A 144179-nucleotide genomic window follows, 5' to 3' on the forward strand; every position below is an offset into this window, starting at 1 on the left:
TCTACTGAAGATAGTGGTATACTGTAAGGTCAATAGCATGCTATCTACTGAAGATAGCAATATACTGTAAGGTCAATAACATGCTATCTACTGAAGATATCAGTATACTGTAAGGTCAATAGCATGCTATCTACTGAAGCTATCGGTATACTGTAAGGTCAATAGCCTGCTATCTATATACTGAAGAGAGTGGTATACTGTAAGGCCAATAGCATGCTATCTATTGAAGATAGAGGTATGCTGTGAGGTCAATAGCATGTTATCTACTGAAGATAGTGGTATGCTGTGAGGTTAATAGCATGCTATCTACTGAAGATATAGCAGTATACTGTAAGGTAAACAGTGGCGTAACTAGTGTTGGTAGCACCCGGGGCAAGAAACAAAATTGGCGCCCCTACCCCCACCACCTTTGTTCCATAACCATTAGGGTATAGGACATTTTTTTTTTGATATAGCCCCGAATGAAATGTATTTAATTATGTTTGTACTCACTCAGGTAGCATTGTGTGTGAATTTTACATCCGAACTAGAAGCTATTCTTTTTTTATGGGCATTTTAGTGTCTAAAATGGCCCAAAATGAGGGTTTTTCAATATTGCCGTCCATTTGTAATCGTCACCCCCATAGACTTTACATGTAAAATAAAAAGGCTCGTAAAAAATTAATAGCCTCTAGTTCGGATGTAAAATTCACACCAACTGCTTTTTGAGTGATTACAAAGATAATTAAATACTTTTTATTCGGGGGCTATGTGGAATTTTTTTTTATGTATTCCTTGTACAATGACATTTCACAATAAAATGTCCATTGGAAACAAAGGTGCCACACCCGAGAATATCTTAGACGCGGGGGTGTGGGAATGGCATCGGCATTATGATTTACCTAGTGGTAGTGCCCGGGGCACATTGCCCCCCCAGTTAATCCACCGAAGGTAAATAGCATGCATGCTATCTACTGAAGATAGCAGTATGCTGTACAGCCAATAGCATGGTATCTACTGAAGATAGTGGTTTGCTTACAAATTTCATTTTTCTGGTTTCTCAAAAAATAAAAATGCGGTAAAATTTCTCCCACAAATGAAATATGCTCAGCCTACAAGAAACAAACATGTTTTCTTTTTTTGCATCAGCTGCAGAATGCAAAAAATGTGTGTATCACTTATTCTCTTGAGCATGCACATGTAGGCACTGCATAACTCATGATAAAGTATGCATTGAATCAGAACAAATAGGTTTACCAAAGTAACTTAAATAGATACTAACACCAACCTGCTGCTGGGGGTTTGATCACCCCAGGAAATTCATCAATTAATAAGCAGTGTTGAGTGTGGAACAATTTAAATTTAAACACATACAAGTGATAATATTCTCTCTCTCTTTGGAGTTACCAAATGCTCTTGTATCATCCCAACAGTCATTAAAGGCCCATGATCCCAGTGAAGGGGGAAAATTAAAATTTAAGGTGATGGATAAGTCCTTAAAATTGTCATCAGGTATTTTTGCAATGAAAAATTTGGCACAAAAAGAGAGGAAAATAGCAGTAATGACAAAGTTGAAGCCAAATTCAAATATACATGTCCAATCCTTGAAATTAGCTGCCCAAAATACATTCAAGTATGTTATGAATAAAAATGACCAGAATTGATTCATATGGGTTGTTGTGATGCTTTTGTGTTAGAAGTTCCGCCATAAAAAAAGGGTTTAAAAAGCTGCAAAGCTCTTTCGGCAGCCATCTTGAAATTGGGCTAGTTCATTTGAAATCTATACACCCCCTGTGGAAGACATGACCTTTACCTTAATCTCCCACATAGAGAGTGTAAATTTCAAATGGAGTAAACTATTCATGTAAACAGTTAGAAATGTACTCCTTGTGTAGTAGATTATTAGTCATGTCTTACACAGGGGCATGGGCATAAATCCTGGGGGACAGGGGACATGTCTCCCCCCACATTTGGGCAAAATAACCCATTTTTTGTTCATTTCAGCCACTTTCTGATATTTCAAGCTGAATGTTCCACCACATTTCAAGACGCATTGACGCTAATGCACAGGGGTGTGTGGATTTCAACTGGAATGATCCAATAGTAACATACGATATGATTAGCATGCGTGAGGTACTGCGTGGGGGGAGCATATTGCTAATTGAAAATCAAGAGGGGCAATTTGGGAGGTTTGCGGTGGAAAGATAAACATGAATAAGCACTCTTGAAACCCATTACTATGAAGCTTTTGGGAAAATTTGGTCTGGGTTGTAATCACATTTGAATTTAAAATGAATGTAACAGTCTGATAACTCTTTAACATGGCGATTCATGCGATTTGCCATTAAGCTGTATTTGTTCTGTACCAGTATGCTAACATAGGCACACTATCACTAAGGCATAATTAAAAACTAAGTGAATAAGTACTTCTCAAATCATTTGAAACATAATTTTTGAAAGACGTTTTCTTGCCACAACATTGAATCCAATGTCTTGTATGTGGTTGAGCAACAACCATATACATGACCGATTGATAAATATGTTTAACAAGATAGAGGCATTTAAAAAATTGTATTTCTCTTAAATTGTATTTGCTGAAAAACTTTAACCAGTCCTCAAATTTTATGTTGATCACCAAAATTAACAAAATATAGCAATCATCATACCTTTTCCATAGTACATCATGTATTATTGGTCAGTGACTTTGTGGTCCTCAAACTTGAGTGTTGGAAGAAATTCTACAGATATTCTCCAACATAACACAGAAAGGTGATTTTTGTTTGCATTTTATTTAACCCCATGCATGCATGAGAACTACCTGCGGATTGGCCAAAATGAATATTGTGTCCAATTTTGACCCAATCAAGGAAATCATCTGCAAATACAAGTTTTACCATAAATAGTTTAAAGCCTAGTCATAATTAGCAATTGAAATGAGTATTTCAAGCACGTGTGGCCGAGTGGATAAGGCGCCCGACTCATAATCCACTAGGTTGTGAGTTCGAGCACCACCCGTGCCAACGTGTTGTGTCCTTGGGCAAGGCACTTTATCCTCATTGCCTACTGGGGATGTGGTTGGGTTGGATTGGATGTTTGTATAGTTGTTTGTTTTAATGTTGCAATATTGGCGCTGTTTAAGATGCTGCCTGAAAATTGCATTGTTTCTGTTTAGGTGTGTTTACTGTACAATTCTAGCAATTTGACCTGCGGGTCACCATTAGAGTTTGAAATAAAACTTTTTTTTAAAGTTAATCAACCAATCAGAAACGCTCTGGGGAAATTATATGACCAGTAGTGTCCAGGGGGTTAACCTGGGTAAAATCATTCAGTCTTGACACACTGTTCTCCCATAATGATTAGGGGTCATTGTAGGGTGTTCAAGCAGCCAGGTGTCACCCTGTTAGAAACTGAATCCCCGGTCTTTCTAATTCACTGCATTTGCCCCACAATTCAAATGCATTATTGGAGCGAGTGGATAAATTAATATAAATTTGCCTCCTCTGAAGATTGAACTGGGGACCTCTTACACAAAAGTCAAAGACCTTCTCTTGCACAAAGTCAAAGACTTCAACCACTGGACCACACCACTCCCATGACATCCGTATCAGGTAAGCTCTAGTAGAGTTGTGTTTAACATTTGTAACAATTGGTCCTCTGTTTCATCTTGGACTAGTTGGCAATTGACTTGGCTGTATATTACTACTTACCCGCCAGCATTGGGCTATTCCAGTTGATTCCACACTACCCCTGTGGAAGATTTGGAAATATCTTCCACATCAGGGGGAGTATGTTTTTGAAATGTAATTGGTCTGCGTTAATCATTTTGAAACACATACTCTTCCTGCATTATGACTTTACTTATATCTTCCACAACTGGAGTATTTCATATGGAAGTTACCCAATTGTCTATTCTATTTGAATTTGAAACCCACACTCCCTCTGTGGAAGACTTTAACCAAATCTTCCACAGGGGCAGTGTGAATTTTAAATGGAATAGCCCATTTACAGCTTGCCCGACAACAGGATTTTGCCAATGGACAGGTGCTTAATATGAGCCCTGGATATATGATATACATGAAAGCAAACAAACAGACAAACAAACATACATACCTTCTCCATACTCCTGCTTGCGTCTTTGTTCACTGTATCAATATAACAGAGAGCATGTTTCCATAATGTCCAAGGGTCTGTCTTCAGCTGAAACAAAGTACAATACCTGCATTGTCCTGCATACCTGCTCCAAACACCTGCATTGTCCTGCATACCTGCTCCAAACTCTGTTGAATCTGATGTCCTGCTGAGTGCATCAATCTATGTCAACCACAACTTATGTTTTGCCCTGATAGAGGAAACTATATGTAGTAAGCAGTGACAGTGCCAGGAATTGTTATGGGGGGGGGGCAAAGTGAATTTCGGGGGTGGGTATCAATCAAATTTGCATAAAATTGTCACAAAAAGTAATTTTGTTAAAAGGTTCACAAGGATTTAAAAAAGGGGGCAAACTGGGAGGGAAAGAAAAATATTGGGGGGATAGGCCCCTGTACTGTTTCAAATTTGGAGTAGGCCTACCCTGTATTTCTTTAGGTATTCCTATTAATTGAGGGCTCATTAATTACTGTCCTGCAAGAAAGAGATCAAATTGGACTTCCATAATTTGAATCCATACACTCCCTACAGAAGACATGACCTTAAGCTTTCACACAGAGAGTGTGAATTTCAAATGGGGTTACCTGAATGGATGACTCCATTTGAAAACTACACCTTCTGTGTGGGAGAATAAGGTCTTCCATAGGGGTACATATTTCAACTGGAATAGAACAATACAATTATGGCTTATGTCCAATGTCCTCTTGATTTTCCCATAAATTTGAAGTATTTGAAATAGACACAGAGGATAGCACAAATTCATTGTTTTGAGATAGTTATCTTTTAGCAGATAGCAATAATTGGACTATTGCTTCATAACTGTTAAAGGGGCATGGTCCATTATTTTATGTTCTGTTTTCTATAAAGTGAGGTCTACCATTGAAACAATATGTTTCCAACTTTTGATGTTTATTGCTCCAGCAGTTTTGATATGACATGTATGAGAAGCAAAAACATGAATAACAATGCCCAATAGGAAAGTGCATACTTCTGGTTGTGGTTACCACAATTCACCATGTTCTTCACGCCATCTAAACGAAACATATCTCGGGCATTACATGTTACTGGGGTTATGAGGCAGTTGAACGGTCACACCCTTAGATAGCTAAAGGACCAATCACATGCTGGACAAATGGCAGCTATATTAGGAAACTGATGTTTATGTCTGTGATGTCATATTTTGCCAAAATGATTAGTGCCCAGCAAATGCCGAACATTTGCACTTTTCTTTCCATTACTGTTATATTGTGAAATACAATATATCTGTAGTGTTAGTCCAATATGTAAGGAAAATATTTAAACCGATGACACCATGTTGACATTGGCTAACTAAGCTGTATTTTCACTTGCAAGGGTGACAGTTCTTCCCAGTTCTTGTCTTAATTTGGCCATTTTTGTATTTTTCACAGATGACTTGACCTTTTGAGGTCATAGCAGACTTTCTTACCAGTCGTTTTTGACATCCTAACTAAAGTTCGCCCTTTGAAAAGTGAACTTCAACCTATGGTGCGAAAATTCTTGCCACCAGCTGCCATCAGTTTTTGTGGCGGTTCCCATGTTTTTTTGATCATGTGGTTGAGCGGTGCTTGAGGGTAATGACACAGGGCACTAGGTCACAACCAGTAACATATTTGTTTTCAAATATTATTTGATGAAATCAGAGATGACTTTTTCCATACATCTATGATAACATTGCCTTGAGATTGATGTCTTCAGAAGATAGACAAAGTTGAAACATGCTGCTGTAAAATATATGAAACAGTCAGTGCCGGCACTAAGGTGGGGAGGGGGTAAATATTTGTATGCTCTGCCAAATATTTTTCTTGCTCCCCCCAGTGTGGAAATTTTGCGCAAAATTGGTTGATTTTGCTCCCCTGTAATTCACTTTGCCCACCAATGCCCCCCCCCCCTCAAAAATTATTCGCGCCGCCACTGAAAACAGTACTTGTTTAAATGGCTATCTCCAGGATATTGCATAGCATTAGCTTATTTACAGAGACTGCTATATACAATATTCTAACAAAGAAGATGAGAAGTTTCCCTGATTCTACATGTAACAACCAATCAAATTGTGGTGCATTAAACTGTAGGTATACAAACTATTTTCAGTTTACAGACCTACACCTGCTCGGTTATCTTTGACCACACCCATCACGTATTATGTACGTGCACCACATGTGCATATAGCAATAACATAATTCTGTGGGGCTGCGGGGGGATACGGGCTTGAATCAAGGCAAGAGAAGCAGAGGATAGTGGCATCTGTGATCAAGCTATAAGACAAGATGGGGAAAGCAAAGATTCATGATTAAGGGAGCTGACATTTTCTTCAGAAGGGGGGGGGTCCAAATATACTGGGGGGGCATACATTTTTGGAAAGAAAAATAGGGGGTCATACAATTTTTGATGACCAAAATGTAGGGAGTCACAAGATGACCACAGATAGTGTGTTTATTTTATTCAAAAAGACTGATTTCAATTTTAGCCTGTTTAGGGGTATAGTGTATCGGCAGTAGGGGTCATACAAATTTTTGTTGCCGAAATAGGGGGGGTCACAATTTTATTGACGCCGACTTTTTGTAAATTTGGGATCCCCCTTCCAAAGAAAATGCCAGCTAACTTAATTATTAAAAATAATTTCACAATCCTACTGTTACGAGTCCCACTTGACTCAAGGCCAAAATCACCTTTTACCCGAACTCACACGAATGCACAACACAAATACACTGTTTGATTTTAAGCTAACAAAATCTAAGTCTTTAATTGAAAACAAAGTATGCTTGGTACATATAACAACAATTACAATAAAAGCACTCAATCAGTTTTATACTATAGGTACTTAACCAGCGGTCTTCTTGTTGGTGATTCTAGAGTTCTTGCAAAGTTCTGGACGACTGATGTAATATCCTTATTCACTTGTCCTCATGAAAATCAGCGATGTCCATTGTACACTTGCACTTATAAATCCTTATGTATAAAATCCTCATACGAAAAATGATGATGCTTTCTCCAATCTCCTTTGCGCTGCTATCTCCACAAATATATCTCCTTGAGCTGCTTTCTCCACAAATATATCTCCTTGCGCTGCTTTCTCCAAAAATGGTGTTTCTTTCACCAATCACTCTTTCTCCAGGGAACAGGTTTCTTTAACACAGCTCCACTGTTTTTTGACAGATGCGTGGCCTTCACAAACCCAGCAAACTCCAGCAATTTGACAGAAGAACTTTTAATCCTTTGATGAGGAAGAGCACTTTTGTGTGCTCGCTGTCTTCTTCGTTGCTGTATTAAAATTAGCTCAATTATTGGCTATATAAACTGGTTAAAATGTACTTCTTTTTTGAAGCACGAAGACCATCACACACATGTGGAGTTTTCAATCTCCCATGGCATTCTGTAAAGTCCCAACAAAAGCCTCCAGCTTTTTATATCAGTACTCATGCAAAAAACCCATCATCTATTAATAAACCATTACTTCAATCACATTTTCACAACATTGCTGCAATCTTGGGATTTCCCAAGATTAATTATACACATTCACATTACATCACTTCCTGGGGGGTTTTCCTGATGGTGCAATAATGAACTAGGGCTTTCCAAGTTCCAAACATAGCTCTGACTTTGTTTACAATAATTTGGGGGAATTCCAAAACGACTTTCCACACCATTATCTTGCACGTACAAGGGGGTTTCCCATCTTATGAAATACTTTCAGCTTGTAAACAAAGTTAAATAATTAAATTAAATTAAATTACTCAGGGCACATCACACCTACATTGTAAGCATCTTTACACTTAAAGCCATATTATAACATTTTCAAACAAAATAGATTAGCATTTCTTTGCCATAAAATGTTAGCCTTTACTGTCAGATACATCCCCTTTTCTTTTTGAGCCGAACAACTACGCCAAAGCAAAGAAAATTGGAATTTACTACCAGCGCACATGTCGCCAATACGTACCACTCCTTCGGTCATGTTGTGGTACGACCCTTTGTTGTGTATATCACCGTCCCTCACGCCGTGCACGTACTGTGTGTTATGAACATCGTGTATGCGTTCGACTAATAATTCCATCGTAATAATAAAGCGCCGGTTCCGGCGTTTTATTCAAAATCTCGGATTTTGACAAAACTACAGTACATAGAGTCTTGATTTTTGCAGGGTATTGGTTTAATAAAGTACAATTTAATCATGTAAAAAAAGGAATTTTAAAAATTCAGTGAGGACGTCTTCCTCAGCAAATGTTATAATATGGCTTTAAAATAACATTTTTGTGTTTCTCTTTTCAGATTCATACACAGGTGTTCTACGTAAATTTGCTGATTTATAATTCCAAGAGGAGTAAGCACAGTTGACGGAACAGCAGCGTCCCTACAAACACCCGCTCGTGATGGAAAACTGAAATCACTACCAACACCCATAATGATCCAACAGAAGTAAGCACAGTTGACGGAACAGCAGTGTCTCTACAAACACCCCCTGGTGAATGAAAACGAAATCACTACCAACACCCCTAATGGTATGCTAAAATGGAATGTGTACCCCAGAGTATTGGCTCACACATCACTGTCACATTTTATAAACTGAAATAATCTCACAAGCATTCACAATTTTTAACAGGAGAATTCACATTTGGGTGCCATGGTTTAAATTATGTATGCGAGTTATTCATATGATTAGCATGGTTAATCGCAAAAGTCACAAAGATGTTATATTTTGTCCTAGATTAAAGGTGTACGTGTAGCCCCTAGGTAAAGGTTCCACATTTTCAGGCATACATTTGTTTTAAATAGCCAAGTGGCAATTTTGTCCTCTTGGAAAGTTTGTAAAATGCAGTTTTCTGAAGAGTACGAATTCAAAATTGTCGCAATGTTTTTAAAAGATTATCATGAACATGTTTTAGTTTGGTCAAAACATTTTAATACTATTTGGCACCCCAACACGGTTCCCAGGGTATGTGCCCTCCCTTGCTATGCTCCTGCTGGTCCTTGCTTTTAGCAAATAAAAACATGGTTTTTGCCACCAACTGTGCAATTTTTGAACAAAGTTGACAATAGTTTCCACCTTAAGGATACTGTCCACTGTCTGTGGTACAGAAGAAGTTTTGAAAGGGTTCTTTCCAAATGTAAGCCATTTAGATCTTTTTTTGTCCAATAGGTATTACGATCCAGTGGCGTAGCCAAGGGGGTGGGGGCAAAGAGGGCAGCTTCCCCCATGAGAAATCCCCCCCCCTGTGGGATGATTTTTTGTGCTTTTTAGCCCATTTTTGAGCATTTTGGTCAAATTTGCCCCTTGAAAGTTGCCTCCCTCCTTTGCCCACCCTCTGAATGAAAAAGTGCTGGCTACGCCACTGTTACAATCATGTACTCATCGTCATAATATATGAACGGTATTGATAATCTACCCGCTGATTTGAATGTCACATATTTTATGCGAATATCGCTACATTTGCCATATGCAATCTTATCGCATATCTCAAGAACCACTGTACCAAGTACAATAACACCTGCCTTGAATTAATTACATGTCAATATTGGTAAGATGAATCAATATCCACAAATAAAAATTTTGTACTAATATGAATTTAAGATACACACCTGTACCTGCATAGCTTAGCCAAACATGGATGGCTCATTGCATAATGGATGCTTAGAGTGATGAGAAAAGAAATCTGTTTTTTTTTTCAGATGAAAATTGTGATTGATGGCACAATCCGTGCTCCCCTGAGACATGTGTGCCGTATAGATCAAGCAGAGTACACCATAGACTCCTACGCAGGCATGTGTGGGTCATCAAGATATGCATTACAGTGAAAAGGTCTGTTTTGAGACTACTTGCAGCTCCCACTTGCTAGCAGCCATTTTGATATATGTGGTTATTTATGCAGAAAAAATCAACAAAATGTACAAAAACAGATTTGCATATACTGATGTGATCGCACAACTCGCAAAGGGACCACAGCAAATCATTCGCTCCCTTTTGACAATGGCATTCTAGTGCATGGTTTTTATCGGTTTTGATAATATATGCAGAAAAAATTATCATAAAACTGCTAAGATTTGCATTTTACGATGACTTTGTTAGTTACCAAGGATTTCCTCTAGAAGTTGATGATTGCATATTTTGGTATACAAGCTTGTTATAGGGTGCTCATCATCATAAGACATTGTATCAGGTACATTCTCTCGGTCGGGGCTGTTCCATCTATTGCACTTACCCACTTCTCACGTCTGTCAAAGGGGACACCCTCACAAAACCCATATTGGTCTGTACAGAAAATACCAATTATCTTTGGTAATTATTTAAAGTTGATTTCCCCGATAAGAAATCAAACTTTTGGAATTATTTCATCAAGAAGTATTTATTTTATGGCATGTTTTGTGATTCCCCCCATTGAGTGCAACGGTAAGCATTCCCTTCGTGTCCGAGGGGGCGAGATGGAACAGCCAAATATCACCAAAAGCAACCAATGAGAAGAAGGGATCTTTCGCAAGTGACGTCATGCCAACCGACAGAATACAACATCCTCAACAACTTCCCCGGTCTATGGACACTGGGCATAACATGCAGGATAATCTCTCTCCTGGCCTGGGTCTATGGGGTCCAGTCCAGTCTGGTCAGGTTCCAGGTACAGGTTTGGTCCATCTCACAGGGGTGTATAGCCAGCTTTCTTGGACGGGGGGGGGGGGGGGATATAAGATTTTTTCTGGGTTTGGGGGGGAGGGGGCAAAGATGAAAATTTTCCAGGTGTACATCATTTTCACCTGGTATTCTATTTTTTTTATAGAGATTGTTAAGTCTTCCTGGGGTTTCTGGGGCCAATGTGGGCTTGTAGCACAAGAAAATTAGGGATTTTGGCACATGATCAAGGTGAAATTTGGTGTAAAACAGCCAATACAGAAGGTACACAGGCAGCTTTTGGGTACTTTTTTCCCCTTCCTAATCTTTTTTTTCTTCCTTTTTTTTCTCTTTTTCTTCTTTGTTGCTGTCCTATTATTGTCTCTTTCGATTTTTTGTCAGGAATCCCCCCCCCTGACTAAGCCACTGCCACCTCATAAAGTGAACCATAGATTTCGGTAGAGAGAAAGGTCACTAACTGCCTGCTAACTACCTAAGCTTATGATGTGTAGGAAGGGTACGTGTTAAGCTTCCTTCACGCTATTTAATGAAGCTAGATATGGCTACAAAACTCATCATAAGTAACACACATGCACAAATATTGTGTACAATATTGCAAATTCATGCAATCCCTGAACTTCGCTAAATCATCACAAATTTACACCTGCAGAACTAATTCTAATAAGCTGCTGTAGGCTACCATTAGGGATCATGAATATTAAAGTTATGCAACAAAATTAAGTGCATGCATGCATTATTTATTGCACTGAGAGGAGTGTTTCAAACCCTCATCAATTTGACATTGATTGTACCGATATAAAACCCAATCATTGTCCCATTTACAAATGATAAAGTACCGCTGTATTTTACCCCTCTCGAGCAGGGATGTGCAAAACTTGAGTGACATGAAAAAATACTCATTTTAAGTGTTTTAAAACATGCTCGTTAAACCTGGATTAATTGCACCAATACATTTCCCCACTTCGATGAGGAGGGGGCTATGGCAATTGATCACACCATGTACACACATTGTACCAATGGTGGTGTATGGAGAACATTTATGTAACGTGAAAATATGATAATGTAGTAGGTCGCCATCTTGAATTTTAAATTACAAAGGTCGGTAATTTATGTGTTCGTTAACAGAAAATTTTTATTTAAAGTTCTTATCGAAGAAATCATTGGCACATTGGATCACCTGTAAAAATGACAAGTTTGAAGACATTCTGGATCAAATTGATTTGGAATATTGTTTTTGTCGCAGGTTTTTGTTCCTATTTCTGTTTTTTTGACCGTGTAGTTCATGAGTTATGTTTACTGAATGGGCTATCCCAGTTGAAATCCTTACACCCTATGGAAGGCATGACAATAGATCTGCCACATCAGGTGTAGATTTTAAATGGAGTCACCCATTCAGGTAAACCAATTTGAAATTTACACTCCCTATGTGAAATATTAAGGTCATGTCCAGGCCCGTGCATGCAGGATTTTGTTTGGGGGTGCTGATTTTGAAAAAGTGGACCTTTTTCCCATGGGGGGGGGCAATTTTGTGAAAAGTGGACTTTCTTTCCAAAATTTGGACATTTTTTGACGAAAAACCTGTAAAAAACCTGATTTTTCTGCTCGCTAAAATTTGAAATTTTGGGACTTTTTGTACACTTTGGCAAATTGCGTACAGGCCTGGTCATGTCTTCCATAGGGGGGTGTGTGGATTTCAGCAGGAATAGCCTACTACAAGAGCTAAAGAATTTGCCTGATCACATTTCAAAATCAGTTTCCAAGTAAAACTTCAATATTCTAAAATTGTCTTGTATTTATTATTTCTCATCCATTTGGTTTCTCCATTTTATGTCTGTCCCTTTTATTTTGTGTTTGGTGTAACCTTAAATATGAAGGTGGCCACCATCCCAAGGGGGGGGGGCAAGACTTCTCACAGTGGGGATGGCTGCCCCCTTGGCTATGCCACTCAGTGGCGTAGCCAGGATTTTTAACCAAGGGGGCACAACTTGTAAATGTACCGACGGAAATATTTTTGGCCGACGGAAGTTGTGATTTGTTGACCCAAATTTTTTTTTCATGGTTTGAAAAACTGAAGAGCAAAAAAAAAAAAAAAAAAAAGAAGGATAATGATAGGTGATACCAACATACAAAAACACAATTTTTATGTAAAATTCCATTTCATTCATAATTTTTTTGATAATTCTCCCCTTTTTTCTGTCACCCTGGGTGAATAATAGCCTATTGTTAACCCAATTTTGTTTTCACCAACACCTTCCGTCTACCGACGGCCTTACATGAACCGACGGCCATGACGGGGGGGGGAGCACCGCCTTTCACCCTGCCCCCCCCCACTGCCATGGATGACACTGGGACTTCCAACATCTTTTCCATCAAATTACATTGTAATTCCTATTATATTTTTCAGTAGAGTAGCGAGTCATCCTATGGGGGCACCGACCATGATTGGGGGCAACAGACCTGGTTGGGGGCACAGGCCATTTTTTCCTATGGAATTTTCTAAATTTCAAATTGATTGAGGGGGTGGGGCATGTGTCCTCGAGTGTTCCTATGTCGCTACACTTCTGATATTCCCAAAGGTATGTACGGCTCCAGCAACCACTCAAATTGTTTCAAAATCATCTAAAATTGCCACAAATTGTACATCAATTACTCAAATCTGGGCAATTAGCACTACTACTAAAACAAGTGAATTTGACTTCACTCTAACAAGTAAATTTGGCGCTTGCAAAGTTGACCTGAAACGCTTGCAGCGATTACAAAATAAGGCTGCACGGCTAGTCCATGCTTGTGGACGGGATCAATCCTCTGATGGCCTCTTGCTGTCTCTCCATTGGTTACCGGTAAAACAAAGAATTATTTATAAAATTATTCTATATGTATATAAATGTCTAAATAACCAGGTCCCTACATATCTCACTGATCTTGTCCAGCTACTTCAGGATGTAGCTACTGGTGGATACAGACACAGACTTTGTTCTTTTACTGATGCAACAAGACTTGCTGTTCCTCGATCTAAAAAACGAGTTGGAGATAATTCCTTTGTTGTTGTTGTACCTCGCCTTTGAAATAGTCTCCCCGTTGACATCAGGGAATCGGCGTCTGTGTCTATATTTAAAAAAATGCCTGAAAACACACTTGAGTTAATTTTTCTGCAATTATTTTTTCTGTATTATTCCTTGTGTATTGCTGTGCTGTGTTTTTGTTGCTTTTGTAAGGCACTGTGTGCTCCGTAGAGTGCCCTATAAGTATTGTGTAATAATAATAATAATAAGAGTACCTATACAGGGATCACTCCCATTATGGAAGTGAAATAAGATGAGTTTTTCAAACGTTTTAAACAGGTTTTATTTTGGGTTTTGGCTAAAACGTTTTAGTAACATTAAATGTCAGGTTATATAAAGGTTTTTTTAAACATTATTTGTATGAAAATACACTACAAAAAATGATTAAAATGTTGTTAAAATGTTATTGCAAGTGTATTTTGCCAAATATTTCAACACCACTGAGGATGTTAGTTCTAAAGGGTGGGGGGGGGGGGGGTGGGGCTAAGTCACATTGAGTGCATTTTGAGATAAATGGCAAAGAAGGTTATTATGTCATGTGGTTTTATCCATGAAGTTTCAATGCTCTACAACATTATTTCACTACTCACAGAGGGTGTAGATTACCCCCTTGTAGCAGAAACTTAAGGCTCAATTTTCATGATTTGTGACTTAACCCCCTGAGCACTACTAGCCAATCTAACATTGCCTCTGATTGGTCATTTACATGATAAGTTCATTTTAATCACCAATCAGAATGGAGATTTGCAAATAATTCCCAACCCCCCATTTTTTTTGTGTGGTGAAATTATTCTAACAATGTTACTGATTGGGCCAATTGATAATGAAAAAACTTAATTTTGGCCAATCGGCAGGCAGTTCTCATGGGGTTAACCCCTTTTTAGAACTAATATCCTCAAATTATGCCCTTGGCAATAAATTAACTATTTATGAATTATCCCATTATTAATTGATCTACCTTTGAAATTTAGAAAAATACAATAATCTGTAAAATCCAATTTTCGTTAAATATGCGAATCTTGCTGTACTATATGCTTTCAAATTAAAAGGGCATTTCGTGATCCACAGCCTCATCCCCCCACTTTTCTCAAACAAAGTTGAGATTTTTATATCACTGGAAACCTCTGGCTACATAATGTTTATGTACAAAATATTTCTTGCAGATTAATTCGCTTAGCAAAGATATCGTGAAATTTGAATTTCGCTTTGGTGCACCAGAACGATATTACAACGTATTGTCTATGGAGCAGTGTAATACACATAATCATGCATAACTCGCAAACGCAAAATCGGAATCAACTGAAATTTTGGGAATGGGCTTTTCTCGTGGATATCTAATGAAAAATGACATAAATACAGGATGCTAAGATCACAAAATACTCCTTTAAATGATCTGTTATGTTAAAAAGTAGAAATCTAGATAATTACATACTAATCATCATAATTCTTGTACGTCACGTTCATGTCTAATTATATGCAAATTTTGTTGCATCGCTTGCACATCTCAAAATTTAACGATCCGCCATTTTGAAAATACGAGACATGATCAAGCAAAATAACAAATGTTGATAAAAATTATTCATTTTTTTTGTATAAGATTTGGTCGATATGCTGAATTTCTATCCAAATTGGATCCAACAATTCCTTGGACATCTTGATGGTGATGTAAACAGAATTTGTAACTTTTTTCAGTTGTAGAAAAAATGTGAATTTTAACGACAAATATATGAATGTCAAATGTGCACCTCATAATTAGTTTACCAATCCGCCATTTTGAAATTTTTGCATCAACGGATAGCTACTGTATTACATAGTACCATAATTTGCACCCCGTCACTCATTATTCAGCGATACTTTTTTTTATACACGAGCTGATGTTTTAATATGCGATAGGCCTAAACATTACATTAAAACATGCCCTAAAGCAATACAATAATTGAATCATTTATTTTGTTACTAATTGATCCAACATAAAACAAAAATGAAATACACTAACATCTCTAAAATCCATTTCTCATTTAATGTGCTATTCTAGTTAAAATCCATACACCCCTATGGAAGATAGGACTTTAGTCTTCAACACGGAGTGTGAATTTCAAATGGGGCCACCCATTCAGTGTCGTCTGCTCCAAAATGGATTATTCCAGTTGAAATCCATACACCTCCTATGGAAGACATGACCTTAATCTTCCACAATGGGAGTGTGAATTTCACATGGAGCTGCCTGAATGGGTGACTCCATTTGAAGTCTACACCCCCTGTGTGGAATATTAAAGTTATGTCTTCCATAAGGGTATATGGCTTTCAACAAGAATATCCCATTACGCAATCTTGCTACACCATAATACTGACATTCATAATGATTTCTTTTTCTTTAGAATCAACATTTGCTATAATTTGAAGTCGTAATCAGAGGAATCAATTTTTGCAACTACGTGACAAATTAGCATAATTATAAGATTCAGGCTGATCCCCGAGATATAGTCTAATTAGATATGCAAATTTGGCAGCATCACATGAACACATGCATCCATATCTTATGTGTCCAGGGACTAGCATTTTCACATACATCCCCTTAAACTTTGTGTCACAGAGGCGCATCCCACAATCCGCCATTTTGAAAAAATGCGAAACAATCAAGTGAAATATTCATCTGTAGAGGAAAAAATCAATAAGCAATTGTTTTTGTATAAGATTTGTGCTGATGAGAAAATCTATCAAAACTGAACTAAACAGACAAATATTTCATGATGATTATCGTGAAATATTAAAATTCATTTTCTTTTGCCATATTGTTAATGTTAGTGACAATATCTTAATTTCAAATGTGCACTTCATAATTTAACGATCCGCCATTTTGAAAAGTTTATATCGACGAATTACCACTGCAATACACACCTTATATAATCAGATGTATCATAATGTTTAGCCTGTCACTCATTATTCAATGAAAATTTTCTATACATGTGCTGATGTGTAAAACACCCCAAGGCCAAAAGTTAAGTTATTTTATAAAATCACACCCTTTAGCAATCAATTAATTGAATTGTATTATCTTATTATTAATTCATCTACCATATCCACTAAGAGAAATAGCTAGAAATACATGTACTTGTGAAATACATTCAAGCTCTCGCTAAATATGCGAATCTTACTGTTCCATATGTTGATATTCTACTATTTGCATAATTGCAATTTCTCTGAAATTCAATGCTCTGATATATGTTGAAAATTTGTGACCTGAGGAATCCTTTTCATAATTACGTAACAAATTATTGCGCTTAATTACTTGATTCAGGCTAATCCTCAAGTTGTATGTGGAATGCATATCTAATCAGATATGCAAATTTTGTTACAGCGCATCCATATCTTGCACATGCCCAGGCCCCTGAGCATTAGGCTATTCCTGTTGAAATCCATACACCCCATATGGAAGACATGATCTTAATCTTCCACACAGGGAGTGTGTATTTCAAATGGGGTTACCTGAATGGGTGACTCCATTTGAAATCTACACCCCCTGCGTGGGAGATTACGGTCATGTCTTCCATGGGGGTGTATGGATTTTAACTGGAATAGCGCATTATCTCATACGCCCCTTAACTTTTGTCACAGGTGTACATTGAAATATAACAATCCGCCATTTTGAAAATATGCGATGTGATCAGGTAAAATAGTCGATTTTTTGAGGAAAAATCAATAAGCATTTGTTTTTGAATAAGATTTTTGTAAATATGCTCATATTCCATCTAAAATAGCCCATAGGTATTGTTCTACCTATTTTATGATTGGATTTAACAGGTCTTGAGATATTGTTAATTTCATGATATAAAAACAATAGAATACAAAAGAATTTTAGCGCTTACAATTTCAGCACTTTGGCTATAACAAAATCTCAATTTTAGTATCAAACAACTCATTTTGCCTGATTATAATAACTTGGGAAACAATATTTCTTTTTCTGAATTTCTAAATCTAGTAATTGTACATTAACCATCTCTATATGTGTTTTGACCCAGACGACAAACTCCAATTTTTTACATTTTCATGACCATATTTGGAATCAACATGAAAAATGCATTAGAATGAGTACAAATAAGCCCAGTATTGGTTCAGTGGTTTTTGAGATAGCTCTTGATATTTTGAGAAAATTTTCTCTAAACTTGAACTTTTTATGTTGAAGCCTATGGCCAGTATGCAAAGCATTAAGCTTTCATCTTTAGTTTCATTGGTTGAGTGCAAGAAGACTGTAAGTACATAACAATAGCAAAACACTTACAACTTCTTTGCATTTAACCAGCGACTTCTAATTAAATATGCAGATAACGCAGAACATACAAACAGGTATTCAAAATGTGGCATATTTAATTTCCTTGATTGCATGAAACTGCAAGAAGGTAAAGTTTATAATAATATTGAAGTCGAGGGGGGGGGGCACACGAACATCGTCTGGCTAGTAATTATTTGGTGCAGCAGAGACACTAAAATGAATACACGGGATCGACACACGTGAATTGCCTGAGACCATAATACCTAATTTAGGTATTATGGTCTCAGTGAATTGCTATGCATGATTTTGATATCAGACGAAAATCTTCGGATACTGGGTTAGAAAATTATGAATATCTCCCGTAAATGATTTCGTCTCAAGAAACCAGATGTGGTCTCATACACTTGAAAATACGTGTTGAACAGATATGATAGTCGTTAGCGTGCGCTTTGAAAATTGGCTGTGCACTTTGAACTAAAAATTTGACCAAAACTTTTTATATTGCGTTGGTCCTGTATGGACTACAGCACGCAGCAGGCTATAGCTGCACTCACTACTCAAGTGGAGGCAGTATAACCATTGACCGCAATGTCGTATACAAGCTTACTCACACAGCGAGAAATCAATTACCCCGGCTATTGTCAGTAGCCTTAGTCAGGTCACTTTGCTGATTATGCATCTCATAAGGTCAGAATAAAATGGCCATGGGTGGCTGTGGATTCAAGCTACCATGGCGATTTCTACCATGAAGATATCGGGTGATGTCAATGTGGGGGGGCACTTGAATATGAAAGTTACTTAACTGTGTGAGTACAACATATGGGTCTATTGGTGGGGATTTTGTCGAAAAAAAGGGGTCATGCAATGTGGGCTCCAAGAGAATGGGGGTCAATATGTGTGGGAATGCTACAAATTGGGTGTCATTGACCATGAAAAATAACTTTCTGGGCAAAAATGTGCAATATTTTGTAAAAATTTGCAATTTTGAAGCTAAAATTGCTACAAAAATGTTAAATTTGTTCATAATGCATGCTTGCAGATTTAGTGTAAATTAAAAAAAAATAAGTGGTCAATGGGTGTAAGCTGATGAAAAAAGAGGGTCATTGGAGAGCAGATTTGCAGAAAAAAGAGGGTCTATTGACAGGGACATGACGCGTGCTAATATAATGTTAGTGTCCCCGGGATCAAAGCACAATCTTCTTTAAACACCAATTTCAAATTAAATATGCAAATAACACGGCTCAAAACATAAACAGGTATATGAAATATGCCATTTAGTTGCAAAGAGGCTGTAAGTGTATAATGATAAAAGCACTCTTACATTAGACTGATTCTTCCCAATTAAATATGCAAACACCATAGCACAGTACACACACAAAATATGAAAATGCCCACTATCATACCCTCTCCCAGGTATGTAATGTACCCACCAGTTCTTGCATGAAGATCTCCCCCAATTTATGCCTTATTTTAGAGTTACACATTCCATGGCAACATTTAACGAGCTAACATTTTCAGATCTGTTGAATTCATTTGCTGGTTAGATATGCAATGGTTTCCCTTTTAGAAATTGAATATTTTAGGTTGATTATCATCTACGGAATTGAATTAATTTCTGCTGCACAAACAGTATACCACATGCTCTAAAGGCCCACTGGTATTTCAGTGAACCCGATGTAATCAGGAGGGCTGGCAAGTACCTGCTTGCTACGTACACCCCTTCAACTTCTATAACAGATGCATGTCTTGTATTTTTACATCCGCCATTTTGAAAATTTCATGTTTACGGAATAAATTTAGCTAAACAGGGTTTAATTCTTTGATCTCTTGTGTATAGGTATTTCAACATACCATATCGAAAACAATGATGTTTTACCACGTTGGTAAACCACTGAAATTTTTATTTTACGGATCCGTCATTTTGACAATTTGACTGTGAAATTTCTGGTTTATGAGATTAATTTGCATTAAGACTCAGGCAAATTTCTCTTCTGTGCAATTTATTGCTAATTAAATATTCAAGTTGTGCTGCATCACACATAGGCTTGTCTAAAGTGTCCCAGGCACGCTATATACACCCTTGTAACTTATATTTTATATGTCTGTTTTTAACGACATTTAACGATCCAACAAAAATTGCTGTTGTTAAAATTTTGGCAATCTTTATCAGAGAAAGTACTTGTACTGGTATTTGAAATTTATGAGGAATGTCTTAGTAAAGTCTAAAACTATACACACAATATAACTTATAGGGGTGATCAAGTACACCTATGTATATGGTTCAAAATATTTAAGACGCCGCCATTTTGAAAAATTGTCGCACTGTGAATGCGGCGGCCAACCAGGCAATATATATATGGGAGGGGGAGGCATATCCTGCTAAACCTTTCTTAAATTTCTGTGGAAAAAGCTGGAAATTAAATGTAACATTGTTGCTAAGGACAATTGCAGGCATTAGCGTCAATTTGTCTTGAAATGTGGGGGTGGGGGGAGCATTCAGCCTGAATTGTCAAAAAATTGCTGAAAATAACAAAACATTGCATATTTTTTCAAAAGGTGGGGGAGGGAATGCCCCCTGTGCCCCAGGAGTGATGCCCAGCGTTCGAAATAGGGCCGGTCAGCTGGCCATTGGCCTGTAAATTTTTGGCCTGGCCTGTAACTTTTTGGCCTGGCCGGTAACTTTTCTGACTGGCATCTAGTTGCCGACCCGGCTGGCCGGTAACTTTTTAAGGTCAAACCCGGCTGGCCTGTAACTTTTTGAGGCATATTTCGAACACTGGTGATGCCCATGATTGCAGGGGTCAGAAAATATCAAACCTTGCATTTTTCTATACATGCTTTTTAGTGGTGGTTGACAAATTTTACAACAGCTTTGCAGCCTGATCTTTTACCATGAAATAATGAAAATTTAATTTGTGGTTGGCAATATAATAATTCTTTATTGTGTCTGTAAATTTGCATGAAACCAGGTGTTACTATTGAAACCATGGAAACCAAACAATATTTTGAAACAAAGATAAATTGGAAATTACATGGATGATGTGGTATTATGTCATATATGGATATGCAGAATTTAATTAATGAGTCAATATTTAGAAAGTAAATTTCTAATTTCTGTAGGGGGGGGGGGCAAAATGGGTAATTTTTCTAATTTCATATTTCTAGCTATTAATCAGTTTGTATTTTGGGGATTTTTTCTATGCTGTATGCATGTAAATTCAGCTGTTTTTTGGCAAAGATGATATATTTTGACTGAAAGAATGCTAGTCAAGAAAGTGATTTTTTTACAGATTTTGGTGATTTTAAAGGGTCATTTGCAAAAATGCCCCAACATAACCTCTTGACTGACAAACCCAACTGAATGGTCCCTCCGCCCAACCCAAAGAACAGTTGAAGAGAATCATCAGGAATTCAAAAATCAGCTGTTTTTTTGGCAAAAATTGATATATTTTGGCTGAAAGAATGCTAGTGAAGAAAGTGATTTTTTTACAGATTTTGGTGATTTTAAAGGGTCATTTGCAAAAATACCCCAAAATAACCTCTTGACTGACAAACCCAACTGAATGGTCCCTCCGCCCAACCCGGAGAACAGTTGAAGAGAATCATCAGGAATTCAATAATCAGATTCAGGGGCGGATTTATAGAGGGGGTGCACCCGGCGGCGCCCCCTCTAATTTTTGCAGAGTGGTGCCTGACTCTGTGTATTATTGCAGAGCGGCGCCTGAATTTGTGTGGGCGCCAAGCCGCCTCGGCAGCAGCGGTAGCCCAGCGCCCCCGTATTGAAAATTCCTGGGATTTAAAAGTTTTCATTTTTTTTTATCGCCTCATCATATCAAAACCAGGTGTTACTATTTACTATTGAAACCATGGAAACCAAATAATATTTTGAAACAAAGATAAATTGGCAATTACATGGATGATGTGGTATTATAGCATGTGGGTATGCAGAACTTAAGATCTATTGAGTCATCAAATTCAATGCAATTATATAAATTTACAAAGAACAATATTATTCTAAAATATAGGCCTATATACTTATGTGTTGGTTTTAGAAATCCAATATTTCTATTAGGCTAAACAAATAATGTTATGTCTCAAAGCTCAGGGCAGTTTCAAAAACGAATGCAGAATGCATTTTTTTAAAAGATTAAAAAAAAAAAAAAAGTGTAAAAATAACTCAATTAATTTGCCTGATTGTAATGCATTTTTTGCTGATGTAGTTCTGTGTTTTGCATTCTATACTGCATGTAAAGGCTATTATTTTGTCCCATGAATTACGTCCCAATTCATTTCAATTCCCCTATACGTCCCCAATGCCACCAAATTTCTACCAAGTGGTTTCCTGTGCAAAGGTAGACTGTTCCCTTATGTGTCTGGCAGCTTTGTACTGTCTGCAAAATGGATTTTATGATATGCACATATCACATCAGGAGCTACAAAACGTGATGTTAGTGAGACCATGCAGCTGGTTTCTAAAACTTTTTGTTTTAAAACATCAGAATTCAGATCTAAACTGATGTGTTTGTGATAGAAAATAAAGGGCTATTCCATTCAAAATCTGTCATACCCCTGTGGCAGATTTAAGTCTTTCACGGAGGGAGTATGTTTTTCAAATGGAATTGCCCGAGTTAATTAGTAATTTGTATGAACACAGTGCTTATGAACCATATTCTCTCATTTTTGGAAGACTTGAAAAAATAAATCTTCTGCAAGGGCAATGTGGATTTAAAATGGAATAGTCCAATGCAAGCAGACATTGGTGGAATTCACTGTCGTAGTGCAGGTTAGTAACCAACCATTGGTTACTGCTCCAAGCCTTGGCTCATACACCTGTTCCAAATTTTGATATGCCATAGGCTTTGTGTTGTGATCATTTCGATCAGTGGTTCGTAACAAAGAAAGCGTGATCCAGTTGGCTTAGCAACGGTCATATTCTAACATGCACTACGACAGCGAATAGGAAAGTACTGTTTACACAGAGAGGGTTTCAAGAAGCTGTTTTACAAAAAAATATGGACTTTTATGGTCAATTAGAACCTATTTATATGCTTAGCGATAAATTCAGTGGTGTCATAAAGAGCAGGTTAACACTTTTGGCCAAGTGTTATGTTTAGTAACATGATGTGGTAAAAACAAGGCAGGCCCTTGGGCTAAAATCCTGGGCTAAAATCCCATGAAAATCACTGCAGCCTGACCGATATGCTAGCCTGTGGACCAGGGGTGCCCTTAAGACTTTGTCAAAGTCAGCACAAGACTCAATGTTCATCATCAAAACATGGTTGATTTTGACTGCTCAGTGCCAGAAGTGCAATAGCTGCCCTGTGAATATTTGGCAATTAACACCCAGTATATTGTACACATCTATATACACATGGCAGCTATTGCACTTACCCACTTCTGGCACTGAGCAGTGTGTGTCTGAAATCTTACAAAGTGTCACAAAATGTGGACCAGTGTAACATTAAAAATTTGAGCCCAGAGGAGATATCTTACACTTCCCATCATGCATTTCTCCCATATCAATTTTGTATACTGATTTGCTATCTAGTGCACTATGGGTCTGTAGTAACAAAATGTACCTCAATAAACAAAGCACATCCATATCTTGCAAAATATGTTTATTTCTTGACTATCGACCCATGTTTAGCCAGTATATTCACAAAATGAAAACAAAGGGAACATGTACAAAGTAATGGTAGTGTCACTTGATGCAAAGAGATGTATCATCATGTTACAAAGGATTCTGGGAAGGGTAAGATTTGAGCCTATGAAAATGATGGGGACATGTAGATTTAAACCCAAACACTGTCTTTCTAGCACTGTTTAGTAGTGTCTAACATGAGACCATATGTCATAATTTGGTTGTTGGGCACACCAGAATTGTCATTCTCAATGACAAAATGTACACTCTAAATTAGAAAGACTTAAAATTTAAATCTTAGTTGAGACTTGAAAATTTTTAAGTCTTTAAGATTTATTTTACGCGGGGTTTGGTTTAAATTTTCTTTGGGATCGGGAAAAAGAAAAACTATTTTTAAATCTTTCGAAAAACCAATCACAACGCGATGGTGCGTGCATGTGATCAAATCAAAACGTTTTCCCGGGACTGCTCAGCCGCCATCTTTCTTTTGCGATTTCGTGTGGTGGCGAGCGAATGAATGAAGTGATATGGACGAATTTGTTTTGCAGAATGGCATCCCAGATGCTGTAATTGCCAATGTCAGTGACTATAACTTCCATGAAAAAGCTTACATTGTTGTGCACGAAGGGCCAATTTGAACATTATCTTCAATCGCCGAGGTAGTAGTCTGTGCTTCTGCTGTATAAGCTTACCTATACACATGATATAATTTATAAATGGGTAAGCTTATTTCCATGAAGGATCACACTCGGCCACTGCAGTGACACTGGAATTATCACTGGCACTGCAGACTATTGCTTGAACTTTATGAAAGAAGTAGTCCTGACTTGGTATTACTGCCGTGAATAGACGTATTGCTTGATAAGAAGTCACACAGACTTATATTTAATATCTATATTTAAATCCCCATAAAGATTTATATTATTTTGAAATAAATCCCAGATATGCTTAAAAGTAAATCTTAAAGGATTAAATATTAAATCCAATGGACTTGTATTTTTAAATCCCTGCGGGACTGAAATTTATAAAACTTTGTAAAGACTTATTTTAATCCTATATTGATTGGTCCCTAACTACAGTCTCTGAAAGTTTTGAAAGTAAGTCTTTTGGATTTGAATTTAAATCCCTGTAATTGAGAGTGTACATTTCTGCCAAATTTGGGCCATTTTTAGAACAAAAATAATACATTTGAAGGACCAAAATTCTAGAGAGTGAACACTGATGCATAATTCTTTTGAGTATCACTTCTTGTGACATTTGCTTGATATTATGTTGAATATGTTAGGCTAATGAAAGTTGATTCTAAGTTACCTGTCCCGCATCACTTTTTCATTTTGGCTAAAAGTTTTATTATTTTCATGAAAAAGTAAATTATATGAAAATTGAGATGGACACATCTAAACCCTCCAAATATCAGATATGCTTTGCTGATGATTTCAGCAGTTTTTTCTTAGTTGTTGGGGTAGAGGATGTAGGCAACGGGAAAATTTATTTAAGGATTCCCTCATCATGTTCCTGGGTGATGAAAAAAATTAAACATTTCTTTTTATTTGAATAAAAACAAACTCAACTATTTCTCAATCTGTTGAAAAAATGTTTTTAAAGATGATGATCTAAGTGTTAATCCCTGTTTGGACATGGTCTTACATCCACAATGTATAGGTAATAATGAAATACAGTCAAACAGTGGTGTAGCAACGGTGGTGGGGTGGCAAATTGACCAATTCAGCATCAATTCTGCGCCCCTTCCAAGTGATGAAAGTCAAACTTTTTCACACACATTTCAGCAGAAAATCATTTGAAAGATCAATTTAAGACTTATATTCAACTTCGTTATAACCAACATTAATTAGTGGTAGGCCCTACTTGTGCAAATTTCACACACTCCGCGCACAATTATTTCAAGAATTGGGGGGGGGGGGTATTATGTGTCCTTAGCCCTGGGCGCCACAACCCTTAGCTACGCCACTGCAGTCAAATAGTGTGACTGAAACTTAACATAATCTTTCAGCTCACAAAAATATAACACCAAAACCTACATCATTAAAACAATGTCTCAAATAAGATTTAGTTGTCCACAGACCAGGTACAAAAAACAGTAAATAAGGCCAAAAAAAAAAAGGTTTGTCTCAAAGCTCGCGCGCACATTTGTAAATTTGTGAGATTTTGAAAAAAAGAAATGCCGAATTTTTTTTTACTTCAAATTTTTTTTTTTTTTTTACTTTTTCCGAAATATTCGGCGAAAATCACGATTTTTTTCTCCAAATACCATGAAAAAAGTCGGGAAAACAAAAAAAACCAAAAAACGCATTTCGCATTTGTTTTCAAACCACTCGTGAGCTTTGAGACAAACCATTATTTTTTTTTTTGCCTAATCATAATTATATCACGTTTTGAATAGATTGAGGATTCATAACAAAGTATTTAAATCAAAATTTGATCCAAAGAGAAGTCAGTTCACATATTTTCATGATCACTTTGTATCTGATGATACTAGGATGTCCTGTATAGAACTACTCCCATGGCAGAGTTATGCATACAATTTGTACAGATTTTGTCAAATTTGATCCCTCCAAAGTCAGGGGTATGTGATGGCCACTAACATTTATGAAGATTCGTCTATTGAAACTTCTCCACGGAGGACGTATGTTAATAGGCTCTGAAGTTATACAAGGAATAACGTGAACAATCTGAATATGAGCACTCATCCGAGACAACTCGATATGCATTCAAGTCAACCAAGTACTACTACAGCACACAGTGCACAGCACATAGAACCCGTTGTAACGGTGTTTATGAGGAACAAGGATGTCGTAGGATACTTATCACGAGAAGACTTTAAAGAACAAGGACTACAAAACGAAGAAGTATATTTGGCTTTATGTAAGGTGATTAGACAGGAACATATAATAGGAGTCCAAAGGATTGGTGGCTTATGGCGGCTGTACATACAGGGTACACCCCAGCGTGTGAAACTACTGGCGGAAGGAGTGAACATTAGAGGTAAAAACATCCAAATACACCAAGACAACCCCTTCCTCCGTGATCGCACAGACACAGACACAGTCATTGTTCGTGTCTGTGAAGTGCCCCTATCAGTGGACAACTCAGATATAACTAAAAAGATACTCTCTTTAGGTGCGAATATTGTTGGGGAGTGTATGCATGAAAAACTTCGTGTCGGCGGTGAACTTGTAAATTGCCTGACGGGCAATAGAAGATTTGTTATCAAGAAACCCGTAAAACCACTTCCAAGATACATAAATGTGAACAATTTCAAAGCCAATGTATACCATCAAGGTCAACCACAGATTAAGGATGTAGAGTGCAGCCATTGTCTAGAAAAGGGACATTATTGGGTTACATGTGGAAACCCGGAGAAATGTAAAGAATGCAGACAACCAGGACACTCACTTGATAGTTGTCCCCGAAAGGAGCAGAATGAAAATGTAAGCAAAACTAATGCAGTGGTAAATGATCATAATGCAATAGATGAGCAACATGAAACGAACCAAAACAAAATGAAGGAGCAGAAGCAGCAAGAGACACCGTCTCATCTGCCAAAGACACCAGCCCTATCTAATCCCACCCCATCGCGAGACATGAGTGAAAGCAACAAATCTACTAAGGCTAGCAAGCAAAGTGTGCTAAAACTAACTGCTGGCAAGATTGCAATCACCAGGGATCCGAACTGTGACAGAAACTCATCTGTGGGAAGGAGTGGGTACAAATCTGACCAGAATGAGACAGAATATTATAGTAATAATAGTTCAGATCTATCAAGCGATCAAGATCATTATCAATATTCCAGCTTAAGTGCCAAGTCTCCATCACCTGATCAACAAGGTGCCAAGAGAAAGCAGAAAGATAGCAAACAGAAGAAGAGGAGAAGCAGAGGATCAACTAGAAGGCTATATATTTGTACACAAATACGGCTATACCCGCATGTTATCGGTTTACACAAACTTACAGTCCTTATTTGCTGAGGACTTAGGTTGCTGTTGTCAGTCTCTCAAATTCACAGTGAAGCTATGCAATTTGATGGATTGAAATTAGATTAGGGGAAAGCTATTCCAAAGGGAGTGTGTAAATTAAATGGAACAGCCATTTCAGAGGGAGTATGTAAATCAAATGGAACAGCTATTTTGGGACCATTTCAGAGAGAGTATGTAAAATAAATGGAACAGCCAAAGGTATATAATTTAAATGGAACAGTCTTAACGCTTCACACATAGTATTTCCAATCACCATCTATAATTATTATAATACGCTATTGACATTCACAATATGCAATTTGATTAGGGAAAGCTATTCCAGAGGGAGTATGTAAATTAAATGGAACAGCCATTTCAGAGGGAGTATGTAAATTAAATGGAACAGCCTATTTTGTGGCCATTCCAGAGGGAGTATGTAAATTAAATAGAACAGCCAATGGGTATGTAATTTAACTGGAACAGCCGTAACGTTTATGTTATCTATATTATAATTACGCTATTGTCTGTGACTCTGTTTAGTACTACGTGTATGGGGTGGGATGGGATGGGTGTTATTAACAATATAATTCTCAGGTGTAATCTGTGTACAAACTCTGAGCCCTGAAGCTGCTTTATTTGATGATAAACGGACGACCCTTTTTTTAACATTTGGGGCCCTGGGGCCCATAATATTTGACTTATGAGGCTCATGTACATATGTTGAAGTATAATTCTCAAGTGATATCAGTAGACTCAAGCTGGGTACTGTAGCTGCTTTATTTACTGAATAACGGCTGGCCCTATGTTTTAGCGTTTTGGGGCCCTGGGGCCCATATTACAATATAATGCTAAAGACCTATTAGTGTACCAAATCTGAACCCTGTAGCTCCTTTATTTGCTGAGAAACGACCGGCCCTTTGTTTTAACATTTGGGCCTCTGGGGCCCCTAGACTTAATTAAACATCTGGGGCCAAAATGGGCAAAAGGCAATTTTCAACTTAGGGCCCATACATGTGCCACTTATGAGCTCTAGTGCCTTTGTAGTTTTATAGCTAGCCTTGTCAATCTGTTGCCCCTTATTTTAACATTTGGGGCCCTGGGGCCCATAATATATAACATGTGGGGCTTATGTATACTTGTATATATAGAGTACCACTGGATCTATCAGTGAACCAACTCAGGGCCCTGAGGCTGCTTCATTTAATGAGAAACAGTATGCTTTGTATTTTTACATTTGGGCCCCTGGGGCCCGTGACCTTTGACCTCTGGGGCCAAGATGTGCAAATGATAAATCTACGGGGTAGGGCCCATAAGTGTACCACATATGGGCCTTGGGGCCCTTGTAGTTTTAGCGCTAGCCCTGTCAATCTGTTGCCCCTTATTTTAACATTTGGGGCCCTGGGGCCCATAATATATAACATGTGGGGCTCATGTGTACTTGTATATATAGAGTACCCCTGGGGCTATCATTGTACCAACTCAGGGCCCTGAGGCTGCTTCATTTGATGAGAAACGGCATGCTTTGTATTTTTACATTTGGGCCCCTGGGGCTCGTGACCTTTGACCTCTGGGGCCAAGATGGGCAAAGGATAAATCTACGGGGTAGGGCCCATAAGTGTGCCACATATGGGCCCTGTGGCCCTTGTAGTTTTAGCGCTAGCCTTGACAGAATGTGTTTGATGGAGGAGGAAAAGGAGAAGGAGAAGAAACCATAGAATGGCAATATACCCGTTCATGCTTCGCATGCGGGTATAAGTAGAAAAAAGTGAACAATATAAACAATAGTTGAATGAATTTCCCATCTACTTTCAGAAGCATATGTATAATGTGCATTTTCTTTTGTTCTCTTAAAGAGCTTAAAAAACAAAAACAAAAAACAAAACAAACAAAAAAAAAGCAGAAAAGCAACAAAAAAACCAAAACAAAGTATGTATATAGTATATAATATGTATAAGGTATATATCTGTAAATAATTATGAATTCGTGTAATGTGCATTTTATTTCCCTCAATGTTAGAGGGCTTAGAAATCAAGATAAAAGAAGAATTGTATGTAACTGGTTAAAAAGCCAAAAAGTTGATATATTTCTTTTGCAAGAAACTTATCTTGATCAAAGGTTGGAAAATGCTTTGAAGAAAGAGTGGGCGATAGAATCTTTTAGTTCGTTTGGAACATTTCACAGTAGAGGGGTATCAATCGTCTATAGAAAAGACTTAGATGTAAAAATCGAAAATAGTCATATTGCTGACGATGGTAGAAAAATTTTGTTGAATATGCTAATCCGTAAAAAACCTTGCACTTTAATCAATCTATATGCACCAACGAAACAAAAATACAAAGATATTTTCTTCAAGAAAACATTTCATTGGATTAAAAGACATGCTAAGTACAATGTTATTATTGGTGGTGATTTAAATTGTACTCAAAACCATAATAAAGATACTAAAAACATGAAAAGGAAAAATGTACCATGTAAATATCTGCAAAAATTATTAAACATTGTAATTTAATTGATATCTGGAGGCATAGATGGCCAGAAAAACGTCAATTCACATGGAGACAAATATCACTTGGTTTATTTTCTAGGCTAGATTATTGGCTGATTCACAAAGAGTTCATCGATGTTGTTAAAACTACTGATATTAGACCCTCTGTAAAATCAGATCATAATGCTATTTCATTAAAGTTACAAATGGGAAAAACAAATACTGGACCAGGTTTTTGGAAATTTAATTCTTCACTCACAAATGATAATAACTACAAAAAAGAGAGTCGTGAAGTTATTTGTTCTTGCTACAAGGATTGTACCCGGCAAAAATTATCCAATCAACTTACTTGGGAATTATGTAAAAGAAATATAAAAGATTTCACTGTAAAATACTGTAAAAAAAAGGCCCGATGTAAAAAAAAGCTTTTGGAGAAATTAGAAAATGATGTTAAAGAAATAGAAGACAAAATGGATAATGTTGGAAATGTATTTAAGAACAGATATATTGAAGCAAAGTCAAAACTAGAAAAGCTGTATAAAGAAACTACTAAAGGAGCTATAATAAGGGCAAGAGTCAAGTGGTTTGAGGAGGGTGAAACCAATTCTAAATATTTCATGGGGCTCGAAAAACACAAAGCAACTAGAAATTCAATTACAGAACTTAAGTTAAAAACGGTAAAAATATCACAGACACAGATGACATTCTAAATGAATCTGTAGATTATTATACTAATCTGTATAAATCAAAAGAAATAGAAGATAAAGATATTGATGCCTACATTAACAAAACTCGTGTAGAAACATTATCAAATGAAGAAACAATCGAATGTGAAGGGCTACTAACAATTGAAGAATGTACAAAAGCAGTACAAACACTTAAACTTAATCGATCACCCGGAATTGACGGATTAACTCCCGAATTTTATAAATGTTTTTGGTCTGATATAAAGGAAATGGTTACGAACTCCCTAAATGAAGGTTTTGAAAGAGGTACATTGTCTTTCTCTCAGAGACGAGGGATTATCAACCTACTTTACAAAAAAGGTGATAAAAACAATTTAGATAATTTTCGACCTATAACTTTGTTAAATTATGATTATAAAATATGTACTGCTGTGCTCTCAAATCGTGTCCAAAATATTCTTAAAAAGATTATAAGTGAAGAACAATGTGGATATGTTAAGGAATTAGTTTCATTGGACAAAACATAAAAATTATTGAGGATGTTATTGAATATTGTAATGGTAAGAATAATGAATGCGCTATATTATTTATTGATTTCCAAAAGGCTTTCGATTCGTTGGAAATAAATTTTCTGTTGAAGTGTCTAAAAAGATTTGGTTTTGGCTCGCAATTTTTAAAATGGATAAAAACCATTTATGCTAATATAAATAGCTGCATTTCAATGAATGGATGGTTATCAAGATCATTTGAATTAAAAAGAGGTATTCGTCAAGGCTGTCCATTATCGGCCTTATTATTTATTATGGCGGGAATTTATGTCAATAAATATTAAAGATAATGTAGATATTAAGGGTGTCTCTTTCAAAGAGGAACCAGACCTACAAATTAAAATTGTTCAACTAGCAGATGACACCACTGTATTTGTAAATGATATGGATTCTGTTAAAAATGTTATGGAAGAAATTGAGAAGTTCAGTTTTCTTTCAGGAATAAGTATTAACAAACAAAAACTGAGGGAATGTGGCTGGGAATAAATAAACCCTCGAATTTAATTCCAGATTTTAAATGGACCGAAGGTCCAGTGAAATGTCTTGGTTTATATTTTGGGAAGGATAAGAAGATTACTGAGGACCTTAACTGGAAACCGAAATTTACCAAATTGCAAAAAACCTTAATTAGCTGGAAAGCGAGAAAACTAACATATTATGGTAAAATAACGATTATCAAAACGTTGGGTATCTCACAAATACTTTATAATGCCAGTAATCTAAATGTACCAGAGTATGTTGTTAAGAACGTAAACAAACAAATTTTTAATTTCCTTTGGGGTTCAGAAAGAGAAAAGGTTAAAAGAAAAACAATAACAGGTTATATGGAATATGGTGGTTTGAAGATGATAAACTTAGAGCATCAAATAGCTGCTTTAAAAATAAAATGGATTGCTAGAATTTTAGATGGAAATAACAATAACGCTATATGGAAGAAAATATCACAACATTGGTTCAAACAGCTTGGTGGCTTGTCTTTAATACTCGAGTTTAATTGTAATGCGAAAGACATAAAAGAAATCGTGTATGACAAAATGCCTCTGTTCTATAAAGAGGTTTTAAAAGCTTGGTATACACTGCAAAACAGACAAAGGAAAAACATTTCTGTAAACAATAATACTGTATTATGGGGCAATACAAATATAAGACATAAAAATAAAGTTCTTTTCTTTAAGGAATGGATTGATGCAGGTGTAATACGCATGAAAGACATTGTTATAAATAATAGGTTTTAAATTTAAATGAACTATCTCAAGTTATCAAAAATCCACTGAACATGTTCTTATTTCACAAATTAATTCATGCGATTCCGGAAAACTGGAAAAAAGGGGTCAGGAGTAATTCTATGTCCTCCTGTAAAGAAAAATCGTTCACTATTTTTGAATTTCGGAATAAGCAATTTAAACATATATCCATCCTGAAACGAAAGAAATTTATAGTATGTTAAATACTGATCTGGAGAAGCCTGTGTGTATTCAGTATTGGGAAAAACATGGTGTGTATGCAAGAGTTTGGGAAAAGGTATTTCAATTTAAAATTCGAAACAGAATTGAAAATAGATTGGGGCAATTCCAATTTAATGTGTTATACAATCTTATTCCATGTAAAAAGGAATTTGTATTTATGGAAACTTAGTAATTCAGATACATGTGACTTTTGTAATAGTACAGATAATTTGGAACATTTCTTTATGTGTTCAAATAACAACGTATTCTGGATTAAATTTTCAAACTTTATTTGTCAAATGGAAAATTGCAACTTGTTTAAAATAAACCTGGAAAACATTTTATGTGGGTGGGATATTGAAAATAATGAAAAACATTTAGCTAATATTTTAATTGTTTTGGGGTGTTTTGCTATTTACAAATCTAGAATAATATACAATGATACTGGAAAATCTGTACCTATATTGATGTTATTTATTCAGGAAATAAAAAGAATTGATCAAATAATGTTGGAATACAAAACGAAAACTGAGGATAAATATAGATAAAGAAAAATGGAATTATAGTAAAATATATTGGAATATTAAGTAATGATACTACATTTATAATAATGGTAAGAAGAAAGAAAAAGAGAAAGAAAGAATATAGAAAATTTCATAAATAAAGGCGTAAGCTAGACAATTTATTTGTCAAAGATAAAAAAAAAAAACATTTATGAAGAAATTCCTCCTGGGATGGGAATAAATAAACTGCTAGAATCAGTAAGATATATCTTGACCTCATATTTATTATTTGTTTGAAAAACAGATCTTGCTTCCAAATAATATCAAGACATTAACCTTATAGCCAAAAAGTGATGGCAACAAAGCTTATACCATGATCACATGGGAGAGTGACATGGACAACTATTCAGCCCTCATCCCAGGTCCGTCCAAGTAAAACAATGTATTTGAATATAAATCATACATTCTTAGGAGCACATAGCCAATCAGAAAAGCTGTTATTAAAATAACCACAAAATAACGGTCTATTAAAGGATGTTCTATTTGAAATAAGAGTGTTGCATAGCGAGATACCATGTTGCCTGCACAGGCAACATGCTGCGGCAGTGTTTCCTGAGCAGGCTGTCAGACCGGACTGTTAAACAGATGGTCAAAGTATGCCTAATAAATAAGGTAGCTACTGGGTCCTTTAAACTATTTTAAGTACCCTATTTGGCTATAACAATATTTTGCAGTTTAAAGTTGTTTTATGCCCCAAAAACCTGAACCAAGAAGTATCAGTCAAATAATGTTTTCCTTAAATTTGGAAAACGGCTCCTGCTCAGGCAAAAATGATGCAATGTTTGGTAAAAATTCATAGGATCAGAGGCTACATCAAAAAGATTTTTTAATAAAATATTAACCTTAGGTGAAAAATATAGTTTGATTCTGTTAATTGCATAATATTAATATAGCATCACTCAGTACTACTGTAAATTGTTGTATCTTTTTCCATCAATAAATGTGTAGCCAAACTTCAACTTTCATCATAACAGATGGTGGCTTCTTTAACGCGATCAATAAAGACCAAGTATATTTTTCTCACATTTTCCCCCAAAATACACCTGATTATCATATTCGAAACAAATATGCAAATAGCGCCTGCACCTGGTAGCTACTGCATAAGTGCACAAGCTGGTTAGCTCAGGAGTTGGCTAACCTGTACAGGTAGGTAGGTACGCACTGCACTGATAAACTTGAACAGCACCTTGCTGCGGAGAACAATATGTCAAGATGGTCCCAGCTAAGCACAAACTTTAAGGAGCTTTCTCAGAAAACTTTGCACAACAAATATCCTGCAAGAGGGCTACCTTGTCTTTATTTTACAGTGATACGCCTCAAGTGATAAGTATTTAGATGGTGGTGTACCTGTATTCAGTGTACATGTAGCTGCAGAGTGCATGCAAAATAAGCCCCTCGAACTGTAGGATGGACCATCTTCGCAAAAGCAAACCGAGCATCTTCAGGATTTGTAACGATAGATAGGGTGCCATCGGGTTTAACTTATACCCTTGTTTTGCCACGCATATGAAGCACGCAGACTTGGTAACGATTTATACCTGCGGTGACGTCTCTCATGATCGGTGATACGCCAACGTTTGATGTCATAAACCAGCATGAATATTAAATTAGTGCCAAGATGGTGTCCTTGTCGTAAAATTGTAAGAAATTTATCGAGTTTCGTTTTTTTTAGGGATTATAAATCGGAGGTATAGGAATTGTAATACAATCATAATTGAATCATGTTGTATTCATATTTCATAAATATGTGAGTGGGACATTTAACCCATCATACTTAGAATTAAAATAGACAATAGATCTTGTTCAATGTATAAAACCATGCACAGAAAAAATGTGAAAAACACTGTACATGTACACTATGAGAAAGGAAAAATATGATGACATTTGTAATATACATCTTGTTTTTAAAATACATCAGGAATTGGAATACATAAAATCATAAGCAATTTTGGATAAGTGATTCTTTGAATGTACATCTGACATGACGCATTGAACACACACACACAGTACTTTGCTGCTTGCTGCTGAACCATGTTCAACCTACACAGTGCTACAAAAGCAACCAAAAATAGCTCTTCCAGTTTGAGCTCTCATTCCCTCTTGGGATATACTGCTATTCATCACGTACTACTACTGTGTGAAATTTTATGCAAATTTTAACTAATTGTGACGCTATCAACCAAAGCGAGTCAAATATTACCCCTACTCAATTTGGATTTTCTTTCCGTAAATAGTTTTTGTAAATGCAACATGTGTAGCTTCTGCGATATGCGCCGCCATGTTTTTCTTTTGTTTTCCTTCTTTTTCTTTGTCAGTATCTCATTTGATATTCAAAAAACACAATTCATTTGCATGCTTGTATCCAGGGTAGCTGCTAACCTTTACACAAATTTAAGTACAAGATTTTATTTTTTCAGAATTAATGTTTACAATGTTCCTTCAAAGTAAGGTAGGCTAGAACTAACATTTTGCAAATAAAGTATACTTATTGAGATTGAGAACCCTGGATATAACAATCTGTACCGTCGTGGCATGATAATTTGTGTCGTGCATGACTGTGATGTTATTCTTTCAAAAATGCTGTCAAATATGTTCCTTCTAAGAGAGGTTTTAGCTTTCGATTTCCTGCAATTTTGCAGTAAAACGCACCTCTCGAGGTGAAATGTTAGCCCTGGGTGTAACAACATGTACTGTCTTGGTATGGCTTTATTATTTTGGGCAAGAAACTTGCCATTTTGGTTACAAACTTAAGTTTTTTATAACTAAGCGGAAAATATGAGAAAATATAGCAAAGCCTGAGATAAAAGCCTATGTCCGAGGGTTAATCCCCTGTGTATCACATAAACCTATACTATATGCATTTTGGGATACTAAGCTGTAGCTAGAGAGGTGCAGGGTGTGACCCCCCCAAACTGCCAATCTGAATAAAATGGTCAAATTTTCATCTTGCATGGACCATCTACATACTTTTAGTTAGTAACACATAGTTCAAAATGTTTTTAAATTCACGACCTTCATACTTTCCATGGTGCTTGCAACATCAAAGACCCCATTAAAGCAACATTTCTGAAAAAATGTAGTTTTCACTATCAAAGATGTTCATTTTTCAGGGGTGTATCCAGACACAGACTACAGGGGTGGGGGGTATGGGGCTTTGAGTGCTCTGGAGAGCGAGTGACTGAAATGTGCCCTAATATGTTGATTTTGCGTACTTTTTCCGAAATCCCCTGGGTGTGTGTCTATCCTCTGCATTACCTGGTTATGCCAATTTTTCATTTTGATCTGAGGTAGCACTAACTCAGTGCTCCCTGATACTAATAGCCCAATAGTGCAGCAGAAAGAAGGGCAACCGATTATGCCACACGGTCTTTTCTTCGAATGACCTAAAAATCAGATTTTGTCACAGGTAGAGCACCTTATACCAAGTTGTGTGTAGTTTACAACATCATAACGCGTATCTTACTGAGTCGTGCGTAGTTTACAACGTCATAATGCGTATCTTACTCAGACCTGAAACTGACCATTTGTGAAAAAAGAAGAAAATGTTTTAAAAAAGAGGAAAATAGTGCAAAATCTCGCTAAAAAAGCTCAAATTGGGCTGAAAATAACAAATAATGTGTAAATTTCAGGAACAAAAAAAGAGGAAATCAGCTGAAAAGACAAGTTTCAGGTCTGCATACTGAGTTGTGCGTAGTTTACAATGTCATAATGCGTACAGAATGTTTCTGGATGCAATCTTTGCTTTTAAATTGTACATGCTGTGTCCGAGAATTTAATATAGCAACAGTAGATCATGTTTTTCGCAGGGTATTTATGTTTATCAAAGAACATTACTAATTTTGTAAATATCAGAATTTTGAGAAAAAATGATGGTGTCGTCTTGAGCAAATCTTGCATTATTGCTCTAAAGAATTCACTTGTTTTGATCTGAATGTATTTGCAGCGCAATCCATTAACTGTTCAACATCTGCGCTATTTACCACTATTTCTTTCAAAAACTAAGCTGCGAGGCTTAAGTATTTCTTAAATTTGCAGAAGCTAAGAAATTTGAAAGATCACCTTCACCTTTTTTCGCCAATGATCTGCAAATTATGTATCCAAAAATATATGAGTATCACCCTTAAGCAGTCTGATATATATTATTCTGTGAACGTGATACAGAATCAAGACTTCAATTATTTAGTCTGCTTGAGCATCAGGTTCCTCTATAATGTCTTCATATGAAGTCCATAGGATAGGCTTATATTGGTTAGAGGTACAACTTTTATGCATTAACATGCGGGACATTTGATATAATGTAATGTACAGGGTTGCCAGATGATATGGAGTATAGCAAGCTATTGGACCCATTACGTATTGCGGCAACGCGTTGCTTTCAATAAACAACGCGTTGTTAAATCAGCCAATAGAAAGGGAGCTTTTGGCAACGCGTTGCCTTCGAAAACAACGTGTTGCTTCCAAAGCAATGCATTGTTTTCATTGCTCAACTCGCTAGGTCGGCAACGCGTTGTTTAGGTTGACCAATCATCTCAACGCTTTCAAGAGCTGTTGACTTGCTTCTGATGATTAATAGGTGTATGTAACACACATCGATCTGCACCTGTAAGCGAAGAGAATATTTTAGGATCACTGCCTTCGAGCTTCACTTAATGGACATTTAATAAGTATACATGTTCAGTATGTGTGAAAAATAAAGCATTTGAACAGCACCAGTTATGTTTTCATGGTTAACCCAGGTACACCCCATGTAGTAAATACTAGTATGCAATATGCTGTGTAGTTGACGGAGGTCACTCCAACCATAAGCTACCATAGTGCTCCAACAGGTCACTACACGCAATCGCTGTGTGTATAAGGCGAAGGTCATTGTCCCTTGTTGTTGTTACTTTGAATGGGCCGGTTTAATATGAATGTTATGATGTACATGTTGTACCAGTGTTGTAGTCAAGACCTCTATGTCCGAGACCGAGACCGAGACCAAGACCTGCCCGTCCGAGATCGAGACCGAGACCGAGACCAAACCTTCCGAGACCAAGACCACCCTTTCCGAGACCGAGACCTCTAAGTTCCGAGACCAAGACCGAGACCGAGACCTTGGTTTAATCCCGGGGGATACTCCAGTTTGGTTTGGGTAGGGGTGTGCAGCTGGGAATTTGAAAGGAGACCCATCACTGTACCAATTTTTCAAGAAAATGGACCCATATTTAACAAAATGCGTCTTAATGTTTGCAACTTTTCCTCCAAATTTTGTGAAAATTTCAAAAATGTTGGCTAAATTGAGCTATTTTCCGCGAAAATTTTGAAAAAAAGGACCCATCCAAATACCAAATTTGGTTTAGAAAAAAGGAGGTCATTGATATACCGAAGGCTGAAATTGCTCGTCCCCATTTGGCCATTTGTACTGAGTACCCCACCCCAGCTTAATCAGAGTGGCGGCGGAAGCATTAGCATTCACATCCGAACATGCTCACTTTTGAGTCATTTATAACTCCACATATTGTTAAATCCCTAACCTCATACATGTCAGTATCATAAAAATGATTTCTGTATCTTTATTCTTAACAATTTCTTCAACATTCGTTGAAATTTAGGGTAAGGAAAAAGTAATGATCAACAACAGAAAGTCAAATCTTTTTCTTCAGGTCTCGACAGGTCTCGAACTAAAAAGCGTCCGAGACCGAGACTTTTGAGATCCGAGACCGAGACCTTGACATCCGAGACCCGAGACCTGCAAAACCAGGTCTCGAGATGGTCTCGAGACCGAGACCTGGTCTCGAGACCTACAACACTGTGTTGTACATAGACTTACAATATCTGATATAATTATTAATATATCCCTACCATGCATGTGTTCCAATTAACATAGGCCTATGCATAAATTTAGGATTATTATAATGGGAAACAATGAATACAGAAAGCATAGAAACCACGTGGTATCATCGACGACCGAGTCTTCTATAAGATTCACTGTGATTGGCGCTCTTCGCAACACGCTCTAAAATGAAAGCAACGCGTTGCTTTTGGCATCTTTAAACAACGCGTTGCTTTGGAAAGCAACGCGTTGTCAAAAGCTATGTTCCTATTGGCTGGTTTAACAACGCGTTGTTTATTGAAAGCAACGCGATGCCGCAATACGTAATGGGACCAATGGCTTGCTATAATGGAGCCCAAAGTGTATCCTAAAAAGTACACTCTTAAAACAGCAATGTCAAATTGACCCCCAAAGTAGTCAACTATGCATCTTGCCCCTAAATTGTGGTCAAATTTTAACCACAAAAAGGTCAAAATTTGATTACAATTTAGGGGTAAGATGCATAGTTAACTACTTACGGGGTCATTTTGACCATGCTGTTTTTGAGAGTGTAGATTTCATTAAACATTTGGCATGTTACATTTTGGAGCCCAAATTATTCACCGAAAAATAGCACAATCACCATGAGTGGGCAACCAAATTGGGGTGCATGACACTATTGAGTCATTAACATTTGTTGAGTAACTGAAGAGAAAGCTGTAATACTTTATGGAGGTGTAGAAAAGGGGCTATTAAAGGCTGACGACGAAGGGGACGTCCACCAATATCTTGGACTAATGATTGGACACGCAATTAAAGAAACGAAACCTTTGTCATACTCATTTTTATTCTGAAGCAGTTTTTATTCCAATACATTTTGTTACACTGAACATACTACAGTGTTTGGTTATGTTGATATTTATGGTATTATAATTTACAGCACATAATAATATGATAATGATATACACGCAGGTACTGGAAAGGTGTGGCATGGTAAAGTATTATTCAAGTACTGATTAATTCAAGAGTGTATATTCTTTCACAGAGCAATTTATTTTGCTTTTGTTTTTGGAAAACTTCAGTTTTATACAAGTACACTTTGCCATTTTTCAAATTCAGGAATGAAGGTTGACATTTAGCAATGCACAAACCTCAATATAACGGCAAGAATATCAGTAAACTTATGAGTTCCCTGTACTAGTTTTATACTTATCATGCTTATGGTTTGAGCATGGCTTAGTTCTTGCTTCTGGTGGGTGCATGAGATCATGGGTTAGATTCCCAGTGGTGGAAAACTTGCTGGGATATTACTTAGACTCTCCCCGGCACATATATATCACCAATGCTTGTCACTCTGTTCATCATGATTGAAGTTGGTTCTTTTGATGTTTTATTACCTCCAGCACGCCATGTATGTACAGTATACAAATATCATATACATGTTGGATAATTGTTTTTGATTGTAATAGTTAAACAACATAGGGCCTACTCTGTATTGTTATTCAAACTCTCGGATTTTGTCACAACTGCAGCACCCAAATCCTTGATTTTTGCAGGGCATGTAAGTAAATACTAAAATTGTGTAAAAATCAGAATTTAAAGAAAAAACACTGCATTTGTGGGCATCCTCCTCAGCAAATGTTAAAATATGGCTTTAAATATCATGCTGATATACTTGTTGTATAGAAACCTATTAGGTGAAAATGCATAAATGTTCATCTCTCCAAAGCAGGAATACTGAATTTCATCATCCTCTTTCATAAGACACAAATTATGTTTCTCAAATATTTCTTAACATTTCCATAGCTTAACAAAAAAATATACACTCTTTCCAACTACAATAAACAGAGAAAAGAAAGGCTCTTTGGAATCTACAAATTTGGTAGTCAGAAATATATAAGATTAAATATACTATTATAGTCATCTACAAAAATATAGATACAAACATGCACATTACAAAAAAAGAAAAATATATATGATAGGTTTTAAGGAATTATCTAATACATGGGAACGTATCTAATCTCTATCATGTACAGAGGAATGTTCAAAAATATACAATGTACAAACAAAAATACGAGATGCGTCGTCAGTTTCACAGATTTTAATGAAGGAAGATTGGAGACTGCAGCTTGCTAGCTGGGAAATTTGTAAAAACCGAGCAACTTGTAGGTCAAAAATAAGTTACTGTTCTTTAAGAACCAAACCATACTGCATAGCAAGAACACTATCTCTATCTAGAAGCCTATACCCATATGCAGATAGGTGACCTGGATGCAGTGGCGGCGCCAGGAATTTTTCGGCGGTGCCAGGAATGGTAGGAATTCCTATGCCCCCCAGGGGGGCATTGGGGTTGGGGGGAAAAGTGAATCTCAGGGGGGGAATTGTTGGTTTTTACTGGGGGTAACAAGGGGGAAAGACTTCTGACTGGGGGGACATTTGCCCCGTGGCACAGCCACTGCCTGGATGTCCTGGAACATGGAAGTACATCATTCAAAGGGACTTGGATAGGCTGTGCAGGAGGGTGTAGTTGCTACTAAGGATCAACAGTGTCGGTCAACAAGTGCAGAAATGTATGATGCTGTCTAGTATGTAGGTAGGTATATGCATAATAAAAGCAGCTCCCATAATGTCTTCATCTTCCTTTGTTAAAATCTGTAGGCAATTTGCTTTGTCACTTCTTCACAGAGAAGTCCGTCAAGAAGAGTACATGTGATCTATCATGGAATAAGTACTTCATATAGATGAAATCGGGAAAATAAATATAAGATGTGTTACAGTGAACGGTATCTTATGTCAGCCATGACATGTACATCATATCCAATATAGCTATCCACACATACCAAGCAGTGGTAATGAGTACATGATGTCAGTATAATTATTACTTGTGACAGGTACTGATCTGAGATGACAAAGGGCACCACTTTTTAAACCCCTACCCCATAAGGTGTAGGTGAGGCAAAAGCTTCAAACTAGAACTTGTTGTAGAAGTAGTGATGTAACAGGATTAATTACCATAGCGATAGGTGAAATTAAAAAAAAATGTATTGCCCTTCACTAGTCTTACGTCTAACTCTGCATCACACCATTATCAAATAATTAGACAATAATAACTGCGCACCATCTATTTTGAGGTCATGTGTGAAATCGGAGGGTTTAGTTTTGGGCGGAGGTATTTTTCCGAGGGAGCGGTAAGTGTCATTCATTACCGTCGTATCTAATATTTTGAACAAATCAAAATGGCATTTTATGTTATTTTATGCCATAAAACGCTGTTAAATATAACCAGTTTTAATCATTGTTGTAACATACCCTACAAAAAAATCAACCAGGCGAATATAACATTCGCGCCGACAACAAGAGCCACCAATCACAGAAGCGCCACGGCCTCGCGTAGGCGTTGCCATAATGCTTAGCTTATACACGCATTACGCCGCAGAAGTCATTGTTGCGGCGTCCGAGTCATTATGAGTTAATAATGACCTCGCAATTAGTGCGCGATCAGGCAATCAATTTCTTTTGATTGGATTACAGGCTTCGCGTATATTAATGAGGTTATGAATAGGCATTAAGACCTGGATCGTAATTCTATGGAAATTTCACATTAGGCAGAGTCCATGTACATTTCACTTGCACTTGCAGGAATTAGTGTCTTCAAAAAGAGCGGACATGACAGGTGATGAGTGCAGCCTATTTATAGCACAGGGGTACATTCAAAAATTGTTTTCACCTATCGCTATGGTAATTAATCCTGTTACATCACTACTTTTACAGCGAATAGACAACATTTGTAATACAGATGAAGCCGATAATACTGTACCTTTCTATTAGGCTAAAAAATAATGCTATGTCTTAAAGCCCACAGCAGTTTCAAAAACGAATGCGGCATGCGCTTTTTTCAACATTTTTATTTTTTTGAGATTTTTTGAAACTTAATTTTGAGTTAAAATGTAATTTTCAAGTGTTCAAGTACACAGCATAAAATTTTGGTTGATTTACAGAATTGAACTACAAATAATATCAATACTTAAACAATGTGAGTATCAAATCAAGTAAATTTTCTTCAAAATATGTCTCAGAATTTCAATTCATAAAAAAAATGAATTTGTTGTTTCAGCTGACATGGACACGCTATATAAACAACCAACGCGCAGCGGCTTTGAGACATAGCTTTTTATTTTTTTAGCCTTATGGTGGTATCAAAATACATTGCAATGTAGTTTTGATGGTCCTAAAGACAAGAGCCATATGTCATGGTGGATATAAGGTACCTTTTGTTGTAACATAAATACAGTAACTTATGCAATAACTTACAACTTTTGCTATTTGATGAAATATTGTCTTGAATGTTTGTTATTTAGCATGGGAAGATACATGTATTACATAACTTGGAATCACAAGACAGATATGAGGATTGAAAAGCAAATCAATGAATACTATCAAAAATACTATCAAATGCAGAAACATAGTGTGCTCTTTTGGTTAAACTAGAAAATATACCCAGAACTTATACAGTGAAAACTTATGCTATTTGATGAAAATATTGTCTATACTGCTTGTTATGTTAATAAAATAGGAAGATGCTACATAACTTAGCATTACATGTAATAGCAGATTTGAACATCAGTGAGTGAAAACAATAATAATAATGCAGAAACATACTGTGCTGTTTTGGTTAAACTAGAAGTTATACCCTGAACTTATACACCAAAATGGTTTCAAAAATATTGTCTCTCATGTCAAGAGCAAATATTATTGGAAGATATTACATAACTTGAAATCACATAAGGGGACAAACCAAAAGATTGATGAAACTCTATAAATGTAACTAGTTTTGATTGCGTTGAATGAAAACATTAATGTTGGAGAAATAAAGTAAACCTATGTGGGAAATTAATTATTTTTAACACAAGTTAACAAATTCTCATAATTAATTTGCCACAGAGTTTTAACTTTAATGATTTCCAAAACTGCTTTCTAAGCTTTTTGGATGAGAAGATGTTAGAGCATGGATATTGAACTGAAGACTTACAGATAATAACATCCCTGCTCTTCTCCATCTGATTATTTAGCTCAGTTGGTCAAGCATTAGTCAGGTGATCCAACGGTCCCAGGTTCAATTCTTGAATGGTCAGTGAATTTTATAACTGGTTGTCATTTTTGTATGTGGAGATTTGTGTTGAAATTTTTTTCTTATAACATCAATGTTATTGTTGGCACACTTTCAGTTTGGTTGAAGATGGGGAGGATCGACGGAGTCAGCTAACAAAATTAGTTACATTGAGGTAGGCTTCATCATCTTTAGGTTTGCCCCCTAACAGACTTCAATGACTTAATTGAAAACAATACAATATACAGAAACATACTGTGCTCTTTTGGTATTAATGGTACTACATACGATTATTACATGCTGATGGTAAAAATAAAAACCCAAATATAACATACAAGAATAAAACATAGGCCCATCAGGTAAGCTGCGGTTACAAATAAATATGATATATTGTCTTGCTTGATGTGTCAAATATTATATTCACAGGATAAAATACAGCATTGTTATTTTGCCTATTGTTTAACCCCCTGAGCACTACCTGTGGATCTAACATTGCCTCTGATTGGTCAATTACATGATATCTTCACTTTAATCACCAATCAGAATGGAGCTTTGCAAATAATTCACCCCAATTTTTTTGCACAGTGAAATTATTCTAACAATGTTGCTGATTGGTCCAATTGATAATGAAAATTTCTTTTTGGCCAATCAGCAGGTAGTTCTCATGGGGTTAAGATATTGTCATGTAACATAGTTTGCACAAAACATTACAGATATATTTTTGTGGCAAAGACATATTTCAAGTATTGTTTAAATTCATACAAAGCAATGGGTTATTCCAGTTGAAGTCCACAACCCCCTGGAAGACATGACCTTAATCTTCCAGAGAGGGAGTGTGAATTTCAAATGGGGTTTCCTGAATGGGTGACTCCATTTGTAATCTACACTCCCTGTGTGGGAGATTAAGGTCATGTCTTCCATAGGGGGTGTGGATTTCAACGGTAATAGCAGAATAATACAGCAAAATACATTAAACATGTTAAAATACAAAACGTTAATCATTGTGGCAAGGGATAAAAACAGGCAAATTATTTTATGTATTGTCTACAATATTCATGTGTTTCCAAAATCATCCTAACTTATTGATGTGTGATTGCCTTATTTAAGTGTAAATATTTGTGCATTCAAATTTGAGCATTCCTGAGATGTTTAAATAATGGTTTAGAAAATTGCTATAGTATAATTTTAAGCTTTTCTAACAATCCAAAACTTCCTTTTTTAGAAAGGTTACCTGTCCTATTACAAAATGACAAACCATTGTTGAATTTACTTTAGTTCCATAAACTTCAAGTTCATAACTGTAGTCTGACAACATAGGGGTCTGAATTCAAGGTTATCAAGTTGGCTGGGAAATGCTGATATCATAGGCGTAGATCCCGAAGGGGTTGGGGGTAAATTCCCCCAATATTTTGCCAGGGGATGATCCATACAATCATCCCCAATGTTGATGCCTGTATGTGGGTTTCTGAACAAAATAACCTCATACTTGGTCATTTTAGCCTCAAAAGTGACAATTTTTTCGAGCTTCGCACAAATTAATTCCAGTTTTACACCATGTTTCAATAGTTTAGCTTCAATATGGCAAAATTGTTGCATTTGTACCATAAACTTATTCTGTCGCCAAAAGGTACTGGATTTATTTTTTCCAACCCCATCCTCCCCAATGTCAAAAAGATATCTATACGCCACTGGCTGATATTCCTGCCCGAGTGGGAAATACCGGGAAACTACCCAGACAATATATATCGTTATGAATACGGCAGACAGCCGAATCCAGATTCGGCTTTTGGTAAATTCATTTTACACATGCATTACATTTGAATTCGAGAACAAGGGATCAATGCTATATCTATAGAGGGCAGCATATCGATTTTTTAACGGTTGCCGTCGGTGACCGTACTGTGATGCACCGTCAACTAACCTTGTATGCCGCCTCTTTTGATTACTTATTTATGCTGTTATCATCTGGTCTCCGTTAAAAAAATGATATGCTGCCCTCTGTCATGTACAGCATTGATCCCTTGTTCTCTAATTCAAATGTAATGCATTCGTAAAATAAATTTACCAAAAGACGAATCCGGATTTGGCCGTCTGCCGTATTCATAACGATATATACATAACTCCATTAAGTAAAAGTGGTGGCTAGCAGGTGGAGAAAAAGCTAGTAATTTTGTATGTAGCCGGCACTCGTATCACGTAAATATCTCTTCAATGGTATAGTAGATTACTTTATAGCAAATCTGGAGTAACAGCAGCTCATTTTTGTTGCCAATGTGTTCCAAATTCATGAGCAAGCATGCTCACTCCAGCATGAGACACAATTGACTGTATTTGCTGAATTGCTGAAATTAATGTTTGAAATACTAGACCACTAGAATTAAAATTAACTCTTGTTAGTCAGACTACAAATTTGAAACTTACCATTTAATTCACATTGTAATGGCACTATAGGGTGCATAAAGCATTGCTATAATAGTTCAAATTTGGTCAAAGTAGAAAAGCCCATATTTGGCATAAACACTTTTTTATTCATGGGAGCCAAAATCGTCCTTAATTGCATACTTTCTTTTACAGTATATACTCCTTGAAAATGGGCACATGTGACTTTGAAGAAAATTCTAAATTTGTTCACAAAATTGTATTTGTTTTGCACAAATATTACCCATTAATGATTCTGAGGTTAAGAAGGGAACATGATTTTAAATTTCAGGAATGAATAATGAATAAGAAATCCACAAAGGGTACACTACCAAAAACTGCATGTACTAATAAACAACAAGTCTCTCAAAAAGAAAGAAAGGCATTTCCATAATTATGCCCCACACTCCAGTATTGGAATCTTGTATTGGGCTATTCCATCTAAAATCCACACTACCCCTGTGGAAGATTTTGGAAATATCTGCTGCAGAGGGAGTATGAATTTCAAATGGAATGAGCATATTAGCAGCTCCATTTGAAACTCACTCTCCCTCAGGAGAAGATTCAAGTTGAAACTTTCTCAGAGGGTGTATGAAATTCAAACAGAGCCATAATGTGCTCATTCCATTTGAAATTCATACTTCCCTGTTGCAGATATTTCCAAATGTATCATACTGTCCAGTCATTGAAAATATAAATCTGAGGCCAGATACGCCAGATTCATAAACACATGATCAATCTTAATATTAATAAACATGTTAAAGCTCCAACTGATCTCTGTGAAACTGGCTGTTAGTGCATGTCTACATTATAAGGCACACATTATAATAGTCACTGCCTCAATGGGTTCTCTCACTAATTAAATGCATATTCTACATAGGCCTAATGTGTATTTCTGTTATATGATATCAATAATTTAAGAACATGTTTTGTTAAAACTTTCATGTTATATAGTATTCACATTATCACATTTTGTACCAGAATACAATAGTCTCAAGCCTCAAAATGCTGCCACATTACAAATGACATTTACATACGCATCTTCTATGTTTACAAGTATGGGAACGACCCAAAAGATCGATGACTCTTATAAATGAAAATAGTTTGTGACAGAGGGGGTTAAAATGTTGATTATGTTTCTCCCATGCTCATAAAAATATCAATGTTATTTTGACACACTTCCTGGTTTTGATACAGATGGGGAGGGGGAGGGGTTAGGTATAAATTTAAACTACAAACGTTTATAGAATGTCATCAATCTTTTGGGTTGTTCCCGAACACAGGCCTAAATGCAACATGTCAGAAAAGGGATGATGTTTGGGTCAAAAATGACCCTTTCATTGTCAAATATTATGCAACAGGGAACAAAATACATTGGTTCACATGTATGTGAAACAATAGTGTGATAGACAAGCAATTTTACAACATACAACCATAATTTTTGCTTGTCTTTTCCAAATCATTTTCATTCCCACAATGAGATATAAAATAGTGAACAATTGGGACAAATAACTTGACTTCATGCAGTATAATACATGCACCACTGGCACGAATGCTGTTTACATCGACATTGCGACAAATGCAAAATCTGACCAGATTTACTTGTACATTTCTTATTTCTTTCTTCTAAAAACACTGGTGATCACAACTACATTGTAGAAACACTGGTGATTTTGGTCTAGAAACACTGGTTATTACTTACAGAAGCATTGGTCAATACTATAGACACACTGGTTACGGTATTACTATATATCATTATTATTATATAAGGTGGGAACATTAATATTGTACTCTGCAGGTGGGGTTGGACAACTTTTTAAACTTCAAACAATACTGCTACGATAAAAATTAACACATAACAAGTAAGTTTTACCTACAAGTATTACCGATAACAAAACTAAATGCAACATGTAAAAATAAAATTTTGATGAACTTTATATTTTCTTCAAATTTTCAACTTATTGTGCAGTTTTGTTAAATAGATACTAAATATTGTTTTGAAATACAATGTACAAAATACATTTTTTTAAATGAAATTCAATCAAATCTTGAAACTTAGGCTAATAAGCAAGTCATTTGCTTTTTGATATGATCACATTTGCATTGCATTCCAATGGCATGGGTTAATGGAACAAAAATGAAGGGAATTAAAGCAAAAGACACTCCAAATCAAGTAAACTATCTGATTCAAATGGTATACTATTGTCACATTTCGTTACAATTGTCATAAATAAATATTGTATAATTACATAATATTATTGCTTTTTCTGCCCTCCCAGGTAGCAAAAATGAGCAATTCCATATGAAATTTGTCATTCCCCTGTGAAAGATTTCAGAAAAGTCATCCACAGAGGGAGTGTGTTTTTCAAATCCAATTGGCTAGGGTTGACTATTTTGTAACTTCCTATTTTATATCTTCCACAACTGGAGTAAGTATTACAAATGGATGTTACCCAATTCTATTTGAAACCCATACTCCCTCTGTAGAAGACTTTAGTTATATCTTCCACAGGGGGAGTGTGAATTTTATATGGAATGGCCCAATGTATTATCTTTTTACTTTGGAGGCAGATATTTTCAAAACACTCTGCTTGCAAAGTAAACTGCATACCATATATCCTTTCATAAACGCCCCCTTCCTCTAATATTAATGCCACTCTAGTCTTTTTGTAAAATTTAATTAAATAAACACCCCTAAAACAAACAATTTCCATGCCATCCACGGTCCACACACAGTAATGGCATTGGTATTGGCGAAAATTATATCGTAAACCAGAAAGTGAACCAGAAGTCATCGATATGTTCATAGCTTGTCATTTCCGCATGATTTTTAAGCTTACCTTACAATTTTTCCGGGAATTGTCATTGTAAAAATGACCTCTAATGAACGCCCCAGCTTTTCTTCAAAAATTTCACCCCACGGGCATTTATTAGAGGATATACAGTGTCTAATAAAAATAAATAAATAAATAACAGAGCAGATAGTGTGCATGCATTTGCTTGGTAACACAGTCTTCATCTGCAGTTTCAAAATCAAGGAATCAACTTGTTAATCATTCATCCAAGTTTTATAGATATAATAATTAATCAATCAATCAATTTGAAATCAACCAATCAATTATATTTTGGTATGTACAATGTATGTATTAGTGTCATCACTAAAACAACCATGCAAAGTTGTATGGCAATAAGTTGCTTCATTCATCAGTTTTGACAGGATATTCTCAAAATTGTGTATGAAACATTTCTTGACAATGTTTTCATGATATGGAAATTGTCCCCAGTAAAATGTTCTTTTCAGTTCCAGACAATCATTCATGCATTTATAGGAGGTTGCCATAAGATCATATCTGGTTCTCTTTGCATTATGTTTAAAATAGTCACATTTGCAGAAGAACCAAGATCAATTTCCTGCAAATCAATTTAATATGACAAAGATCTTTGCAAAAATTGAGGTATCTTTGCAGAAATCTTTGAACCCTGTTTTGTCAGAAATATAATTGGCATATTTTGGAATACTCTTGGAATTCAAACATTAACAACAACCCTAAATCCTAACTTCCAATCCTATTCCAGGGTGTTCTAAAATTATGCCAAATCACCAAACTAAGGGACCGTTCAATATTTATACAGGGGGGAGTGGGAGTTTTGACAAACAAATTCATGTTTCCCCCCTTGTGTCGCTCAAAATTTTTGGATTCCCTCCTAATTTCCCCTTTGTCTCCATTTAAAACTTAATATCCCCTTTCATGGTTCAAGTAAATTTCAGATTCCATCCTCACCCCAAACAAATTTCTCCCTTAAAACCTCCACTCCCGGCCTGTTGTAAATATTGAACGGTCCCTAATCTCCTGCTCAAAAGTACCCCACCCACTAGTAGCAGCACAACTTGAAGACAATTACTCTGCATTCTTTTTCATTTTCTTCTAAAAGTTGACAAACAATATCAATTATATTCATACAACTTATTTAAGAATGTCTGAATACCGTAAAAACTTGATAGTTAGCATATGCGCTTACTATTGAGCGCTTTTGAAACGTGCAAACATGAAGAGTCCCATCCACAAAAGTGTAAAGGGTTTTGAGCAAATCATCGATACACATAGTTATATACGAACAAGTAAACCTCCAAATTTGTGTCTCAACCCCATTAGCTCAGTTGGTAAAGGGCCCCGACTTTGGGTACAATTTTATGTTTTTAAAACCGTTCAATAGTAAGCACATATGCTAACTATCAAGTTTTTACAGTAGTGTACTCCGAAGTAGAGATACACTGAATTATATAATAATATCCCAATAGGTGGGGGGGGGGGACTTTTTTGACCAGGGGTTTAAATAGTATGTCAAGTTCTTTTAAAGCTAATGAACCAATAATCATTTATACTGTTTAATCAATGCACCAGATCATATATTATGAGTACCAAATATTATACAAATCCTTATGACTGTGGAATGTTTATATACCACAACTGGACACAAACTCATTGCACATTGGAATATAATACCCTGTTTCCATAATTACCGTGTCTACTTTTTTAAGCTTGCACATTTTGAAGGCAGTATTTTAGGTAGCAAAACAATTACTACCCAAAAGCAATGATCACAGTAAACAAAGCCTGTGACTCCATGTTTTATGTAATACTTTGAATAAATAAGATATCTTATACAGTTATTGTACAATTATTTCCTGCAGTATGTTAATTTGGAATAGATTTCATTACCTTCCTTCATTTCCCACTTCAAAACAGCAGCACATTTGCAGTGCATGCAGTGGTGGCATCAGATTTTTTTTTTGGGGGGGGGGGTAATGGGGGTATGGGGGGTTAATTTTTTGGATCAACAAATTTTGCACAAAATATGGAAATGTTTGAAATTTTCAGTTTTTATGGAGGGGGGCATGGAGTAACTGAGGGGCAAGAGTTCTGAATTGGGGGAATTTGCCCCCCCCCCTGCCACCACCACTGAGTGCACATACATGTACCAACAATTCTGTCATCCATGAAATGTGTGTGTCCGACTAAGTGGCTTGCAATCTCTGGAAGGAGGGGTCACTACTTTTGAGACCCCCAAAATTGGGCTATTCCATTTGAAATTCTTACACCCCAATGGAAGATATGACTTTAATCTTCCACACAAGGAGTGTGAATTTCAAATGGTGTTACCTAAATGGGTGACTCCATTGAGATCTATATACACTGCCTGTGTGGGAGATTGTGTCACATCTTCCATGTTGTATAAATTTCAACTGGAATAACCAAATTTGAATTCTCTGGTAGCTTTTCGAAACTTTCAGTTGACACATGCTCCAACACCGCAAAATCCTGCTACATTGTGGAAGTGTCCACTACCATTTCTAAGCCTTAATTTTTGTTGAAAGTTTGATTTCCTACATACACATCTTAAAAATATTCACAGTATTTTTCTTTCCTCCCTCTTTTTTTACTTAAAAATGCTATAATATAAGCAGCATAAAAATGAACACATAAATATATTGTCACAAAAATTACATACATGTAGCAAATTGGACACTATCAAAGTTGTCCCAAACAAGGTTCTTAGCAACAACACAAAAATGTAAATTTATATAATAATAAAGGCGAATTAATTCATAAGGCAATTTTAACTTATTTGTTAAATCTTTAAAATCTGCAAAATTAAAATTTAATCACTTCAGAGTTGAATATTTGAAAGGTAGAAGAGAGAAAGATAGATATGAAGAAAGGAAGAAATGAAGCGATGAAATAAGGATGAAAGGAAGATGAAAGGAAGGAAGGAAGAAAGAAAAACGTCTCTATAATTTTGAAAAAAACTCGGTTAAAATGAGTGACATGAGCTAGCTCTTCTGTCATCTTGTTTGTTACATAATTCGCTTATGGCGACTTACAATGTACATGATAAAATACATTTGTACAAGTCAATAATCACATCAAATGCATCATTTCAAGCATTGTTTTTCAATCAGAAATATTGACTTTTTGGACACAAATTGGCTCCATCTCGAGGTAACAAGTGAAACACGATTTACTTTAAATACGATATGCATGCATCATGGAGATTTGCAAGAAAATCCTGGGACCCAATTATTTCTGTATCTCCCTTCTTGTTTTCTCAGCCTACTAAGACAGCACTAAATATTAACCAGCATAATTCCAGATACTCATGCAGTGGGCTATTCCATTTAAAATCCACACTACCCCTGTGGAAGATTTTGGAAATATCTTCCACAGGGGGAGTATGACTTTCAAATGGAATGAGCACATTAGGTAGCTCCATTTGAATTTCATACACCCTCTGATAAAGATTCAACTTGAATCTTCCACAGAGGGAGGGTGAGTTTCAAATGGAGCTGCCTATGTGCTAATTCCATTTGAAATTCATACTCCCCCTGTGGGAGATATTCCCAAAATCTTCCACAGGGGTAGTGTGAATTTTAAATGGAATAGCCCATTCCAGATCCTCATGCAATCAAAAACAGGATACCGAAAAAATCTTCAAAAGAAATAAAAGGGGCGAACAGTACCACATGGGTATTGGTAATGCAAATTGGCGTTCTATATTCAACATGGCGACTACGCAAAGCCCTACCAACAACATCACATGTGTGATCGCCAAATATTGGCAGCGGACAAAACAACGACACCATGTTGTTGTTATTTTGGCAAGAATGGTGATAAATTGACACAATATAATTATGTTTACATCGCTTTAGCCTGTCTATCATTCTATGTAGAGTTGACATATTTTGGCATTTCACCAGCACTCATCTACCTTTTAGAAATTTTAACACCTTTAATTTGAGTGAAGCGAGGCAAATTGCGGCATTTGCTCGATAAAGTAACACATTATTTTGGGGTGAAACTTGAACGAAATGCTCTGACGAAATATGCTACTGCTCCAAGCGCTTAGGGGATCTCCTTGAAAAGGCTTGCCTGTCAAGCGATGCATTTTTTTCATCATATTCAAGATAAATTTACTCACATTAGGTGAACAAATTACGGTGCACATAAGTCTGTGCCATAAGTGATCCTCTGTATGTGTGCTATGATATAGCTACATATCTTCTCATGGTAATCAATATCTATTAATGTGGGATATTGATATCCAACTTGTTTTTGTTTATCAAAACTTAGATATCCAGCATCTTCATGAACAAATTCTAATGCAAGATATGGCTAATTTTAAGGCATTGAAATGACTTTCTGAAATCAAAGGTTCAGAATGAATTGTTGGAACATTTTATGATCATATCTGGATGGTACAGTACTATATGTATGGGAAGTAGGAAACACTAATCTTCCAGTTGAAATCCATACACCCCCTATGGAAGAAATGACCTTAATCTTCCACAGAGGGAGTGTGAATTTCAAATGGGTTTACCTGAATGGGAAACTCCATTTGAAATCTATACTCCCTGTGGGATATTAAGACTATGTTTGACCATAGGGGGCTGTATGGATTTCAACTGGAATAGCACATTACCAGAATTTCAGAGCAAATAAAGCAATGCATTCAAACAACACAATGTCATGTGTTTGTGGCCCCTGAACATGTTTAAAACAAAACTCAAAACTGCCAACCAGTTACACATAAGGGGTTTTGCTTTAAACATGTTCAGGGGCTAATGACACATAGGAGGATTTTCTTGCCCAACAAAGTCAATTTCTTTCACATACTTCCCTGCCATCTCCATAATCATGTCAAACTGCAAAATTCTGCAACTTTTTCATACTCAAATTAGTTGCCCTGAATTAATTTTCATACATGATTAAAAAACAAAATCATACTAAGTACCACAGGTTAAATTAAAGCTGTAATATGCAATACTTTGATTCAAAATGTTACTCTACAAAAGCTGTCTACTTATTTACAAGTAAAACACTATTTCATAGCATATGTGTGAGAGTTATTATCGATTATAATTTGTGCACAGTGCAAGTAGTTGTCATGATTTTTTTCTTATGAAATTTTCATAAAATATTTTTTTTACCAACAACAAGCTAAATCTACAGAAAAAAAGGACATGTAAATAATTTGATTATATAATGTCCGTTAATTTACATTCATCGATCAAGACGAGAAACAATTAATCAGGTTGTAAAACCCGTATTTAATATAGTAACACCAGGTTTGACCTGTGTACAGTGTTTTTAAAATGGAGGAAACAAAAAACAAATCTTTGTACATTAATTAAGCACCATTTAATGTGTACCCTTAAATATTCTCAAAAACAATGGGTCACAAGAAACAATGGTTCATAAAATGGTCCCAATATAATACAAAATCCTGAGACCAACAGGCACCTAAAAACCAACATCACATTCACCACGGGACGGACACACTCACAGACAGGGACAATTTGGGATGATTTTACAAAGACTTACGTTACATCTTAGGATAGGTCTGACCCTATTGCAAGTTCGACAATCCCATCCAAATTTTAAATTGTACTCTACTCAGGGGTGGGCTACCTTTTGATCTCAGTGGATCAGAAATAAATTTGGAAAATTTCTGGTTGTTCAAATGTAATAATTTCGAAATTCTGGTCAAAAATGATCTATATATAGAGGTTTCAGAACTGTGTAAACCTTTGTTTTGAAGATTAAACTTTTAAGTTTAAAAACTATTAATTTAGGGTGATAACGATACTTATTTCAGTGAAAGAGATTTGAAGACATACAATAGATAACCCGTTACATAAGTCTTTATAAAATTTCACCCACATCTAACACAGTTCAAAGGCTTTTATCATTATTATTTGGTTTAAAACACAATCTACATCTTTCCTCATCAATGATGCAGAACTTTCTTTGTTCAATTTTTCCACACACATGAAAAAGGAAATGAAAAAGTACTAAAATATTATGAGTCAAATAATATATTTCAAATCCATTATAGGCGTAACACTTCAGTCAATATTGAAATAAGTAAATAGTAAACCCACCACAATCATTATATTAATGGGAATTTTATAAGGGTTGATGATTTTTGTGAGTGTGTAGCCAGAATTGTATATTGTTAAGTAACCATGGTTACCAGCATAAATATTGTGCCATATTGTATTCAAATGTAATTATTGAATTGTGAGATTCCAAACACCCACAACAAAAGACATCACCTTGGGTGAATTTCAAATGTGGGTACCTGAATGGGAGATTCCATTTGAAATCTACACCCCCTGTGTGGGAAATTAAGGTAATGTCTTCCATAGGGGGTGTGGATTTCAACTGGATTAGCCCATAGTAGGCAGCCATGTTGCTACTAATCTTTTTTGTTTATTTGTTCTGTTTTCTGGAAGGAAAAGTTGGTGACTTCAAAGTTTCTGGTACACTGGGCAAGAAAAACCCTACATGTATAAAAATTCCTGAAAACAATGGTAAGTGCAGACACATTAATTAATATTAAGGATCTAGTTAGACTTTTATGACATGATTAATTAGGGACAAATTATAATTTTCCATGGTTTGTTTTATCTGCTTGCAATGAAACTGAGGAGTCTCAAAAGAAGTATCACCTACTTGCATATTTCATAGTTCAGGGGTCAAATCAAGGGTTATGGGTCAAGGTTCAGGTATAGGGGTCATGAGCAAGTTTCACTACAAGCAGATGAAATAGAAACTGGAGAAGAATAGTTCACATGTGAGACAAAGTCAGTCTGCCTTTGTAAGATGAAAAATTTCAGTTACTATTTAAAAATATTTAATATAATTGGACAGAATTTGTTTTTACCAATTTATCAAATCATAATGTTTTGTTAGAAAAATACATTTTACAACAAAAATACTACATCATAGATGAAAAATCTGAACAATTTTGTCACCTATCTGATTTCATCCTCAGCACAACTGCTTCACTGGTCTTTGTAGTAGGCCTAGTCATCTGATCGTTAAAACTTTTCTGCATCCGTCATCATCAAGTGAAGCACACAGAATCCTCCTAAAACAGCTGCAGTAACGATATGCATGGTTGATTCTTATTGGACGACGGTGATGTCATCATCGAGGTAGCTTCATCATAGGCCCCTTTTTCCGTGCTGTTAATAAACAAAAGAAATAAATCATAGATCGTTAACATAAAAATCATTAAATCTTCCTGTCAAATTTTATCTTTATTAATATTATCAGGGATAAACACTTACATGTACTCTTTCAAAAGTAGACAATTTTAGTAGCCATTATTTTGCTCCCAATTAAGGGGTGGGGTATGAGCGTTTGGACAGTATTTATTGTGGGACATTAGAGCACATCAGACATATCAAATTGCATTCTGAATACGAAGAATGTCATTCTGATATCAAATAATTTTGATTTTTGAAATTAGCAATGTAATACACATTTTATGGCAAATGATTAAAATTGATATTTTGATATTTAACAGTACTCAAGTAAGCTTTATAAATCTGATTATTTATACTTAAAGTGTATGTAGGTGGGATGAAAAGCCGATGATCAATTGAAAATTTTGACCTTTCGTATTGAAGATATGGATTTTTTCCCCAAAACACCAAAAACTAGAATTACGCGGTTCGTAATTAAGGTAAAAAATTAGGTCTTTTTGGGAAAAAATCCATAACTTCAATATGAAAGGTCAAAATTATCAATTGATCGTCGGCTTTTCCTCCCAGCTACATACACTTTAAGAATATGTCATTAGATTTATAAAATTTACTTCGAGGACTGTTATATATCAAAAATGTGAAAAATATCAAATTTTAATAATTTGTCATAAAATTTGTATTATATCGTGAATTTCAAGAAATGAAAATTATTTGATACCAGAAAGACATTCTTCGTATTCAGAATGCAATTCGATAATGTCCGATGTGCTCTCATGTCCCACAAAAAATACTGTCGAAATGCTGAAAACGCTCATTCCAGATCCCTTAACTTTTCCCCATGATATATTAGGGTCATATTTTATCTATGGGAATTATGACATCTGTAATTTAAAAAAATTGACTTGTGGAGTTTACATAGCAATAATTGAAACATTTTCTGCAGCTGGATTTCAAATAAAGAAGTTAGCAATATTACAAGCATTCGTCATGATGCACAAAGTCAATCATAATGGAATTGTATTCGGGATGAAATCAAAACTCGATCAGTGGTTTCATCTGGTTCCGTCTGGTTTCTATTGTTCTAAACAATGGAAACCGGACGGAACTGGGCGGGACCGGCGGTCAACTGCCAGTCGTGCTTTGATTTCATCACTTATTTGTTTTGTATTTTCATCCAAAGAGTAACATTGGGCTAGTCCTAGCCTTTCAATAAGGCTTTGGCTACCTGGGCCAGCACAGTAGTGAGAGCGCCATCTATCATATTCTGCGGCGCTCGCTGTTGCGGCTTTGCCGCTCTGTCGCGCCTTCGCCGCTCAGTCGCGCCTTCGCCGCTCGCCCCCCCCCTAGGATCGCGAGGTCTTTGACAAAGACTAGGCTAGTCCAGTTGAAATCCATACACCCCCTGTGGAATACATGACATTAATCTTCCACACAGGGGATGTAGATTACAAATAGAGTCACCCATTCAGGTAACCCCATTTGAAATTCACACTCCTCATGTGGAAGATTAAGGTCATGTCTTCCACAGGGGTGTACAGATTGAGAAAGTTGATTATTCTTAATAAAAAATATGCTTGGTTCCTGTTCCAACTGTAACTTAACAAGACGACTCAATATTTTACAAGTGATCAGACTACATAAAAACAAACACATAAACATTACATAAAAACAAACACATAAACATAAAAACAAAAACAAATCAATAAATGCACAAACAGATACACCCTGTGATGTCTCCATGAGTTTTCTATGTTCTCTTCCAGAATCACCACTCTCTTCTGGGAACCCACATAAATAGTAAAAAAAATCAACCCAAATCTATTATAGTTGCAAATTGTACAAAAATCCCATTTTTGGACTTTGTCATAATCATAGTAACTACCCCCATCCTAGAAACAACCAATCCATGATCAATTGACTGTGTAGTGGCCCCCAAAAGTACAAGACACAAATCCCTAATTTCTATGTGAACTGCTCATCAATTTTCAATGAGAAGAAGTGTTCATCTACGAAATATTCACGCAAGATAACACAATGTTGTCATCAAAGGACCGCCATTACCAGATGGGGGTATAATGACCTCTCTTATGTACACTACTACATGTGTGCCTTTCAATGCTACGCAGTTTGAGTCATCTAGCACTGTATTTACATTGTCAAACATTGCCTAGTTGCTTTTGGCAAGATATTTTCTTGCTGCATGATTACAGTAAGCTTAAAGGGACATGAGATTTTGTCTTCACAGACTCACTTTTAATCATTTTTCTTGCATGATTACCAGTGCACTAATTTCCCCCTAAATTGCATGCACATAGCCAGTCACTTGTTCACCCGTTGCAACATGAATTTCTTGTCTCATTCATGATCTTGAATATTGGGAATATAACTACATGTAGACCATGCAGACATACATTAGTATTATATTTTTGCTGTTCCAATATTGAACTATTTAACATGTCTAGCTATTGCATTCTATATACATCCTTTGCAGCCCCTGACTGTACTGATGGGGGGCAGTGGCGTGCCGTGGCCGCCCCAACCCGGGGCTGAAGAAGAAACAATTTTGCAGACCTTCCTTAACAGCCCGAAAAGGTTGACCCAATTTTTTTCACGGTCGTTTGAAAAAGTGAAGAGCAAAAAAAAAAGATTTTAGGCGCTAGCGCCCTAAAAGCAACCCTTTTTCAACATTTTTTATGCTTTTTCAATTTTTTGCGCCCTTTTATCTTTGTTAATTCGTTTTGACGCCCCCTTCGTTTTTGCCGCCCCATCTTCTTCCGCCGTCCCTTCGCTTTTGCCGCCCCTACTTTGACCCAGGGGCTGGCGCTAAAGCCCCCCCAAAAATACGCATGGGGGGTACTAATAATAATAATAATAATAATAATAAAATATATTTGTGAGCGCTGACAACAAAAACAAATTCACTAAGCGCTTTACAGAGCAAAATACATAAAAGCAAGAACAAACAAATTATTTAAAAGTACAAACCAGCTGTACAGAAATATCATAAAAATAAGGTTACATCATCTTAAATTAAGTACTCAAGTTTGGTTTGGGTGAAATAAGGTTTGTTATGTAGAATCTAAACCTAACCCTAAACCTAGAACTAAGCATAATGATCCTGATTTCATATTTGACATAGAACCTTGCGAACCTATTTTTGACATAATGAATTTTCGACATAGCAAATCTTCAACAATCAACATAATGGATGGACACATGATTAAAGTATAGTTAAATTTAAGTGCTTTGCGATAATGTTTTGTGTCACTTCTTCACATCACTGGTCAAAGATCGCAGCCCAGTGAGTTTGAGGAACTAATGGTTGCCTGCTCCGCAATCAACTGATAATGACACTTCTTAATTATTGATATATTATCTCACCATGAAATATCAAATGCAATGGATAGAGTATATACAATTACTCTTGTTTTATTTGATTAGTATTATTAGCACACAAATTATCATTAAATCTAACAAAAAAACCAATACACCGATTGAGAAGTGGTTCAGTCATTGAAGACTGAAACTAATTATTATAATACTGCTACATGTACTTGTACATACGACTCGTATATACACTGGACTTGTATGAATGTGTTGGTAAATGCCGGCAAATGAGGACCCGCATACCAGAACACACCCTACACAAACGAGGATGCACACCTAACCGAGGGCGTCCTTGGTTGAACCGACCTTACCAGGAGATCTCAAATAGCATAAAAACATGTTTAAAACAGGTCCTCTGTTGGAGGTTATGGACAGGTCCACGGACGGTTGTAAGTATCCAATCCCCTGCAACATGCATAAATGAGGTCCACGTTATGTCGATTAATTGCTGATGTGTGCGTCCTCGGTTAGATAGGATTTAGCAAAAGAGAGGAAAGTTAAAAGTCAAGGTCCTCGTTTGACGGCATTTACAAACAGGGGTGAGTGTGTAGATCATAAAAAGCACTAACGAACAAGCAGTTTTTCAAAACCAAAAAAAGTTAATACAAAATACTGGTCAAATTATACTCTGCGGCTGGGCAAAAACCCAATAGCGCATTTCAAGTACTAAATTAAAGGATGCCCTAAACGACTTCAGTTTCAATCCACTGAACTTTCATCTGATGTTCTTTGCTTTGATGGGTATTAATGCTCTGCATGCTAGCATAGGCTTCAACATAAGAAGTCCCAAGTTTTGAGATATTTTGTCAAAATATTAAGAGCTATCTCAAGAACCACTGAACCAATACTAGGCTTGATTGTACTCATTTTAATGCATTTTTCATGCTGATTCCAAATATGGTCATGAAAATTTACATTTCTGAAATTTTTGAATTTTTAAAATTTTTTTTGAAACATGTCGTCTGCAGTTGACACCCGCGTGAAGAGTGTTAAGGATTGGTGGTGTGTGAAGTCCATGGAATAATGAAAAGCAATGAGTAATTTCAGCTGCATGATCTTTGCTTGTACTAAACTATATCAACTGGTGTTGATTGATTGTACAGGCCATCTAGGCACAGATGATGAGTAAACAAGATGCTAGTCATTTACAATTTTGCAGGCCGCGCCCGTAACCAGGATTTATTCGGTAGGGGGGGCTGATTTTGACAAAAGTGAACTGGGGGAGGGGGCAGATTTTGAAAAAGTGGACTTTTTGGACAAAATTTGGACCTTCTTTGACCACAAATGGCTAAACAAAACCTCTATTTTGTTACTAGCTAAGCTCGTAAATGGGGCTTTTTAGGTCAAAAAGGGGGATTTTCGGGCATTTGACGATTGAGGGGTCTGCCCCCCCTGGTTACAGGCATGCAGTTTTGACAATCTTTTCCCCCATTATCTTCTGTTAATTGAACCCTCTAACATGTACTCAGTACAAATGAATACATGGGATGTCTCATTTTGGGGCCTCTGGTGTAGAGCCAGTCCATGGTATAACAGTGGCCCCCTTTTAAGTCAATTTTGGTATAATTTTATTCTTCAAATTTGTCAAAAGAATACCACATTTTCACCAATGGTGTCTAAATTTCAAAATTTAAAACAAAAAAACTTGTGAAATTTGTGTTAAATTTGGCCAAAAATATGGGCCTCAGTTATAATATAGCAGAACCCATGGCCGTCACGGTGTACCTAAGTTTGCAGGGATAAAAATGTGTCAAATTTTCTTGGGAAATAGGTATAAATAGGCCTATGGCAGGCGGCGGATGACACGATCGAGCCGGCAACTCGTGAAACCGCCCGGCCGTATGGCATTTTCCATATACTCGGTTAGTTTTGTGGGGTTCATTATCGAACCCCAACGGTTTAGCTTGTATTTATATTATTTATCAACATAGGCCTATTTGTTTGTGATATTTCAAGCGTTTTAAAATTTCAAAATAATCCCATTCAAATACACGGTTGACGATGAAAATTTACTGAATTTAGGGACTGCACGTCATACACCACCTGGCCTATGGGTCCACTTTCAGCAACTCAGAGGCACATCCATACTCTAACCTAGAGTCCGAAGTTTACCGTTTTCTAAAATCCATTTTCCGTGTTGTATTCCGTGTTGTAAAATTTGTAAATCCGTGTCATGAATAAAGCTTAAACTGTATAAACAATGATATTAATGTCACAATAAAGTGTTCAATATCGCGATCAATATGCTCTGATTGGAATATTCTCACGAAAATAGGCCGACTATTACGATGTTTGGAGGGATATAGGGGTTCATGTCTTGGTAATATACCTTTATTTCGGTATTATTAAACAGTATTTTTATCATAAAAATTGACATACACAACTCATGATTGTTTTTAACATTTATTTCTCTTATCTTTTATTAAAAACAGGGAAAATATGACACAACATCCAATGGGGGAGTAACACAAAATATATAACTGAGCTGGTCTCCACTATATTGAGAGCAGGTCTCATTTTTTACTTTTTCAAGGAGTAAAAAAAAGTTTTGTCTTTTCAAACGCTGAGGGTTTTTAACTCTGTTTATATATTTTGTGTTACTCCCCATTGGATGTTGTGTCATATTCCCTGTTTTTAATTTTATCCATTGCTAGTGTGACACTGTTGTATCCTTTTGGATCCATCCTTTGGTTCCCTGCTGGTCAGTTGGAACAGATTTTCCCTGTTTTTATATCTTATCTTTTAACAATTTTTGTTACATCATACAAAAATGTCATTTTCCGTGTTGTACCTCAGATTCCGTGATTTTCTTCCGTTTTCCGTAAAATGGAAAACTTCGGACTCTACTCTAACCAAGTAGAAAATAGATTGTAGATCCCAAAATTGCTACAAATTTGATCTCTGATAATGATATTTTTCTTACCATAAAATTTCATAATTTTAAAACAAAAGTAAAGAAATTAAGCTTCATGTATGATGGAAAAAAATCTGTCCACCATAATTCATTGTAAAAATCTTTAAAACATCGGTATGAGAATCTTGAAAGGTACACAGTTTTTACAATATAAAATTTTCTTCGTTAGGAAAAATTAAGTTCACTACGACTGCTTTCCATGGTATACTTAGTAACAATCCAATCAGGGCTGTGCGTTGAGGATAGAACGTTACGATAAAACGTTTGAGAATATCCCGTTGTAAAAAAAGTGACATGATATCGTGCATATTCTACCCAATCTTTAAACCTGCTATAACAATGGGAGTAACGACACTATCTGTCAAATCTTCTCATCCAGTAGAATTTTTTTGTGTACGGACAATTTTTCACTCTCTGCAAATTTCAAGCCATGTTCATTCTTTAAAAAAATACTTGAAATTTTTTAGACATGCATTGAATGTGTTGTCAGTTCCACTTAAAGCTATATTTATAATAGGCCTATATAACTTACTTACAAAGTGTGTAAGTACAAGAAAGCATATAAATATAAAGAGCATGAAAATCTACTTTTTATACGATGGTACTGCATATTCAGGTTGTTGATAGAACATATTCTATAACGGGTCTTTGAACAACGGAAAAATTTCTCTGAGCGGATAATATTCCAGCTCTACAAACATTAGAATAATAAAGAGGGCAGTATACAAGAATATTACCCAGCGTTTTGTGATTCTTGATTGATTCAAGTTGTAGCAGGTCCCTTTATGCCCTCTGTGAACTCTAATTGGTATACTGTACCCATCATCATGGGCTTATGAGAAGGAGAGGAACAGTGTGTGCATACAATACAGATATCTTGTTTTAATGAAGAATGGGGCTATTCCCGATAATGAATATACATCACTATATGAGGTGTAAATTTTAAGAATTTCGGAAAGAAATAACAGGAATGTCAACCGTACTTTCCATAAAACACATGACATTTCTGTTACTATTCTTTCATGGAAAAAGCTGGGAAGTCCTAATCTGATGTATGAAAATTCATGGAAATTTAAAGAAAATTTGCATCTGATTTTGGATTTGCAATTTTATGACCAAAAATCACCGTATTTTATGCAAAATTTCCGCTTGGAATGACAAATGACTTTCCCAAACCTTTTTTTTTTGGACGATATGCATTGATTTTATTTAAATAGCCAATTCTAGTGATTTCAAATATATATATTTTTTGAAGGGAGGGTGGGGATGGGTGACTAGGGGGTTCAATGTTCAAGCAAAGGGTACTAAACATGACCCCTTTACTGGACAAAACAATTATGAAAATTAATCATTTCTTTGCAAGACAAATACAGATGACAAAGGGAATTCTTGGAATTTTGCCAGCCACAGAAATTTGGATTTTCATAGCAAATTTGATACTCGGTAATTTACAACTTACAAGGAATTTGAAAGATGTATGGTAAGACTACAGTAAATTTGAAGTACCATTTTAAGGCAAAAGCTAGTTAATTCACCATCAACTCAGTAGCAGCAATTCAGTATGGTCTTTATGAGGGGTGGAGTGAAATGAGTAAAAATGCCTCTGAACCCCTAAAATGAAGAACCAGCCACCCCCTTCAAAATTGCTTGTACAGGTATTTGCCGCACAGACTTTCTCTTTACCTACCTTTTGTTGTTGTTGCATCCCATCAGTGTTTTATTCTTTAACAAGAAACACAGAAGTAGCACCCAAATTTGCCCATACTGGGTGCTTTTAAGGGCACTTTTGCCCAAATGCACCCAAATTTCAGAATTGTACATTTTCATGTCCACATTTAGAATCAGCATGAAAAATGCATTAAAATGAGTACAAACAAGCCTAGTCTTAGTTCAGTGGTTCTTGAAATAGCCCTTGATATTTTGAGAAAATATTTTTAAACTTGGGACTTTTTATGTTGAAGCTTCATACAGAGCATATTTTTAACAGGTGCAGCGCATCTCTCTCTAGTATTATCCATATTGCCCATAGAGGGCACTATTTCAGTGCTACATGTGGTGATATTAAAAACTGCAGAACAACCAGGACAAGTATCAGCCACAGAATTTAACAATAATAGCAAGGGAGTGGATCGTGTTGGACCACTGAGTTTTTTAAAACTCTAATTGTCAAACGCAATATTACTGCAAATCCAGGCTAAAATGTGTCGAGGAATAAGTAAGATGGCAGGGCAGAAAGCAGGGCAGATGAACAAACTCTTACACAGACCAATGACAGAATAGCCTGGAGAGCAGTAGTAGCGTGCGCAATGGCAACATAGCCGGAAAGCGTAGACGACAACGATGATGATAATATTATTTTGGTAAACTATGTTATTAAAAATAAGATAATTAATTTGGTAAGAACAGTAAGATCAACAAAAACAGTAGCAATAACAAAGTTAACAATAAAAATAATTACAATAACAGCAATACCAAATTTATTGTAAATGCTCAGCCCAATGGACGTCTTAAAAATCTACCATTTCAGACGTGCTTCCACAAAATGAGAGAATAGTCGCAAATGTTTATTTTTAAGTAAGTTATGGCCAGATCCACAATCTCTGGATCATAAGCTTTAAAATGATTATTACGTTACCAGGATCGCTCTCTACCTTGGTGTTCAAAAGTCAATATTTCAAAGAAAAATTCTTTGTTTTCCTGGTGACTTTCTTGGGGCCTTTCTGCTCATTTTGTGAGAACAACGGGGTTAGAGCAGGTGGAAAATATTGCAATATTTGTCTGCGCTTCAACTAAAGATCAATTGTCATAGAGGGCAGTATTTGACTAGTAGATATAATAACCATCCGAGTGACTTTCTGCTCATTTTGTGAGAACACCGGGGTGAGAGCAGGTCTCATTTATGGAAAATATTGCAATAATTGTCTAAACTAATACCACTTGTCATAGAAGGCAGTAGAAATAATAGCTATCCTCATGCTGTATTTTTTGGGGGCTTTGGGGCACCAGCCCCGGGTAAAAAGCAGGGGCAGCCAAAATGAAGGGCGGCGGAAGAAGAAGGGCGGCAAAAACAGGGGCGGCAAAAAAAGCGAAGGGGACGGCAAAATGAATTAGTAAATAAAAAAGGGCGGAAAAAATTTGATAAAGCATAAAATTTTATGAAAAAATGGTACTATACATCAAAAAGTGCTGCTTTTAGGGCGCTAGCGCCTGAAACCCTTTTTTTTTTTTTTTTTCTTCAAAAAAATTGGGTCAACCTTTTCGGGCTGTTGAGGAAGGGCGCAAAATTGAATTTTCTTCAGCCCCTGAGTTTGGGGCGGCCACGGTATGCCACTGATCCTAGTGACTTTCTGCTCATTTTGTGAGTAAAACACCGAGGTGAGAGCAGGTCTTTATTTATGGAAAATATTGCAATATTTGTCTGCACTTCAACTAAAGACCACTTGTCATAGAGGGCAGTATTATCATTTGACTAGTAGAAACAATAGCCAGCATCCGAAAGTCTGCGTGGCACACCCCCGTACAAAATTTTTCGAAGAACCCCCCCCGGGATCTTTACCTGGGGGGGGGGCTTAGAGCGGCTTTCAGAGTTATGCGGGGGGCTTAATGGCTATAAAATCACCAAAAAACGGCTGATGTTACATGATTTTTAACAAAGTGCAGCGGGCTTCAGCACCCAAAGCCCCCCCGGACACGGCACTGAAGATGGAGAAAAGATAAGACTGGTAAACAAAGGTTATGGAAGGAAAAATGGAAGAAATAGAAAGTTAGATAGAGGGGAAAGAGAGGGGGCAAGGGGGACAAACGAGTGACAAAAGAAATTAAAGCAACGTTTGTGAAGTAGTAAGAGGGAGCAAGGGGGACAAAAGAGTGACAAAAGAAATTAAAGCTAAGTTTGTGAAGTAGTAAGAGGGAGCAAGGGGGACAAAAGAGTGACAAAAGAAATTAAAGCTAAGTTTGTGAAGTAGTAAGAGGGAGCAAGGGGGACAAAAGAGTGACAAAAGAAATTAAAGCTAAGTTTGTGAAGTAGTAAGAAAGAATCCAACAATAATTGTTTGCTTTTACAATTGATCAAACTATAAGAGTGATATAAAAATAATATTACAAAAGAAATAAATATCTTTTTAAATTACACTACTAGGGTCACATCATTATGGGATAATCTATATAAACATACGAGACTATTAAATATTTTCCTGTCCGTTTCTACGCTAACTAATGCGGAAAAATACAAAGAACCCATTTTATTGTCCATCTCACATGACAATAGGCATTGATGGATGCTTACATGCTTTGCACTTAAGAAGGATCCAAACTCTACTGAGTACAACAATAGCAGCTAATAGTCAAACTCGGGAGTAAATCTGCATGATATAAAATGGACTTGATTTCACAACAATATAATAAAGTCTAGCCTATAGACAAATCCAATTTTACACATTCCTGCTCCTCAATGGCAGCCATTAGCCGTGACGGGGACCCAACTACATGTATCCCACCTAAAATGTGAGATGATGCGGCCTTGAAGGGTATTATAAACTGCATTCTATCATCCGTGTTACACATAGACAAAACAATGATGACAGTTTACAACACAAAAGAATCTAACATCGAATTTTAAGCGGGTTTAATCCACCCAATTGGGCACTCACAACACCTGTTTGGTGCATGTGGGTAACCAAATATGGCCGACCAAATCCTGACCATGACTTGGCTTGTTGGATTCGTCTATAGCCTACGTGTGAGAAATGGGTTATTCCATTTACAATCCACACTACCCTTGTGGAAGATTTAGCTAAAGCCTTTCACAGAGGGAATATGACTTTTGAATAGAATATACAATTGTGTAACTTCAATCTGAAATATTCACCCCAGTTGTGAAAGATATAGGTAAAGACATAATACAGGGGGAGTATGTGGAATAGCGCAAAGTTCCTTATATTCTATAGTGGGAATTCCAATTGAATGAACGCAGCTTTTAATAGCGTGACGAACATTTGCGTACACTGTGCGATGTACGCCAGCGTGTGCGACTGTGCGTGAGTAACGTGGAACCATGCCAACGCACTCGTGATTGGTTAGCATTGTATCCAAGGTCGTGCGTTCGCGTTGTAGTTTGAAATATGCGATATACAATCGCGGTTGGATCGAGTACAGCTGTTGAAAGCTGCGTTCATTCAATTGGAATTCTTACTATAGTAGGCCAAGCGTACTGATCATGTTTCCTTTTGAGAGGTGTGATTCAAAGCTTGTGAAATATCCAGAATAAGTAAAAAAATCCAGAAAAATCCAGACAAATCACACCCCTGCAAAATTGAAAATGTTGTCCTTGTGGCAGTGATGCTGCAAGGGGAATAGGAACATTTCTCAGGGGGCTGCATCCACCCCACTCAGTTATCCCCCAATCAAAAACATAAGAAAATAATTGATGAATCCTCTGCTCAGTGCCAGAAGTGGGTAAGTACAATAGCTGCCATTTGTAGATGAGTACAATATGTGTGTAAATTGCCAAATGTTCACAGGGCAGCTATTCTACTGACACTAAGGCGACGAAAAAAGAAAACCCTGCAGGCCCAACCGACCCAGATTTTGAACAAATTGGGAAAAAAAAATTTCCTGTACAAATGAATACCGACCCAAATTTCGACAATTTCAGGAACAAATTTTTTTTGTTGTATTTTCCCAAATTGCAAATATTTACAGATTTTCGTGATTTTTTGGGTCATTTCAACAAAAAAAAAAAAAAAAAAAAGCCCGCCCGACCGACCCTACTTGAAAGGTCCATCCGCCCGTAGAACAGGTTTTCTTTTTTTCGTCGCCTAAGCATTCAAAATACTCTATTTGGGGCAAAAAAGTCATCATGATCATAATTAATTTCAAAACTGATAGTTCCTATCCTTGCTTTAGAAAAACATATAGGAAAAGTAATAAAATAACCTGAAAATGGAAGATTTTGACCCCATTCTTTGCCAATTTTCTGAGATTTCAGTTTTTATTATATTTACTTTTTCTCTTAATCTGTTTCATTTGACACCACCAGGCTGTTTAAATTTAAATTACTTGATCGCTTCGGAAGAAGTTTAAATTCGTAAGTATCTACTGAATATAGTATATCGTTCATCACAACCACACAAGTTAATAGGGTATGTTTTATGTGACATTTCTGTAAAATCTGATTACCCCTTTAAAAACAAGTTATGTAATAACAACAAAATCTAAATCAAAGAATGCCCCCTTAAAAATACATACTGGTATGAAAATAAAAGATTAAAGAATGGCCCTTTACTCATTTAAATTTATTCTGAAGTCTAGTTAAAATGAGCTGTTAGAAACAGTTATACAGCTTACCCACAAAAATAGCATATTATGCATGTATTCTGAAGTAGTTCATATTTATGCCAAATCTATACACCAGCCATGCAATTTCTATAAGGTGGGGCTCAGTATGAAACTTGTTGCAAGATCAAGCTAGTTTTATGAATTTTGATCATGAGACTTGTAAAAAACATAATTTTGTAGCGAAATAATTCTATTTCTGTACTAGCTGTAGCAGGTATTCCATCTCATTAAACATTGCATTCAGACATCCATTAGCTATAGCGTCGTCTGCTACTTGCGTCGTCTGCTACGTCTTCTCTTTCATAGATATTACTTTATATTTTCTTCATTTCTCATATTAGGTGACAATCTATGACAATAGAAAACAATTGTAAAGCATCTAATTTCTCCATCTCTATAGTCACAAGCTTCTAATGTGTCCATCTTTATACTATTATAGTCACGAGCTTGTTATTAAGCTTTGACTGCCTAGCCCACCACTCTCTCGTAGCCTTGAATTGATAAAGTTTGTTATAAAGCTTTCCTTCTTTTAAATATTATCAACTTTTATAACTTCATCACTGCTACATATGTGAAATTGTTAGAATAGAAAGTCATTGCTATTTTTGACCCTTAATTTTGTGTCATTTTTTTCTACAAAATATTTCTTTCTCTTATTATTTTCTTCTTTTGTTTTTCTTTGATCATCTTTTCTAATCTCTATTTTACTTTCTGTGTTTGTTGTGAATCTGACAGATAATTGATAAAGCTTTGTATTCCTTTTTTTTTCCATCTGTTACAGTTCACCTTAATTTTATACATGCAGTCATTGGACATAAGGCCAAAAAAAGAGGAAAGTTTGTTTCCAGTAGCAGGTCTAAAAAGTGCAAAGCGCAATGCAGTGTTTCATTTTCCAATCGCCAAGTTTGGCAACCAGGTAATTGTTGAATTGGGTATGCTAAACTCGAATCTTTTTTTTGCCAGGCACAATCAGTATTTTTGAAACTGTGGCCCTCAAAATGACCCCCCAAATTTTGAGATAATCTGCCCACAAACTCTGCTATCAATTTGCAATGATTTTTGCATAAATTATGCAAATTAGCTATGTTAATTTGCATATTTTGCACAGAAAAACATATGGTCACAGAGCACAGTTGGATATCCTTCCTCCAACTAAGTAGCATCCCTGTAGGTCTTATGGATCTCCAGATACAGCTCCGGATAGATCGACGGACTGACGTACAGACAGACAGACAGAAAGGTGGTTCCTAAATTTTTACATCTGTTACAGCTCACCTCTCAGTTCTCCTTAATTGGGGCAGTCATTGGACATAAGGCAAAAAAATGAAATTGTTCCAGTAGCAGGTCTAAATAGTGCAATGCGCAATGCGTTTTTTTATTGGCAAGTTTGTGTAAAAGTTGACAACCAGTTATTTTTGTTATATTAGGTATGCTAAACTTGAATCTGTTGTCTGCCAGGTAGTATTTTGAGACTGTGACCACCAAAATGACCCCCAAATTACCCCGTAGGACTGTGTCCAGGGCAAAAATTATTTTATCCCAACAACACTTTCATACATGTCAAATCATTCGTCTGGTGTCCAGGATCAGAAATACAAGGTTTGTGCACATACAATCTACAAGTTAAAAAGTTATGGGGCACAAAAGGTCTATGGTCGATTTGCTTCTTGTACATGTGTCAAAAGTCACAGTTGCTCCAATTTTCATTAAAAAAATTATTTGCCAAGCTTAGAGGTTTCAGAAAATATAGTTTGTACTACTTGCAATGTCTAGTTAGTATGTTACGGGGCAAAGAATTAAAAGATATGTAGGATTTAGGCCTGGCATTTTCGGGTAATTTTGTACCCGGTACCCGCCATAATTTTCGGGCGGGTAACCGGTACCAAATTGCAAAAAAAAAAAAAAAAAAAAAAAAAATTTTTTTAAATTTTTTTTTTAAGTTTTATTTTTTCGGTTTTGTAGTGTCTCTGGACCTAGACCTAAATGCCAGGATCATTCATGGTTGACCTAAAAAAAAAAAAAAAAAAAAAAAAAATTTCAAGATATTTTGTTATTTTTTATATGAAAATTGATAATTTGTATTCATGTCATAGTCTATTAATGATTTCAAAATGTATTGAATTTAGGTCTAGTTCCAGGGACACTACAAAACCGAAAAAATAAAAAACTTCAAAAAAAAAAAAAAAAAAAAATTTTTTTTTTTTTTTTGAATTCGGTACCGGGGAGGGTATTTCCTACCGGGTAATGTAATCTCGGGCGGTACCCGTTTACCCGACCGAAAATGCCAGCCTTAGTAGGATTCAATGGCATTTGTAATTCTTTATCACCTATCTTCTGAACTTCACATTGCAGATAGTAAAAACGATTCTTTTCCCGAATCCTTTGAACTTGAGAAACCGTTACCTCCATTTTTACGAAAGTCGGAGCAACTTTAATTTTCACCCCTGTTACAGCATGCAAATTGACCTTGGACTTGTTGAGCTTCATAACTTTGTAACTATCCTACGCACACATATGTTACATTTTTGTGATTAGGCAAAGACAAATAATTTGATATATTTTTGGTGAACTTGGATCCAGGTGGTGGCGGATGCGATATCGCCATTTTTGACGTCGCCATTGGATTAATACATAATCATGAAATCTTCACAAACAATTCTAAATTTGATATGTGGTGTCAAAGCAAAATTATCTTACTCTAATACCATTGGGGTACGATAATGTACCACACTGTAAGTATGTTGTTTTTCAATTTATAACTGCTAACTGTATATTTTGAATGGGGCTGTCAGCCTTGTATTTTCCCCAGCCTCGAACGTCACGTGTCGCGTGACCTATATCGCCTGTTTGGATCATGTTTAATTTTTGCCCCCCTATACGACCCAGTAGGGGTTTCTGGGTGTCGTTTTAGAGTCACCGGGTTCAAAAACAGCTCGGCAGACAAAATATTTGAATTCAGCATACCTGAATTGACATAAAAAATTTTGGTTGCCAGCTTTTATGTAAACTTGCTACTTAAATAAGCACATATTTCCAAAATAGAACCAGCCTACCATGGCAAAATGGATTTTTGGGCCTCTCGGCATTGGGGGTGCGGCTCTGACCTTGACAATCAATATTAAATGTGAGTGATTTACAATAATTTTACAAATGCATTATGGGAAGGCATTGAATTGTGCATCTGGATTTCACACTATATAATAAAGGGGGGGACCAGTACCTTGTGTTTCTCCCACCACACCCTAAAGTCTTATTCAGATTCCCTTTTACAAATTAAGCGTACTGCTAGCCGTCCAGTGCGTATTTTTTGCACAAGGTCCAATGCACACGCTTGACGTCGCGCGCGTATACGCGATGGTTAAGCTGTCAAATGAAATCTGAATAAGACTTTACCCGACCCATAACTTCCCAAAATAGCTCATCTTACCTCTACTTACCTCACCCCTGAAACCACCAATATTACATGTACCATTCTATATGCAAATTACCAACTTCATTACCATATTTTACGATGAAAATCCAAGCAGGTGTGCAACTAGTAGTAGTAGATTATGCAAATCAGATCTGGCTATAATTTGTCCACAAGTTTGATTTTATCGCATTTCCAAATATTTTGTAGAAGAGTTCAGTATAAATTATGCAAATTAGCTACTAAATGTGTATACTTGGTAACGAACTCCGCTATGAATTTGCGATGCTTTTTGAATGAATTATGCAAATTAGCTACTGCAATTTTTTACCAAAAACATATGCGCACAGATCACAGCTAGATATCCTTCCTCACACCAAGTTGCATCCCCATAGGTCTGACGGATCACCAGTTACAGCTCCGGATGGACACACATGCAGACAGTCTCCCTCTGTCTTAACAAGACAAGACAAAAACGGTCCACGAACGGCTTTGCCCATTTTTCCAACTTTAAAATTTTATACAACAATTGTGTCAAAGTGGTAAATCAAATGTCATCAATTGGGCCATCATTTTGCAAGTTTCTCACTTCTGAGGGGGCACACAGCTAGACACACACTATAGTGACCAATAAGTCTCCCCCTGAGTTCAGGTGAGACAAAAAGACATGGAAAAAGTCAAATAATTTGAAATTATTCCTGGGCTTATTTATGAAATCATTATCAGAATATTTAATCTTGAACATTTATGACCCATCCAGAGAGCCAACGTTGTCCGAGGTGTTCTGATTATGTTAGAGTACATATTCAATTGGCAGTGACATTATAAGATTAACATCCAACTATAGATTATTAAATAATGAGACAATCATACAACTCTTTTAATATTTATAATATTGTTATTTATTTTATAGATATTATCAAGTTGCACATGAATCTTGTTAACCCACAAAAAAATGTTGTTCTAAGCTACGCTTCAGATTTCACACCACCAAATAGAAAATGGTTGTGCGCCCTTAATTCCAATTGAATACCTGAGTGGAAGAAGGGCCCAACTCCATTTTTTTTTACAAAAATGAGTTAGGCCCAGCATTTTATTGCCAGCATACTGTTCTTCCTTGTGTGTGAAAGATGAGCCAAAATCAACTTTCTAAAATAGTCTTCCACATACACTTAATCATGGTTTTCATGGAAGAAGGGCCCAACTCCATGGAGTTGGGGCCTTCTTCCACAAATTTAGAGTTAAAGAGGAATTTTGTTCATCCGTGAAATCTGCTTTTGACTATAATAAACTTCCTTGCTAACATATTACATGCTTCTTCTTGTGCAATTAAGGCGGTACTACACCCCTGCCCAATTTTGTGCCTATTTTTGCATTTTTCTCAAAAATTATAGCACATTGGTGACAAGTGAGATATGTATATTATAGGGGCAAGGACTACAACTACTGTACTGAAAAATCAGCAACTCAAGTCAAGTAGTTATTGATTTATTGATCAAATATTGGTTTTCCCTCATTTTTGACTGTAACTCCACAACTGATGTCTGTGCTGAAATAAAATTTCCAGTGCAGTAGTTGTAGTCCTTGCCCCTATAATATACATATCTTACTTGTCACCAATGCGCTATGATATTTGAGAAAAATGCAAAAATAGGCACAAAATTGGGCAGGGGTGTAGTACCCCTTAATGGATAATTTCCACATTTCTGTAGCTATTTATAACACATCTGCTTACAAAACTGGCACTTGCAGTATATTAGTGGAAGAAGGGCCCAACTCCAGCTCATATTATGACCTGTACCGTTGCCATGGAAACATCATATATGCTTTCGAATGTATAAAGTACTGTATGTTCATGTATTAAAGGCCTCATTCTGTCTATAAAACTTTTCCAAAAATTAAGTTTTTTCTTAATATCTCAAAAACAGTTTTGATGGAGTTGGGCCCTTCTTCCACTCAAGTATTCAATTCTCAGAAAAATCATTGCCTTCATTTAAAGCATTAAAATGAGCCAAAATGTGCATAATTTTGGCTAAATTTTAATTGGGCATGATAAGTAATATTAAATCCTGTAATGTACCACAGATGGGAAAGATCCAGTATTATTCAAGCACCTTTTTCTTCTGTTTTCTATACAGAAACACTGGTATGATTTTGCATGTAAATTAGGTAATTTGTGCACATCATAGACTTCGAGGGCCAGTCGTAAAAAATAATGATGGTCAACCTATTTTATTTCCCAGCCAGAGGGATCAGGCAAGGGCTGATTTCAACCATCATTACTGTCACTAAGAACTAAGTCATTCCTGTGAAGAAAAAATGATGTTTTCTTAAGGCAAATTTAGTATATATCTCTATGTGGCTTTGATTTGGTGGTGTGAGATCTACAGGTGCTTTATCATTGTTTATTGTGCTATTCCATCTAAATTCCACACTACCCCTGTGGAAGATTTTGGAAATATATGCCACAGGGGAAGTATGAATTTCAAATGAAATGAACAAATTAGGCAGCTCCATTTGAATTTCATACACCCTCTGAGAAAGATTCAACAAAGGGAGGGCGAGTTTCAAATGGAACTGCTAATATGTTAACTCCATTTGAAATTCATACTCCCCCTGTGGCAGATATTTCCAAATTTTTCCACAAGGGGAGTGTGGATTTTTAAATGGAATAGCCCACTACATTGACTTTACGAAATTGACATGTAAATAAAGTAACACAGAAAACATTAAAAATATGTTTTTTAAGACAGCTTTAGAGATATGCGTGTAAAATACACTTTTTAAAATGTTGACTAAATTTATTGGGCTGGATTGAAAAGGTCGGACAGATTTGTTTTTTTAAATTGCGAAACAAACAAAAGTGTGAGTCAGTAGTGTTTTTAGGGTTGGTCATTACGGCAATCGAACAATTTTTTATGCCTTATCATGATGATTAAAAGTGCTATGACTTTTACATTGTATTTGTGCTGCTACGTAGACACAGAAGTGTTCTTTATATTTACAATTACAAGTATTTTACCAGTGACTACAAATTTACTATCTTTAGAAGGCACTTTATGACACAATTAATCATACAACTACATAGATTTTATAGAGATATATATTTAAGTTACATCTACATTTAATTCGTTCACACAAATCTCATTGTTACAGAGTAACAAGTTTTTGGCTTTGTTTTTGCTGATTTATCTGTTAGTACAAGAAAGACATTATCTTTCCTGTTCAAAGTGTCCTCCTCTCCAAAAATCATAATTATATTTCAGATTATTGTCAGCTTCCAAGGTTGGTGTGTAAAATACACTTTTTAGGAAATGAATATGATAGATTCATGTAAATTCAAAAAATTACTATATTTATATTGAGCTGCAATGAAAATTCTCAGGCAGAGTGTATTTTTGTTAAATTGTGAAACAAATGTGCTAGGTGGCAGTTTTTAGGGTCGGTTGCTACCTCAATCAAACAATTTGTATGCCTTATTCTAACGATTAAATTGCTATGACTTTTACATACCACAGTGTTTAACAATATAATAGTAAATTGTATTGGTGCTGCTTAAGTAGACACAGAAGTGCTGTTCATTATACAATTAAACATATTTTACTGATGACTTTACAAATTTACTATGTTTAGAGAAATAGAAGGTACTTTGATAATCATAGAACTTAACATTTACACTTAACTCATTCACACAAATATAATATGTCACAAATCAAATAATCGTGACGACACATAGTAACAAGGTTTTGGCTGTGTTTTGCACATTTATCTGATTAACTTTTGATTCTATAGTAATATAATAGTAAATTGTATTTGTGCTGCTACGTAGAGTTGAAGACACAGAAGTGTTATCTATATTTACAATTACAAGTATTTTTCCAGTAACTATAAATTTACCATCTTTAGAAGGCACTTTATGACACAATTAATCATACAACTACATAGATTTGATAGAGATAAATATTTAAGTTACATCTACACTTAATTGGTTTATACAAATGTAAGTCTCATTGTTAAAGAGTAATAAGTTTTTGGCTATGTTTTTGCTCATTTATCTGTTAGTCCAAGAAAGACCTCCTTTCACTTTTTAGCAAATGAATATGATAAATATTCACGTAAATTCAAAAAATTACTATATTTATACTGAGCTGCAATGAAAATTCTCAGGCAGATTGTATTTAAATTGTGAAACAAATTTGCTAGGCAGCAGTTTTTAGGGTCGGTTGTTACCTCAATCAAACAATTTTATGCCTTATTCTAACGATTAAATTGCTATGACTTTTACATACCAGATAATAAGTAATTAGAGTACAAATATATCAATTGACTATAAATAATTTTTATTTTAGCAATATAATAGTAAATTGTATTGGTGCTGCTTAAGTAAACACAGAAGTGCTGTTAATACATGCAATTAAAAGTATTTTACTGGTGACTTTACAAATTTACTATCTTTAGAGAAACTGAAGGTATTTTGATATGATATTAATCATACATGTACAACTAGATGGTTTTGATTTTTATAGAGATATATAAATACATTTACACTTGACTCATTGACACAAATATAACTCTCATTGTCACAAATCAACTAATCGTGATGCTACATAGTGACAAGTTTTTTGGACTATGCCCGACAGCTATGTTTTGCACATTTATCTGATTACAAGAAAGACATACATCCTTCTTGATCAAATATTCCTCTCCAAAATCATAATTATAATTAATTCAATCAGATACAGGTACCCAATTGCTAAATAGCAACATCAAAATGGCCAAATCACAGTGTTATAACATATTCTTATTTCTTCAAAAATGAGGTTTATAATTTGATGTACTTTGTCTCACAAATAATTGTGATTAAAACAAAATGCACCATGTCCATTCTGTCAGACATAATCACATTAAATCATAAACAATCGCTGACAATTTTCATTTCATAGTCCATGCTTTAGATCTTATAACTGAATTCCCAATAGAGAAGAGGCATAAATGGGGATTGTAGGGTTGATTTGTGTGGCCCGGCAAATCTCTTCCACTAACACACTTATGGCATTTGTTAACATGCTTGCTTACCCCTCCTATGACACCCACTGATGTGCTTGCTCACACCAGGACATAGCCAAATTGACTCTTGTTTAATTACAAAGACTACATTTCGCATTAATTCGAGATCACTGCATGAAAAGGCTCAGGCAGATTATATTTGTTAAATTGTTAAAAACAATTTACACAAACAAACATGTGTGTCTGCAGTTTTTTTCCAGGGTCAATCAAGTCTTCATATGCCTTATCGTGATGATTAAAGTGCTATGACTTGTACATAGCAGTTAATAAAGTAATAAGAGTACAACATTTAATTATAAATACTTTTGATTTTATAGCAATATAATAGTAAATTGTATTTGTGCTGGTTATATAGACACAGAAGTTTGCTACTTTTTACATCTAAAGCATTTTACCGGTGACTTTACAATATTACTATACACTTTATGATACCATGATAATCATACAACTAATCATTTTGATTTTATACAGATATAATATCAAAGTTAGATACATCAAAGGTACTTTGATAATCAATATTAATCATACAAATAGTGTTGATTTTATAGAGATATAATAGTAAATTGTATTTGTGCTGGTTATGAAGACACAGAAATGTTGCTACTATTTTACTATCTGAAGCATTTTAACGATGACTAACTTGTTTTGATTTGATAGAGATAAAATATTAAAGCTACACTCATCAGAGATACATGTGCTTTGATTTAATAAATATTAATCATATAACTGAATAGTTTTGATTTTATAGAGATATAATAAATACATTTACACTTGACTCATTGACACAAATATAACTCTCATTGTCACAAATAACTAATCGTGACGATACATTGTAATAAGTTGTTTGGCTATGTTTTATATAGATATGTTTACACTTGACTCATTGATACAAATATAACTCTCATTGTCACAAATAACTAATCGTGACGATACATTGTAATAAGTTGTTTGGCTATGTTTTATATAGATACGTTTACACTTGACTCATTGATACAAATATAACTCTCATTGTCACAAATAACTAATCTTGACAATAATAGTTTTTTGGCTATGTTTTGCACATTTACCTATTTTACTGTATTTTACTACCTAAAGCATTTTACCAATGACTTTATAAAATTACTATACTTTATAACACCATGATGATCATGCAACTAAATCATTTTGATTTTATACAGATTAAAGTTACATACATTTACACTTAATCCATTCACACAAATATGAGTCTCATTGTTACAAATTTAGAGCTCTATCGTGACGCTACATTAACAAGTTTGTTGGCTATGTTTTGCTCATTTATCTGTACGTAATGAGTCTCATTGTTACAAATTAAGAGCTCTATCATGACGCTACATTAACAAGTTTGTTGGCTATGTTTTGCTCATTTATCTGTACGTAATGAGTCTCATTGTTACAAATTAAGAGCTCTATCATGACGGTACATTAACAAGTTTGTTGGCTATGTTTTGCTCATTTATCTGTACGTAATGAGTCTCATTGTTACAAATTAAGAGCTCTATCATGACGCTTCATTAACAAGTTTGTTGGCTATGTTTTGCTCATTTATCTGTACGTAATGAGTCTCATTGTTACAAATTAAGAGCTCTATCGTGGCGCTTACATTAACAAGTTTGTTGGCTATGTTTTGCTCATTTATCTGTGCGTAATGAGTCTCACTGTTACAAATTAAGAGCTCTGTCGTGGCGCTACATTAACAAGTTTGTTGGCTATGTTTTGCTCATTTATCTGTACGTAATGAGTCTCATTGTTACAAATTAAGAGCTCTATCGTGACGCTACATTAACAAGTTTGTTGGCTATGTTTTGCTCATTTATCTGTACGTAATGAGTCTCATTGTTACAAATTAAGAGCTCTATCATGACGCTACATTAACAAGTTTGTTGGCTATGTTTTGCTCATTTATCTGTACGTAATGAGTCTCATTGTTACAAATTAAGAGCTCTATCGTGACGCTACATTAACAAGTTTGTTGGCTATGTTTTGCTCATTTATCTGTACGTAATGAGTCTCACTGTTACAAATTAAGAGCTCTATCGTGACGCTACATTAACAAGTTTGTTGACTATGTTTTGCTCATTTATCTGTACGTACAAAAAAGATGAACTCCTCTTTAAAAAGCATAATTATAATTCAATCAGATACCCAATTACTGAATGGCCACATCACAATGGCCACATTACAGTCCTGGGGGGGGCACATCAAAAATTTTTGGTGGGTATGCTCCCCGAATTTTGAGGTGGTGGGTCTTTGGGAGCTGACGGCGCACTGCAAAAGGGGTCTTTCGAGCTGCGAACCGGCTGTGAACAAGTAAAATGGGGTCTTTTGGAGCTGCGAAAAGTCAAAATCAAGGGTCTTTCTCGGCTTTTTGGTTGAAAATCGCCTGAAAAAACAAGAAATATGAGGAATGAGCAATTTTTGGGTCTTTTAAAGCTGAAATTATCAAAATCAAGGGTCTTTCGAGCTTTATTTTGGTCAAATATAGGGGTCTTTCAGAGCTGCGAAACCCAAAAAGGGGGGTCTTTCCGGGGGAGCATATCCGTATGGTCATTTGTGTTGAGTGCCCCCCCCGGGATTACAGTTTTCTAACACATTCTTATGTTTGCAGAAATGAGGTTTATAATTTGATGTACACAAAAATAATTGTGATTAAAACAAAATGCACCATGTTCATTTTGTCAGACATAATCACATTCAATCATAAACAATCGCTGACAATTACCATTTCTCATAGTCTATGCTTTAGACTTTGTAACTGAATTCCCAATAGACTAAAGGCATAACTGGGCATCCTATGTTTGATTTGTGTGGCATATCTCTTCCACTAACATACTTATGGCATTCATTAACATGCTTGCTTACCCATCTCATGACTCTTGCTGCATGCGCTTGCTCACATCTGGACATAGCCAAATTGACTCTAGCTTAATAACAAAGACTACATTTCGCATTAATTCCACTGCAAAACCTAAACCAAGTAAATGAGTTCATCTACCACTGTGGAAAAATATCTGGCAGAGGAACATGCAAGGAGGATGTCAAACACAGAATTGGTAAAGTGCTAGCTGTGGTTCAAAGACTACAGCCAATCTGGAGTGCAAAGGACATTCGCCGCTCAACCAAAGTTGAATTGTATAGAGTGCTTGTTCTTTCCATCCTGCTATACGGGGCGGCAGAAACCTGGACCTTGAAAAAGGAAGATGAGAATCGTCTGCTTGTTTTCGAGATGATGTGTCTGAGAAAAATCCTGGGAGTAGCTCGACTAGAAATGACCCATACCATCTTAGACAAAATAACTCAGAAACGACTCCGGTTATTTGGACACATCCAAAGAATGGCAAACACAAGATACCCCAAAATTATTCTGGAAGCAAGCATACTTCCACAACGACCAAAAGGAAGACCAGCAAAGCAATTAACTTGTCATACCTGGTGGAAGCGGGAAGGCTAGCAATACAGACAACAACCTGGCAAAGCATCATGACATAGATGGCAAGGCAGAGTGATACACCCGTGCCTGACGCCTTAGGTCAAGGCATGAAAAGGCTCGAGCAGATTATATCAAACAAACATGCGAGTCGGCAGTTTTTTAAAGGAAAAGAAAAAGGGCAAGCAAAAATTGTTTAAAAACAATTTTTTCTATGACTTATCGTGATGATTAAAGTGCTATGACTTTTACATAGCAGATAATAAGTAATTAGAGTACAACATATTATTCAATTATAAATAGTTTTGATTTTACATCTACAGCGTTTTACTGGTGACTACATCGTTTTGATTTGATAGAGATGTAATATTAAAGTTACACACACAGTGGCGTAAGTTTGGTTCAGGGTGCCCGGGGGCGAAAGTAGATTGGGTACCCCTGACCAAAGGTGTGCATGGTGCAGACCAAATCAATTTTGGTATTGAAAGCAGTAGCGTAGCCAGTGTGGGGAGGGCAGAGTGCCCCTGACAAAAATTGAAAGAGGAAATTGGAAGGCAAAGGAAAAGAAAAAGGGCAAGAAACCTGTTTTCCATCAAAATTCATCCCAATCATGGGCAAAAATATTGTAAATATGATACAAAATATTTGCGCGCTACTCATGCACATTGTCCCAATAAAACCTCCTTGGGAAGTTCAAAGACTTTACATGTATTCTCTCTAAAAAAACCAGTATGTATACCCTCCGACAGTACCGAATCAAAATTATGCAACCGCAAAATTAATTGAAAGCCATATACCTACCGAATAATTTACAAATAGTGTTTCAGATCAAATTAATTTCATATTTCAATGAACTTCATGTTGATAAAAAAATGTTTTCATCTTCTCCAATGTCTTTACTTTTGAAGATTCATCGCTAACTGCAGTGACGAAGCTAGGGGTTGGGGAGACCAGGAGCAAGAATACAAAATACCTCCATATACTGAAACAATTGCGTGCAGGTGCGCAAAAATGTGCATAAATACCACAAATTTGGTATAATCAAGTTCAAGTTGAATTTCGGTCTTTCAAATAACAAATTACTTTGAAATGCGTGCGAAGCTTGCGAAAATTTTGTGTTGAAGGGGCATCCAAATGAAGATTAATTCTATGCATGGTGGGTAAAAGGTTTCCACTTCTTTCTTATAACAAAGTATTATTGTGTCGAAATGGTGCCTGGTTGACCCCTTAGCCTGGGTGCATAGGAGTTACGCCACTGTACACACATCAAAGGTACTTTGACAATCAATATCGATGATACAACTAAATAGTTTTGATTTTAAAAAGATATAATACATTTACATTCACATATTTCTCTCATTGTCACAAATCAACTAATCGTGATGGTACATAGTAACAAGGTTCTCGGTTATGTTTTGCACATTTATCTGATTACTATTATGGTCCATTTTACTGTATGTTACTATATAAACAATTTTACTGATGACTTTACGTACTATACTTATTACTTTATGATCATACAACTAAATAATGTTGATTTTATAGATATATAATATTAAAATGACATACATTTACATTTAATTCATTGACACAGATATGAAGTCTCAATGTTACAAATCAAGTGCTCTACCTGTCTGGTTGACTCGCCTTACAATGGGTGTTGGACAGACCAAGACAAGACAAGAAGACAGGATGCTACATTGACAAGTTTTTTAGTTATATTATGCTCATTTATCTGTAAGTACAAGAAAGACAACCCTTCTTATTAAAAGTTTCTCCTCTCAAAAAATCATGATTATTTCAATCAGATACCCAATTGCTAAATGGCCACACACAATGGCCACATTGCAATTAGTCTACTAGTAGGTATGTCACAGTGGCTGCACAATAATTCTGTCATACTGTGCACGCATACATAACAGTGAATCAAAAAGCGCATGGGATCAAAGTTGGCCAATTTTGAAAACATACATGTCAAAAAACGATTTCCTCGTTATGTTTCATTGATCACAATAATTTGTCTTTTTAATATATGGTAGGTGAAACATTTCCTAAATCACTATCAACTCCGCCGAAATTAAACACTGCCTAGTTTAAGAGTTAAGACCTGTTTTATGATATTTTTTTAGATCGTCCATAAATCAATAAATATAGGTCTCTCGAAATAGAGGACCTAGTACCACCGGTCTGAAATACCAGTGTTTGTTATCATGTATTTTTTTTCCTTGGACAATGAGTGAAACACTTCCCTATACCAATTGAAAACTTCGGTGCACTTAGGCAATTAACTGCAGTTTCTTTATTCAACATCACAGCAGGTTCATATTTGACAAAATCATGCTGTATGAATAAAACATAAATAAAACATTGAAAAAGTAAAAATTACATATGCCTAATTAACATAAGAATGGCATAAATATATAATTAGATGTAATTAGCTAATTTGCATAATTAATGACTTTTTGTGTATTTTTTGTTACCAAATGAAAGAACCTTGGGTACTTATGTGTGCAAAAAAAACCGCATCCTCATATCATGTACGGTTCTCTGTTGGCATTATTTTTGCATATTAATTAGCTGGACTTTAGCTTTTATTTGTCTGCAGATTGGTCAAAATGGCTAAAATTGTATATTTGGTGGATTTATTACATTTATTCGAGGAGAGATTTTTAATCTTGTTTTCTTTAACGAAGTCCGGAAAGATATGCAATTAATCTGTGATACTTAAATCAATGCTACCTTTTCAAATTAGTGTCCGAATAAGCATTACAAATCCCAAAATTACCATTTTGCCATTTATAGCAATTTGTGGCAGGTTTTCACCCGATTTCGGGTATCTTCAAGTTGACGTTACATCACTTTGCATTATCCGATTTTAATTCAGTTTTTGTTTTTGAAGCATTCATAACGATGATTCAATTAAAAGCGTCAAATAACATGTTTCTGCTCCTCTTATTTTTGGGGTGATATGCCTACTACTAGTTACGCATTCTTCTGTTTCAAAATGATGTTTATAATTTTGATGTACTTTGTATCAAAAATAATTGCGATTAAAACAAAATGCACCTCGTTCATTTGAAAACTTTGACCTATCGTATTGAAGATACAGATTTTTCCCTCAAAACACCAAAAAATTTAGATCTTTTGGGGAAAAAAATGTATATCTTTAATGTGAAACATCAAAATTTTCAATTGATGGTCGGTTTTTCATCCCAACTACATACACTTTAAGTACACATCATTAGATTTATATAAATGTCAAAAATCTAAATTTTAATAATTTGCCATAAAATTTGTAATATATCGCTAATTTCAAAAATCAAACTTACTTGATATCAAAAGGACATTCCTCATTTTCAAAATGCAATTTGATGTCTGATGTGCTCTCTCAGGTCCCTAGACTTCTCCGTAGTCCACTTGCCCATTGTGCATACTCTTAAAACTCTGATTTAATTAATTTGTGCACAATTGATAGATTTTCACATCTGATCTTTTTAGTCACTGTACTCCCTCTGTTTGTTGGCTTCCCAAGTGGACTACTTACTTTCGATTGCGGTTAACAAGTTTAACACTGTTGTCTATGGATGAGATTGTCAGATTTCTGGCCTACTAAAATTGGCCATGATGTAATGCATCTTTAAATGGATCTGGCTTGTGATTGGTCGCCCAGATTTTGTTATGGTTTAAATCCTCCGGGCACGTGTCATTACCATTGATAACTACATTGCACACAATTATGCGGCGCTTTGTGTACTAGGTGCATGAGCGCGTCTTGTACGTATACTCGTACAGGCTTTTGTGTTTGCGGTTAAATTGGATTGATAAACAAGTATGCTTGACAGTGTGTGTTAGGGACGAAGTCCCCGGTCAAAGTCCTGTTGAAAATGCAATGTTCATAGTTGATTTTTAACTCGGGCTTTTGCGATTATTAAACTGGTAAATTCTAAAATTAGAACTGTTCAGTATTGAAGTGCTATTATAATATGTAAAGCATTCAATTAGCCTACGAAAATACTTTACTGTTAATTTAATTATATATAACTTTTTCATAACCATTTACTAGTATTTTGATGTAATAAAATAATATCAGTATAATATCGAGTTCAACTGAATGCGTTCATAATGATTATATAACATATTTTTATTTATCAAAAATCGACTATGGCATAGTCTATCAGATCCCAAAATAAATATGTGAAAACATCGCTATCCAAGCCCTTAAACCGCTTTTGAGGGGAGCTGTCGATTCAGAAATAATAATCAAATGTGTTCTTATCCTTAACCATGTTAACTTTGTATTTCTTCCTCTTTCATTGTTCTCTCTTTTTTGGCCTCCCTCTCTTCTTCTCTCTCCATCCCTTCCTCCCTCCATATCTCTCTCTTTCACCCCTCTCTCATCTTTCAAAACTTCAAAGAAAGAACACTCTGTTGAAACCTCATAATTCATTACAATCTTGTTACTTTTGACACTGCTTTTTCAGATGTAGAAGGCAACAAATCCTCTGAACGGTGAGTACGATTCTTGTCCACATGTTGAGAAATAGGCATATTTTGTAGCGCTATATCTGGAGTAAGAGGTAACTGTAGCTGATTGGCTTGTTGGACTGCAGGATCTTGCGCTTGTTTACGGCGATTGCTGATGATGTCTGCGATAGTGTACAGATATGGGTTGATTGCAGAATTTATGGGTAAAATAACAGTAACAGACCATGCGAACACTGAAGGAGGTAGAGTAAGTACACCAGCTTGCACAAAAATCCCCAGTAGAACAATCGGTGACCAACAAAAGAAGTCTGTAAGAACAATGGCAGCAACTTTGACAGTCATTCTGATCTGTTTTTTCATATCCTTGTTTAAACCGGCACGTTTCGATGACTTGAAAACAAATCGCACTATCTCCACATAGCACATCAGTATGACAAAGTAGCAGATTCCGTTAAGACCTAGGAACACTGCTATGGCGTAATATAAGCCAGGAACATGGCCCAGTGATTGAGAGTTGACTATGTACTTCCCATAAAAGTAATTGCCATTTTCCGAATCAATTCTTTCTTCTGTTATATTCTTTGAGACTATTTCGATTTGAGCAAGAGGGAGGCAAATGCACTCATGGGAGTTGTCTCAGAATTTATAATTTCTCCCTGCTAAAATGGAGGAACAGTTCCCAATGCAAAGGAAATCAACCAAAGTAATAGAACAATTGCAGCCGATGATTTCTTTCTTAACTTGATACTGGAAAAAGGAAATCGGATATTCATGAATCTGTCAATGCTTATCAATGTCACAAAGAAAACAGAAGCTTCACTTGATATTATTGATATTGCTCCAGTTATTCTGCAGGTAATACCAGATCTCCAGGATTCAGATTGCATCGGAAAATATCCACCAAAGTAAATATCAGCAGATGCAATAATCACCATATAAATGCCCATGAGTAGATCGGACATTGCTAGATTTTTAAGCAGGAATGTTTGAACTGTGTTCTTTTCATTTTTTGATTTCTTTCTACTCAAAACAAAAAAATTTCCACCTAAAGCATTCAAACCAATGAGCCACATCATTACCATCAACACTCTATCTGACAATAATCTATCGCATGTCAGATATGGAGATCGCACATCAATAGCAGTACAGTTAATGCCACTTGGTGCATAACATTCACAGATTTCTGTTTGGCTTACAACTATTTCTACCTGTTTTGGGAGCCCAATAAATGTATACTTGTCTATTAGGGTCAAGCTGTTTCCTTGTAATCCGAGGAAAGCAAGTTTAGTTAAGCTGTTAATATTAGGAACATCTGTCAACTGGTTGCCAGATAATTCCAGTAAATAGAGATTTGTAGTGTCTTGAAACAGGTGCACATCTAATGCACGAAGCTGATTGTAAGACAAATACAGGAGTTGTAAGTTTCTCAATCCTGCAAATATTCTGGGATTCAAATCAGTTAAATGGTTGTAGAACAATGCAAGTAATGTCAAAGTTTCCAGTTTCCAAAATAAATTGTAACTTATTTCTGCAAGGTTGTTTGAGTACAACGAAAGTACCTGTAAACTGGGTAATTCATGAAATATTGTACTGTCTAATGAAGTCAGTTCATTACTATAGAGGAATAGATCAGTCAGGTAATCCAGACCATGAAACAATTGCTTTGGTAGATGCTGCAACTTGTTATCTCCCAGACTCAGTGCAGTCAACTTACTGGTCTCATTAAACAAATCCACATCTAGTGAACTTATCTGATTTACATAGAGGTATAACCTTTCAAGGTTTGTCAACCCTTTGAACAACCCTCTTGGTAAAGTGGTCAGGATGTTTCCATATAGAGAGAGCAAGCTCAGCTTACTGGTCTCATTAAACAAATCCCCATCTAGTGAACTTATCTGATTTCTATAGAGGTATAACCTTTCAAGGTTTATCAACCCTTTGAATAACCCACTTGGCAAAGTGGTCAGGATGTTATCTCTCAGACTCAGATAAGTCAGCTTCTTGGTCTCATTAAACAAATCGCCATGTAGTGAACTTATCTGATTTCTATAGAGGTATAACCTTTCAAGGTTTATCAACCCTTTGAATAACCCTCTTGGTAATGTGGTCAGGATGTTATCTCTCAGACTCAGATAAGTCAGCTTCTTGGTCTCATTAAACAAATCGCCATGTAGTGAACTTATCTGATTTATACGGAGGTACAATTTTTCAAGATTTTTCAACCCTTTCAATAACCCTCTCGGCAAAATGGTCAGATTATTGTCATCAAGGTCTAATCTAACGAGATCATGTAAATAATCAAAAATGTGTTCATCCAGTATATGTATCTGATTTGCAGTAAGTTTCAAAATTTGAAGTTGGTTCAAATTCTTAAACAACCCAATTGGCAAAACTGATAAAATATTATTATCAAGAAATAGTTCAGCTAGACCAAATAGATCATTGAAAACTTGAGCTTCAAGTGTTTTTAACTGGTTACCACTTAAGTACAATTTACTGAGAGTTTTTAAACGGGCAAATGCTTGAGGATGTAGTTTGTATAGACTGTTATAACTAACATCAAGTTCTTTTAAGTGTTTCAAATAGATAAAGGTATTTTCTGATATTTCTACTATGGTCTGTTCTGAAAGGTCTAATACATTGATATTATCTGGATAAATTATCAGAGCTTTGTGGCTTGACTGGAAATTGTTATCCTGACATTTGAATTCGACATATCTGTTACCAAGGGTGGCATTACAGTTAGATGGTAAATTGAAAGAACAACTATGGTTTGAAAATATGAAACAAGAAATAGTGTGATTGAATTCTTTCACATGACAGTATTTTGCATCAGGTATCCAATAACCCTCTTTCTTTCCTTCTTGACCACTTTCCTCTTCATTACAAAAAGGCAGAGACTGGTTTACCGTTATGTTATTGAGATGGATACTAGCATTACCTTGCAGCAATAACTGGAGCTTTGTGTGCGAAAATACAATGAAGCAGGGTCTGTTGTCTGTAATAACCACATATCGACTTTGGCAATTCAGCAGTTCTCCTTGTTTCTCAGCAAACATGAATGTACCAAGATCCATTTGTTGAGGTATTTGTATCATAGTTCCTATTCCGACTGATGTTTCCACATGCACACTGCACGTGGTACTTAAATCGCCGGTCAATGTTGTCGAGTTCTGCCCAACAATGCTGTCCATTGTAAGAAGGCATGGTCCAGAGCTGTTTTGTGTTACATTCCAAAGAGGACTAATGTGTAAATCTGCACTGCAGGGTAATGTCGGAATTTGGAAAATGAATGAACACAATAGAATAGTGACGAGCGTTTTAATAGCTAAACGGTTTTTCTTTTCCATCTTGGTTGACATTTGAAGAATTGCAAGCTGAGGACTCTAGTTCTAGCAATCATTCATTACATGAATCAACACTTGCGAGAAATAAACAATCATGTTCACATGTAACCATATAATCTGTTTTTATGTTTGCAGTTGAATTGAGACTAAATGTGTATTGTACTTCTCGTAAATTTCATCAATCTAGTAATATATCTTCAAGCACGTAAATAAGCAGATACACAAGATTGACGGTGATGACGTAACCATAAACCAGTGAACCACCTTTTGTGGTAGTTAATAAAACTACCAATAATAAAATAATGAAACACATTTAGAAAGCGCAATATACACAATTTTCAAAGTGCTGTACATAATAAATTAATATCCCAAAAATACAGTTTTAATAATTATTATAAAAGATCAGTGATCAAGATAAGTAGCCCGACAAATTAAAAAGCATACCCATTGACTTTCTCGGTAGAAACAGTAAAAGGTAATGTTTTACCAGGTACGCTGGTCATATAATAACTACAGTACAATACTAGTGAATATAATCCAACCCTTAACCAGCTTAAAAAAAAGTCACTTAAGTTTTTCTGTACTTCTGGTCTCCCCACTAAATGTATGGGGAGTGAATAATTACCTTCCTTTTGAAGAGCTGTAGAAATGACCCAGTTGACAGTGACGAATACAGGGGAATAAAAGTGTGGTGATGCTAAGTGTTCAGTTCTTGTCTATTACAAACTACCGGAGTACACAAGGATACTTGATTGAGGCAACGATTTACCGGGTACGCTGACAGTCACTTACACTAAACCTGATCTTAACCAGCTTGAAGATCACAAAAAGTTTTTCTGTAGTTCCGGACTCACTACTGTAGATATAGCACTGCGATGCAAGTTGTTCAGTATGAAATGTCAAACAGTAGACAACTTCTTTATTTGTTTATCAATAGAATGTTAATGTCCATGCTGATGGTGGTGATTGATACAAATTCTATTACAAGCTACCGGAGTACGCAAGTATACTCGATCGAGGTGACGGTTTACCGGGTACGATGACAGTAACTTAACTGTAATAAGCTACAATACAGTGTGCATAATCCAAACCCGCTTAACCAGCTTGAAGGTCCGAAAAAGTGTTTCCGTACTTTCGGTCTCCTCACTAAATGCATGGGAAGTGAATGATTACCCGCCTTTTGAAGAGCTGTAGAATTGACCGAGTTGATGGTGGCATGTATCAAAAATACAAGGGAATAAAAGTGCTGTGAGGCAAAGTGTTCAGTGTATGGAGTATCCAACAGTAGACAACTTCTTCATCTGTTTATCAATAGAATGTTAATGGCAAAGCTGATGGTGCTGATTGCTACAACAAGCTACCGGAGTATGCATGTATACTTAAAAGGGCGACAGTTTACCGGGTACGCTGAAGTCACTTACACTGTAATAAGCTACAATACAGAGCACATAATTTAAACCTTAACCAGCTTGAAGATCACAAAAAGTTTTTCTGCAATTTTGGTCTCGCCACTAAATGCATGGGTAGTGAATGGTTACCCACTTTTTGAAGAGCAGTAGAAACGACTCAGTTGATGATGACACTTTATTAAAAATACAGTTGGATAAAACCATGGCGATGCAAGGTGTCCAGTATAAACATGTTGAATGTCTCGCATAAACAACTTCTTTATCCGTGCTGATGATGGTAATCGCTACAAATTCTATTACAAGCTACCAGAGGACTCAACTATACTCAGTCGAAGGAAAAAACAACCAACAGGTACATCTTTTGACGATAATGTCAAGCCGTATAGTGTCTTAATTCGCCAGCAAAGTTACGTAATGTTACTATGTCAATGAGATCACGCGCTTGAGTAATGAACCACAATCGAAACAATCACCACACAAAGTATATGGAACTCAAAGGCATACCAAAATAGCGTGGTCCGGTAACCAAGAGAATTATGTAACCACTTCAATGCTGAATTTAAGAATGTGCAAAGACACCCATAAAGAAAACACCACTAAGACATGAGCCGATAATTCATGAATGTATCCTGTCTCCACCAAATCTTTTGATGGTTTTGGTTGTAGTACACACAATATCTGGTACCAAGCTGATGACACTACACCATGGCCATGTTCACTGATATGTGACTTTTCTTAAGGAAGTCTATGAGCGAAGTGAGCGGAGAAACTAACAGATTGGACTCGTAGCCATCTACTTAGTTGAATTTTGCATTACAGGTAGATAATTCTATAGTAATACCCAATTATGATGGAAACAGAGATTCTAAAGGCTTTGTTTGATGTTCTATGTGAAAATCTCATATTCAATGTAACATAAGAATTGCTTCATATAAAATGGATTCCGTACAAGATAGTGAATGCCTAATGCATGGCCTATTGTACAAGAAATCCTACAGATATTATTCCATTATTTGGAGCCATTACACATCAAATTCTGATGTAAAATATTCTTTTGAAAAATCAAATTTTGTCACCTTGAGTAAAAATGAAATAGAAAAATTTTGTTGAAATTTCCTGCAAACAAAGCAAGGGAAAAAATCAATTATGAAACTCAAGGTTTTAACTTCACAACAATGTCTAACTGATAAGTTAACTTTTTGAGATGGCCAAATAATAAGTTAACTTCTTGAGGTGGCCAACTTCTAAAGATGGCTAAATAGGAAGTTAACTTCAAAAGATGGTGATTTAAATGTAAAGTTACGTTAACTTATACAGATCCACCCCAGATTGCTACTAAAAATGACATTCTTCATGCAAACATATGTGACGTGTCATGTCAAAAGCAGACACTTTTGGGCAGGATCATAAATGGAGAAATAGCCAAAAATCTGCCCGGGGTGATTTTTTCACATTTTGGGTTTTTTGCGAATTTGTGATGTTATTAATGTTAAAAATATTGTCTGATAGTTTCAGACCAAAATATATATTTTTTGAGACATTTTTCAAGGTAATTCCTACTCTCAACATTGTCAATAATATTTTGAAAGGCCGATATCTCAATTTCCAATTTTATAATACCATAACTTACAAACTCATTGTCTTTGCTTAGGAATGTCTGATTTCATTGGGGAAAATGGTGTTATGGAACAAAATATCTCTATATTTAAGGGATCTAAAATGAGCGTTTATTGCGTTTCGACAGTATTTTTTGTGGGACATGAGAGCACCTCAGACCTATCGAATTGCATTCTGAATATGAAGCATGTCTTTCTGATATCAAATAATTTTCATTTTTTGAAAATCACAATATAATACAAATTTTATGACAAATTATAAAAATTTGATATTTTTCAAATTTTTGATATATAACAGTCCTCGAAGTAAATTATATTAATCTAATGATATATTCTTAAAGTGTATGTAGCAGGGAGTAAAAGCCGACGGTCAATTGAAAATTTTGACCTTTCATATTGAAGATATGGATTTTTTTCCCAAAAGGACCAAATTTTTTTTTTTTGTGTTTTGGGAAAAAAATCCATATCTTCAATACTGAAAGGTCAAAATTTTCAATTGATCGTCGGCTTTTCATCCCACCTACATACACTTTAAGTATAAATCATCAGATGTATAAAGTTTACTTTAAGTACTGTTAAATATCAAAAATATCAATTTTTAATGATTTGCCATAAAATGTGCATTAAATTGCGAATTTAAAAAATCAAAATTATTTGATATCAGAATGACATTCTTCGTATTCAGAATGCAATTCGATATGTCTGATGTGCTCTAATGTCCCAAAATAAATACTGTCTAAACGCTCATACCCCAGCCCTTAAGATATGTAAAAACCTTAAAATTTATAACCTGCCCAAAAGTGTCTGATTTTGATGACAATGGCTAAGTAACAATGCCATCTTCAGTAGATAACTGACAAATTTCTTGCTGTCTTCAGAAGATAGCTTTTGTAACTTATTTTTCTATCTACAGTAGATATCCAAGTGAAGGATATTTGCTATCTTAAATATATAGCTAAATTTTTTTATCTGTTACGGTATTGATGGCTAAATGAAAAGTTATCAAATAGAAACGTTATTTACTATCTTTAATAGATAGCTAATGATACATTTTTTACTCTATTTGGTAGATAGCTAAATGACAAGTTACTTGCTATTTTCAGTAGATAGCTAAATGACAAATTATTTGCTATCTTCAGTATATAGCTAAATGACAAGTTATTTGCTATCTTCAGTAGATACCTAAATGACAGGTTATTTGCTATCTTCAGTAGATAGCTAAATGACAAGTTATTTGCTATCTGCAGTAGATAGCTAAATGACAAATTATTTGCTATCTTCAGTATATAGCTAAATGACAAGTTATTTGCTATCTTCAGTAGATAACTAAATGACAGGTTATTTGCTATCTGGAATAGATAGCTAAATAACAAGTTATTTGCTATATTCAGCAGATAGCTAAATTACAAATTATTTGCTATCTTCAGTAGATAACTAAATGACAAGTTATTTGCCATCTTCAGTAAATAGCTAAATGACAAGTTACTTGCTATTTTCAGTAGATAGCTAAATGACAAATTATTTGCTATCTTCAGTAGATAGCTAAATGACAAGTTATTTGCTATCTGCAGTAGATAGCTAAATGACAAGTTATTTGCTATCTTCAGTAGATAGCTAAATGACAAGTTATTTGCTATCTTCAGTATATAGCTAAATGACAAGTTATTTGCTATCTTCAGTAGATAACTAAATGACAGGTTATTTGCTATCTGGAATAGATAGCTAAATATTTATTATTTGCTATCTTCAGTAGATAGCTAAATGACAAGATACTTGCTATTTTCAGTAGATAGCTAAATGACAAATTATTTGCTATCTTCAGTAGATAGCTAAATGACAAGTTATTTGCTATCTTCAGTAGATAGCTAAATGATAAGTTATTTGCTAAATGCGCTTCAGTAGATAGCTAAATGACAAATTATTTTCTATCTATGGTAGATAGCAAAATGACAAGTTATTTACTATCTTTAGCATATAGCTAAAAGACAAGTTATTTGTTATCTTCAGCAGATTGCTAAATGACAAATTATTTGCTATCTTTAGCAGATAGCTAAATGACAAGTTATTTGCTATCTTTGGTAGATAGCTAAATGACAAGTTATTGGCCATCTTCAGTAGATAGCTAAATGACAAATTATTTGCTATCTTTAGTAGATAGCTAAATGACAAATTATTTTCTATCTATGGTAGATAGCAAAATGACAAGTTATTTACTATCTTTAGCATATAGCTAAAAGACAAGTTATTTGTTATCTTCAGCAGATTGCTAAATGACAAATTATTTGCTATCTTTAGCAGATAGCTAAATGACAAGTTATTTGCTATCTTTGGTAGATAGCTAAATGACAAGTTATTGGCCATCTTCAGTAGATAGCTAAATGACAAATTATTTGCTATCTTTAGTAGATAGCTAAATGACAAATTATTTTCTATCTATGGTAGATAGCAAAATGACAAGTTATTTACTATCTTTAGCATATAGCTAAAAGACAAGTTATTTGTTATCTTCAGCAGATTGCTAAATGACAAATTATTTGCTATCTTTAGCAGATAGCTAAATGACAAGTTATTTGCTATCTTTGGTAGATAGCTAAATAACAAGTTATTGGCCATCTTTAGTAGATAGCTAAATAACAAGTTATTTGCCATCTTCAGCAGATAGCTAAATGACAAATTATTTGCTATCTTCAGCAGATAGCTAAATGATAAGTTATTTGCTATCTTTGGTAGATAGCTAAATGACAAGTTATTTGCCATCTTCAGCAGATAGCTAAATGACAAATTATTTGCTATCTTCAGTAGATAGCTAAATGACAAGTTTTTTGCTATCTTCAGTAGATAGCTAAATGACAAGTAATTTGCTATCTTCGGTAGATAGCTAAATGACAAGTTGTTTGCTAGCTTCAGTAGATAGCCAAATGACAAGTTATTTATTCAGTAGTTGGCCAGCTGACAATGTATTACTTGCTAAATGACATGTTATTTGCTGTATTCAGTAAATGTCTAAATGGTATATATTTTATCAGTAGCAATTTAAATGACAAGATATGTCCAATAGACAGCTCAGCAAGAATTATATTTTGCCATTTGAAATACCAAAATGTTTAAATCGTTTACTCAGCAGTACACCATCATCACTGGTCTGTACACAGTAACTGTCCTATCTCTGACACTATGCCCTCTTTAGTGCAGAATAAGGTGAACTTCAGAGGGTGGTGTGGGACACAGGATCTTGAATTACATGACTGTTGAAAAACTATCTTCAAATATGTACATGTACCCATTGAAAACAAATAACGTTAAAACCTATCCTATCAAATAAAGTTTCAATTAAAAACAATATTCATTGGGCATATATAATTAAATAACATTTAAAAGAATACCTTTGTAAAAAACATAGCCCCCCAAAAAAAGATGAACAAATTATTACCCCTATGTTCTCCATGTGATACACACTGTTACAAATATGACAAAAAATGTACACAAACAGATGGACAGACAAAGTCACAAACAGACAAAGAGGCAAACAAACAGACAAACAAACGAGCAAAAAACAACAATTGAGCACTTACCTCACAAGTTCTGGTTGGTATGATACATACTATTACGAAATAATATGTGATGCGATCAAGCAAAATCAGTAAGAACTCAGAAATATTAAATTCTCAGTTTCTTATCGGATAGAAAAAAGCATTTACAAAGCTACATTTTGAAGAAAACCCCATTGAAATTGAACAACCAGTTCCAAAGATACATTGTATGAGCATTTAAAGAGTTTCTTAAACAAGAGGAAACAAAAGGAAATGTATCCTTTGTTTGGCTTTATCTCAAAATCAATATTTCAGAGTTCCGACTGATTTTGCTTGATCCCATCACATATGTGATACAGCACATCAAAATGAGTGGACTTTGCAGGTGAAGTCAATTTTGAGTTCAGTATTTCTGCTTTGAAAGCATTTTGCAAGCTTGAAACTGACACCTCATTTGCTCAAATTGATCATTCATATATTAAGTGAAATAGCATCTCAAATTCATTTATTTTTCTTATTTTTTCTGTCTATTTTAATATATCTTGAAAAGCATTTTGCCGTAAAATCCCTTGGATGTGCTGCATCACATAATCCAATATGTGAGTAAAAAGCAGATCACACAAACTGACAAACAAACAATATTTGAGGTGTTATCGATATGTTGTATTATCGTCGACATGACCCTAAATCTGACATGTCAAAATAAACTGTCCTTTTAAGCCACTTTACGACACATATTAAAAAGAAAAAAAGTAAAATTTCCATGCTATTTTGTCCATATAAGCTTACCGTACGATCATATTTTCTTCGAAATTCAGAAAATTACCTCTCGAAGTTGACCCGAATCCGGAAGTAGAATGAATGTTTACACCGGGAGTCGATGATTGTAACTCATATAGGCATGATTTTAAGCTTGTCTATCAACCTTTTTCAGCATTTTTTAGATCTCATTACAAGTGTCGAATACATATTTTTTCCCCTGACGAAGTGTTGAATTAGAAATCATGTGTCGATAACACCTCTAACTAAAGCTGAATTTATACTGGACAATTGCCTAATTTTGCGATGCATCGCCCGTCGCTTTCGCATTTATACTTATCACGGCGATAGCAAATTGCAGACGACAATTAAAATATTCTAAATGTCACAAAATACATTTTTAGAACATCCATTGCTGTCAATAATTATTGCTTTAAATTAATTCATCACCGAATGTTAATACTTGAGAAAGGTAAATTAATTAGTAAAATAATAGATCCAGTTGGTTGAATATGATTGGTTGACACATTCACGTGTCAAACGATATCGCTGGGAAGTTGAGATTTCTTCAACTTGCAAAAGGGACATCGTTTTTGCCTCAGCGATTTGAATCGCTTGATCGGCTTGACGCTATGGAAATGTACTAGTACGTAAATACTGAGCATGCGTGTAAATCGCTTTTCTGCAAAAGCGATTGAGTATAAATTCAGCTTTACAGACAAATAAGTCTTACCTGAGAAGTCCTTGATATGATACACACTGCTACAAATATTCCACCAATCATAAGTAACGTTGTGATTCCTACTCCTATGCCAACCTTGGAGGCAACTGTTAATCTATCCATTTGTACTGAAAGGAAAATTTCAGAGTAAGGAAAATATTACAATATTTTCTCTCAACTTCTTGGATGAAATGATGATACAATCAAGCAATGGCTTATTCCACTTTATTAAAGTTCCCCATGTGGAAGATTTTGGAAATATCTTCCACAGAGAGAGAATATGAATATCAAATGGAATTAGTACAATGGAATTAGCACATTGACCAACTCAATTTGAAACTCATCTTCCCTTTTTCTTATTTGACACCATTTTCATGAAAATTGAGTAAGAATTGACCAATATATATGCGCCTCCAAACCCTCAAACCCCAAAATCAAAATCTTTCAATTTTAATGATTCAATTGTGCCTGTTATATGTGCTTTATTGATTGTCCCATGGTGCTTGTGTGCAATACAACAATGCGCTTCCCATTGAAAATTTTTGAAATTGCAACTTTTGATTTTGGGTTGGTTTGGAGGATGATATTTTGGTTAATTTCAGAGTAAGGAAAATATTTAGTTACTTCTTGGAAGAGATGATGAAACAAATCAAGCTATGACTTATTCCATTTAATTGAAAGACCACACTCCCCTATGGAAGATTTTGGAAAATAGCATATTATTCAAGGCTTATATTAAGCAGACACCCAGGTTTTTGTTTACCCCATGGATGCCAAGGTTTGGCTCCTGGTGTGTCCAATATTTTACAGTACAATCTATACAGGGTGTAATAATAAAATTTGTACAATTTTGAAAATAGAATGGCACAAGGTTTGATATTTATATGTCCATCAAGATAATTTCTTTAGCCACCAGATAAGCTTTGTTCCAATAAAATTGATGGTATACAAGTGAAGATATGGCCAATTATGTAACCTGGTCTTAAAGCAGCTTGGGCTACTTTTGTCTAAGTGTTACAAAAGTGACTGAATAAAGTTGAACCATGGACCAGTTGGACAGTGCTCTTATGATAGGTAGTTTAAACAATGGGATACCGTAAAACCTCGTCTACAAGCATATAGAGTGCTTCTGATAAAAGCTAAATTAATCCAGGTGCCATTATGGAATTAGAGCAAATAAATTATAGATCCAAGCACATACAAGCAAGTATTATGGTAAGACCAATCCATTGTATTGGTATATTTACGTAAGTATCGTATTAATTTAACATTCATCAAAGACACTATATATGCTTGTAGACGGGGTTTTACGGTATTTGAAGTGGTAGAAATGATTACATAATAGAATATCTCCTCCAGTTTTTGAAAGTCACAACTAAGCACTGACATAACAACCTCATTTACTAGAAATTGTGGCTGCAGCTCAACCCCTTCAAGCCCAATTCATGTTGGAAGAGCGTATTTTTATGGTTGTGACATTCGGTAACGTAGCACATGGAGTCAGGCAGAAACCGTAAGATTGTTTATAGCTCATTTTCCAAACTCACATCTTCCATCAAGGCATACAATTACATATGACTATGAGAAGTATATAGAATTTATTATTAACAGAAATGCTGGCAATAGTGGTCGCACCAGAACAGCTAGAAGCCCAGCTGAACTTAATTTCAAAATTTTATTGTTTTGTACTTACGGATCCAAAAACTGTTGTCAGTTTTACCAATAATATCTCAGGGATATGAGAAATTACTTTATTTATAAGATGATTTGAGAGAAATTTCATGACTTCATTTATAGATTTCAAAGAAATATCAAATTAAGTTTATGTTAATTATACAAAGAAACACCACTTATAATTCTTTAGTGTCAGTTCTTTGATGTTTAATGCACGATAAGAATATCTATGCGGTTGAAACTTGATATACCCAAACATGTCAAAAGTGGCCCAACACGTTTTTTGGACGATTTAATTTATCGGACATAACTTTTGAACCCAAGCTAGTAAAGAAACCAACCAAACGTTTTCTTTTAGCCAAGATATTACTGATTGTATTGCATATAATATTTATGCCAGAACTCTTTTAGTTTTTTCCTGAGAAGTCAAAATGTAATTGTATAAATTTTATTGTTACACCCTGTAGATGAGTTCACTCCTGACATCATTGCCTGGCAGTATCCGCCCGCATCTTATTTTGTTAAGGGACCGTGGTTTTAAATGCCATAACAATAAGGCTATTAAACAGTGTAGATCTCAAAACCATGATTATACCCCTCGACTTCATCTTGGGGCATAGTCATGGTTTTGAGATCACCCTTGGGCCTATAATTTTAACCATGCTCTGAATATAAAGCAGTCAATATTTGTATACTATACCATTCTTTTTCAGTCCTTTTCCCCGATTTATCCCACTCACCATCTCCTCGTATGATTGACAAAGTCTGTTCCACCTTCGCGTCCGGAAACGAATTCCCTTCCGCCTCACAAGTGACGACAAAACTTGGCTGACTTGCATCGAGAGGAATCACAACATCCAGTATGGTGTCATAGGTCATGTCCTCATTGACCCTCATCTGAGGGTCGATATCCAGACGGAGTTCGTCTAGATAAAGGGTTAAAGTCACTTGTGGTCTGGATCGGAGTGCTTGGCATTTGATGCTGTAATTGGTGATGGTGTTATCGATGTAAACTTGGCAATGTTTGGTGAGACAATCGTTAATTCTTGGAAAAGGTTCTTCTGGTTGTACTGTGGGAGGGACATAGAAATGAAAATACTGAAACATGCAAAATTTGTTTGACGTAAAATCTTGAAATATTGCATTTTTAGTTTAAGAGGTTCACATATCATTTAAATTTATTCATATCAAAAATAAAAAAAGTAGGGGGCCATTCCCCCTGCCCCACCCTTTGTTCATGCCACTACTTTTTTGATGACAACCTGGGTGCTTACTACATGTAGACAGTAGTTGAATAAATGGTAATCTGTATTCATAAGTGAGAATTTATTATAGATATTTTATAGTGGAAAATAGTCAATATTAGTTGCTTTTTGCAAAACACTCTCATAGAGTGGTTATCACAGTCAAACAATTGTGTAGCATCATGAGGCAGGAGGGGCATGTGCCCCCCCCAATCGATTTGGCGACGAAAAAAAGAAAACCCTATTCTACAGGCCCGACCGACCCAGATTTTGAACAAATTGGGGAAAAATGTTTTCCTGTACAAATGAATGCCGACCCAAATTTCGGAAATTGCAGGAACAAATTTTTTTAAATATTTTCCCAAATTGCAAATTATTAACAGATTTTGGTGATTTTTTTTGGTCATTTCAAAAAAGAAGAAAAGCCGACCGACCGACCCTACTTGAAAGGTCTGTCCGCCCGTAGAACAGGGTTTCTTTTTTTCGTCGCCTTAGAGGGAAGAAAACACTTCCCAAACCTTTAGGCAAAATATAGGCATGAGTGTGTTCATATTGCCTATTTCAACTCTTCCTTTTCTTGACACTTTCTCCCAAGGTTTTGTCTTTCACAACAGCCAAACTACAACCCTGGACAAAAGGGTTGGAATGTAAAGCATGGTATTGCAAATGAGCCCCAGTTCTCCCCGATCAATGTTGAATCCTGACATTTTGTTCATGTGTGCTCAGTAGTACCCAACATGGATTGGTGGGGCAGGGGGAGGTATAAGGGGGTTAGGGTAATGTTTAGACTTGACACTAAAGAGAGCGCCATTTCGTCACTCTAAAAATAATGAAAATATGGCCATTACATTCTATTTTTCATTCCAACCTATTTTGTCTAGCATTGTAGTCTCATACTAATGACATAATGATTGTAAGCTGTAAAAATTCACTGCTCAATAGTTGACCTCAAGTTGACCTGGAGTATGAGTTTTTGTTAAGGGTGTGAGTGAGTCCCGGAATTGAGCCCCGCCGAGAATCCTATTACCCGGGCAGGATATATATATATTTTTTTAAAGTTATTTATTTTTTTGGTTTTGTAGTGTCCCTGGACCTAGACCTAAATGCTAGGATCATTCATGGTTGACCTAAAAAAAAAATTTGAATTTTGCACGATGTTTTGTGTTTTTAATTAATAAGAAAATTGATATTTTGTATTCATGTCATACTCTATCAATGATATCAAAATGCATTCAAATTCAATGCATTTTGATATCATTGATAGAGTACAACATGAATACAAAATATCAATTTTCTTATTAAAAACACAAAACATCGTGCAAAATTCAAATTTTTTTTTTTCAACCATGAATGATCCTAGCATTTAGGTCTAGGTCCAGGGACACTACAGAACTGGGAAAAAAAAAAAACTTTATGCGCCGGTACCCAGGCACAAAATTATCCGAAAATCACACCCCTAGTTTTTGTACCCAACACATTCAAAGGTCATTCTTAATTAGCAAGCATATAAGGGTTAAAGAACTGTGCCATGACAGATGAGAATGTTTATGATCCTACTGGAAGTTACATACTGCTTAGAATTAACCGACAGCAATATTTTAACTCCAACTCTATTTAATCTTACAAAGAAAACCACTGCGCATGTATGCATTACATGTGATGCCATAACGCAATCAGCCTAAATCATATATATAGGGAATCACTGGCCGGGCCAGCGAAGCCCCCGTGACTACAAGTTGTGCGGGACACCCGAGGAGTCTAAGGTTTGAATCCTGGGGTGCCAAGTAATTTCTTTGTTCATCTTCTCTCCTTTTTTGTCCCTTCTTTTCTTTCCGATAGCCAAAAACCATGTTTAGCATTGGGGTTAAGCTAGCAAAATTAAAATGTGCCCTCAGGGGACGAACCTCCCCACCCTATTTTATGGGCCTGACCGACCCAAATTTTACATTTATTTTTTGATTTTTTTTGCCAGATTTGTCAAGTTTGTAGTGATATTTTAGGGTCATTTTAGCCTCCAGAAAAAGAAAAACCCTGACCGATCGACCCTACGACAGGGTTCGAGGTTTGAGTACGGTTTCACTGCCAAATGTGTGAAAAAAATATTTAGGTGTGAAGAATACTTCTAAAAATGAGCATATATATTATTTCTAAGGTAAAAATGTCTGAATTTTCAATTTTTCTAACTTAGAATACTGTATCTTAAGTCGTTTTTGGGTTAAACATGGATTTATGGCCATTTTTTACTGAAAATGACCAGTTTTAGGTGAAAAAAAAAATCACCATTAATTTTTAATCCCTCATATTTTCTACTATATAGATAAATGTTGTCTTTCTCTGTTATTTTGTATTACCTGATGGTTTATTTGTTCAAATAAAACTGTTTTTAATTGATTTCATTGCTTACTTTGTATACCATACCCGGATAAAGTTGAACTTGAAAGTGAAAAAACAAAGCCCAAAAAAGGCCATTTTCGAGAGATTTGTATCTTAGTTTCGCCATAAAATTTGATCTAAAGGGGCTAGAGACCTCATTAACCCCTCATTTTAATGATATTTCAAATTTTAACTTCCTTCAAAAAAGAAAAATTGAAGAAAATTGCAAAAATGTTACCCCTACCCCTAAGCGTGAAAAAAATATGGCAAATTGTAAAAAAAATTATTTCGGAAAAAACTTATGGAGGTACAGCTCTGAAAAGTTGATCGATTGTGCACTCTACCAATCCCCACAATCGATTAGATTTGTGGAATGATGCCATGTATACTTTTTTCAAAATAATTTTTTTACGACTCAGATTTTGCCCCATTTTGAGGTTCACGCCATTTTTCTGATGTATCAACCCCTTAAACCCAAAGGTCACACCCATAAAAGTTATTCCAGGAAGAACAGTCAATGCCTTTCATGTTGTGCCCTCAAATATGTAATTATAAAGGGATGATCTGATGATAATATGACCACCGATGATGAAGAATCTTTCACACCGGGAGATGTAGTATGGGGAAAGCATGGTTGCTCCTGGTATCCAGCTAAAGTCATTTCCCCAACTGATGTACCTGAACATCTGAGAAGTTCTATCCTGAGAAAACTGAAACAAGTATTAGTCAAGTGGTATGGTGAAGAGAACTTTAGTTCTGTACCAGCTCATCACATCAACCACTTATCAGAAAATAAAGTTGATGCAGTCCGTGCCGCTAGATCACACAATATTCAGTTGTGCTATCAACAAGCCATTTCTGATGTCAGGGGTGAATAAAGTGCTATGCTTCAGTATAAACATTTTAAGATTGTGTAAAGGTAATCAGTTATACATTAACACTTTAAGAACATAATTTCTTTATGAGTTTAGACATCAATAGATTTATTGTCTTGACACCAAACCTGACCGCTATATGTTTACTAAATATATAGGAATACAGGGCCTCAGTACCAACATCATTTCATTTTCATACATGAGAACAGTGTTTAAGCAGTCTTTATAGTTTGTTTAACATATTTATAGATTCAAAACAACTTTAACTGAAGTAATAATGCTCTGTAACTTTTTAAAAATACAGTTGTGTTCCAAGTAGACTCCCAGGATTGGTTAACATTTTCATATCATTCTTCGTAAAAACAACATGCGCTTAGAATTTGTTACATATCTTTAAAATGGTGATAGCCTGTGTATTAAAAACTTCAGAAATGGACTCAGCACAAAATTCTAGTCCAGAAAACATGTATAATGTTATGATAACATGAACTTCATTTTTCCCCCATTTTGGCAGTAAAACCGTACTCAAACCTCGAACCCTGTCCTACTTGAAAGTTTGTCTGCCTGTAAAACCCGTCCCCTTAGCTACATGATAGTAATGAGTTACACTTATCCAAGCTACCCTTGACTTTGTATTTTAGTAGATGATTTTATACCTACTCATATGTGGCTCCCACTTGTCTAACACGAACTACTCAATGAATCAATTATGGTTACATTATTGGGAGCTGTGAAACTCATATATCATGTATTAATTAATAAAATTTGTTTTTATGCTTACTGCAAGTTAGGTATATTTGAATTAATCTTTTTTCCAATTGACAGCTTATGAACATGATTTAAAAAAGTTTTATGTAGGCCGACTGTACTGTTCTGTGATCCAATGATTTACTGCGTAGACTTTAAGGGCGAATTTCTCGACGGGTGGCTTAGCAGTTGGCTTGTCTAGCCTCAAGGCTTAAGAGGTCGTAAGACCAGGCTTAACTGAAAACACGTTCCCCGAAGCACGGCTACCATAGCCTCGAGGCTTCGTTAGCCTGTGGGCCAGGCTTGTAGGATTAGCCACAGGCTTCGGTAAAATTTGCACTTCTCGAAATCAGTCTTCTGTAGCCGTAGTCTACGCAAGCCTGTTAGGCCAGGCTTACAGCGGCTTTTCTTGGCCCTGTCTCAGTTCGATTTAGTTGATCATTTTTTGTTGACGGACAAAATGACTACTTATATAACTTATATAAGCACGGTAGAAGTCTATTAGGGCGAATTTCTCGACGGGTGGCTTAGCATACCCGAAGGAACAGTTCTTGAAACGTTTGAATGATCAAGAAACAAAACTTCTTTTATCGTCATCATCATCATCATCATCATCATTATCAACATCATCATCATCATCATCCAACATCATCATCATCATCATCATCATCATCATCATCATCATCATCATCATCATCATCATCATCATAAAATATGCACACATGCTAAATTCGCAAATAGAACAATGGTTGTCAAATGCTTGGTTATGTTTTTGTTTTTGCACCAAAATTATCCTCAAATAATTATTTACTTTTGACAAACATGAGTAGGCCTATGATTTGTTTGAAGTGTGAAACAATTTTTGCTTTAGGCCTACTTTTAGGGGAATCTGTAGGCTTGCAGTTTGACCCTTTTTGAAATGTAAAAAAGTATAGAAGTATTCATGCAAGCAGGACTTATAATAAAGTAAAGTGGAAATAAAATAATACATAAAAGACACAAAAACAGAAAAAATACTAGTCTTGCATCAACATGATCAAGTTGTGTACGGTGTAAGCCCAAGCACAAGACCGCCGGTCTAGGCTAGTCTTTGCGCTGGTAACCTTGTTAGTACGGTAAACCGTGAAGGACAGCAGCTTATGCACATCTACCTCCAAATGCCTCTACAATTAAGTCGCTGGTAGAAAGGGACGAGGTTGTCAAGCGTTAAGCCTGCAAGGCCACTAAGACCAGGTTGAATTTGCGGTCAAGAAATCCGGCTACAGTTAAGACTCGGGCTTCGAGAGCGGGCTAGGCTTAGTAGCCTCAAGGCCACCTTAAGCCTAAGGCTTACGAAGACTCCTATCGAGAAATTCGCCCTAAAAAGCTATTGCTTGGGGATTCTGTATCAGACCTGCCAACCTACCGAAGTCAGAATGAGGGACATTGAGGCCAAAACCTTGTACATGTATACAAACCAGGTACCGATAAATTCAAAGACTTGAGGTGTGCAATACTTTCAGAATTCAGAGAAGGTTTTGCAGGTCTGAATTTATCCCAATAGACTAAAGAGAATGCTATAGCAAATTTTAAAGTGACATTTTCATCATTTTCTGCTGTTCTTACATTTAAATTTGCCATCACTGAAATTTTCAGAAAACAGGACTGTCCCTCATTTTCACTTTGGAAAACCCCAAATGAGGGACAGTCCCTCAAAATGAGGGAGAGTTGGCAGGTCTGCTGTATGGTCAAAGAATTGGTAAGAAGGTCCCAATGGGTTCATTTCCACCTGCAAAATGATTGACAGATAGTGGTATAAACTTTTTTTAAAACTTTTAATAGACACATGAATAGATGAACATTAATGGCAAATTTGTAGTCTATGCCCAATACAATTCACCTACTCAACATTTCCCTATGTCCGTTTCTTGATAAATTTGCGATCGACATCCGTCATAATGTAAAATGACCCAGGTGCAATGGGAAGCTGTTAGGGGTAGTCACAGTCATTGTACTGATGGACCCTCGCCACTTGTAGGCTGCAAACGTGGTTCCGACATATTCTAATGACGGCGGAATAAATGTAAAGCGCTTTGAGGCTGTTTACGGCATAAAGCGCTATATAAATGTCTACATATATGTGACGTGTCATGTCAAAAGGAGACACTTTTGGGCAGGTTATAAATTTTGAGGTTTTTACCTATCTTAAATGTAGAGATATTTTGCTTCACAACGCGGTTTTTTCCATTGAAATCGGACATTCCTGAGCGAAGATATTGAGTTCGTAAGTTATGTTATTATAAAATTGGAAAATCAGATATCGGCTTTTAAAAATAGTATTGACAATGTTGAGAGTAGGAAAAAATACAAGATGCCGGTTATATTCCGGTCTGAAACCATCAGACAATATTTTTAACATTAGTAACAAACCCAAATTGTGAAAAAATCACCACGGGCAGATTTTTGACTATTTCTCCATTTACGATCCTGCCCAAAAGTGTCTCCTTTTGACATGACACGTTACATATTTTTAAATTTTTTTTAAAACATCTGTCACTATGTAATACATGTACACCCAACAAATTCTGTACTTTTTGGGTATGGGATAAAAAAGCACTTTCTACATTATGAAAGAAAAAAAACCTTATCAATTGAAAAACATGTCAAATCATGGAAATATTTAAACATCTTTTGAAAATTAAGGTATATAATAATAATATTTATTTGAATTACCAAAATACAAACAATATACAAGCAAGTAAGGGCTCATATTGAAATTCCCTTACACAGGAAGGTGTGCGCCATCCTGCAGCTTTCCTGTGCTAGCCTTCTTTTGTTAAAATCCTGGGCAGGGTGTATCACTGATGCGTCCGTTTTATGACCGAAGCTTTCCTGAGGCGCTGCGCTTAGCGAGGGAATCCTGCCTTCTTTCTGTGTGAAAACGTGGTAGGGTATTTCAATATGAGCCCTAAATGGTAATTCTGGAAAGAATATTCTACTTGTAAGTGCCAACACAGAGTGCTTTCCTTTCCTATTACATAACATAATTCATATAAAAAAAACACAAAAATTTATCAAATTTATCAAAATTAAATAGATTGAGAACTGACCTGCATGAATTGTTGAAAGTCTGTGTACAGGGGATACTTAACAAAATCAAATGTGAGCAACAACTTACATTTGGTATGGACCAAATAAGCCCCTCTGTAAAAATATATCCACTGACAAAATAATAAGTCATTGGTCAACATACAGAGAAATCCTTGTTGTATACAAATAATCCTTATTAGTCTGCCTCTAGATACCATAATCAGTGAAATGATTATTACCCTAACAAGTCTCCCCTTCAAACCCATACAGATCAGTGCCAAAAACAGAACAGCCCCCTCTATAGGCAGAGTACTAAACATTTTTTCACCGCTAAGTAACCCACCCACCCAACCAGCGGCCATGTAATCGTAATATGTGAGACTTGATGGTCTAGCGATAAGATTACCCAGTAAACCGATGTTATCTCTTCTATTGTTATAGCCCTAGGGGGAATATTCATTTAGACTGTCTGGGAAATGGGGTGGTGGGTTTGGTAGATAGATCTGGGCATGATAGCGATGTCACAATATGTCCGACCACAACCACTGCCTGCATGCATAATGTAGCATCATCTCGTTGTGAATATTTTGATTTGGGAAAATTTCACAAATGAATTTGATAATATATGAAATTATATTTTCATGAATTTTGTGCTCAATACTCACATCCATCTTGCATGGATAAAAATTTAGAGAATTTAACATTTTCTTGGCACTGATATGTGACATTGCTTTAATATGCAAAAGAAAATTACTGTGAAAATTTCAAAAAAGCCCAGTTAGTAAAACTTATAATTCTGTCAAATATGCCCAGATAAGAAAATTCAACCCCTGGAAAGCAAGCCATAGGTCATACTTGACAACCCCTGCAGTGGCAAACAAGCTACGCTGGGGAAAAACCCAAGAAATATAACAACAAAAAAAACCCAAAATAAAACCCCCAAAATTGACAAAACTATAAATAAGCTGAAGAAAATGTATGAAATAGGATACTTGGGTTGTGTGAGACTGAAAACTTAGGCCTACATTAAAATACAGGCAGTCCCCATGAACCCACTATTGACGATTTAACTTCAGACTCCACAAAACACCCTGGCCATTTGAAACTGGTATTCTGATCCAAAAATGCTGCCGACCTCTGATGTGAGAGACAATGGTTTGCAGATGCTCTTTCACAAATTGACTCATTGTAAATGCTGTTTTTAACCAGATACCAGAACTTTTAAGTGCAATTATAACTGCCACACCCCTGACCACACCTAACTGGCTCTTTGATACATCATACATGTGTGCCCACACCCAAACACAACATAAGTTTGATATGGGAAAAAACATCAAACAAAACATTTATGACAGTAATTACATTATATTGTGCAAATCATTTTTCCATATTAGCACTAACAAATGATGCATTTGCGTCATCATGCGAAAGCACATGGGCGCGGAAAAGTTGGCTGGCGTTCTATGGCCGTTCGTCTGTATAGCACCCGAGGTCAGGAGTTCAAAACCGCACTCCAAGAAAATTTAAATTCCTTCACCTTCTTCCTTCCCTCCGACCAAAAAGTTTGGGTAGAATTAGGGTTAGTGTCAACCATACTTACCTATTACTGTAATATTAGACGTATCCCTGTCCGTCCATGGGTCCGTCGTTACTACGTTACACCACCACACCCCTGCATCCTCATCTTGGACCTCATCAATAATAAGTGTGGTGTTATCATCTCCCAAATTGTAACCTTTTCCAATTTTGGGACCAATTTTGCTCCCCAAGAAGTACTGTACAACATCTTCGGCTTCGCTATAAACCGGTCCTTTCTTCCATGTGACCGTTGATATAGCTCCGGTGTAGGCAAATTCGCATTTAATTTCGGCACGTGAGGATCGGTGTAAAAAAAGGAGGGGTTCTGTTGTGACTTGTGCTGAAAGCAAAAAGAGAAATAAGATAAAATTTAAGGACACGGAAGAAAAAAAAGTGGCAGTCTTATTGTCGAGGTGCACTCGTCATACCCCTAGTCCGAAAATGAAATGCACCGTTTCTGTCTGACATGTCGCAATGTTTTCCATTTTGACCTAGGGCATCTGTAAAGTTCGGACTAGCACACATTGTGTCAAACCAAAGGCCTTCAAAAATCCTTTGCCAAAATGATAATTTCTGGTGATTATATACTTATTATTTTAAAAGTAAAATTACGTAATCATACTTGTTAGCATTGCCTTTGTTACACTGCCTTTCAACATTTGCTCACTAACAACATTCAAAATTCAACAACATTCAACATTTGCTCATCAAGATGAGCCTATCGACTTGATAGACAACCATATCTTTTTCATGGTTCAATCACAAACTAGCACTTGGACCAGCGTTCGAAATAGGGCCGGCCAGCCCGCCATTGGCCAGTAACTTTTTGGCCTGGCAGGTAACTTTTCTGACTGGCATCTAGTTGCCTGCCCGGCTGGCCGGTAACTTTTTAAGGTCAAGCCCAGCTGGCCTGTGACTTTTTGAGGCATATTTCGAACACTTCGACCAAAGATGCTTTTGAGAAGATGTCCTGTAATGCACATGTAGAAGACTGAAGAACAGCAATAATTGCTGAATTATGTACTGGACTCGGACTGGCTGATACCAAATCAGCCTGCTTTTAAACTGTGACTGCAGTGAGTTGGGCATGTACAAATTTCCATTCAGGCTGGTATCTATAATTGTTTACCTGCCTGGCTTACTGTACATGTAGCACCACAAAAATTTAGTACATGTACCCCTGCCAAAGAAAACAGACAGTCACCAACTGAATAATTTTACTCGTTTATAGTCTTGTAATATCATTGGAAGACAACAAGCGTACTGCCGTTGCGTGGCGGCTTGTGTTATCTCTTCGTTGGGAAGTTAAGCAGTATAACGAAGAAGAAGAAGTTGTTAGAGACAAGACCGCATGTGCATTTTTACGACTTTAAAACAAATTACAATGAAGAATGCAGAAGTCATCTTCAGTAGATAGCAGATCCCAAACCCATCTTTCACCATTACAATTTAATATATTTTAGATCATTTCAACTGTGAAACTAAAATTAATCTTGCTCACTGTTGTACCCTTGTTACAAGATAGCACATTCTTATTCAATGGGTGCGTCTTGTAAAGATTCACGTAATTTGATTGGTTTTCTGGTGTATAATATCTCACAATAGTTGAAAGTGATAATAGTCAGGGCGCATGCTCCTCAATGATCGTGCGATACATGTGCGAGAACTAAAACGCGATTTGGCGGTTTCGTGATGGTTTCGTTCATTTAAAACAACGGGGATGTCCTCACAAAAGTAACTTCATTTTTTCTGAAAAAAGGCAGTTTTTCTCATAAAAATTACATTAAAACTGAATAAGAATGAGAATAAAAGATGCGCCGGCATCCACTACTCAAAATATTGGCCAGCCCATCCATTATGACACGATATTGGATAGGCAAAATCCTATCTTTTATTCTCTAATTCAACTTCACCATTTCATATTTATTGGAGACTCACATTTTTTCAATATGGATTTTCTTATCTTCAGAAGATAGTAATTGAATGCATGTACATGTAGGTCTAATATACATACTTGTCTATAACTTGTTTTTAAATTTCAACACATAGGCTTGCCTTAAATTCAAATTTATCAGTTCAAAATGATCATCAAATAAATCTAATAAACAATTACCATTCCTATTGTCAGGAATCAACATTTAATTCAATCTAAAATAATTTGATTCATACCTTCATTAATGTTCACATAATTGCATATGATTAGAGGCGTACATGTACTATCATACCAATTACTGTAATGATATCAACACCACTATTAATTAAAAAGCTACATACACAGGTTAAGATAAAATGTTGCCTAAAATAGCTGCACCACATTAAATGACGATCAAGAGGTCAATTTAATCATTATTTCTTGAAGTTTTTCATATTTCAATTCTTGTAAGCATGGTTTAGGTGTCCATGAAGGGGGCGTACCAGCCCGGATGTGCAGGTTTCTGCAAAATCATCCTACAATGTATGTATTTTGGGCAGATGTCAGCCCCGCGATGGAGGTTACTGCACACACTCTTGAGTGGCCTATCTCTGCTCGTATATGTATAAGTTTCCGAATTCAACTGCCTTGCTCGTATCATCTTGTTGCCGATGATAAGTAAGTATGGGTTCTTGACAACTTTTTTCATTCAATGTCCCTTTAAAAGTATAATGGATTATTTGCATTCAAAATTGAACCTTTCCAAGTATAATGTAAGACCCTTGGAGAGACAAAGTTCACAAGTTAAAATGTAAATAATTGTGTCTAGACAAGGTACTTGGTAATCAGTTTGCAAGTCTTCAATAAATGGGGAAAAACAGATTTAAAGATTTAAAGTGTGCATGATACACAGTGGCGTACCGTGGCCGCTCCAACCCCGGGGGGGGCTGAAGAAAATTCAATTTTGCCACCCCTTCCTCAACAGCCCGAAAAGGTTGACCCAGTTTTTTTTGGTGGTTTGAAAAAGTGAAGAGCCAAAAAAAAAAAAAAAAGGATTATAGGCGCTAGCGCCCTAAAAGCAACTCATTTTATACTTTTTCAAAATTTTACGCCCTTTTTTTCTTTACTAATTTTTGCCGCCTTCTTCTTCCGCCGCCCTCTTTTTGCCGCCCTTCTTCCGCCGCCCTTCGTTTTGGTCGCCCCTGCTTTTACCCGGGGCTCGGGCCCCAGCCCCCCCAAAATATGCGCATGATGCAGTTGGCGGTTGCCTACATAATACTGTCAACTTGTTGCAAAATCAAAGTGGAAAACTTGGGAGTGCATAAATATGAGTGAAAATATTTAGGTACAAATTAATAAAAAACAATGAGGGATATTTATAGTTGAACACAGCTGATAATGCAATAATTTGTGCCACACTTAACTACAAGCATTTGTACCTTTACAATTTCCAAATAGTTTTATAATCAATAATTGGTAGATCTATGAATTTTGGTTCTGAAAGATAGGCCTAGTCTGTTACAAACAATGCTAAATACATGAATTCAGTTGCAAACTTTTGACAGCTTTAAACTTATTAGATACCATGAAAGGTAGGCCTACATGTACATACTCAAAATACAAAATCTAGATGGACACCAAATTATTGATAATCACATACGAAATATTAAACAATTTGGTGTTTCATCATCATACATTTATACATGTAAAATAATGGTGCATGCTAGAAACATAGAAATCATGTTCACCTGCTTATGGTGTGACAGGCTGACATAGTTTCCATCACCGTTGTAAGATCATGATCAACTCAATAATATCCAGGTCTTGTAACGCCTTACAAGTGACACGAAAAATCGCTGGACATAAACTCTTGAGCCGAAAGGCATAAGTAAAATGTCGCTCAATCATGGTATATTCCGAGACCTGATTCCAGTTCTTGTTACAAATAAATCTACTCATTCTATCTAGCAAGTTGGGGCATGTTAAAACATGAAAATATATCTACTTTTAAATTGGCCTACATTTTGTGAGAGCATAACATGGATATTGTTAAGCTTGGTTTGTAATACGAGTTCAAGAATAATTACGAATAGCAGTGGGACGGATTAGGCCTTGTCACGAAATGCGCGCATTGCATCAGGTGCTCCAAACTTTGCAAGTTGGACATGCAAAAAGTTTTTACAATGTAGGTGAAGGGATTGGATGTGCAGTACATAGATTGATTAAAAGAAGTAAATTATTAAAAATATATGTACTAAATGGATGACACCTCAACACCAAACAATACAAGAACTTTACAAAAGGAATCATGATCCTAAGGATTCATGACAGAATGTTTTGTTGGTTGGCGACATAGCTTGCAAAAAAAAGTAAACACAGACTGCCAGTGCACAGTATATTTTGATAGAATTTGAACTAGGAGTTTGAACAGGAAAAATGCTGGCATATGAATTCAATTTCTGAACAGATGTACACCAAAGTAATCATAATTGCCACTTAGTTTGTGGTTACACCTGTGGAATGTGTGACTGTGATGGGTTGTGTCGACCTTTTCTTCACATCATGACATTAATATCATTTTAACTTTAAAAATATCAAGCTTTTTTTTATTTTAGTATATTGTAACCCAAGATTATGAAATCATTGTAATGTTCATTACTGTATGTATTAAATACCGGTAAATACGTAGGCCTATAAAAACAGTGTAGCGAGGCACATAAACAGGGCGTGCAGAGGGTGCGCACTCACCCTGAGATGCTACATGTACTATGCCAAATCTGCCTACATTTATTTTGGGGCTATTCCCAGGGCTATTTTTGCTGCTGCGCACCCTGCAGTTACCGCTATGGTAATGGGTCTAAGGTTTCTGGGTACACCCCTGAACTGAGTGTTGTTCCTCCTCAGTCTGTCAGTCTTGACCTGAGACATTTTTTTTCTCATCAAAATCAAGATATTTGCAAGAACAAAATGATTGAAAGTGTTGGTAGGATAAATTCTGGCATGTATTTCTCAAAATGTGCCAACATGTAATTTGCAAATTCTAAAGTCATCACAAGTTTAAAGACATTACAAAGATTTACATAGTCATAGCTTTTTAAGGTTTGCCTCTCATGAAAGGCCTTCAGGCAAATTCAAGGTCATGAATGTAGGCCTTCCAAAAATTTTGTGTTGACATTTGTGTTTACATTCAGCAATATAATATGTGACTAATGCAGTAAGAGTCTCAGTGGGAATACATTATAAAAGCATACAAATACTGCCACCAGACTAATCTTGTTCTAGACATGTCATGAAGTTGCAGTTGAACCCAAGAGGCAAACTTTTCCAGGTCTATAGCATGAGTGAGTGTCAGCACTCTCTGTCTGACGTCACTTTGTTGTGCATGATGTAATTTTATCCAAATTCAGCCAAGCACACATACAAATGCAGTTGCAGTGTATACTATAAACTTAAATGAAACAAACATTGAATGCATAATTAATATTCTAATTAGCATTAACCTAATTTGGCGAATTACCAAATGATTGACCTGGGAGACTGTATCAAGGTGAATGTCGTTGGCATGATCCAGTAGCCCTGCATGGAGGCTCCGAAACATCACGACACAATGTTCATTTGACACATACTGACGTATTTCATGAAACCTTGGACTTGAGCTTCCTAACGTACCCGATATTTTAACTCGTGAGCATAATTTCAGATTATAATATGCTGATTAGTTGAGGCAACGAATCAGAACCCTGGATACACTGCCAATTCACGACAAGTCCAGACTTGTTCAAACTTGTTGTGTTTTACATGTTGTACCCTACCTAAGACTGTATTATGGGTGAAAATACTCCAAATCAGCACCAGGAATTTCTGTAGAAAGGGACCCAATAGTTCTTGGAGTCGCATGATGGTGATAAGATAGTAAATTTACGTTTTTCTGTATCATATTTTGCGACCGAATACGGTCTTTTCCATCTTCCATAGACTTCTACGGGTAGAGGGAAATTCCCCTGTAGGGAGCGACCTCTTACAAAGACTACCTCAAATCGCCTCACTCATTAGCATTATTTGTATTCAATGCCCCAAGCATGTGATAAAGACTAATATCGAACGCGCAGGTACATCGGTCAAAGGTTATTTTTAGCTGGCTGCCGTCCAATTTGGCTGCCATTCAAAAACCTCATCAGCTGAGCAGCCGCGAACCGCCCAATGTTATTATCATTTTTCACTGATTTTCATAATCAATGCAGAAATAGAATCTCCGAGCTTGCGCGGAACGGTTGATTTTGGACTTGACCAAACTTGCAGGTTTTGTGTACCATGTATGCGACCATGCTATGGCCGACGCTTTTCTAAGGCTTTTAACCGAAAGGACCTGATTTCCCTGGGATTTTAAGATTGCTCTCCAAAATTGGTATGTATTCAACAATGCACACATGTGTTTTTGATGCTTTTCTTTTGTGTTGTTGTGCTGATAAAAACTGTTTATATACAAAGTACTATGCTCTCAATGATACTATGGGTAATGATACACATGTGTTGTATGTAAACAAAATGCATATTCTCAATATTGTACTGTGTGTTGAGATGAGCTAGAGCTACCTATTTTACCCATTGGTCAGTGTTGTGTATGAGACATTTTGTTGAATATGATTTATGAGTGCCCTCAGACACTCTTAAAGGAGAGGCCTGGTTGTGTTGCATAGGAGCTCATAGGTGTTACCTTTCATATCTGTTGGTTGTTTATTTATGCTCAAGTCTTAGATAATTTTATAAAATATTTATTGTTGGGTTTGAAGTGGCTTGAATACTTAATTTTGCTGACCAGGATGGCCAGTGTAGCATGCTCGCGTCTTGACCAGTGACCTCGTTTTGAAGGAGACATAGGTTCCATTTGCAAATTTTACATTTTTTTTTTGCATATTATTAAATATCATATTTTTATTTTAAAAATAAATCTGGACAAAATCATTAAAATTTGTTTGTTTTGTTTTGACCGATGGGCCGATATATTACAGTTTACTCATTTTTACAAAAATATTCAGAAATTATTCTAATTAATTTTTTAATTACCGTACGGTATATTCACCATTGTGTAAGATAGATAATAAAAGTCTGTGAGCTTGCAGGCTGCACCCCACAGCTGATTATAAGCTATTATAGTTCATATTTTAAAGGCTTTTTTGCTATCTGAGGGTAAGGTTGTACATTCAATGTTTTTATTGAAATAATTTAACAATCAGACAAAATGTGCTAAAAAACTACAGTTACATTTAAGGGGGTGTAAGATATGTATATTATAGGGGCAAGGACTACAACTGCTACACTGGAAATTTATTTCAGCACAGACAACAGTTGTGGAGTTACAGTCAAAAATGAGGGAAACCCAATATTTGATCAATAAATCAATAACTACTTGCCTTGAGTTGCTGAATTTTCAGTACAGTAGTTGTAGTCCTTGCCCTATAATATACATATCTTCCTTGTCACCAATGCGCTATAATTTTTGAGAAAAACGCAAAAATAAGCAAAAAATTGGCTAGGGGTGCAGTACCCCCTTAATAAAGCTATTTGTACATATATTAAAAATTAAAATAAGTTAAATAACAGATATTGGAATATATCTGGTTTTATTACAAGAGCAAATTTGCCCCCGTAAAGCCATCAATTGCTCCTGGTCCTTAAAAAATTCACACAAACCAGGAGCAATTTTCTAATTACTCCTTGTTCCAGTTTTGAACTTGATGCAGTAGTGTTGGTATGCTGTATTGTATGGAGAAAAGGTTACTACCGGTATTTGAAAATTGCTCCTGTTTTTTTCAGAAATTGCTCATGGTTCTTGTAAAATCCCCGTGAACCAGGAACATTGTTCAAGAACAAATTGCTCCTGGTTCCAATCCGCTTATTTCAATAGTGGTGGGTTAAGGAATCCTGATGCTTCAAATTTCTTAGGGAACAGGCTTATTTGATGCAGTATGATCTCCTGATCATTTTGACACCATTTTCATCCAAATCGGCCAAAAAATGAGTTGGTGCCGGCCAAAACAAGTATTTGGACGGGGGTCTGAAAATCAATATTTTTGACAATAATCATTATTATATGCCTAATTCTGTTAAAGTTGATGCTGATTTGTATGTAATTGATGTCTAGAATTCCATTTATGAAAGTTGCATCAAAATTGAGGTTGTCGTTTTCTTAAAATGGCTGTTTTACGTCCAAATATGGATGTGAGGGCGCTTTGCATAAAACATGCAAACGATCTTTCAAACGGAAATTTAAATGATGTATGTATGAAGATAATCATAGTTAGTACCTGCTCAATAAATTTAACCGGTTTACAAAGTACGGTTTGATTTTGGCAGCCATTTGAATATTTCATAGAATGCTCCCATTTAACTGTACAGGGGTCAATGCACTTTAAAACGTGTACGTTTCAATGGAAGGCTTCCTGAGAATACGAAAAATGGTACCACAGTCAAACGAAAAGCAATACAATGCCCAAATTTCTTGAGGATATGCCACATGTGATTATCTTCAAACTGGCATCATTAAAATTTCTTGTGAAAAGAATGTGTGCGTATTTTATGCAAAGCGCCCTCACATCCATATTTGGACGTAAAACAGCCATTTTAAGAAAATTACAACTCCAATTTTTATGCAACTTTCATAAATGGAATTCTAGACATCAATTACATACAAATCAGCACCAACTTTAACAGAATTAGGCATATAATAATGATTATTGTTGAAAATATTGATTTTCAGACCCCCCCGTCCAAATACTTGTTTTGGCCGGCACCAACTCATTTTTTGGCCGATTTGGATAAAAATGGTGTCAAAATGCTCAGGAGATCATACTGCATCAAATAAGCCTGTTCCCTAAGAAATATGAAACATCACCCTTTTTAAAAGGCTGTTTAACCTACCCCTAATTTCAAGGCTTGAATATAAAATTTGAATTCAGAGCTCTCTAAACAAATACCCTTATTTGAAATGAACACCTTAAAAAATTGAAAAATTTGATTGGAATAACAGCTTCTGCAAGCTTTCTGGAATATATCATAGGAATATAACTAGCCATCAGAATGAACTTCCAAGTTCCAAGAGAATAATGTGACTTACACCTCGCTTTCTGTCTACGTGTATGTACCTGTGACAACAGGATGACCAGATTCAAAATGTAGGCCAGAGCCACCTAATGGATCCTAAAGTATAGTACCAATACCAAAAGCTTTTTAGTAAATGAGATATGTGCCTGGATCAAGGAGTGACTCCATCTCCAGAGATGGGCAGTATGCATGGTCAGATGTGACCTGGGTGACCGACCCAGTTTTATCACATCTTTTTATTTTCAACATATGGCCAGAGAGGCTAGAATTGGTCAAATATACCATTTTCCATTTACCATATTCTAACATGTGCTAAGCCTTGCATCTTTCACATTTTCTTTTTTATGACTATTTATTTTATTTATTTTTTGTTTGTTCATTCAGTCATTCATATTCAGTTATTCACTCAATAGTATTCAACAGATGTTGATTATGATTTGAATAGTTTTCAATCCATGGGTAAAATTGCTTTTTCATCCATACCCTTCAGTGAAATAAAATAAAACTATTTGATTGTAATTGAAGGAAAAAAACAAGAATTCTCACTATATGTAGTTTTTCATTAATTATAAGAAATACTGACAAAAGGAAAATACAAACCAAAAAAAACAAAACAAAAAAAAAACAAACAAAAAAAACACAAAAAAAACCCAGCAGTGCTGGAATATTTGATGTCATCATTCAAAAGTTGTATTCACATGATTACATGTAGGTACTTGCAGAATATGTTTATAAATAACACACATTATGTACTCTAATAAATAAAATTACAAAAAATGTAAATCTGATTTTTTTAGATTTTTTGATTCCGTGAATTTAAACTGATCTTGCTTTAATGCTGAAAAGCAGAGATAAAGTTGTGGACAAACTTTAATCCCATAAGTTAAAATGTTTCCTCTTTAAAGTCCAAACCCACAATAGCATACCATGTCTTCCCATCATGCCTTGTGTCAGAGCTGTCAATCATATCCAATCTGTCACTCTAATATCAAACTGGACAATATTTTACAAGTTGGATCTTTTTCAGGAATATAGGCTGCTTTTTGTGTTATTTTTCCCAATCACCGCAACAAGAATCTTTCACTTCAGTGTCAGAGGGAGGTTGAGGAATCCACAGAATAGCCAAGTTTAATATGACACCACTCCTTAGGCACAAAGCATCATGGGAAGGAAGTCCAAACCATTGGACCTGCAAGCGACTTTCAGTGCCACTCTGCATCAGTGCAGTGCAGGTAGCTTCATATTGAGGGTCAGAAATCAACAGGTTCTAATATTTCACTATTGACCACAATAGCCTCATTCCCAGGACATAATTCAATAACCTCCATTCAACACTGATAGCTGAACACTTGACCTCATGCTGTGGAGTATGAGTTTTAGTACCTGGTGCATTGAAAGGTCATTCTTCAAACTTGTGTAATGTAATAGCATACTGAGATGTGAATTGCATCTTTAGGGATGAGCATACAAGAGTCTATTGGGAATATTTTGGAAATTCAGTTTGAGGTCTCAACCTCTGTCTTGGTGCGTGGTGTGAACACCGTTGGAGATCTATATTGTCAATTTGAATGTCTGCATAAGTTTTCAAACATCAAATAACAATTGACTGACATCACCAGTGGAAGATAATTCACAGAAATTGGCACCCCTTGTATCGTGCTCCCAGTTGGTACAGGTCATTGATGTAGAAATATATTTGAGAGGTTTACTGTATATGTATTCATACACATGTTATTATAAATAGCTTGTTTCATGGACCTGAATGAAGAGAAAATATGAACCTGCCGAAGTTATATAGAAAACCAAACATTTTCAGAAACAATCTTTTCAAAATAATTGACATTCTGTTTTAAAGTCCAGGTGACTGTTATTGATATTTAAACAGAAAACTGAATGTAGTTGGCATTGTGCTTTCCTGTAAAGCAAACTTATTTGCAGCTTCATGATATCACAGTGGCAGTACCAGGGAGCGGACGGGAGGGTGGGGTGGCATTCCTCAAAACATGGGGTATCCCTCTGTTGCACCCCACCCCTGAACTAAAAAAAATCACTGAAAGTTTGATAATTTTAAGCACATTTTTAGATCCCCTCCGTCCCCCCCCCCCAAAAAAAACTCACTTCACACCTTCAATGCCCCCACACCTCCCAGGTGAAATTGTCTGGCAAAGTCACTGCAATAGCACAATAAATGATATTATTTGGAATGTAGAAGGTAAAATTCTAGCCAATAAAATTTGCTCTACACAATGTTCAGGACATTTACAAATCAGACAAACTTCATACTATCGTGTGCCAAGCAAGGGAGACACTTTCTTTCAGACACTATTTTTTCTCGTAACATGCACAAGTATCCACTGATGTGTTATTACAAGTAGGTTCAAGTTACAGAGTGACAAATTCAATTTTGGAGGCCATTTTCTTTTAGTATGTCTCAATACAGGTTCAAAAGGGTGATATGGTATTGACTTTAAGTGCAGAAAAATCCAAAAGAAAAATTAAAGTAAAGTTAAATTTCTCAATCATAATTAATTGAGAAACAAAGTTTTAGATAATTTTTTTCTGACAAACATATTTTAAACTTTGTTATTTGAAATGTCAAAATGGAATATTATTTTTTTTAAATGAGGCAGAGAGAAGTAGTCTGTAAATGCTAATCTGCAGACACTCTGCTCAATCCTCGCTTTTAGTAAAACTATTTAGTCTGTTTACGATGGTCTTGTAAAGAATGTTAAAAGCTTTAGATATATATGAAAACTTAGCGAAAGTGAAAGAATGTAATCATTGTATTGCATTTCACTTGACTTGCTTGTGAGCTTCTAGCTCATACAACATTTCTGTCTAATGTTCCCCAGGTCAAATTTTCAATACGTATTTGGAGTAAAATGTGTAAGCCAAGAAAATATCAGGTGAATGACTCTTGTATCATATGTGATGCGATCAAGCAAAATCAGTCGGAACTCGGCAACAATAAATTTTCAGTTACTTACATGATAGCAAAACGCATTTACACAGCTGTATTTTGCAGAAAACCCAATTGCAATCGAACAACCAGTTCCAAAGATATGAGCAATTAAAGAGTTTCGAAAACAAGAGGAAACAAAAGGAAATGTTGCCTTTGTTTGGCTATATCTCAAAATCAATATTTGCGAGTTCCGACTGATTTTGCTTGATCGCATCACATATACCCAGACATACTGTAAACCCCCATGCATTCTAAATTGTTAGAGGGTTTAGTTTTTGCATGCTGTGGCTACCCTGTAAAAATGATTTTAATCCTCTGAAATTATCTGCTCCAAAAGCCTTGGAGGTGGTCTTGATTTTGTTGTGGGTGGGGATATGGTCAGGGGGTGGGGTGGGGGAATGCACCACCCCATAAATCTGAAAAGGGGCTGCTTTGTCTGTAATTGTGAAAAAGCAAAATTAGGCTTGGGGATATACATTATATATACACATAAATACGTATTATGGGGACTGGGGTCATCATAAATGTCTGCAAAATTATACAAAATTTAAGGGAAAAACCTGAAAAAGTATACAAATGTCTAGATTTGAAATGATTTCTGTCCAAAATTAAACTTCTTTTAACAAATATTTGGACGCAACGTAGCAAAGTGAGTTGCAAATTTTAGTTCCAGTATTTGATTTAATTTACAAAATAAAATATTTGAAAAGTTAGTGGAAAGTTTGCTGCAACATGTACTGATTCAGCCAGAATACTTTGATGTGTTTAGACTTTGTCAAACTATTAACAATGGACAGTATTTAAAAAATATTTCATTGAGCTTTAAGTATGAATATTCTGTAAGACCTAAAGAAACAATATTCTCTACTTTCCTTGAGTAAAATTAAATAGAATTGCCATAGAGATTTGTAATATTTGGCACATGAATCAAACTTATTTTGTTCCAAAAATCTTGAGTCATTTACATGTAGTCAGCACTTAATGCTGAGTGTTTAAGGGCATTGACTCCTATTTAAAGTAACATTCCCAAGGCCATGGGTAATGTTAAATTATGTATACTATACTATGCGTATGCTGTCAACTAAGGGGGAAAAGGGGATTTAGTCTTTGTTTTGCATTCTTATAACTAAAGGATTGATCAAGTTTTATGGTTTGTTTGTAGCATGTTTGTTGTATAAATTGTGGGGGCTCAAAGTGAGAATGAGAAGGCGGAATTAGACAATGGTTGAATACTTTAATAGTAGAAAAGCAAGTGAATCAATAATACAAGTGTATGTTTTGACAGCTTCATTATACAGTTAAATAGGCTTGTTTTTGCACTTTGTTTGTCTCTTTATCGTTTTATTTTGACTCCTTGTTTTCAGTCTACTTGAAATAAAACTCAGCCTATTTTCTTTTTCACCTAAAAGAGAGAGACTTTGCTATCAGTATTCAACAGCCTATATTTATTATATGGAAGTGATAATAATGAATGTTTTACCATAAAATATGGACTTTACATCAGGCCAAAATCGTAAAATTAAACTTTTTTGCAAACAAAGTAAAAATTGTGAAAATTGCAAAATTTACGAAGCAAAAGAAAGCAGAATTTGACATTTATAAAGCCGAAAATTGTTGGCTTTAGTTTTAGTTAAATGGCTAAAAATGAATGAAAAATATGGCTTCTGCCACCCCACTCTCCTTAAGCTTAGTTGGAAACGAAGCTCAGTTGAAACAGAGAATTAGGTTGTCATGAGACAATAAAGCATATAGCTGCCAAATCATTTCAATAACGCGCACACTACAAATGACTAATGTTATATGCACCAATTGAAACATACACTTATCCACGGAAATAGTGTCTCAAGGTTGTATTGAGAGAAAAAAATCTTGTGGAAAAAATATAGTGTTTTATTAGCTTTAATTTGGGTTAAGCTTTATCTATGATTTAATCCATGCTTTAATGCTCTGTGTGCTATAATAGCGATAGCCTTCAACATAAAAAAATCAAAGGTTTTGAAATGTTCTCTCAAATGAGCCTCTGAACCAATACTAGGCTTGTTTGTACTCTTTTTAATGCATTTTTCATGCTGATTCCAAATATGGTCATTAAAATTTTTAAATTAAAACTTGTCATCTGCAGTCGCTACACGCATGGAGAGAGTTAATGATAACTGACACAAAGATGAGAGGGCGAGGAAAAGTAGGTCATATGGTGTAATTAAAGGGGCTCTGAAGGATTTCTCATCAAAATCAAATCAGAACATTTTGCTTTTTTTTATATTTAGAGAGCCTACAGAGGGGTTAATTATTGGATAGATCTGTACATTAAAACTGTGGGACCGTTGCATTAAGATTATTTTCTATTGATCTGTCTGGTTACAAAATTATAAAATTTTACATGAAAGACACTGATTTAAGGTTATTAATTATTTTAAACTGTTGTGATTTGGTAGTTCACAGCATCTTCTACGAATGGTAGTGCGCTTTGGCAAAAACTGCATTGCTCAATTCATAGCGGCGTGTAGAAGAATTAAAATATCACAGATATACTTTTATAGGTGCTGCGGTTCTTGAGTTACGTTGTAAAGAGGGCTGAAACAACAACACTTTTGTAAAACGTACATAACTCATTAACAACAATAAATTAATCAACTTTGCAAAATATACGATTTGTAGAATGAACTTTTGCAAAACACCAAGGTGTTAATTTTCAATAATATATTGATCTAGATAATGAAAATCGATTTTTGGTTGCTTCCCGACCAACAATACCTCGTCTACCCTTAATATTTCAGATGCTGATTAGTATATTTGACAAACATTGTGTATAATGATAAAAACCAGGATTTGACCAAAATTGAGGGTGCCCTTTTTGTGAAATCTCACAGTGCCCCTTTAATACTGCTTCTTTCAGTTCAAGGCAAATAGACATACTTGCCAACATTGCATTTGCAGTGTGTTTAAATGTCTAAATGTGCAAACTCATACTTAACAATGACTCAATACAGCAGGGGAATGGGGTAAACTTTTGTAACAAATGTACCTTAAAAGTTTCACCTGAAAATTCCCATGGCTCCCTTCACATGAACATAGTTGGGGAGAGGTCCCCCTGCTAATAGTTACCAGGGTCAACAAAGTACCTATCGATCTCTATCCTGGTTATGCTCCTGCTAACCAGGATCAACAAAGTCAAGTTGATTCTCTATTTAGGTATATGCCCTAACCATAGTCAATAATTTTGCCCGCTTGGTTTCAATTATTGGACCTTATGAACATGATAAATCTGTTTTCTGCTCATATTGCTCATTATCCACATATTGGAAGCCTTGGCAGCATTTAGATGGGTTTAGGGACGCACCATTAGACTTCAAGGGGGTGGGGAGGAAGTTTTTGAAAAAAAAACTTCACCCACTACATGAGCAGAAAAAACAACTTTCCCTACCAACACTAAAAAAAAAAAAAAAAACCTTTCCTCACCTAACTGTATAAATGCATGAAAATTAAAAAAAAAACTTGTCGCCTTTGGCGGCAAAAAATAAACTTCGCGCCTTGGTGGCTAAAAAAAAATCTTGCCCCGACCCAAACTTCCTCCACCCCCCCTTGAAGTCTAATGGTGCGTCCCTTAATACCCATCATTCCATCAATTTTGTTGTCAGTCAGTTTGTCCACAAGATAGACAGACAGACAATGTGGGCAATAACACCTGTTTGGTTATGGTAAGTGTTCTATTGGTTAAAACAGTTCACCTGTCATGTCCTCATTATGTGTGTATACATGTTGCTATGATGCACTTGAAATTTATCTCCCTGGTCAAGCAGGTGATGAATGTGTTGGCTGGCTACTGTGTTACTTTATGCTCTGTGTGCTAGCCATAGGCTTCAACATAAAAGTCTCAAGTTTTGAGATATTCTCTCAAAATATCAAGAGCTATCTTAAGAACCACTGCACCAATACTAGGCTTGTTTGTACTCATGTTGATGTATTTTTCATACTGATTCCAAATATGGCAGTTCCAATGTACAATTCTGAAATTTTAAAAGAAAATTTGGGACTTGTCGTCTGCAATCGACACCTGCGTGGACAGGGTTAAAGGGACTTGAAGATGGATATTGTTTGTAATTAACATCATCTGGAATTACATTGTAATTAGTTTTGAGTAATGATGGTGATCGTGATGGTGAAGATGATGGTGATGATGATGGTGAAGATGATGATGATAGTGATGATGATAATGGTGGTGGTGTTGTGATGATGATGATAATGATCAGATGACAACAATTACAATAAAGATGATGATGATGATGTTGACAATGATGTTGATGATAATGATGATGATGATGACAATGGTAATGCAATTAATTATATTATGTTGAAGAAGTTAGTGGCAATTCCTCTGTTTTCTCCTTTAGTACATCAGCAATGGATGGTATGACCTTAATCTCCCACACATGGGATGTAGATTTCAAATGGTGTTGCCCAATCAGGTAGTCCCATTTGAAATACACCCCTGAGTGAAGAATTAAGGTAATATCTACCAGCGTTCGAAATTTTGGTTGTCCGGTTGCCCGGGACAACTAAAAAAGTCGCCGGGCAACCAAAAATACTGATTCGGTTGACGGACAACCATAAATCTAGCCAAAAGTCACATTTGTAGGCCTACGGACAACCAAAAACTTAGACGGACAACCAGAAATTGTAATCTGGTTGTCCGTGGGACAACCATTTATTTTTCCTAAATTCGAACACTGATATCTACCATAGGCGGTGTATTTGGATTTCAAATGGAATAGTCCCATTTGTAGAATATTTATAAGAAAGGTTGCAAAGAAGAAAACTAAAAGAAAATAACACAACTCTGACCAATCATGTTTGCCAAAGCTACGATTTGGTAGCCCAATTGGACAATTTCCTGTACTACATGTATGGTTATAAAGAAAACAATTTGGTGACTTTCCAACATTTTGCGAGAAAAATTAGGTAATTTTTGATTATTTGACTCACAATTTGAGCTGAAATTTCCAGTACATAAGTGTGCAGCAATTTACCAGCAAAACTTTAATTAACAATACCATGATTTAACAAGTATACCATTGTATGCTGAGGTGAATGGCTGTAGAAAATCGATGTCCACATAGATTGAATGGAAAACATATGTTGAACATTAACTTATGCAAGACGAAATAATGTGCAACACGCTATAAAACTAACACAGGTTCACCAGATTGGCTAAAAGCTACTCTATCAAGTAAAGCTATATGTTTTCTGGGTTCAACAACCTGATAATAATGTCAATGACGATGATTAAAGCAGTAAATGTAGTATATGAAAACTAGGGGAGGAAAGGAGGCGCTGAATGAGTGGAAGGCCGGCAGTATGAGGAGGAAAGCAATTAGAAAAGGTGAATATTGGAAGGAAATTAAATGTGGCTCATTTGTTGTGCTCAGAAAATTGAGGTTGAAAACAGTCCTTATAAATTCAAAGTTGAAGTGTTGATGTAACAAGATTAATAACCAAGCAATTCGCTATAGAAGTGATGTAATTCATTGGATTAACTACCATAGCAATAGATGAATACAATTTTTAATATATCGCCCTGTACAACGTTCACACGGTACCTATGCATTGAACCATAGTATGTCAAAGACTAGGGATAAAGACCTGGATCACTCGCACCTGTAAGATTAGTATCTTTGAAAAGAGTGGTATTGTATTCAATCTATCATGATTGCAGATAGACACAGGTGATGCGTGCAACCTGCTTGTAGTGCAGGGCGATATATTCAAAAATTATATTCATGTATTTCTATGGTAGTTAATCCGATTATTATGGCACTTCTATGGCAAATAGGTGAAAACAATTTTTGAATGTATGGCATACAAATAATAATAGTCACATACATACAGGTGTATGCGCCATGGTTATGGGTGCATTTTGAGGAATTTTGGGATAGCGATGACCCCTTACATGTCTGCTTTGGGTCATGCTCGTATTTTGGGGGGCTTTGGGGGCGCGAGCCCCCCGGGGTAAAAGCAGGGGGGCGGCCAAAACGACAAAATTGGTGCTCTGTGTGAAAAGCAGAGTATGGGTTGTAAAATTAATGCTATAAAAGTATAGAGGAAGTCAGCGTTCCAGAGGTCTGCGTGGCACATCCCTTCTCAAATGTTATGAAGAAAGTTTCTTGTCTTTCTCTCTTTCTTCTGGAGAGGAGGAAGTAGAGAATGAAGAGAGCAATGGGGAAGGAAAAGGGACAATTTTAGAAAGAGACAAAGGAGATAAAAGAGAACAATAGGTGGTGATAAAAACTCAGAGGTCACAGGTGTTGCAGATCTATGCATATTTGTAGATAACAGTTGTAGGAATTTCAAAACAAGATTTTGAATTCATAAGGTATGAATATTAATTGCCAATTGCTTTTAGATAAACAAAATAACACATTTAAATGATGTATAAAAAGAAATTGTATATACCAAAATAGATAATGGTTCAAGAAATGGTTTGAATCATATTATAAATTGTATTGTTTTCATTTCAAGAGCTGTAAGAGTTTACTTGCAAATTGTCCTAAGTATAAGGTGTATAAATGGTCAATAATACAGTTGATATTTTGGATTTGCAATAAATATATTGTATTTGAGCATTAAGTTTCTTTTCTGTAGAGACTAATATAGAAGCAGCCAGCCACATTTGAGAATACTTTCTTTTCACATTCTCAGGCATGAGAATTTTCAGGTTTAAGCCTGAATTCAGGCTTTTTTGTTGTCCAAATTTCCGCACTTTCTTTTAATTTCAGCCCGTTTTTGGCCTTTTTAGCCCAATTTCACGCACTTTTTCAGGCTTTTTCAAACACTTCAGGTTTTTTCATGGCTAATCATTCTCATGCCTGCATTCTGTGGGCTGCATAACAGACTGCCTGATAGAACAGTGCTTAACTATGTTATTTGCAGGTTTTGACTTGTCTTGCTCTAAGAAACTGTCTAGCTCTTATTCACAACTTTATAAAAATAAAAAACATGAAATGATATCCTTATATTTCTTTTAAGCCTCAGACATGGTCATATTTTGTATCATCTCTCTAGTTACCTTATTATAATATTTCTATTTATACTCTGGCTGACCTCGTCTGGTGAATGAAAAAAAATGCATAAAAAGCCCAGAATTGGGATCCAGTCGTTGGTATGAGTCATCATGTAAGGTGTTGGTAAAATACTTAGCTGTCGGGTGGATGGATGAAGTTGTGCGCTGCTGGGTTATTTAGAGACGTGGATAAAAATTGTGGGATCTGTCAAAATTTTGAGTGATGCGATGCTTACTGACGATGTCACGTCAGTACAGGATGGAGAGGTAACCGCAACCCGATGTTACCGAGGTAACCGCATCATGACAGGATTTGGTAGGTGGTAAGAGGAGAGTGGTTGTCGGCTTTTGAAGTGTTAAAAAAAACCCTGCAATTTTATTGTTTTGTTTAAGAGTGTGAATTACAAAAATGAATTTAATGGAAATTGTGCAGGCGTTAGGGGTGGTTGAAAGGTTTTAACACAACATTGGAGCATTAGCGGTGATCATCTGTTCCATAGCCAAAGGATGACTGCCTGATTGTAGGAGGCCGGTCGACTGCATATCCGTCTTTACACGCTTTTCAATACGGAATAAATGCTAACCTCTCGTGACATCATCCAAGCAGCAAAGTTCATTTCCCATTGAAAAGCGTGTAAAGACGGATATGCAGTTTACCGTTCTGGTAGGGTAGAAATGAGGGAAAGATGAGACTGAAAATAATAGGGACAGAATTTAATAGGAAAAGGATGGACATTCTTTCGTTCTTGGGCATTCTTTCATGAATGAATGATTCTTTTGAAAATGGTAAAAAGAAAACCATATAGATATGGCTGCTGTGGCTGTGAAGTTGATTGTTTCGTATAAAAAAACCCACTACAATCAGAACTTTATGTATAATTTTTCAAGATTTTTATCATCAAATTGTATAATTTTTTCATACCATTAACCTTTCACACATTGGTTAAGTATTTGCTTCTATTTTATGAGTGGACTGAGTGCCATCGATAGGAGACCAAAATTTTGTTGAAAATTACCAACTAAGGTCAGATGTAAACAAAAGATTGTAAAGTTATTCTTATTTATTCCAGTCATTCATCATATCCTAATAATATTCATTTATTCGAAAGTAGAAACCAGCCAGAACTTATCAAAATGCACCGAATCTGATAAATAGGACAATAAAATTCAATAATTTCCATGCATAATGTAGATAGAACTAGAAACCAGTCATCAACAGATCAGGATAAGTGAGTTATGCATCAAATTTCTGTCAGATGATCAGAACAATAGCATTTTCTGTCCCATTTTTTCGAGCTGTACTATGTATAAATTCACCTTCAAGTAAATTTGGGTCAAAGAAACTCAAACACACAGGAAAAAATTAGTTAATGGATGAATGGGAAGAGAGGTTATTGAATTTTTATGTCAATAATAGCTGTTTTCTATTCAATTTGTAGTGAATTGGGATAGTGAGACAGCAGAGGCTATATCGCACACTTCCCACAATGCATTTCTTCTCTATTGATGTGCTATTCAGTGTAACATGGTTGAGAGTGACAAGAAATACCTGAATTACAAGATCTGGATCAACTCTTATTTTTGTCACTATTGACTCCATACTGAGGAATGTGGGCATGTTGCCTATGGGGATCGACGCTAAGTCAGGTATGCGTGAGCGAAGTAATAAATAGCACAAATAGCACGAGTGGACACAAAAGAAACTTTGCGCGTAAGATGAGCGATGTCGCCCAGGTCTGAACGCATGCAGTATCGGCATCAGCTGAATTCGAGTACGCTTAGAGAGCACGGGCGTGGAATAGCTTGGAATTTTCCAATCTATGTGTTATTAATCTATGATCCGACTCCAATCGGTACAGGGAAGAAATGCATTGTGGGAAGTGTAAGATAACAGGTTGTATTTCCCAAGTACAAATGCAGTATCTGAAATTGATTAAAAAATATATAGATAATGTCTTTTTACTTCGACACATTTTTTTAAATTTATTTTCTTTCACAAGAAAACAACATCTCAGGTACTCTATTTGTGATGCGATCAACACCAGCTGAATGAGTCCGAGGCTGATGTCAATCAAAGTCAAAATTCAGATTTCTCAGAGCTTTATTTTGCTGATAATCCAATTTGCAGTTCCAGAGATATGGCCATTTTAGAGTTGCTCAGAACAATAAAATACATTATTTTGTTTTGATGAATCCCTGTGTGTGTGAAAATATTGGATCCAACACATAATAATGATAAAATTGGATGCTTTTCCCCCAATATTTAAAATATTGGACACGACTACGTCTTGTCCAATATTTTAAAACTCATAGCTCGATATGGGCTCAATCGATCCAATTTTATATCAAAATAAGTACTATTATTGGCTATTTCTCAGAATCCATATTCCCGACATCCGACTCATTTTGCTAGCAATTAGCAAAGCAGATACAGAGATCTCATTAAAAAAAAAACCTCAATTTTGGTCAAAGTCAAGATTTTAACATGTACACAATGTTTATCCACATAGGATCGGTAATAGTTAAGCCTAATTCAGCATTGTTCACGTAAAAAATCATGAATTTCTGGATCCGGAACTTTTTTCAACAACACTAAGTTCAATAGCAGGCTCACAATAAAGTCTGATTCAGACTCAATTATGATGTGATGCTTTAAAACAATCCAGCATCACGTGATGAAATTAGAATGTACATTTTAATTTCATCACGTGATGCTGTGATGTTTTAAAAGTATGTGGAGTCTGCATCTCCTTTTATGGTCATTCTGTTGACATTGATTTTCCAGCAGCCAATCACAAGTGTGCACAGCCATGATATCACCGCACGATGCGAAGAAAGTTGAACAAAGTTCAATTCTCATCGGCAACGAAATTTCCACCGCGCCCTGAGAATTTTCACTGCCGAGCTCGTTAAATCCTGGATCAGATTTCAGTATTAAAAGCATCGCGCTGCGACATGGAGTCTTAATCGGACTTTATGTCTCTTATTTTTCATATTAATGATTTTTGTCTCGGTCAGCTCTTTAATAATTATTTTCTCATTTGATTTTTTTATTTGCGAAATTTCTGGGAGATTCCATAGAGGGAGTGTGAATTGCAAATGGAATGAACACATGAGCAGCTCCATATGAAACTCGTCCTCCCTTTGTCTAAGATTCAGGTTGAATCTTTCTCAGAGGGTGCATGAAATTCAAATGGAGCTGCCTAATGTGGTCATTCCATTTAAAATTTATACTCCCTCTGTGGTCTGTTTCCGAAATGGAACAGCCATTGACTAAATTGTGTGTCTGTAGAAGGTGAAACTCAAGCCCCCAGGCTTAAAAAAATGTTTGATTGGCATAACCTGTTCTACCCTAAAATTAGGCCCGAACAATCAATCAATCAATCAATCAATCAATCAATCAATCAATATTACACGTATGTCAATACAGCATGCTGTATTGACATACATGTAATACTACTGCTCTTTCTCGAAAACGAGCACTCTTTTACAGCAGTTTGTGATAACTTTTTTGTGAATAAATAAATAAATAAATAAATAAATAAATAAATAAATAAATAAATAAATAAATAAATAAATAAATAAATAAATAAATAAAAATAAATAAATAAAAATTATTATTCAAACATACTGATTGTATGCAAATTACTACAATACTGTAAAAGTGAACAAACTTTGTGGTACATTAATTTTTGCGTGCAACACAGCTTCCGCGAAAATAAAAAAACACATGAATATGTTCTTTTAATAGGTCTATGTAAGAAAACTCAAAATCACGAAATTAAAAATTAGCAATGTAGTTTAAAATCAACAAAGCGCAAAAAAATACACACACAAAAATTACCACTTTTTCAGAAAACCATCTGCCATGTTGAATAAGTTTTTGCAGTGCCAGTAATTTTCTGATTAAAATGAGGGTATTTTTTTATTTATTCATTAACAATATGATATTACCTACATAAATTGTGATTTGATTGGACTTGTTTTATCGGCACCTGGGAATTTGAGCAGGATAGTGGAACGTTTTAGAGAAATGGAGTTCATTGATCGTGTCATTGCGCTGCCTTAATTGTTTTAAAAACTTTGCCTCAATTTATTATTAAAGCAAATTTGTATTTATTTATAATTGATTTTTTCTTTGTTTGGCATCATTTGTAGTTTGCTTGGATGGATTATGTTTGAAAAGAGACTACGTGTATATTATAAACATAATCATTTTCATGATTTTAAATTTTAAAATAAAAATACAAATGGCGCAGGGTTTATCAGTACAACGACTGTGACTACCCCTAACAGCTTCCCATTGCACCTGGGTGGGGTAAGGCAAGCGAGGCAAAGCGCCTTGCCCAAGGGCGCAACACGGTGGTGGGACGGGGACTCAAACCCATGCGCGTCGAGCAAGCTCTCAGATTATGAGTCCAAGACCGTAACCACTGAGCCACCGTTTTCTTACAGTGATCTATACACAAAAGGAATATATTTTTCAAATAAATTTTTTGCAGTGTAGAAAACTGTAGGCCAAAAATATAGTAAAAAAACAAACAAACAAGCAATTAGTGTCACAAATATAATAAAACATACAAAAAATCACCTTTTTTTGCTCTATTATTCTACGTCATTTTTCGATGAGGTATAGAAACGGACAAATATTATTAATTGCTTTTCAGAACGGGAATATAGGCCTATAATGTATAACTTGCTAAACTATTGTGTTGTTTGAAAACGACCTGTCAAAATCTGAAAGGAGAATGCTTCAAAAATATATATTTTGGAATATTTCTCAAACCCCAGGAAGAAAAGTTGACCAGTGACTCAAGCAAACTATACAAGCATCTTCTATAGAAGTTCATTTCCAAGGCGTGGTGCATATGACCAATTGACCATGATTTGACCAATGTAATTAGAAAAGGAAGTGTGGAGGAAAAACAAAACAATTAAGCAGTGGTATTTTCTTCATAAATTATGGGAAGTAATAGTTAATTTAATAAGATATCTTAGGTCATTCTAATTGAGTATCAAGCAACCTTGATGTTTTGAACATAATCAGAGAAAACGGTTTTAATTGACAAATTAATTTCCTAGTTATGTTATCTTGATTGTGGGAAAAAAAGAATATCGGAAAAAATGGCATCTTTGTTAATAATTATACTGTTAATGACTTTTGGTAATGAAATTAAGTGATGTGACTGGTGAGTAGGTCTTGTATAATGTGTTATATAATATATAATTATTTAGCAACACATTTGTTTCACAGAATGGAAAGAGTACCATTTTCATGTACCGGTACCTTTAAAAAACCCCATGAGAACTACCTGCCTATTGGTCAAAAAGAAGTTTTCATTATCAATTGGACCAATCAGTAACATTATTAGAATAATTTCACCACACAAAAATATTGGGGTGAATTATTTGCAAAGCTTCATTCTGATTGGTGATTAAAATGAAGATATCATGTAATTGACCAATCGTAGGCAGTGTTAGATCGGCAGGTAGTGCTCAGGGGTTAATTAAAAATAAAGGAAAAGAAAAAAAACAGACAGTGCAAACTTTCATAAATAAGCACATGCTGCAGCATTTTGTTAATTTAAAACACATTTTTACAAATTTCTTGTGAAGTTTGTGAGTTAATAAATTATAATACTAACCAAAATTTGTCTGAATTTGTCTTAATCGTAACGGATTGAAGGGAAATTACGTTTCATCATGCGCAATGTGGTGTAAGCAACAAATTGAATTACAAGTAAGCAAATATGATTAGAAGATGTTTCGCTTTCTTTACCATGGCCGATATGAACGCAGCTACCTGCGATGAATTAGCTGTGTGCTGTCAGTACGATTACATAGAATGAGGAATGCATGAGCGAAGATGAAACTATTATAACATAGAACTCAAGGGAGACAGATAAAGAAGATATTTTACCCTTCCCAGAATCATTTGCAACATGACACATCGCCTCATTACTGAAAATGACACTCCTATTACTCTGTACAGGTTTAATTTGTTTGCATGTCAAGCATAGACTATATCTAAACATGGGTCGGTAGTCAAGAAATAAACAAGATCGGATGTGCTCTGCTCATTGAGGTATTTTTGTCACTAACGACCCATGTTGCACTACATAGCAAATCAGTACAGAAAATTGAAGAAATGCATTTTGGGAAGTGTAACATATCTTCTCTGGGCGGAGAAGAAGGAGAAGCTAAAAGGCTGCAGAACAATCAATGCTACTGTTCTTGTGCTATATAGATGCAGGAAACTAATGGCTTGCTGGAAGGGGATATGAATTGAACATTTCTTGCATTCATGTGGTAGTGATTAAAATACTGATAGTTTGTAGGGCTTGAGGAGCTGATGTCACAGTCAAATTTCTAACATGAGTGTACATTATGATGGCATTTCAATTTGGCAACAGAATTGAGACCACTTGAAATCAAAATTTTTTAATGAGAAGACCATTCAGATATCATATGAAGTTTGATTTGTCATAGATACTTGCTTGATAGATTGTGATACATGTACATCAAAATAAAAGCAACTTTGAGAGCCAATAAGCCAACCCTAACTCTATAAATCTTACAATGAAAACCACTGTGCCTGTATGCATTCCATGTGATGCGTTGATGCAATCACCCGAAGCCATATATGCTTACCGAATCGCTAGTTGGGCCAGCCAAAAACCCATGGCATGAGGTCGGTGATCGTGTGCGTGGCACCCGAGAGGTCCCAGGGGCAATTCCCAGGAGTTCCAAGTTAAATCTTTGTTTATCTTCTCTCCTTTTTCGTTCCTTCTCTGCCTTACAATAGCAAAAAACCATAATCCATGTTGGGGTTAATTTCTAGAATTGTATTTCAAGGAATATTTCAGTAGTCTACTTTCTTACCAGACAGAAAACTTATTTAGCTTTCATTGGTCCCCTATTTGAGACAGTAGCGTAGACAGCGGGGGCAGGGGGCAGGGGGGCAGAGTGCCCCCCTGACAAAAAAAAAAAATGAAAGAAAAAGTGCCCCTCTGACAAAAAATTGAAAGAGAAAATCAGGAGGACAAAGGAAAAGAAAAAGGGCAAGGAGCCCCTTTTCTAGCAAAATTCAGGGCCAAAATAGTGTAAAATACAAAATTTTTCCGTGCTACGCGCACACATTGTAAAGCCCTTTTTTAGCCGGACAATCTAATTTTGCTCTAAAGCCTCTCACAATTTTGTGAAATGACATCGCCGGCAAAATTAGGTTCTTTTTACAAATATGACACATTATTGCTGTCTGTGATTGAAGGATATGTTTCAATCAAATATGTGTTCAGCTATTCCATGACCACACACTGCTCAGCATACTCACTGATTATGCTGCTGTGCCCTCTGGAGTTACTATGTAAGGCAACGTTTTAACTCTTTAAAGGGGCAGTACAGGATTTTTACCATAAAAATGCAACTCCTTCAGTTACTATCTATTTTGTACTATACTCTATAAGTGTATCTCCTTTAGAAAGCATATGTCAAATAAATAAAATACCATCAAATAAATAAAAATATATCCAGATTGCATTGACTAGCTTCAATTCCATTTGGTAATATAATATGTCTACTTAAGGTCGCTTAAATGTCAAGAATTTAAAGTACCTTTCAGAATAATCTCACAATGTGAAATTTCAAATGCCTAATCAGATATCACTAATATTGGGTGTCGCCTTCAAAGAGAAAAAATATCTATCTACTAGGCCTATAGACAACAGAAGAGCTATCTACTGTAGATATGAGAAGTCTAAAGCTATCTACTGTAGATAGTAGAAGTCTAAAGCTATCTACTGTAGATAGTAGAAGTCTAAAGCTATCTACTGTAGATAGTAGAAGTCTAAAGCTATCTACTGTAAGTAGTAGAAGTCTAAAGCTATCTACGGTAGATAGTAGAAGTGTAAAGCTATCTACTGTAGATAGTAGAAGTCTAAAGCTATCTACTGTAGATAGTAGAAGTCTAAAGCTATCTATACTGTAGGTTGTAGAAGTCTAAAGCTATCTACTGTAGATAGTAGAGGTCTAAAGCTATCTACTGTAGATAGAAGTCTGAAGCTATCTACTGTAGATAGAAGTATAAAGCTATCTACTGTAGATAGTAGAAGTCTTAAGCTATTTACTGTAGATAGTAGAAGTCTAAAGCTATCTACTGTACATTGTAGATAGTAGAAGTCTAAAGCTATCTACTGTAGATAGCAGAAAATTTACACAATACCAGTGTAAAAACAACTTAATGCCCTGACTGCCACCCCCAACTGAAGCCAAATTGAATAGAGGATAATTATAAATGTTAAAATCTCAAAATTTTCCCCAACTGGGTGCGATTCCTCCAACTGATGGATAGGCAAACATAATGGATTATAGCTGATGGAACATGATTAGTGTGCAATCCCTGCAAAGGCTTATGGGAAGGCTACATAGATTGTGGCCAATATCAGCAGGTGTTTAAATGTTAATGCTCAACCCATTTAGTATTCACCTCACATTATAAGTTGTGATAAAAATTAGGTCTTCATAATTATACATTCAAGACACATTATATGTTGGCACAGTTTTGGAGAGTGGCTGTGACTTCAACTTGAACTTTTACAATCTATGGAGACATTTGGGAATTCTATCTTCATCTTCTGTAGTTGAAATAATTGATGAAATAGCAGGTCTTTTCATGGTTTGTTACCTCTTCTCTTATTTTACTTTATGTTTACTTAATTTGTTTTGGGACATGTTTGTAAGCAGAATATAGATGTTATGTTGTTTGTGCTGTTTTGACACGTCTATGTATCTCCCAGTGCACCCAAGCCAATGACCATATGTGTGAAGACCGATATATGTATTTGGAATACTTTCTATCCAACACTAGGATCCACAACATGCTCATCTATCAGGGCACATTTCTTTAACCCCAATACATTTGTACATTCATTGAATGAACGTTGAAAATTTGGGTACAAAAACTCATACTATGCCACTTGAGGTCAAATTTGGCACTATGATTGTTTAATTGAGGTTATTGAACTATGGCATTGGGATGAGGAAATTGTGGTCCATAGTGCAAGCATTGGCCTGAAATTGAAATATACTCCATGCGATATATATCGCTCTTGCGAGGAAGGTGTTGTTGTAGGCCCTACAGCACGTCAGCTCATGCTTTTGGTGAAGTCGATGATCACCCGACCTTGATCTCCAGCAGCCAATCAGAAGCACTCAGTGTTGCGGTATCGCAACAAAGTTGAGCAAAATGAAATTTGTAGTGATGACTGGAAATCTAGTGCTCTGAGAAAATTTATTGACTCATGTTTCATCACAGCCATGATATATCAAGTATATACAGCAGTTATGGGCCACTTCATGGCAGAGTGTTCTAATTTTCTAAACTGGTGTGCTTGAAAATTAGGGGTGCCTTGCTTCAAGAAACTGAGCCAGTTTAAAGCCCAGGTAAAAATATGACAATAAAATGAAAAATACTCTTAATAATGTGATTGAAACACACAAGGTACAACTCAGTCAGTCATCAGCAATACCTTTTAGGCAAGTTGTACTTTACAAAATCAGTGATAAATTAAAAAGAAATATTACCTAAAAGTGAGGATAATAAACATATCATAATTTGCAAATATTTGAAGGGTTTTCATGAAGACTTAATTAACTGTGTCTTTATTCATAGTGCTATTTTAAAATGTGTAGCATACAAGTCTCCGTGATTAAAGTGCAATATTTAAGTCCTTGAAGATTTTTAAAAGCGCTTGTTACCAAGCACTTGCATCCATATCATGCCCCAAGCATACCAAGATAGACAACAAGTCCTCGTAATTTTGAACTAGAGGACTTGCCGTCTAGTAGGTTAAAAACCTCTAGACGTCATGGCTGTCTGTACAGAATACAAAGTTATCTTTGGGTGTCCGGTAAGAGACATTCTAGAACTTGAAGAACAAGTTGTATTTGTGGAAATCGATTCCAAAATCTGTGATTTGTTTTCTTCATCTGGTGATGAAACTTGATAAGATTTGATTTCATTGATAAACACAAACAGAATTTTCAAGAAAGGAAATGGTTGCAGCCAGAAGTACTGGCAAAGTGGATATTTTATGATACATTTATTTTCACGCTTTTGCAATCGAAGCGGCTAAAGCAAAAGTAAAAATGTGTGTATATATTCCTTTTGTGTATTATATCACCATGTTAGGAAGCTTACAATCGGTAAGTTAACCATATGAGAACTACTTGCCTATTGGCCAAAAAGAATTTATAATTATCAATTTGACCAATCAGCAACATTGTTAGAATAATTTCACCACACACAAAAATTAGGGTGAATTATTTGCAAAGCTCCATTCTGATTGGTGATTAAATTGAAAGTATCATGTAATTGACCAATCAGAGGCAATGTTAGATCTGCAGGTAGTGCTCAGGGGTTTTAGTTAAAAAAACACATGCGATGTAGTTAGAAATTGCTAAAGCATGAACAATTAAATGTGCAAACTGTCCTTGTCCAGGAAAAACCTAATATGTGTTATTGGCCCCTGAACATGCTTAAAGCAAAACCTCCTATGTTACTTGTTGGCAGTTTTGTTTTAAACATGTTCAGGGGCCACACATAGGAGCTTTTTCCTGCCCAACGACGTAGCATTTCTAGTACTATTGATTTTGAATTCTGTGAAACAATTTGTGTGTGAAGTGTTTTTGCATAATATTCAGTAAGGGTCGGTTCATAGTGAATATTCGAAGGCGAATATTCGTTGTCGAATACTTTTTGTGACGTCAAAATATATACGGTAACGAATAAAATATGATGACACGCCGAGTTGAGTCGGATTAAATATCGCGCAACTGATAGCGAGATACTATTGATTTATATGAAAGGCTCGAGGTCACCTGAATATCGTTCGACGAAAAAAAAATTCAAAAATCCCCAATGAAAATTAACCTGCACAGTTGTGCAAATAGTTCCAAAATGGCTGATAACGAACTGAAAGAAAACGTTATTAGTGCGGTACAAGCGTACCCATTTTATATGACATAAAAGTAAGGGACTATATATAAAGACGCCCAGAAAAAGGAAAATGCCTGGCAGGCAATAGCATTCCAATGCTGTAGTGATGGTAAGTTATGTTTTATGCAAATAATATGATATTTAGGCTTACAAACATAACCTACAAATGTACAAGTGAACGGTTCATTGTTTGCTAAATCCAAGCGAGATCACCCGAAAATCCATGCAACAGAAATTTCTACTGCAGCTGATGAAAAATCCTAGAGTGCGTTTGGAGTTTTTTTCTGCACTTTACAGGTAGGCCTAATAAATTCATAAAAAAAATAAAAATCAAATAAACATTTAGAGCGAATGTTTTTACTCACTGCTCATCTGATTCACTTTCCCAGGAAATATCGATACTCCTTTTTTTTTGACTTTCCAGACATAATTATGAATAAACATCAAAATTAATGTTTACAAAACAATCAAATATATATATACATTCGTTTGCATTTTGTACATTAATATTAATAATGTACAAACATTAAAAAAGGGGGCCTAAGAGTATGTCTATTTTTAATCATATATTAATTCCGCCATGCCCAACCATATTTTATATATGAAATCGTGTAAAAACTGACCCCTTGTAAATCTATCGAACCCCAAATTCCAATCAAAAATAAAAACAACTTTGTTATCAACTACACTAGTAGGCCTATACATTGTATTACAGGAATTTAATAGATGGTGCATTTTAATAAATAAATAGATTAACACGGGTAATGGACGAGAAATATTTGGCAATACCGTATTGACCACATAGGCAGTGAATAAAGAAATTAATAAAAATAAAAATAAATTAAATGAGAAAATGAAAGCAAGGACATTTGGTGAAGTATTGTTTTAGAATGCGAAGGAGTCCTAAATGTTATCCTGGCCCAGGACACTGATTAATGTAAATTCGACCCACAGTTATTGTATCTACTTTTGCCAGCATTCAACCTGTTCAAGGTAATTTATGCCTATTTTAAATAAAATTCAAATCTGACGTATCAACGTTGTATCGTTCACAAATTATGATTCGAGACTATTTCATTTGCCACGGTTGTATGGACTTCAAAAGATCGGTCCTATAATAGATATCGATTAGAGAATTACAGCAAGAGACTTTGAGGATGCCGTAATCCTCTTGACCATCAACCAATCAGATAGACATATTTCAGAAATATATTCAGAGAGTTGAAACTTGTTCAACTCTTGAAATATATATTTCAAGTAATCTCGTTCACATTTAGCAGCAGTTTGGCTTGCAATAAAGTCACTGAAGGGCGGTAATGCTAATATACGATTTCAGTCAAATATTGGTGCAAATATACGATTTCGGTCAACTATTTGGCTATTCTTTGCCCAAAATGATGAAATGTATATCAGTAACAACTCTTTGGAGGGTTTTCGAGTAATTTTAACGAAATAATGAGGTAAAATAAAAGAAAACCCACTTACAATTTTGGACTTGACGCTTAACTGTGGTGTTCTAGGGAATTAAAATATCACAATTAATATGTTTAATTCAAAATCGTTGTCCTACAAGCACATGTTAAATGGCTCGATTCACATTAGGTATAAGTTGGGACATTGTCAGATTGTGTGAACATTTTAAATACAAACAATAAGGTTGAAACAGAAAAAGCCATTTAAAAATGAATTTAAAAGATCGTCTATTTGTAGCTTTATGACACTGAATAGACCAAATATCTGCCTCTGACGAAAAAAAATGTTTTCCATGCTCATTTGTTTTTGTAACGAGTATGTCATTTCAAAAAGAAAGAAAAAAAAAGGCGGATATTACTTTTTAAAAACTCAACGCATTACTATTTATAGGCCTATAATTATAATTATAATGTTATACTTGATTAGATAACAATTAGCCATGTGTTTGATAATTACAGAAAATAAAATATGCAAAATTGCTTCTCAAAGCAAATTAAATTACCTGGAATATGATTGCATGGTGTTAAAGTATGCAGTTTAAAGTGAATTGTAAACAAAATGTGAAAAAAGAAATGGCCCTCTTGCATTATATTCAATTTGCTCCTCCTGATCATCATCAACCCCGCAAATTAAGCAAATGTTAATAATGTTTACAACATTTATTATGCCTACTGTATTGGTCTCATCACAAGCTTTAGTTTGACACCAAATTTAACTACATAGGCTGTAGGCCTCCCCGGGGAAGGCCTATATTATGAACCCCAAAATGTTACACTTAAAACGCATGGTCACTTATTGACTTATTTATTTCTTTATTAACTTATTAATTAATTTATTCATTTTTATTTTACATACATTAAATCATGACAGTAGTTCAATATTGAGTTTACCTATTATTGTATTGACTACGTTAAAGAAATTCTCTAATTTTTGCTTACCTAGGTCAACGGGCAATACTTGTTAACAGTCGGGCAACGCTGTGAATTGTAGAAATATATCTTTCTCCGGTTCATAGTTTTATATTCGAAGCCGCATATATTTTGCCGACCAAAAAGTATTCGAACCCGAATATTCGCCTCCGAATATACACTTTGAACCAGCCTTAAGTCAATACTGAAATGGTAAATGTGTTTGCATTTCAGATTCAGATTGTGAACAAGTGTTGCATGTTTTTGTAATAAATAGACTGGTCTGCAGTATATCTTGAAAACTTGATGTGGAGAGATTGACAATGGCGGCATTAAAAGCATTAAAATTTAGGGGGGAGTCTGGGGATGAGCATATTTTGTTCCAGTATTACTGTGCCTTTTTTGAGGCGCTTCACACGCGAAAATTAAAAATTCTATTTTATGAAGGTGTGTTTTGCTATTGGGCTGTGGCCAGCAAAGTGTTCAAAATTTTGTAATTTTAACATATTTTTGCACAAAACAGTGTTTTTCGTGCTAAAAACAAGATGTACAGGGCAATTATTGATTTATTTTTTATTTTTAAAAAGACAATTAGGGGTGCGTGTCCCCCGTCCCCGCTTCTGCTGCCTTTGCCATTTTGAAATTGAAAAGTGAAATATGATTTATATTTTATATTTTGATTAGTAGTCTGTTTCAGCATGTTCAGAGGATGGTTTCTGACGGACTGAAATGACAAAACATGACTAATAATATTTATTATGATTCTGAACTTGACAACTGCATTACATTTTTGTATAACTAAATTGATGATATGATGTAGGCCTACATGATATGGAACATATCTTGATGAGATTAACATGTGGAAGTGTTTAAGATGAATGTTGCTGAGTAAAATTGTCCATTTATGACATTGATGTAAGCTTAAAAATCCACCTTTCATCACCTAAAAATGAGAAGTTATATATTTCATCATAATTATTTTGTTCAATGCCACTCAAAGGTACATCTTGTTGACATTAAGCTAGCAAACTTTGGGAAGGCAGTGTGGAGAATATTTAGACTATACCTTAGCTAAAATATTATAAGATCAATCTCTCTTCATCTATTGCACATTTTATTTTAGCAGTAATTTCACCAATATTTGTAACACAAGAAATCAAGAAAACAGATGCATAACCATTTATAACATAAAAAAAGCTTTTTGAGATGTTAACAAGCAAGATGAAACAATTTTACACATAAAAATCAATCGAAAACTTTCCTAAAAGTTCAATATTTCACATTTAACCTACTTTGCAATGGATTTATCAATATTTGGCATTTGATGTACATATTCGAACAAAGAATTGTGAAAGAACCAAACAACTCATAATAAATAAACAAACAAACAGACAAATAAATTGAATGCATTGGTGTACGCTCTGCACGATTTGGGCAATTCAATACTGCGGCCATTGAAATACGCATCTACATCATTACTGAACTTAAAGCAAACCAATAGTTTCTTTAGCCTTAATCCAGAGTGCCATATAATTTCTGTAGGGGCATATGATACCAGTATGAAGATGCATCATCAAGACGTCCTGAGGCAGAATACTCTTAACAAGTTCTAGAAGTAGAAAACCAGATGAAAGAAATCATATCTTGGGATATGTCAGTATATACATGTAACACATGGATTAAATTGATGTGCCATTTATAAATAGTTTAGTCAGAACATATTGAAGCCATGAGATGCAAGATGATGGAACAAAAACACAGAAATATATTTAAATATCAATGATTCAAACTGCTGCTGATTGCAAAGCAAGGATTCATCACTGAATTATAGATTTTCTGCTGAACCAATACTACATTGTAGGTATGTTTTGTTCATTTAAATCTTTTATATAGATTATTGTAGATTATGGTAAAATAATAAATAAAAATATTTTAAATTTAAAAGAAAAAATGGTGAAATTTGATTGCAATATTTAATAGGATTTTAAAGTACAGGCAAATCAATACTGGGCATGTTTAGCCCTTTGAGAATGACCTTCGGCTATGTGGGGGCTCGGCGAAACCGAACAACGAGGCCGAAGGCCGAGAAGCGAGGCTGCCAGGCCGCTATTAATAGATTTTAACCTTAGCCGATAGTCATTCTTGAAGGACTAGACATATTTGTAGTCATTTGAATGTGTTTTTAATGAAGACTTAAAATGTAGTCAAAGAAATAAAACATTTTGAAAATAAAAAAATGCAATTTAGTAAGTGAATTTCTCCCTGCGCCCTACAGTATCAAGAGGGCTTATGTTTGTTGGTAGCATGTTGTCAGAGAGGGATATGTCAGGGTTGCCAAATATTTTCCGCCCAAATCGCGGGTCAAATTATCGAAAAAGTCGCCAAATATTTTCTTTGGGACAGAAAACTACCAAAACCCATCTGCTCTAATCCTGAGAGAGCCATCATTTTTTCTTAATAATTGGTTAAATACGGGAAAGGAAACAGTCGCAGGGAAAATCATCAAAAGTCGCACAGTTGGGCTATAAAATGGCGGATGTGGAAACTCTGGTGACATGCAAGGAGTACATTGAAGAGAAGTTGAAGCAGAAATAGTCAATCCATATAAATGCCAGCAGAGAGGACCAACCTACAGACGTCATTGCATATATTTGATGTACCTTAAAGCACGACTTGGGTGGATGCGTGGGTTCATTTTCGCAGTAAACACATTTTCAGGAACTTTGTAAAAATGCACATGATATTAAGAATGAAATAAATATTTGACCAAATAAACATAATTAGGTGTGGTTTTATTCTATTGAAACAGTATATTATTGAAATTTAGTAAATTAATATCTTTAGTGACATCAAATATATTTGTAAGCTTTCCAGCAAAAAAATGGGAATTTGAAAAATTATAGCTCCAATAAACCTTTTGCTTATATTATGTGAGAACATCTTGCCAGCAAGCACTGAGGGAATCTGTACAATATATAA

At 35.6% G+C, this 144179-nt stretch overlaps 1 protein-coding gene across 1 annotated transcript; it reads right to left on the minus strand.

Annotated features, from left to right (window-relative positions):
• Positions 1-54523: 54523 nt before the first annotated feature.
• On the minus strand, positions 54524-114722 carry LOC140135475 (uncharacterized). Its single transcript, XM_072156988.1, has 5 exons — positions 114516-114722; positions 108814-109131; positions 99646-99975; positions 97244-97359; positions 54524-56782 (listed from the first exon to the last, which is right to left on the minus strand). The coding sequence occupies exons 1-5, from the start codon at positions 114598-114600 to the stop codon at positions 56762-56764; spliced, it is 870 nt and encodes a 289-aa protein (XP_072013089.1). The 5' UTR covers positions 114601-114722; the 3' UTR covers positions 54524-56761.
• Positions 114723-144179: the final 29457 nt, after the last annotated feature.

The sequence above is a fragment of the Amphiura filiformis genome, chromosome 16 (assembly GCF_039555335.1).
Source record: "Amphiura filiformis chromosome 16, Afil_fr2py, whole genome shotgun sequence".
Lineage (NCBI taxonomy): Eukaryota > Metazoa > Echinodermata > Ophiuroidea > Amphilepidida > Amphiuridae > Amphiura > Amphiura filiformis.

Coding starts and splice junctions, on each gene's coding strand:
- LOC140135475 (XM_072156988.1), bottom strand. CDS start 114,600: ATGCGACTCCAAGAACTATTGGGTCCCTTTCTACAGAAATTCCTGGTG. Junction 99,976..108,813: donor GTCTAATATTACAGTAATAG/GTAAGTATGGTT, acceptor TCCCTCCCACAG/TACAACCAGAAGAACCTTTT. Junction 56,783..97,243: donor TCATATCAAGGACTTCTCAG/GTAAGACTTATT, acceptor GTTTATTAACAG/CACGGAAAAAGGGGCCTATG.